The sequence below is a fragment of the Patiria miniata genome, unplaced genomic scaffold (assembly GCF_015706575.1).
Source record: "Patiria miniata isolate m_02_andy unplaced genomic scaffold, ASM1570657v1 HiC_scaffold_25, whole genome shotgun sequence".
Lineage (NCBI taxonomy): Eukaryota > Metazoa > Echinodermata > Asteroidea > Valvatida > Asterinidae > Patiria > Patiria miniata.
Genome location: NW_024037064.1, coordinates 2,075,862 through 2,220,040, shown reverse-complemented (window position 1 = coordinate 2,220,040; position 144,179 = coordinate 2,075,862). Strand labels below are relative to the sequence as shown.

The 144,179-nt window shown below is 42.1% G+C and overlaps 1 protein-coding gene and 3 long non-coding RNA genes across 4 annotated transcripts in view; all 4 read right to left on the bottom strand.

Annotated features, from left to right (window-relative positions):
- The window catches only part of LOC119732797, a 1,895-nt gene extending 1,871 nt beyond the window's left edge, over positions 1 to 24 (bottom strand). The window contains exon 1 of the mRNA XM_038206400.1: positions 1 to 24. This exon is cut by the window's left edge and continues 50 nt beyond it. Within this exon, the coding sequence (XP_038062328.1) occupies positions 1 to 24 (24 nt within the window).
- Positions 25 to 10,897: 10,873 nt separating this feature from the next.
- On the bottom strand, positions 10,898 to 15,511 carry LOC119733218. The gene is made up of 2 exons (XR_005271712.1): positions 15,376 to 15,511; positions 10,898 to 11,019 (listed from the first exon to the last, which is right to left on the bottom strand). It is a non-coding gene; the product is annotated as an uncharacterized LOC119733218 (long non-coding RNA).
- Positions 15,512 to 49,963: 34,452 nt separating this feature from the next.
- Positions 49,964 to 63,877, bottom strand: LOC119733217. Its single transcript, XR_005271711.1, has 3 exons — positions 63,818 to 63,877; positions 55,710 to 55,875; positions 49,964 to 50,002 (listed from the first exon to the last, which is right to left on the bottom strand). It is a non-coding gene; the product is annotated as an uncharacterized LOC119733217 (long non-coding RNA).
- Positions 63,878 to 65,871: 1,994 nt separating this feature from the next.
- On the bottom strand, positions 65,872 to 104,206 carry LOC119733304. The gene is made up of 3 exons (XR_005271760.1): positions 104,183 to 104,206; positions 91,806 to 91,971; positions 65,872 to 65,910 (listed from the first exon to the last, which is right to left on the bottom strand). It is a non-coding gene; the product is annotated as an uncharacterized LOC119733304 (long non-coding RNA).
- Between the last annotated feature and the right edge of the window lie 39,973 nt (positions 104,207 to 144,179).

The window sequence follows — 144,179 nt, the reverse complement described above, 5'->3', positions numbered from 1 at the left end:
GAACTTGAGAGGCATTGTCGTCATATTGTCGACGTGAAAGGGCATCAGCATTACCATGGGACGTGCCAGACTTATGAACAATATCAAAATCATACCCCTGAAGTAAGATAGACCATCGTCCCAATCGACCTACGGCATTGCGTATAGATCTGAGCCATTGCAAAGAAACGTGATCTGTGTGGACGCGAAACTTTCTGTTAGCAAGATACACCCGGTAAAACTGAATGCCTTGTACAACAGCTAGACCTTCTCTTTCGGTTATGGACCATTATTGCTCGGCCTTTGTGAGCGCTCTCCCACCGTATTGAATGACAACCTCTTTACCGTTTTCGTCGGCTTGTGAGAGGATGTAACTGATGGCAAACCCACTAGCATCTGTAGCCAGAATAAACTCGCGATCAAAATTAGGATAGCCTAAGATCGGTGGAGAGACGAGCGCTTGCTTTAACTGGAGGAAAGCATTGTTGCAATCTTCTGTCCACACAAATGGCACGTCTTTCTGCAGGAGTTTGTTTAGGGGGGCTGCTATGTTGGCATAACCTTTCACAAATCTACGGTAATAGTTACATATCCCTAGAAATGCTCGAACTTCAGACGGGTCCTTAGGAACGGGGAAGGAGGTCATTACTGACGTTTTGGCTGGATCAGCCTTGATCCCTTGCTTCGATATGACATGCCCCAGATAGGTTACTTCTTTCGCAGCAAAGTGACACTTCTGTGGTTTCAACTTGAGATTTGCGCGACGAAGGCGGTCAAAGACTGCATGCAGGTGCTTCAAATGCGTGTCAAAATCAGGAGAGAAAATGATGATGTCATCCACATATACAAGTGCAAATTTCCAAGTTAGACCCCGCAGCACCTGAGTCATGACCATTTGAAATGAAACTGGCGCATTCATGAGACCAAACGGAAGTTTCTTGAACTGGTAATTGCCACTATGTGATGCGAACGCAGTTTTCGCGCGGCTCCCCTGATCTAGAGGTATTTGCCAAAATCCTGACGCAAGATCAAGTACTGTGAATATCGTAGCATGGGATTCACCTATGGTATCATATACATCATCAGGTCGAGGTAGAGGGAAGGACATGGGTTTTGTGACTTGGTTAAGACGACGATAATCTACTGCAAAGCGAAAATCACCATTCTTCTTTTTCACAAGCACTACTGGGCTAGCCCAGGGCGACGTAGATGGTTCGATTATGTCAGCTTTTAGCATGTCTTGGATTTGTTTGTCGATTTCTGCCTTATGAACAGGTGAAGTGCGATAGAAACGCTGGTGGACAGGTTTTGCATCACCAGTGTCTATTCTGTGATAGTGTGCATCAGTTGTACCCAAATCAGTTGAGTCTTTTGCGAATACTTCTTTGTGCTGAGCCAAAAATGTGACAAGTTTTTGCTTTTGATCTGCTGTTATATCTGAATCTGTCATAGTGATACCAAGCTCACTAAGGATATCAGGGGGGTCAACACCTTCAGTTACAGGTACCGTATTTTTGTGCAACACATTGCCTGTCTGTGTAGGCCTAGATGTCTCATTTCCGTCTACCTCAAAACTTTCAATACACATGTCTTTGGACAACGGTTCCCAAAAGCCAACTACTTGGTTACGCTTAATCTCTACATCACTGTCAGTGGGATTCATAAGCTGGTATACTGATTTACCCTGAACAGATTTAACAACACACTTTGCTCCTACTAATTGCTCATCATCATACAGAGATGGAACTGGCTCAATGATACCGTACTGGGCGTTAATGTTACTACACTGAACAGGAAGAACGGTCTGCGTTCTAGCTGGCAACGATACATTACACACTGCTCTGACAGTCACTTTCTTTGCCTCTTTACCTACTAAAGGAATCGAAGGTGCATCGGGGAACACTACGTGATTTTCCTCAAAAGATATCTTGGCCTTTTGCTCTTTCAAGAAGTCTACTCCAAGAATAATTTCATGGTTCATGGTTTCGAGGATGTAGAAAGGGTGTTCAAAACTTTGCTCCCCGATAAAAATCGGCAGGGCAACTTTGCCCACAACTTTTGTTATGTGGCCAGCGACACCGGAAATTAGGGGAACATCTGACTGACCCAATGGGAACTGATCTTGGGGAAAACACTGCATGTATGTTTTTCTTGTCATGCACGATATCAATGCCCCAGTGTCAATTAACGCAAATCGGGAGTCTGAGCCAATTCTGACTTGAACTAGATTGCTCCCGCCTGACATGGCAGAAACATTACTCAGGTGTGGAACTTTGGGTCTCGTCTCTAGTCATTGATTAGAAGGATGAATATCATTGATATTGTTTGGTCGGTTACGTTGGAAGCACACCCTAGCAAAATGACCTATCTTATGACAAAAGTTACATTCAATACCCCAGGCCGGACATGATTGCCTACTTGCACACTCACCTCCACATCCACGGCATGGGTACATCATGGGCGGCACCGCTGCTTGGGCTCGCTGCTGTCCTGGGCCTTGCTGCTGTCGGAAAACTTGGGTTTGCTGGGGGCGGAAGCGACGCTGTCCTAACTCGTATCCTCTGCTTGGTGGCTGTCGAGGAGATGGCTGTGTGGCCGCCGAAACTGTCGTCATCTGGTCTTTGAGGGAAGCGATCTGTTCAGACAGCTGCTTGATTGCTGAGTTCACGTTCACGTCAGTGGATGAGGTTGGTTCTTGCGTTGCAGCTGTGGACTGAGCGATTCTTGCTTGCGTTACCGCCTCATCCATGGTTTTTGGGTGAGATTTGATGACATGGGCTCTGAGGTTGGGCAGCAGTCCTCTTATGAATGCCTCCATTCTCTCTTCTTGGGAGCGCTTCAGCTGACAGCATAGTTTCTCAATGTCGCTCAGGTATTTTTCGACCGCTTCGTTGGGCTGTTGCTTCCTGTCGGCGAGCTCCGACAAACGAACCCATCGCATGCCTTCGTGAGGCTCGTATTTCTTGAGGAAAGCCTGTTTTAGTGCCGCAAAGGTGCCCGTTGTTGCATTCGGCAAGTCTCTGTACCAGTAACTGGCAGAACTGGCAAGGTAGAGGGGGAAATTGTTGGCTTGTTGCACAGCCGTCCATGCTTTTTGGAGAGCATACCTCTCGTACCGGTCGATCCATAGCTCGGGGTCCTCGGAGTCGTACCCGGTGAACTTGGGAAGGATAGACTCGATGTGCGCTGTACAGGCCATGGCTGATGCAGATTGTTGTTTTGACTTTGATCGCGTGAGCATGAAAAACTCGATGTTGAGAGAGATACCCGGATTCTCCACCAAATATAACCCGTGAGGTTATATAGACAAAGTAAGACAGTAAGAGACGAAGTGGTACTTGGGATGATGTGGTTTATTCGGTTGGCTGTGACGCTCTCTCTGTCTGATTCCTAGATTCTACTGGGTTTTTATACAGTAAATGAACATTCCAATCTTACAGCTATCTTACAGGTTTCTTGCCTTATTAGGAATCGTCCACTAACTAATGAATATTAATAATACAGAATTGAAGGTGTTTGGTCAACTTGTATCTGGGGGCAGGGCTAGGCAAATTAATAGAACAATCGGATTTCCTTATAAGTCTGTGGGCTGAATCACTGTGGCCTTCCGATGCAGCCCAGCACCCACCCACGCGGACCTTGTGGCTAAACTGGCCATTCCTTAGATGTGTATCATTACCAGGAAAGTGGTCCTGTTCCTTGAAGGTCAACGTATACAACTTAAACAGTAAATATAAAACATGATATTTTATCATGGTGATATTACACAGCATTTGAAAATAGGGTGGGCAGGGATTTTTTTTGGGGGGGGGGTATTTTGACAGGGATCCTTGTCAAGTCAAAAACAGTCAACAGCAATTCAGCACCCACAGCTATTTAGACAGGGATCATGTTTTAAACAGTCAATACCAGCAACTTACTGACTATGACAGTACTTTAACGAGTCAATAACAGTCAGCAAATATTCATTATCAACAACTGTTCTATGGGTCACAGTTGGTCAAGTCATTCTCATGGCCAGTTACTTAAGCAGTCAAAACGGGTCAATAATGTAGTTCAATGCATAGAATGCCATCGGGTCAAAAACAGTCACTTGACTGATTTTGACCTGAGTAACAGCATGGCTGAGAATGCATGTTTGCATCGGAGGGTTCTAATGGGCCAATTACATAAGTTTATGGATGTTGCATATAAAGGTAAAAGATGAGCTAGTATTTTTTCTCTTTTTTTCACTGCTAGAAAAAGGGTGCTTAGGACAAATTCAGTTTCTAATAGGCTCTTCCAGTTACATTATTAAGGCATTTTACATTGTTGTCAAACGAGAATATCAGTTTTCAAAATGGCTTCAAATTTATGATGTGATTAGGGTAATGTATAAACAGGGAGAGACATTTTGTGACAAATGTCCAGTCTGTATGTACGTTTAAATCCTCATTATAAAATATCAAATAATTCTTCACAATGACTCTGAGTTTTCTAGGTTTTGACTGATAGCATTCCTCCAGGGTACATCTTCACAATGACTCTGAGTTTTCTAGGTTTTAACTGGGTTATCATTATTAAGAAATATCTGAAAGGTAGAGCAAGAGGTGGGGGGGGGGGGGGGGGGAAAGAAATGTTCGAATTAACCCCACAAAGCAGTGTCCCACTACCAGCACTCTTTATTTGTGGGAGAACATAGAAGAGCGCCAGATCACCCATTTTGATTACTTGTTTCTGCTTATTCTTTAGGTACATGTAGCTAAAAACTAACCTCAAGAATCAGTAATGGGTAGCCCAGCAAGCAGGTCATCCGTTCATCTGTCGGTCCTCCTCCCTGCTTCCGGTTCCTCGGGTTTCTGTTTGATGAGGCTGTCAGAGCCCTGAGGATGTCTTGAGGCAGGCTCATCCTCATCTCAGTAGAGCAATTCCCTCATCAGTCAGTGGTCCTCACTTTGCTGAAAGGATTCAAATAACTAAAGGAAACATTTGAATTATTGAGCTGTATTCGTGCCAGGGCTCGAAAGGGGAAAGAAAGCATTGAATTAACTCCACAAAGCAAAGCCCTTCTACCAGAACTCATTTGTGCACGAACATAATAACAGAGTCAGATCGCCCATTTAAATTTGTTCTGTGACTTGATTGTTCCTGTTAAGAGGAGGCCTATACACAGCCTAAAAGCAGAACAGGAAGGGGACAGACCTCATTTATCACAGGACAAACCAATAACACCAGTAAATAAAGATATGCTTCAAACTATGTTACAAGGCTATGATGGCATTAAGTACAAATTCTTAATTCATGGTTTTACAATTGGGTTTTAGGTTTTACAGGCAATCAAAAATTTAGGACATCAACAAATTTAAAATCTGCTCTTCAAAATCCAAAATTGGTTTCTGAAAAACTAGGGTTAGAACTTAGACAAGGTAGGCTCGCAGGGCCGTTCCAAGACTTGCCACTTGATAATTTATGCGTTAGCTCGATTGGTTTAGTTCCAAAAAGACAGCCTGGTTCATTTTGAATAATTCATCATTTGTCTCATCCTAAACATGGTTCCGTAAACGATGGAATACCAGATTGCAACGCAACAGTCAAGTATGCGTCAACGGAGGACGAAATAACAATTTTGAAGAAAGTGGGCCCAGGATGTGTGCCGTCTATAACTAGATATAAAGTGTTAACCATTTATTCTGGAACAGTCCATATTCTGGATGATTTTCTAATCATTTCAACATCTCATCAACAGGGTGTGCAGGATTTGGTCGGATTTCAAACACTGAGTAATAAGCTGGGTATTCCCCTTGCACCAGAGAAAACTGAAGGGCCTACAACCTGGCTAACATTTGCCAGGATCGAACTAGATACAATACCGTAGCAATGGCTGCGCGGTTACCGCCGCACAAAGTACAAAAAGCCATCGTTAAAATTATCAGAATCTATTATGTACACCATTTCATACTGACATTTCAAAGACATACACAATCATTTTTTACTGAAATTTTCGAAATGAAAAGTATAGCATTTGAGAACGAGTTTAATGCAAACTTTGAATACATATTTTGATAGGAAATCAAGCACTGTATATTTTGCATGGGGGGGGGGTGTTAAAATACCACCCGAGGAATCATATTTCTTCATCTACAGGTCTCTTTTTGTTTCTAAAATAAAACTTACCACAAGAATTCCAAAGAGCATTCACGGTAGCCAGCCACACAGTTTCCACAGCTGTTTGACAATGCCTGCCACTTGTAGACAATACTTTATCAAGTCAATACAACAATCAACAGCCACACAGTAGCCACAGCTGTTTGACAATACCAGCCACTTGCAGTCAATACAACAATCAACAGCCACACAGTAGCCACAGCTGTTTGACAATGCCTGCCACTTGCATGCAATACTTTATCAGGTCAATACAACAATCAACAGCCAGGCAGTAGCCACAGCTGTTTGATAATACCAGCCACTTGCAGACAATACAACAATCAACAGCCACAGAGTAGCCACAGCTGTTTGACAATGCCTGCCACTTTCAGACAATACTTTATCGAGTCAATAAATTAATCAACAGCCACACAGTAGCCACAGCTGTTTGACAATACCAGCCACTTGCAGACAATACAACAATCAACAGCCACACAGTAGCCACAGCTGTTTGACAATTCCAGCCACTTGCAGACAATACAACAATCAACAGCCACACAGTAGCCACAGCTGTTTGACAATGCCTGCCACCATGGCCTTTGAGAACTTGGATCATGTGTAACCTTCCATTTGCTCGTTGTAATATTGAGTCGACATTTGTATCCCACTTGAGATTCTTCTGTATGTGTACACCCAGGAGTTTCACTGTATCCGACTGCGGGAGCTGTTGACCATATATGGTGAAGATTGGTGGGATTGGGGGGTCTCTCATGAAGTTAGTTTCCATTGATGAACATTTCGCAGGATTGAGCTTCATGTTGTTTGTTTGAGACCACAGAACAAGGGACTCAAGGGATTCTTGCATCCTTGATGGTGCATGTGAGGACCGATTCTCAACTATACTCAGGTCATCTACATATTTCCAGTAATGTGTGGAGTCATGATTGTTTTGGAGCGTATCATTGACTACTGCTAGAAACACGATTGGTCCAAGGCGTGTTCCCTGCTGGACACCAGCATGCACATTGGTCCAATCAGAGTTGATTCTTTGATAACGCACACACTGCTGTCGGTTACTGAGAAAGTTACAAATCCACTGGACTAGTGTGGGTTCAACTCCTAAGGCAAGTAGTTTCGTGATAGCGATGTTGTGGTCAATGTGATCGAAGGCCTTGCTGAAGTCAGTTAAGATAAGCGTGGATGATGTTTTAGGTTTCTCTGCATGTTGAAACAAAGTATGTAGCAAGTCAACAAGATAGTGTGTGGTGCAAAATCCCTTGCGATTTCCAAACTGGTGTTGATCTATGTTAGGTGCCAAATCCTCAAAGGTCCATTTGGCAACAAACCCTTCAAGAACTTTGGCAAAATGGTCTGTAAGAGCAATCGGCCTTAACTTGTCGGCCACAGCTGGTGATGTTTTGGGAATTGGAACAATAGTGGCTCGTTTCCACAGGTCAGGAACCACTCCACAGTTAAGAGATGTATTGAATATGTGGGCCAATGGCGTGCTCAGTTCACAAGCGAACTCCCTGATAATGCGAGCAGGTACATTATCCGGTCCACCTGATTTGCCAACTTTAACACGTTTCAGTTCGTGGAACACCTCCCAGGGTTGAACGTTGGGAGGAGGTACCTGTGATGGCAGATATGCTGGTAGTTGAGCAGTGTCAACAGGCTGGAGATCATCAGTGACAGCCACCAGTAGCTTGTTGATGTAATTAGCTACCTGGGCTGGGCTCGTTATGTCTTTGACAATACCAACCACTTGCAGACAATACAACAATCAACAGCCACACAGTAGCCACAGCCAAGGGCGGATCCAGGGGGGGCCAAAGGGGGCCATGGCCCCCCCCAAAACGAAACCAATTCTTTTTTTTTTTTTAATGTGACATCGAAATAAAGGCAGGCAATGAGTACACTACGATCGTTTCCTCAAAAACATTGGCTGAAGTGGTCAGAAATTGCCTCAGATCGCACCACAGAGCATCTAGAATCCAAAAAATTTTCGGGGCCCTAGCGGGCCCCGAACCCCACGCCGTAATTTTTTTGACCCACTTTTTCGGGGGACCAAAATTTGTTTTGGCCCCCCCAAAAATTGTGTTCTGGATCCGCCCTTGGCCACAGCTGTTTGACAATACCAGCCACTTGCAGACAATACAACAATCAACAGCCACACAGTAGCCACAGCTGTTTGACAATGCCTGCCACTTGCATGCAATACTTTATCAGGTCAATACAACAATCAACAGCCACACAGTAGCCACAGCTGTCTGACAATGCCAGCCACTTGCAGACAATACTTTATCAGGTCAATACAACAATCAACAGCAACACAGTAGCCACAGCTGTTTGACAATGCCTGCCACTTGCAGACAATACTTTATCAGGTCAATACAACAATCAACAGCCACACAGTAGCCCCAGCTGTTTGACAATGCCTGCCACTTGCAGACAATACTTTATCAGGTCAATACAACAATCAACAGCCACACAGTAGCCACAGCTGTTTGACAATGCCTGCCACTTGCAGACAATACTTTATCAGGTCAATACAACAATCAACAGCCACACAGTAGCCACAGCTGTTTGACAATGCCTGCCACTTGCAGACAATACTTTATCAGGTCAATACAACAATCAACAGCCACACAGTAGCCACAGCTGTTTGACAATGCCTTCCACTTGCAGACAATACTTTATCAGGTCAATACAACAATCAACAGCCACACAGTAGCCACAGCTGTTTGACAATGCCTGCCACTTGCAGACAATACTTTATCAGGTCAATACAACAATCAACAGCCACACAGTAGCCACAGCTGTTTGACAATACCAGCCACTTGCATACAATACTTTATCAGGTCAATACAACAATCAACAGCCACACAGTAGCCACAGCTGTTTGACAATGCCTGCCACTTGCAGACAATACTTTATCAGGTCAATACAACAATCAACAGCCACACAGTAGCCACAGCTGTTTGATAATACCAGCCACTTGCAGACAATACAACAATCAACAGCCACACAGTAGCCACAGCTGTTTGACAATGCCTGCCACTTGCAGACAATACTTTATCAAGTCAATACAACAATCAACAGCCACACAGTAGCCACAGCTGTTTGACAATGCCTGCCACTTGCAGACAATACTTTATCAGGTCAATACAACAATCAACAGCCACACAGTAGCCACAGCTGTTTGATAATACCAGCCACTTACCAACTTGGATCCAAACAAAACTGTCATTGACACAAGAGGGCGCAATTTTGTTTCTTTTTATTTAATATTCATTAAAAAAAATTGTCAGTGACGTGTCCCAGAAACCAAAACTATTTTTTAAGTCGAACCTGGTTTGTGACAGCCATCAAATCATTGGATACAAAAAGAGGGGCCAATCATCACCAAGCAACTACAGACCAGTTTCCCTCACGTGGGTAGCCTGCAAATTACTGGAACATATCTTTAATCACTTGTGTGAAACCCAGCTCATAAACACCATGGAAGAAATCCATCGACACCTAGATCAAAATAACAAAGCTCAGATAGATGTGCAGGTGCTTGACTTCAGCAAAGCATTCGACACTGTAGCCCATGAGAGATTACTTCATAAAATAGAACACTATGGGATTAGAGGCAACACCTTGACATGGATCAGAACATGGTTAACCAACAGAACCCAACAAGTAGTTGTAGATGGAGAAACATCAGCCCTACATCAGGAGTCCCCCAGGGCACCGTACTAGGCCCTTTGATGTTTCTACTCTACATCAATGACATTGGTGACAACATTAGCAAAGACACCAAAATCAAGTTATTTGCTGATGACTGCCTACTATTCCGACGCATTGCTAACTTCAATGACCAACAACAACTCCAAAAAGATCTGGATAGCCTTGTGAGCTGGTCTCATCAATGGCAGATGTCTTTTAAGCCACAGAAATGTCACACCCTACATATGACAAGAAGCAAAAATCATCATGATAATATCAACAGATTGATGAATGCCAACCTTTCTGTTGTACCCAACCATCCATACCTTGGAGTTGAAATTCAAAAAGATTTGTCATGGTCTCTTCACATCATTCAAATAGCAAGCAGAGCTAATACAACACTTGGTTTTGTGAGCCCATGCCTCCAACACTGCAGAACAGTCAGCAGGGTCACTATGCTTTACCGCTCCATCCATGAAGAAATTGCCCTTGACATCCCTTATTACATCACCCCAGTAGAACGACCACAAAGAAATAGACATAATCAGCCCTACGCTTCCTTGCAATGCCGCACACAAGCGTACCACAAAAGTTTGTTCCCAAAGACGATTGAAGACTGAAACGAGCTCCCAAATGATCTTATTCATCAAACATCATCATCCCAATTTAAGATATCCCTAGGAAAACATCTTTCATCACAACCTTACTTTCACGCTCGCACGGCACCGGCGTGAAGTCAAACTGCATGATGATGCCTAGCGGCAATATCCAGTCAACTTTCTGAAATTCTGTCATCACATTCTTAAATTTGTTAAAAAAGTGTAATGTAACGATTCAACCATCCTTTTTTACCAGACTACCTCTCAAACTGAATTGACATTGCATGACTGGACATGGCGTCGCGTTATCGTCACCTGGGGGTACAAAGACTCAGGGTCAATAGAACAGAGGATCAAGCAGAGGATATGAACCAAAAACTTTTCAATTCATTCAAGGATAACTAAGGCTACACCATGGAACAAAAGAGGAATCAAACTTGCTACTTACTTGGTGTAAATCTTAGTCAGCCCAACTCCGTCAATCAGTGGAGGTTGATCCATGTCTCAATGGTGTGCTCGATTGATTGCCTGGTCCACTGCTTCGTTACCACCCAAATAACTCCCCAACCAAGAGAACTAACTCAGACTGGTTGATTTCAATCAGCTGTTTGAGCAAAAATAACAAAACAGGAATAACAGTAACAATCATAAGGAAATGTTTCTACATTGGAAGCTACGGCAACAGTTGAAAATAAGTTACGAGTTGCAATACGACAGCTGTTTCTTGCAGCGTGTTCTTGAAAGCATGTTTGGCAATTAAACCGTGTAATTTGTGATTTTTTTTATTTCATTTCAACCAGCAAACTAGTGCTCATCTAAACAAGGATGCTTACAATGTAATAACTAACCTGATGAAGTTTTGGCTCTATGAATGCTCTATATTTTGAGAAAACTGAACAAACATAACCACAATATTCTGAATCTCAAATTCCAAAGTTGCCGGTAAGGCTGAAACGCTACGCCTGTGTCACAATATGATACGTATCACGATACATATCAAACGATACGATAAATATCGCGATATATCTTGGTATAAAAAAATAAATAAAATCATATCAGATGAACTTAATCAGGGTCTAAGTCCTCTTTAATCTGTCTCTACTCGTTTCTGATAATACACAAATACAGTAAGGTACTACCGTAATTTTCTGAATATAAGCCGCGCGGCTAATAAGCCGCACCGACCGCAGCGGTTTCAATTTTGTAAGGCCTCCAAATTCTAGTCAAAATGCTCTGAGCCAGTTCCATTTACACTACAGAAGCTATAAAAAGGGCCACAAAAGTTATATCAAATCATTTACAATAGATACTCTAACAAACAAATATGGAAATTGATGATGAGAAATAAACTACGGGAATTACTGCCGGCTGCCCCGTCCGGTCCCCGGCCTTAAAAGTTAATGCATGGCCCGGCACCGGCAGCCTGCGCTGGTGAATGACAACATTTTCCTGCAGCACGTGAGAGAGAATGCAACCCACCGTGTGTTGTCTGTGTTCCTTCCTCCATGTCTGACTGGAGCGTTACAAATCTTGTTTTTGTGGAAACAGTTGCTGATTTGTTTTGCCCTAAGACTAAACAGGTGCCGTTTGACCTCAAAACTTATCAAATTTGTGTGATTACTAGCGAGTAGTTACGTTGAAAGTTTGAGTTTCGATCGTAACTTTCTTAAAAAAATCAAAACCAAAGATCTTGTCCTGTAGCGCCGTAGGAAACGATGCCGACATTTTCATGGGCGAATCCATTAATTTTGCAAGGGGTGATTCAGTCCCCTTTTTTAGTTTTACATCGTTTGTGTTCAAAAAAATATATTGTGACGTTGAACAACTTATTATCTAATAAAGAAATATTTCGAACACCATAACAAGTATTGGTCGTCATTTTTCTTTTTTTAATCAGCGGAAATATTGGTAATTATTGTTCCCAAGAAAGAACACCACCCCTTCATTACCACAAATGGTGTGGTCCGCTGGGGAATTAAGCATGCCGCATAGCAGCAGCTGCACTAGTATCACGATGGAGGAATCCTCCATGGTATCACGTACGGCTGGCCGCAAGCGTCTAAGACAGCTTTCACCGTACTTTTTACCACTCGGTTTTGGTTTCGGTTTGTTAATAACTGTATTAATTGATAATTCATTTCAGCAACACATCTCTTCTTGTACCAGTACATTAAATACACATGTGAATCTTATTTTTATTCTTTGCATTATTATTTTTACATTTCGTGCTTCTCATGCATCGCAGTTGCTTGCAATTTTCTTTCGGTGCACTGCCGCTGTTATTTATTATATTATTATTAATAATATCGATATCAAACATTCGTACCGATATATCGTATCGTGAACGAATGTATCGCGATGCACCGATATATCGATGTATCGTTTCAGCCTTAGTTGCAGAGTCATATTTTGAATTGCGCCCTCTCATGACACATTCCCCAAATCAGCATTTGGGACATGATTCTCATTCAGCCGGTTTCACCCATTTGTGGATTCTCCAATTGAAAACCAAGAACGAACTGAACTGTTATACACTGCCCAGTTAAGTTAGGAATATATGTCTATGTAGAACAAAGGTTCACAAAATTAAATCCCTTCCAGTACAATCAATGAATTTGTTAAAAAAATGTATCTTTAATAGTGTGATAAATTTCAGTAAACATTCTATGTGCACAAAAAAGTTATTTCTGATTTGATGACATCATCAGTCAAAAGCGGTAAGTGAATACTGATAAAGTTCGGAGAGGATACATTTTCATTGTGAAGTGAAAAAAAACGTATGAAAATATGGGAAATATAATTGTTTGTATTAATTAATAACACCTAACTTCCAGTTTGATGACGTCACAGCATTAGAGTTATCCAAACGTGAACATTGTAATGGATATCATTACTTGGACTACGAAGATATGACAGGGATCAAATGATAGAATTAAATTTAAAATATGATCCTTTTCAAATTCTAAAATTAAAGAAAGCAAACTCTATTGGATGTGCCGCTAGGGGGCGCCCTTTCGGATGATGACGTCATCACACTTTTTTTGTGTCTGGTATTCCTCACTTTCATAATATGTGTGTAGTAAAATGCTTCCACTTTTGACTTGCATTCGGTGAAGGTCAAGCGGTTTTGTGTCTGGAACAAGAAATGTTTCTCACGGCATAGTCTACAACCTCACGAAAAAACGAACACGATACTCTATGTAGTTCAAAAGATACAGCGCAAACTATTTTGTCAGAATTTGCCCTAAAATTGCTTGTAATTTGATACTTGATGACGTCATGATGACGTAACAAAATTTAGGCCACGAGAAGGAAAGTTATAGATTTGTGTCCGGACTTTTTTGAAAACACATGAGGCTTTTTTTCATTATTCATTATTTTTTATTGACCATGGTGTTTTACATAATACAAGCAGCGGCATAGCCAGAGTTTTCACATATACCCATATACTATATGTATATTGATGATACACCCATGCTACACCCATGCTGCACCCATGTAATGTAGTATATTTACACAACCATAGTAGGCCTATATAGTATATTGTACTATGTGAACAGGTGTTTACACACAGGGTTTTTTTAAAGAAAAAATGTGAATCTAAAAACGAATTATCCAGGAATGTCAACAAATGAAACAGCTCAGAGCCTCATGTAGATCGTGGTACCATATCACTGATTTCGTGACTAGGCCTAATGCCTCTTCTGTATCTGCGGCTCAAGGCAGTCCTCGCATTGCGGGTAGGTATCACCGTCATCCAGACGAGAACAATGCATGGTATCAACGCACGCGCACGCGTGCGCGTGGAGACATTGCGAGAATCCGATGTGCCCATTGGTTACTCCTAGAACTATGAGGCTCCGCATGAGCGGAGCCTCATAGACACAGAACTCCGCAAAATTGTTTGCAGCACAAAACACCAATTAAGTACAAAAACGTCCATCAAAACAGAGACATTTCCCACAGAACCGCTGCACAGATTGCCCCTAAACTTCAAACAATACCTCATGACATAGTCACGTTATGTGCACCCAACAAACATCGGTGGATTCTGTCTGTTTTCGGCAAATATGATGAAAAATATGCCCTTTCCGCACTGAGCCAACCTAACACTTGAAACGAGCACGCGCGCAGAATGATCGCAGTCATTTTCGGTTCGATCGCTCGGAGCGCGCCGCGGGGGGTACGTACTTGCACTTGTACGCATGCGCATACTATCGTTCCGCTCTACACCATACCCCCCGCGGCGCGCTCCGAGCGATCGAACCGAAAATGACTGCGATCATTCTGCGCGCGTGCTCGTTTCAAGTGTTAGGTTGGCTCAGTGCGGAAAGGGCATATTTTTCATCATTTTTGCCGAAAACAGACAGAATCCACCGATGTTTGTTGGGTGCACATAACGTGAGTATGTCATGAGGTATTGTTCGAAGTTTAGGGGCAAACTGTGCAGCGGTTCTGTGGGAAATGTCTCTGTTTTGATGGACGTTTTTGTACTTAATTGGTGTTTTGTGCTGCAAACAATTTTGCGGAGTTCTGTGTCTAATGAGGCTCCGCTCACGCGGAGCATCATAGTTCTAGGAGTACCCATTGGTCGGTGCGGTTGGAGCGATTTGACCTGTGTCCCCAACGACGCCGCGACACTGGCAAAGCGATGATACTGTTTTCATAGCTGCATTTATGGATAAATAGATCGTCTTTCCGCTGTGCGCGATTTGGAAAGTTTTTTTTTTTTTATAATGAAATTTTTTGTAATAATGAAATTTTTTGAAATAATGAACATTTTCGTGCGGTAGCTTTTCAGGCATGCGGGAGGTGGACGCAAATCTATAACTTTCATTCTCGTGGCCCTAGAACATCTTCGTAACATGGTACAAGTTAACACTAGGTTTCTGGATCATACTGTGACCAAAATGCCCCCAAATCCCACTTTTTACTTAAGTTTTATTACTCTAAATCTTACCTATATCCTCCTAGAGATCTGGCATTTTTGTCTAGAAAATTCCTGTTGTCTTTTTAGTATTATTTCTAGGTAGTTTTGAGTATTTTCCTGCCGAAATTCTGTGTGTACACTCACGTGTTTGTTTACACATGTCAGCTGTGCTATAAATAGCGTGATGGTAAAATCCAACATGGCTGCCATTTGAGCAGCGCTTAAAACGTTTCTGATTGGCTGAAAGTTCTAAAATTATTTCTAGCAAACTGAGACTTCTAAAAAGTAATTTATATTATTAGAACGTTTTACTAAATAATTATGTAGCTTCTTTAGATGTGAGGTTGTCTAATTTGAATCAACTTTGAAAGTTGGGCAAGTTTTGATGACTTTTCTGTCAGATTTCGTCTGGTAAGTCACAGCCTCGACTCCATGGGCGCGTGCACATTCCTTCACTAACCCCTGGCCGTGATGTACACATCAATGATGCTGACTGGCTATTCAGAGTGTACTGCGCGCGCATTTCGAAGATTGATACATTTAATACAAATCTTTGCTAAATAACGCAGTGTCCAAACCTTATGTTTGAAAGGATGGATTCTTCAAAATCACAATTTTTAACATTTTAAAGATGGCGTCGGCACGTCAAATGGATAAACTTCTGCCTAATTACCGTATAATGTGCCATATTTCGATAGTTTAAATTACACAATTCCAGGGGTTAAGATCGCGCAAGGCATGATGGGAAGCAACATGGCGCAGAAAGATCTCGTACCCATGGGAACGAGGTTGGGCAAGTCAGTGACTGTCTCATGATTATTCATATCTGTGACATCACTGAATTTTCTTCAATGAACTTAAAGGGAATATACATTATTTGCTTTTGCTGTAATTTTCAGAAATGAATGGAATTGGGGGGTTTGGAAATATATAGCAAATATAGTTACACTGACCTTTTGAGGTTTTGGGTTCAAAAATGCTATAAAAACCAAGAAAAACAATCATTTTCCTGTAGTCTGGTTCCCTGACTCCATATAAGAAGAAACAGAGCAGTTTACATACATTGGGGAATTGTAAGGTCAGAGAACCAGTCTAGCTGGCTCGTACCCGTTCATAGGTGTGTAATTGATTGCAAACAAGTGGGGTGGTCAATTGGGGCCAGTATTTGGGAAAAAGCCAGTTTTTTCCAACACTGGTCGGCCGACCAGCGTTGGAAATTGATACAAGAATACCACTTTTCTTGAAAATGACAGTATACCAGGTGCCATGATTTTACAGGATGCTTTACACTGTCATTCACTAATAGTCAAGCAAGGTATTTCAAAATGATTTGGTAGTTTTATTTTTTGATGTTTGCAAATGTTGTATTTTCCCTTTAAGGTTTGTTTACATTCATTCACTACTTGTAAAAGTGAGCATTTGGGGGATTCTGTATAATTTATTCACATGTTTACAACAGATTTACTGTAAGGAATGTCTTGAAGATTAATTTAAGCCTTTTTGTGTGATATTTTGCTGTATAATTCTGGAGAAATTGAGGGGAAACTATCGCTATGTGAATTCAGTATACTGTGATTTTTACAAAATGGGCGTGGCCTATTTACTAGCGTGTACTTTCGATTTTTGCGCTGGGCCAATAGGGTATAAATAGGGCAGATTTTGTTCATTCTGGGTACGGTTCTTTGATGGGTGTTGGTCTACTGCTAGCTGCGAACTCTACTGCTGATCTCTAACTGTATTTACACATAGTGCTTTGGCCAGTTTGGGGAGCTGAGATACCTAGAGAGTATGTCATCTTTACAACTTGAGTTGGGGGAGCCAACTTGATGAAATTGGGGAGCTGAGCTGAGCTGGGGAGCAAAGTTTTGGGGAGCAAAGTTTTGGGCAGCAAAGTTTTGGGGAGAAAAACTTTGGGGAGCCAGAGTCGGAGAGCGGATATCTAGACAGTTAGTAACTGTGATTTACATCAGTTGTAGTTGATATCTTTAATTATTAAGACTCTGACAGGAGTCAGGGGATCTTGAGATCAGGCTGGAGTCAGGCTGCTGAGTTGGATTTCATCGAGGAATATCAAGAGAGGCCTGGGGCCTATTAGATTTCATTGCCCGACCACTCAATTAGAACACATTTGAGGGGGGGGGGGAATCACAGAAATTTAAAAAAATGTATCACTTGACACATGTTTGGAAATTGATAGAATGCGAAAAGGTTGTCACCCATTTGTGCATTCCCAAGTTGCAAACCAAGTGCAATTAGAGTGCATGGGGAGGGGGGATTTACAGAAATTTCCAAAAATGTGTCACATGACACATCTTTGGAAATGATCTTTTCTTTTCTTCAAATTGACAGCATGTCAGAAAGGTGTCAACCATTCGTGGATAACAAACTAAATACAAAAATTAGAACATATGGGGGGATTTACAGAAATTTCCATTGACACAATGGGGAAGGGGGCCAGATTCACAGAATTTTCCTTAATAACTCCTATGAACATCTATGGAAATTAACAGCAAGGTTTGGACCCATTCGTGGATTCCCAAATTGCAAACCAAGTACAAATTAGAAGCATGGGGGAGGAGCCAATTCACAGAAATTTTCAAAAGTGCGTCACTTGACACGCAAGAAGGTATGCGAGAAGGTTTTCATTCATTTGTGGCTTCCCAAATTGTAACAAAGCATTGGGGGATTTACAAAAATTTCCAAAACTGTGTCACATGACAAATCTTTGGAAATGATCTTCTTTTGTTTTCTTCAAATTGAGAGCATGGCAGAAAGTTGTCAACCATTCACGGATTCCCAATTGCAAACTAAGTACAAATTGGAATGCATTCGGGAAGTGGCAGATTCACAGAAATTTCCAAAAATGTGTCACTTGACACATCTTTGGAAAGGATCTTATTTTGTTTTCTGCAAATTGACAACATGCCAGAAGGTTGTCAACCATTTGCGAATTAAGTACAAATTAGAACACATAAGGGAGTAGGATTCACAGAAATTTCCAAAAATGTGTCACTTGACACATGTTTGGAAACTGATAGCATGCGAGAAGGTTGTCACTCATTTGTAAATCCCCCCGAATGCAAACCGAGTACAAATTAGAGCACATGGGGGGATTTACAGAAATTTCCAAAAATGTGTCGCTTGACACATTATGGGGGGGGGGGGGGGGGATTAGAACATATGGGGGGGGGCAGATAAACAGAAATTTCCACAAATGTCTCTTGACACATGTTTGCAAATTGACATCATGCAAGGTTGTCACTCATTCTCAGATCCCCCAATTGCAACCAATTACAAATTAGAATGCATGGGGGAAGGCCGGATTTACAGAAATTGCCAAAAATGTGTCACTTGACAAACGTTTGGAAATTGGCAGCATGCGAGAAGGTTGTCACCCATTTGTGCATTCCCCAATAGGTCTTGTAAAATGACGTCATTTCCTACAGACCAGCCGCGTGCATCAACATTCTGAGCATCCAATTGCATAACGAGTATGGGCCGCGTCGAAATTCGAAAAATATTTCAAGCAATAAGCGCACATGTTTGGAACATTTTCAACACTGCGCAATGCATGATATATTGCGTAAAATACGCAGTTGCAGCTCTCCTACAGATTTGGACATCATTGAGCAAGCCCTATTGCAAACCAAGTACAAATAGCAATGCATGGGGGGGGACCAATTCACAGACATTTCCAAAAATGTGTCACTTGACACGTTTGGAAATATTAATACTAATAATGAACATTTATAAGGCACCGATATCCGCCAAGCAAGACGCTCCTGGCGAACAATACATACAAAACAATTACAGTATAAATTAAGTTAAATTTGAATAACAGAAATTAGTGACAGAAGTAATAAACATCAACTCATTTAAAAACAATACAAAAACGTGAGGTAAACATATGAGTTTTCAGAGAAGACTTAAATACAGACAATGATGATGACTGGCGAATTGCAAGGGGTAGATTGTTCCAGAGTTCGGGAGCGGCGCTTGAGAAAGACCGGTCTCCCCAAGAGTGGTTGGTGCAGGGAACAGTAAGCTGTAGCACTCCGGCCGAATGAAGACTACGTGACGGCTGATATTTCGTGATAATGTCCGTTATGTAGTCCAGTGAAGTTCCTTGTAGTGACTTGAAAGCGAGGAGGATCTTGAAGGCAATGCGATCAGCGATGGGGAGCCAGTGAAGGGCCTTAAGACGGGGGTGATGTGAGTGGTGCGTCTGGATAAGGTGATGAGGCAAACAGTGGCATTTTGGAGGCGTTGAAGTTTGTTATCCGGTGGTGTGGCAGGTTATACATGAGTGAATAACAAACATCTAAGCGCAAAGTTATAAATGCATGGACTAGTTGCTCAGTGGCCGTACGATTTAGATACTTCCGATATGAAGACAAGATTACGGAGATGAAATCTGACTGATTTTGACACTGCTGATATCTGATCATGTGGGGACATGTGGGGGTCGAAAGTGACACCTAGGTTGCGACACTTGCTGGAAGGATGGATGTGGCAATCTCCAATCCTAATGCTGGTGATATTGAACTTGGCGAGTTGTTGTTTTGAGCCACACAGGATAAATTCAGACTTGTTGTCATTCAATTTGAGACTGTTTGTCATCATCCATGTCTTGATCTCATCAATGCAAGCCTCAAAATTCTCCAGGGCAGACACAGCATTGGGTTGAGATGAATTGAAGGATTGATACAGCTGTATGTCATCAGCATAGCAGTGATATTGAAGGTTGTGTTTCTGGATGATCTGGCCGAGTGGTAAAATGTAGATGGTGAATAACATGGGACCGCCAACAGATCCCTGAGGAACACCACAGTCAAGGGAGGCAGGGGCAGATAATACTCCATTGATGTTAACAGACTGTTGCCGGTCTGCAAGGTATGAGTCAAACCACTGCAAGGCTGCATCGTGCACTCCCAAAGAGTGCAAGCGACTGATCAGGATGGCGTGATCTATGGTGTCAAATGCTGATGACATATTGAAAAGCACAAGCGCAGTTACTTTGCCGACATCCATCTGTCGAAGGATGTGGTCGGACAGATGAACAAGTAATGTTTCTACACTATGGTTCTGACGATATGGTATAGGGTCCAAGTCACATGATTTGGCTGGGGATTTGAAGATGACAGTGCGAATCTCATCTTGAGAGGCGAAACGGAGACTGGTCAGTGTAGTTTGTGTTGGCGGGGTGGGGGTAGAAGTATCTGTATCTGGCACAAGGGGAGGTAGTGCATCACGAATCAAAGAAATCTTGGACGTGAAAAAAACGCTGAAATGGTCAGCCAGTGACTTGTCGGAATTGTACTTAGGTAAAAAAGATTCCTTATTCCTATGGAGAAGCTTGTTGGTGGCGGGAAACAGGAGTTTTTGATCACCGGAACACTAGGAGACTATTTCTGAGTAATGGGTTCTTTTGGCCTTACGGATCAGCGAGATCACATGCTGGCATTGTTGGTGATGTAGTTGGCAGTCAATCTCGAGTGAGGATGCATGCCACCTGTGCTCAAGCTGTCTTCGTCTGTGCTTAGCTTGCAACACCTCATCAGTGTACCAACCGGTGTCGGGCCGAAAATAAATGACGGAACTCGTACTCAGGCAGCAAAGTACTCGTACTCAAATAGCAGTACTCAAGGGAAATGGTATAGCTTGACTTTATACACCATGGCCTTATTTTATCAATACTTTCAGTTTGAAATGGTTGACTGGCTTGTGGAGAAATCAAAGTTTCCTGATTTTCCTCTGTGCACGTCCAGACAAACACAACAGCTAGCCGTGATTGGGTCTGCATATCGGTCTGACTGGGTCTGGGCCAATTATTACGCACAATCAACCATTTGCCATATGGCTGTATTCGGAATACAACTACTTGTACTCGTACTCGGAAGTAAAGTACTCGTACTCGCAAGTATAAGTACTCATACTCGGAGACCTGTTCTTGTACTCGGAGGTACAAGTACTCGTACTCGGTTACTTAAGTACTCAGGGATGTGATTGGGATGTGACAAAAATCCCTGAAAATGTTATGCACGGGTACAAACTTTGGCAAGCGCGAAGCCATTATGGATTTTAGATGCTCTGTGGTGCAACCTAAGCTTTTCTGGGCCATCATTTGAGCCAAAATATTTTGCCAATTTTGTTATTTCTTTTTTCACTTTTGTTGCATTTTGTTACAGTTCATCACCAACATCATTGATTTGTCACTAATTTGTAATTATAAATACTCCATGGTGATTAATAATAACCATTGTAAAAGCATGAAGAAATATATAAAACAAGATTATTCTACACAAATATTTGTTTTGCTTCATCCACAACTGAATGAAACATACCATCTTTGGAAGCACCAGACTAATCAGTCTCTATGATGATGTGCTTCGGGTGTTTCACATGGGATACAAGCAATTTCTTTCCACTCGACGCGTAGTTGATAGTGTCGTTGCAAACATTGCAAAAAACCTTGCCAGCGGTTGCTATTTTATCGAAACACTCTTGAAATTCATGCTGATGCCCGTCAATAATAACAGAGTCCCGAAACCATTCCCACCAGAACTTATTTTTCACTTCTTTATCAAGCACTCGCACTGATTTATCTCCGTGCGACAATATCGACTTGTTGGGCGCATCAGCCATGTTGGAAGCATCCGTACACGCTGCGTACACAAACACTCGACGCACATGAAACAACGTGCATAGTCCACACGATTGCACTGTACTGTAAGCTGTTGTGCACGCTGAGCAATATTAGTCTGTACACCCGACCAGCACAACACGTGCATCTTGGGTTTGACACAGGAACTAGAGCTAAATAATCACAACCTCGGACCCGAGCGAAAAATCACATGATCGCGCTAACGGCAACGCATGGTCTTCAACCTCGTTCTTGCATTGGTTATTCAATATGTGCGTGCGTATCGATCAACGAAGTAATGTTCGTTAGTAAATTCGGATATTTCGGCAAGCAAAACTCATTATGAATAATTAATTAGCACATTCTACCCCCCTATTTTCTCAACGGATTCACACAATTCACGTTGGTGGACTTTTGAACCCCCAAAAAACGGAGAAATCACATCCCTGAGTACTCGACAGTACTCGGTACTCAGAAAAAAGTACTCGACTACAACACTGGCAACACTGCATCGGGCTGACAGATGGTTGCCTTCAATCTCAGCGCACAAGAGATTCAAATCAATGCTGTGGAGGATGCGATGGATAACCATGTCTCACAGATACCACTGGTGCTGGAGGAACATCCAATTGTTACCAGCAGAAGGTGTGATCTACTAGTCACAAAAGATACCTGACGTCTTGGTGCGCAGAAAAACTGCTAAAGCCCCAAATGCACAGGAAAGAAAGGAAAAACTCCCTTAAAATGCTCCCAAACCAGATGATGTTACATATATTCTGGCTCACCATGTTGATCAGTATGCGCTAAAGCTCAACTTGACATCAAGACATGACTGGAAACACCGCTAAGAAAGAGGAAATCAGTACATTGGTGGAGAGCATGATGAGGAGCCGCCAGTTAGTAGCGCTGCACTCTATAACATTACTCAGGTCAATAAAACAATCAACAGCCACACAGTAGCCACAGCTGTTTGACAATGCCTGCCACTTGCAGACAATACTTTATCAAGTCACATCTACATCTACGCGGGTACTCAGCAAAGTCCACTTCTGGATGTTAACGCTGAGGTGAAGTTTAAGGTGCATGTGAAGCAGGGGGAAGTTTGTGCAGAAGAAAAATTTAAGTGCGAGTAAAAATACAACAATCAACAGCCACATAGTAGCCACAGCTGTTTGATAATACCAGCCACTTACGAACTTGGATCCGAACAAAAATGTCATTGTCACAAGAGGTCGCAATTTTGTTTCTTTATATTTAATATTCATTAAAAACATTTTGTCAGTGACGTGTCCCAGAAACCAAAACTATTTCTTAAGTCGAAGCTGGTTTGTGACAGTCATCAAATCCTTGGATACAAAAAGAGGGGCCAATCATCACCAAGCAACTACAGACCAGTTTCCCTCACGTGGGTAGCCTGCAAATTACTGGAACATATCTTTAATCACTTGTGTGAAACCCAACTCATAAACACCATGGAAGAAATCCATCGACACCTAGATCAAAATAACAAAGCTCAGAAAGATGTGCAGGTGCTTGACTTCAGCAAAGCATTCCACACTGTAGCCCATGAGAGATTACTTCATAAAATAGAACACTATGGGATTAGAGGTAACACCTTGACATAGATCAGAACATGGTTAACCAACAGAACCCAACAAGTAGTTGTAGATGGAGAAACATCAGCCCTACATCAATTACATCAGGAGTACCCCAATGACATTGGTGACAACATAAGCAAAGACACCAAAATCAAGTTATTTGCTGATGACTGCCTACTATTCCGACACATTGCTAACTTCAATGACCAACAACAACTCCAAAAAGATCTGGATAGCCTTGTGAGCTGGTCTCATCAATGGCAGATGTCATTTAAGCCACAGAAATGTCACACCCTACATATGACAAGAAGCAAAAATCATTATGATAATATCTACAGATTGATGAATGCCAACCTATCTGTTGTACCCAACCATCCATACCTTGGAGTTGAAATTCAAAAAGATTTGTCATGGTCTCTTCACATCAATCAAATAGCAAGCAGAGCTAATACAACACTTGGTTTTGTGAGCCTATGGCCTCCAACACTGCAGAACAGTCAGCAGGGTCACTATGCTTTACCGCTCCATCCATGAAGAAATTGCCCTTAACATCCCTTATTACATCACCCCAGTAGAACGACCACAAAGAAATAGACATAATCAGCCCTACGCTTCCTTGCAATGCCGCACACAAGCGTACTACAAAAGTTTGTTCCTGAAGACGATTGAAGACTGAAACGAGCTCCCAAATGATCTTATTTATCAAACATCATCATCCCAATGTAAGATATCCCTAGGAAAAACATCTTGCATCACAACCTTAATTTCACGCTTGCACAGCACCAACGAGAAGTCAAACTGCATGATGATGCCTAGCGGCGATATCCAGTCAACTTTCTGAAACTCTGTCATCACATTCTTAAATTTGTTAAAAAGTGTAATGTCACAATTCAACCATCCTTTTTTACCAGACTACCTCTCAAACTGAATTGACATTGCATGACTGGACATGGCGTCGCGTTATCGTCAACTGGGGGTACAAAGACTCAGGGTCAATAGAACAGAAATCAAGCAGAGGATATGAACCAAAAACTGTTCAATTCATTCAAGGATAACTAAGGCTACACCATGGAACAAAAGAGGAATCAAACCAAGGTCAAAGCCCATGCAGAACATAAACTTGCTACTTACTTTATCATCAATGGTGTCAATCTTAGTCAGCACTACTCCGTCAATCAGTGGAGGTTGATCCATGTCTCAATGGTGTGCTCGATTGATTGCCTGGTCCACTGCTTCGTTACCACCCAAATAACTCCCCAACCAAGAGAACTAACTCAGACTGGTTGATTTCAATCAGCTGTTTAAGCAAAAATAACAAAACAGGAATAACAGTCAATCATAAGGAAATGAAACATTTTCTATCTTTGTGCAGTTCTCTCTTGAAGCCAATAAATTGAATTCTGTTTTTTACATCGTGTTTCTACAGTGGAAGCTACGGCAACAGTTGAAAATAAGTTACAACGAGTTGCAATACGACAGCTGTTTCTTGCAGCGTGTTCTTGAAAGCGTGTTTGGCAATTAAACCGTGTAATTGTTATTTTTTTAAATTTCATTTCAACCAGCAAACTAGTGCTCAAAATCTAAACAAGGATGCTTAATAACTAACCTAATGAGGTTTTGGCTCTATGAATGCTCTTTATTTCGAGAAAACTGAACAAACATAACCACAATATTCTGAATCTCAAATTCCACACATTCCCCAAATCAGCATTTGGGACATGATTCTCATTCAGCCGGTTTCACATATTTGTGGATGCTCCAATTGAAAACCAAGAACAAACTGAACTGTTATACACTGCCCAGTTAAGTTAGGAATATATGTCTATGTAGAACAAAGGTTCACGAAATTAACTCCCTTCCAGTACAATCAATGATTATGTTAAAAAATTGTATCTTTAATAGTGTGATAAATTTCAGTAAACATTCTATGTGCGCAAAAAAGTTATTTCTGATTTGATGACATCATCATTCAAAAGCGGTTAGTGAATACTGGTAAAGTTCAGAGAGGATACATTTTCATTGTGAAGTGAAAATAACGTATGAAAATATGGGAAATATAATTGTTTGTATTAATAACACCTAACTTCCGGTTTGATGATGTCACAGCATTAGAGTTATCCAAACGTGAACATTGTAATGGATATCATTACTTGGACTACGAAGATATGACAGGGATCAAATGATAGAATTAAATTAAAAATATGATCCTTTTCAAATTCTAAAATTAAAGAAAGAAAACTCTATTTGATGTGCCGCTAGGGGGCGCCCTTTCGGATGATGACGTCATCACACTTTTTTTGTGTCTGGTATTCCTCACTTTCATAAGATATGTGTGTAGTAAAATGCTTCCACTTTTGACTTGCATTCGGTTTTTATTGCACTTCCGGTAACAGTGGAAGTGAAGGTCAAGCGGTTTTGTGTCTGGAACAAGAAATGTTTCTCACGGCATAGTCTACAACCTCACGAAAAAACGCACATGATACTCTATGTAGTTCAAAAGATACAGCGCAAACTATTTTGTCAGAATTTGCCCTGAAATTGCTTGTAACTTGATACTTGATGACGTCATGATGACGTAACAAAATTTAGAACATCTTCGTAACATGGTACAAGTTCACACTAGGTTTCTGGTTCATACTGTGACGAAAATGCCCCCAAATCCCACTTTTTACTTAAGTTTTATTACTCTAAATCTTACATATATCCTCCTAGAGATCTGGCATTTTTGTCTAGAAAATTCCTGTTGTCTTTTCAGGTATTATTTCTAGGTAGTTTTGAGTATTTTCCTGCCGAAATTCTGTGTGTACACTCACGTGTTTGTTTACACATGTCAGCTGTGCTATAAATAGCGTGATGGTAAAATCCAACATGGCTGCCATTTGAGCAGCGCTTAAAACATTTCTGATTGGCTGAAAGTTCTAAAATTATTTCTAGCAAACTGAGACTTCTAAAAAGTAATTTATATTATTAGAACGTTTTACTAAATAATTATATAGCTTCTTTAGATGTGAAGTTGTCTAATTTGAATCAACTTTGAAAGTTGGGCAAGTTTTGATGACTTTTCTGTCAGATTTCATCTGGTAAGTCACAAGCTCGACTCCATGGGCGCGTGCGCATTCCTTCACTAACCCCTGGCCGTGATGTACACATAAATGATGCTGACTGGCTATTCAGAGCGTACTGCACGTGCATTTCGAAGATTGATACATTTAATACAAATCTTTGCTAAATAACGCAATGTCCAAACCTTATGTTTGAAAGGATGGATTCTTTAAAATCACAATTTTTAACATTTTAAAGATGGCGTCGGCACGTAAAACGGATAAACTGCTGCCTAATTCCAGGGGTTAAGATCGCGCAAGGCATGATGGGAAGCAACATGGCGCAGCAAGATCTCGTACCCATGGGAACGAGGTTGGGTAAGTCAGTGACTGTCTCATGATTATTCATATCTGTGACATCACTGAATTTTCTTCAATGAACTTAAGGTTTGTTTACATTCATTCACTACTTGTAAAAGTGAGCATTTGGGGGATTCTGTATAATTTATTCACATTTTTACAACGGATTTACTGTAAGGAATGTCTTGAAGATTAATTTAAGCCTTTTTGTGTGATATTTTGCTTTATAATTTTGGAGAAATTTAGGGGAAGCTATCGCTATGTGAATTCAGTATACTGTGATTTTTACAAAATGGGCGTGGCCTATTTACTAGCGCGTACTTATGATTTTCGCGCTGGGCCAATAGGGTATAAATAGGGCAGATTTTGTTCATTCTGGGTACGGTTCTTTGATGGGTGTTGGTCTACTGCTAGCTGCGAACTCTACTGCTGATCTCTAACTGTATTTACAAAGTGCTTTGGCCAGTTTGGGGAGCTGAGATACTTAGAGAATATGTCATCTTTACAACTTGAGTTGGGGGAGCCAACTTGATGAAATTGGGGAGCTGAGCTGAGCAGGGGAGCAAAGTTTTGGGGAGCAAAGTTTTGGGGAGAAAAACTTTGGGGAGCCAGAGTCGGAGAGCGGATATCTAGACAGTTAGTAACTGTGGTTTACATCAGTTGTAGCTGATATCTTTAATTATTAAGACTCTGACAGGAGTCAGGGGATCTTGAGATATATTTGGAGTCAGGCTGCTGAGTCGGATTTCAACGAGGAATATCAAGAGAGGCCTGGGGCCTAAGTGTATTTTGTTGAGAAGATTGCCTGACCACTCAATTAGAACACATTTGGGGGGGGGGGATCACAGAAATTTAAAAAAATGTATCACTTGACACATGTTCATTCCCAAATTGCAAACCAAGTGCAATTAGAGTGCATGGAAAGGGGGGGGGGATTTACAGAAATATCCAAAAATGTGTCACATTTGGAAATGATCTTTTCTTTTCTTCAAATTGACAGCATGCCAGAAAGTTGTCAACCATTCGGATAACAAACTAAATACAAATATTAGAACATATGGGGGGATTTACAGAAATTTCCATTGACATTGGGGAAGGGGGCCAGATTCACAGAATTTTCCTTAATAACTCCTATGAAAATCTATGGGAAATAACAGAATGCAAGGTTTGGACCCATTCGTGGATTCCCAAATTGCAAACTAAGTACAAATTAGAAGCATGGGGGAGGAGCCAAATCACAGAAATTTTCAAAAATGTGTCACTTGACAAATCTTTGGAAATGATCTTCTTTTGTTTTCTTCAAATTGAGAGCATGACAGAAAGTTGTCAACCATTCGAGGATTCCCCAATTACAAACTAAGTACAAATTGGAACGCATTCGGGAGGTGGCAGATTCACAGAAATTTCCAAAAATGTGTCACTTGACACATCTTTGGAAAGGATCTTATTTTGTTTTCTGCAAATTGACAGCATGCCAGAAGGTTGTCAACCATTCGTGAATTAAGTACAAATTAGAACACATAGGGGAGGAGGATTCACAGAAATTTCCAAAAATGTGTCACTTGACACACGTTTGGAAACTGATAGCATGCGAGAAGGTTGTCACTCATTTGTAAATCCCCCGAATGCAAACCGAGTACAAATTATAGCACATGGGGGGATTTACAGAAATTTCCAAAAATGTGTCGCTTGACACATATTTGGGGGGGGGGGGGGAATTAGAACACATGGGGGTTGCAGATAAACAAAAATTTCCACAAATGTGCCTCTTGACACATGTTTGGAAATTGACATCATGCAAGGTTGTCACTCATTCGTGGATCCCCCAATTGCAAACCAATTACAAATTAGAATGCATGGGGGAGGGGGGGATTTACAGAAATTTCCATAGATGTGTCACTTGACAAACGTTTGGAAATTGGTAGCATGTGAGAAGGTTGTCACCCATTTGTGCATTCCCCAATAGGTCTTGTAAAATGACGTCATTTTCTACAGACCAGCCGCGTGCATCAACATACTGAGCATCCAATTGCATAACGAGTATCGGCCGCGTCGAAATTCGAAAAACATTTCAAGCAATAAGCGCACATGTTTGGAACATTTTCAACACTGCGCAATGCATGATATATTGTGTAAAATACGCAGTTGCAGCTCTCCTACAGATTTGGACGTCATTGAGCAAGCCCTATTGCAAACCAAGTACAAATAGCAATGCATGGGGGGGGGGGACCAATTCACAGACATTTCCAAAAATGGGTCTCTTGACACATGTTTGGAAATAATAATAATAATAATAATAATGAACATTTATAAGGCGCCGATATCCGCCAAGCAAGACGCTCATGGCGCACAATACATACAAAACAATTACAGTATAAATTAAGTTAAATTTGAATAACAGAAATAAGTGACAGAAGTAATAAACATCAACTCATTAAACACAAAAACGTGAGGTAAACATATGAGTTTTCACAGAAGATTTAAATACAGACAATGATGGTGACTGGCGAATTTCAAGGGGTAGATTGTTCCAGAGCTCGGGAGCGGCGCTTGAGAAAGACCGGTCTCCCCAAGAGTGATTGGTGCGGGAACAGTATTAAAGCTGTAGCACTCCGGCCGAACGAAGACTACCTGACGGCTGATATTTTGAGATAAATGTCCGTTATATAGTCCGGTGAAATTCCTTGTAGTGACTTGAAAGCGAGAAGGAGGATCTTGAAGGCAATGTGATCAGCGATGGGGAGCCAGTGAAGGGACTTTAAGACGGGGGTGATATGAGTGGTGCGTCTGGATAAGGTGATGAGGCGAGCAGTGGCATTTTGGAGGCGTTGAAGTTTGTTGATTTGGTGTTGTGGCAGGTTATACATGAGGGAATTACAAAAATCTAAGCGCGAAGTTATAAATGCATGGACGAGTTGCTCAGTGGCCGTACGATTTAGATACTTCCAAATGAAGCCAAGATTACGGAGATGAAATCTGACTGATTTTGACACTGCTGATATCTGATCAATGTGGGACATGTGGGGGTCGAAAGTGACACCTAGGTTGCGACACTTGGTGGAAGGATGGATGTGGCAATCTCCAGTCCTAATGCTGGTGATATTGAACTTGGCGAGTTGTTGTTTTGAGCCACACAGGATAAATTCAGACTTGTTGTCATTCAATTTGAGACTGTTTGTCATCATCCATGTCTTGATCTCATCAATGCAAGCCTCAAGATTCTCCAGGGCAGACACAGCATTTTCTTGAGATGGATTGAAGGATTGATACAGCTGTATGTCATCAGCATAGCAGTGATATAGATTGTGTTTCTGGATGATCTGGCCGAGTGGTAAAATGTAGATGGTGAATAACATGGGACCGCCAACAGATCCCTGAGGAACACCACAGTCAAGGGAGGTAGGGGCAGATAATACTCCATTGAAGTTAACAGACTGTTGCCGGTCTGCAAGGTATGAGTCAAACCACTGCAAGGCTGCATCGTGCACTCCCAAAGAGTGCAAGCGACTGATCAGGATGGCGTGATCTATGGTGTCAAATGCTGATGACAGATCGAGAAGCACAAGCGCCATTACTTTGCCAACATCCATCTGTCGTAGGATGTGGTCGCGGACAGATGAACAAGTAATGTTTCTACACTATGGTTCTGACGATATGGTATAGGGTCCCAGTCACATGATTTGGCTGGGTATTTGAAGAGGACAGTGCGAATCTCATCTTGAGAGGCGAAACGGAGACTGGTCAGTGTAGTTTGTGTTGGTGGGTACGTGGGGGTAGAAGTATCTGTATCTGGCACAAGGGGAGGTAGTGCATCACGAATCAAAGAAATCTTGGACGTGAAAAAAACGCTGAAATGATCAGCCAGTGACTTGTCGGAATTGTACTTGTGGTAAAGAAGATTCCTTATTCCTATGGAGAAGCTTGTTGGTGGCAGGAAACAGTTGTTTTTGATCACCGGAACACTAGGAGACTATTTCTGAGTAATGGGTTCTTTTGGCCTTACGGATCAGCGAGATCACATGCTGGCATTGTTGGTGATGTAGTTGGCGGTCAATCTCGAGTGAAGATGCATGCCACCTGTGCTCAAGCTGTCTTCGTCTGTGCTTAGCTTGGAACACCTCATCAGTGAACCAACCGGTGTCGGGCCAAAAAGAAATGACGGAACTCGTACTCAGGCAGCAAAGTACTCGTACTCGAATAGCAGTACTTGGGGGAAATGGTATAGCTTGACTTTATACACCATGGCCATATTTTATCAATACTTTCAGTTTGAAATGGTTGATTGGCTTGTGGAGAAATCAAAGTTTCCTGATTTTCCTCTGTGCACGTCCAGACAAACACAACAGCTAGCCGTGATTGGGTCTGCATATCGGTCTGACTGGGTCTGGGCCAATTATTACGCACAATCAACCATTTGCCATATGGCTGTATTCGGAATACAACTACTTGTACTCGTACTCGGAAATAAATTACTCGTACTCGGAAGTATAAGTACTCATACTCGGAGACCTGTTCTTGTACTCGGAGGTACAAGTACTCGTATTCGGTTACTTAAGTACAGTCAGGGATGTGATTGGGATGTGACAAAAATCCCTGAAAATGTTATGCACGAGTACAAACTCTGGCAAGCGCGAAGCCATTACGGCGTGGGGTCCGGGGCCCGCTTAAAAATTTTGGATTTTAGATGCTCTGTGGTGCAACCTAAGCTTTTCTGGGCCATCATTTGAGCCAAAATATTTTGCCAATTTTGTTATTTCTTTTTTCACTTTTGTTGCATTTTGTTACAGTTCATCACCATCATCATTGATTTGTCACTTATTTGTAATTATAAGTACTCCATGGTGATTAATAATAACCATTGTAAAAGCATGAAGAAATAAATAAAACAAGATTATTCTACACAAATATTTGTTTTGCTTCATCCACAACTGAATGGAACATACCATCTTTGGAAGCACCAGACTAATCAGTCTCAATGATGATGTGCTTTGGGTGTTTCACATGGGATACGAGCAATTTCTTTCCACTCGACGCGTAGTTACATTATAATAGACATCGGGTCTTTCGGCGCCACGATTGCATTTTCAACATGGTACAATTTTGAAGGTGGATTCGTCATTTAGTTATGTAAAAAAATTACAGTAAATAATTGTTGATGATAACGTTGAGAAATAGACATCGGGAATAGGTGTATACCTCCCGGTCCGGCACGGATGCCAGCCCACGTCGCCACCGGCGAACTACGATCAAATGTATCTCGCTTGCAATTACAAAAGCAACACACTTGCGTTCCGTCTAGCTTGCAAGAGCATGTCTGGAGTGCTAAAACTTGCCTTTGGGCAATAACTGATGATTGTTTTTGTCCTAAGAACAAACAGATCTCTTTTATGTACCAATTTTTCAGATTTGTATTTTCTGCGACGCGTAGTAACGTCAAAACCCAACTTACTTCATTAAAAAAACGTTTTATGGACGGATCAATGACCTTCAGGGGTGTTTCAATTTTTTTCAGGGTGTTACATTTCGAATAAGGTCTTTACGAAATTATATGATGATGTGACGTTGAAGAAGTCAATTTAAAACAAGGACATGTTTTGGACTCCGTGAAAAAGTATAATTTGTAATTCAAAAGCGCGTGGAACTGCTGGCAAATTGTTCTTACTGAAACACACCCTTGAACAATGGGGGTGGTCCAAAGAGCAGTGCACAACGTGTGTTTGTCGCGCACAGCACATAAACTGCATGTTCGTAGAGAATAAATCATGTACATTCGTATGAATCGCATTCAATAACGGTACGATGGGATCGCGGTCGAGTCGAGTACTCAATGTTTGCAGGCTCATGTTTAATATCGGTGCCGGTATTTTTGTAAGGAGGTTCCCTCCTCCTTCCCTCCTTTTCTCTCACCTCCCCCTCTTTTTCCTCCTTCTATTCCTTTTTTTTTGTGACTCAAATTTGACGGGGGGGCACGTGCTCCCGCGGCCCTCCCCTGGATCCGCGCCTGCTACATCAGGAGTCCCCCAGGGCACCGTACTAGGCCCTTTGATGTTTCTACTCTACATCAATGACATCGGTGACAACATTAGCAAAGACACCAAAATCAAGTTATTTGCTGATGACTGCCTACTATTCCGACGCATTGCTAACTTCAATGACCAACAACAACTCCAACAAGATCTGGATAGCCTTGTGAGCTGGTCTCATCAATGGCAGATGTCATTTAAGCCACAGAAATGTCACACCCTACATATGACAAGAAGCAAAAATCATCATGATAATATCTACAGATTGATGAATGCCAACCTTTCTGTTGTACCCAACCATCCATACCTTGGAGTTGAAATTCAAAAAGATTTGTCATGGTCTCTTCCCATCAATCAAATAGCAAGCAGAGCTAATACAACACTTGGTTTTGTGAGCCCATGCCTCCAACACTGCAGAACAGTCAGCAGGGTCACTATGCTTTACCACTCCATCCATGAAGAAATTGCCCTTAACATCCCTTATTACATCACCCCAGAAGAACGACCACAAAGAAATAGACATAATCAGCCCTACGCTTCCTTGCAATGCCGCACACAAGCGTACCACAACAGTTTGTTCACAAAGACGATTGAAAACTGAAACGAGCTCCCAAATGATCTTATTCATCAAACATCATCGTCCCAATGTAAGATATCCCTAGGAAAACATCTTTCATCACAACCTTAATTTCACGCTTGCACGGCACCGGCGTGAAGTCAAACTGCATGATGATGCCTAGCGGCGATATCCAGTCAACTTTCTGAAATTCTGTCATCACATTCTTAAATTTTTACCAGACTACCTCTCAAACTGAATTGACATTGCATGACTGGACATGGCGTCGCGTTATCGTCACCTGGGGGTACAAAGACTCAGGGTCAATAGAACAGAGGATCAAGCAGAGGATATGAACCAAAAACTTTTCAATTCATTCAAGGATAACTAAGGCTACACCATGGAACAAAAGAGGAATCAAACCAAGGTCAAGCCCATGCAGAACATAAACTTGCTACTTACTTTATCATCAATGGTGTCAATCTTAGTCAGCACAACTCCGTCAATCAGTGGAGGTTGATCCATGTCTCAATGGCGTGCTCGATTGATTGCCTGGTCCATTGCTTCGTTACCAACCAAATAACTCCCCAACTAAGAGAACTAACTCAGACTGGTTATTTTCAATCAGCTGTTGGAGCAAAAATAACAAAACAGGAATAACAGTTAATCATAAGGAAATGAAACATTTTCTATCTTTGTGCAGTTCTCTCTTGAAGGCAATAAATTGAATTCTGTTTTTTACATCGTGTTTCTACAGTGGAAGCTACGGCAACAGTTGAAAATAAGTTACAACGAGTTGCAATACGACAGCTGTTTCTTGCAGCGTGTTCTTGAAAGCGTGTTTGGCAATTAAAACGTGTAATTTGTGATTTTTTTTTAAAATTTCATTTCAACCAGCAAACTAGTGCTCAAAATCTAAACAAGGATGCTTAATAACTAACCTGATGAAGTTTTGGCTCTATAAATGCTCTATATTTCGAGAAAACTGAACAAACATAACCACAATATTCTGAATCTCAAATGCCAAAGTTGCCGAGTCATATTTTGAATTGCGCCCTCCCATGACACATTCCCCAAATCAGCATTTGGGACATGATTCTCATTCAGCCGGTTTCACATATTTGTGGATGCTCCAATTGAAAACCAAGAACAAACTGAACTGTTATACACTGCCCAGTTAAGTTAGGAATATATGTCTATGTAGAACAAAGGTTCACAAAATTAATTCCCTTCCAATACAATCAATGATTATGTTAAAAAATGTATCTTTAATAGTGTGATAAATTTCAGTAAACATTCTATGTGCGCAAAAAAGTTATTTCTGATTTGATGACATCATCATTCAAAAGCGGTTAGTGAATACTGATAAAGTTCGGAGAGGATGCATTTTCATTGTGAAGTGAAAATAACGTATGAAAATATGGGAAATATAATTGTTTGTAATAATAACACCTAACTTCCGGTTTGATGACGTCACAGCATTAGAGTTATCCAAACATGAACATTGTAATGGATATCATTACTTGGACTACGAAGATATGACAGGGATCAAACGATAGAATTAAATTAAAAATATGATCCTTTTCAAATTCTAAAATTAAAGAAAGAAAACTCTATTTGATGTGCCGCTAGGGGGCGCCCTTTCGGATGATGACGTCATCACACTTTTTTTGTGTCTGGTATTCCTCACTTTCATAATATGTGTGTAGTAAAATGCTTCCACTTTTGACTTGCATTCGGTTTTTATTGCACTTCCGGTAACAGCGGAAGTGAAGGTCAAGCGGTTTTGTGTCTGGAACAAGAAATGTTTCTCACGGCATAGTCTACAACCTCACGAAAAAACGAACACGATACTCTATGTAGTTCAAAAGATACAGCGCAAACTATTTTGTCAAAATTTGCCCTAAAATTGCTTGTAACTTGATACTTGATGACGTCATGATGACATAACAAAATTTAGAACATCTTCGTAACATGGTACAAGTAGCGACTCCACATTACCGACAGTCTTCGTACCTCACAACTGTCACCATGTAAATACGCTTTCCAAATCCACCACCATCCATTCATCTGATGCATAAACAGGATTTTTCTTTGAATTTTATAAGTGATTAAACTCTCAAATTTCCAGATTTGGTTAAATTTTTATCTGAAGTTTGTCATAAATAGTATAATTTTTGTCAGGTTTAAGAGCAAGTAGGGCCGGTCAAAAAAATATTGGCGGCCGCCATCTTGCTTGAAAACTCTCAATATTATTCATTGAAAACGTCATCACAGGGAATTGTGGGAAACTGATGACGTAGGTAGTCAATATGGCAGCATCTTCGATGTGTCTGACTGCCGTGGCCGGTCAGAGGTGAAGAAAAAGTCGCCCAAAATCTTTGCCATCTCGCACAAAAAACACAAAATACGTGAACATTTTGGTCCATAATATCTGAAAGGAGGGGTACCGGAGTAATAAGGAGGTATAGTTAGGTTATTTAGGGTTTGTTCTTGATGAAATAAACTGCCGTTTTTCGTTAGTGCACTGCCGTTTGCTGCGCAATTTTGGGGTTTAAATACGGTACCCTGTAACGAACAATTGTCCATACCTACCTTGCATGCGTGTATTGCATTGTGGACTCTTCCATTTGTATATTACGGGGGTGTTTCTTTATTCTGACAAGAAGAGGATTTGGAACTTAGAGTTTATAAATAGATATTGCTTATTTTGATGAATAAAATGTATTTACATTAATAAATTTTTGTATTATGTTGTTCCACTCTATTGAAACCCATGGTTTTCACTTCCATTGAATTTGCAATGGAATACAAGTACAAGTTGTAAAAAGGGGAGAAAAACATAGTGGATCGGAGAAAAAGTAGTGCGCCTGTTTGACAATGGAATTTAATTTAACAGTTAACATGTAATTAGTGGTAATGAGTATAATTTGGGACCTATAAGCTACTTAACCCAATTTATAGCCAAAAATACAACATGTAACTGATTTATTTATTTTTTTTATCATAAAATAAAGTAAATTATTGACCGCCACCTGTGACCGGAAGATTTTGGAATCTACGAATAATTAATGTGTTAATTTGCATATAAACCATTAAATTAAAAACACAACACTCCAAAAATATAGACATCAAGGTTTAATGCCAAATTTATTGCCGAAATACACAACATGTACTTGATTTCATTGAAATATATAATAAAATACAACAAATTAATGACCAACACCTGCGACAGGAAGATTTTGAATCTATGAATATTTAATGAGCTCTAATTTGCATACCAACCGTTAATTTAAAAATCCCGTCACTCCAAATGATAGAGGACATCATAAGCTTCAAAATGAGTGGTAGTGTGCCATGGGTTTGTAATACAATATTTTTTTTTCTGGCATCACTAGTACAAGTTCACACTAGGTTTCTGGATCATACTGTGACGAAAATGCCCCCAAATCCCACTTTTTACTTTAGTTTTATTACTCTAAATCTTACCTATATCCTCCTAGAGATCTGGCATTTTTGTCTAGAAAATTCCTGTTGTCTTTACAGGTATTATTTCTAGGTAGTTTTGAGTATTTTCCTGCCGAAATTCTGTGTGTACACTCACGTGTTTGTTTACACATGTCAGCTGTGCTATAAATAGCGTGATGGTAAAATCCAACATGGCTGCCATTTGAGCAGCGCTTAAAACGTTTCTGATTGGCTGAAAGTTCTAAAATTATTTCTAGCAAACTGAGACTTCTAAAAAGTAATTTATATTATTAGAACGTTTTACTAAATAATTATGTAGCTTCTTTAGATGTGAAGTTGTCTAATTTGAATCAACTTTGAAAGTTGGGCAAGTTTTGATGACTTTTCTGTCAGATTTCGTCTGGTAAGTCACAGCCTCGACTCCATGGGCGCGTGCGCGTTCCTTCACTAACCCCTGGCTGTGATGTACACATAAACGATGCTGACTGGCTTTTCAGAGCGTACTGCGCATGCATTTCGAAGATTGATACATTTAATACAAATCTTTGCTAAATAACGCAATGTCCAAACCTTATGTTTGAAAGGATGGATTCTTTAAAATCACAATTTTTAACATTTTAAAGATGGCGCCGGCACGTCAAACGGATCAACTTTTGCCTAATTACCGTATAATGTGCCATATTTTGATACATTTAAATTACACAATTCCAGGGGTTAAGATCGTGCAAGGCATGATGGGAAGCAACATGGCGCAGAAAGATCTCGTACCCATGGGAACAAGGTTGGGTAAGTCAGTGACTGTCTCATGATTATTCATATCTGTGACATCACTGAATTTTCTTCAATGAACTTAAAGGGAATATACATCATTTGCTTTTGCTGTAATTTTCAGAAATGAATGGAATTGGGGGGTTTGGAAATATATAGCAAATATATTTACACTGACCTTTTAAGGTTTTGGGTTCAAAAATGCTATAAAAACCAAGAAAAACAATCATTTTCCTGTAGTCTGGTTCCCTGACTCCATATAAGAAGAAACAGAGCAGTTTACATACATTGGGGAATTGTAAGGTCAGGGAACCAGTCTAGCTGGCTCGTACCCGTTCAAGGGTTTGTAATCGGTTGCAAACAAGTGCGATGGTCAATTGGGGCCAGTATTTGGAAAAAAAACAGTTGTTTCCAACGCTGGTCGCCCGACCAGCGTTGGAAATTGATACAAGAATACCACTTTTCTTGAAAATGACAGTATACCAGGTGCCATGATTTTACAGGATACTTTACACTGTCATTCACTAACAGTCCAGCAAGGTATTTCAAAATGATTTGGTAGTTTTATTTTTTGATGTTTGCAAATGTTGTATTTTCCCTTTAAGGTTTGTTTACATTCATTCACTACTTGTAAAAGTGAGCATTTGGGGGATTCTGTGTAATTTATTCACATGTTTACAACAGATTTACTGTAAGGAATGTCTTGAAGATTAATTTAAGCCTTTTTGTGTGATATTTTGCTATATAATTTTGGAGAAATTGAGGGGAAACTATAGCTATGTGAATTCAGTATACTGTGATTTTTGCAAAATGGGCGTGGCCTATTTACTAGCGCGTACTTTTGATTTTCGCGCTGGGCCAATAGGGTATAAATAGGGCAGATTTTGTTCATTCTGGGTACGGTTCTTTGATGGGTGTTGGTCTACTGCTAGCTGCGAACTCTACTGCTGATCTCTAACTGTATTTACACATAGTGCTTTGGCCAGTTTGGGGAGCTGAGATACTTAGAGAATGTGTCATCTTTACAACTTGAGTTGGGGGAACCAACTTGATGAAATTGGGGAGCTGAGCTGAGCTGGGGAGCAAAGTTTTGGGGAGCAAAGTTTTGGGGAGAAAAACTTTGGGGAGCCAGAGTCGGAGAGCGGATATCTAGACAGTTAGTAACTGTGATTTACATCAGTTGTAGCTGATATCTTTAATTATTAAGACTCTGACAGGAGTTAGGGGATCTTGAGATCAGGCTGGAGTCAGGCTGCTGAGTCGGATTTCATCGAGGAATATCAAGAGAGGTCTGGGGCCTATTAGATTTTATTGCCCGACCACTCAATTAGAACACATTTGAGGGGGGGGGGGACACAGAAATTTAAAAAAATGTATCACTTGACACATGTTTGGAAATTGATAGAATGCGAAAAGGTTGTCACCCATTTGTGCATTCCCAAGTTGCAAACCAAGTGCAATTAGAGTGCATGGGGAGGGGGGATTTACAGAAATTTCCAAAAATGTGTCACATGACACATCTTTGGAAATGATCTTTTCTTTTCTTCAAATTTACATCATGTCAGAAAGTTGTCAACCATTCGTGGATAACAAACTAAATACAAAAATTAGAACATATGGGGGATATTTACAGAAATTTCCATTGACACAATGGGGAAGGGGGCCAGATTCACAGAATTTTCCTTAATAACTCCTATGAACATCTATGGAAATTAACAGCATGCAAGGTTTGGACCCATTCATGGATTCCCAAATTGCAAACCAAGTACAAATTAGAAGCATGGGGAAGGAGCCAATTCACAGAAATTTTCTAAAATGTGTCACTTGACACGCAAGAAGGTATGTGAGAAGGTTGTCATTCATTTGTGGCTTCCCAAATTGTAACAATGCATTGGGGGATTTACAAAAATTTCCAAAACTGTGTCACATGACAAATCTTTGGAAATGATCTTCTTTTGTTTTCTTCCAATTGAGAGCATGGCAGAAAGTTGTCAACCATTCGAGGATTCCCCAATTGCAAACTAAGTACAAATTGGAACGCATTCGGGAGGTGGCAGATTCACAGAAATTTCCAAAAATGTGTCACTTGACACATCTTTGGAAAGGATCTTATTTTGTTTTCTGCAAATTGACAGCATGCCAGAAGGTTGTGAACCATTCGTGAATTAAAGGGAATATACATCATTTGCTTTTGTTGTAATTTTCAGAAATGGATGGAATTGGGGGGTTGGAAATATATAGCAAATATAGTTACACTGACTTTTTTGAGGGTTTGGGTTCGAAAAAGCTATAAAAACCAAGAAAAACGATCATTTTCCTGTAGTCTGGTTCCCTGACTCCATATAAGAAGAAACAGAGCAGTTTACATACATTGGGGAATTGTAAGGTCAGGGAACCAGTCTAGCTGGCTCGTACCCGTTCATAGGTTTGTAATCGATTGCAAACAAGTGCGATGGTCAATTGGGGCCAGTATTTGAAAAAAAAAGCCAGTTGTTTCCAACGCTGATCGGCCGATCAGCGTTGGAAATTGATACAAAAATACCACTTTTCTTGAAAATGGCAGTATACCAGGTGCCATGATTTTACAGGATGCTTTACACTGTCATTCACTAACAGTCCAGCAAGGTATTTCAAAATGATTTGGTAGTTTTATTTTTTGATGTTTGCAAATGATGTATTTTCCCTTTAAGTACAAATTAGAACACATAGAGGAGTAGGAGGATTCACAGAAATTTCCAAAAATGTGTCACTTGACACACGTTTGGAAACTGATAGCATGCGAGAAGGTTGTCACTCATTTGTAAATCCCCTGAATGCAAACCAAGTACAAATTAGAGCACATGGGGGGATTTACAGAAATTTCCAAAAATGTGTCGCTTGACACATTTTTTTGGGGGGGGGGGATTAGAACACATGAGGGGGGGCAGATAAACAGAAATGTCCACAAATGTGCATCTTGACACATGTTTGGAAATTGACGTCATGCAAGGTTGTCACTCATTCGTGGATCCTCCAATTGCAACCAATTACAAATTAGAATGCATGGGGGAAGGGCGGATTCACAGAAATTTCCAAAAATGTGTCACTTGACAAACGTTTGGAAATTGGCAGCATGTGAGAAGGTTGTCACCCATTTGTGCATTCCCCAATATGTCTTGTAAAATGACGTCATTTCCTACAGACCAGCCGCGTGCATCAACATACTCAGCATCCAATTGCATAACGCGTATCGGCCGCGTCGACATTCGAAAAACATTTCAAGCAATAAGCGCACATGTTTGGAACATTTTAACACTGCGCAATGCATGATATATTGCATAAAATACGCAGTAATAAACATCAACTTATTTAAAACACAAAAACGTGAGGTAACTATATGAGTTTTCACAGAAGATTTAAATACAGACAATGATGATGACTGGCGAATTTCAAGGGGTAGATTGTTCCAGAGTTTGGAAGCGGCGCTTGAGAAAGACCGGTCTCCCCAAGAGTGATTGGTGCGGGGAACAGTAAGTTGTAGTGCTCCGGCCGAACGAAGACTACGTGACGGCTGATATTTCGAGACAATGTCTGTTATATAGTCCGGTGAAATTCCTTGTAGTGACTTGAAAGCGAGAAGGAGGATCTTGAAGGCAATGTGATCAGCGATGGGGAGACAGTGAAGGGACTTAAGACGGGGGTGATGTGAGTGGTGCGTCTGGATAAGGTGATGAGGCAAACAGTGGCATTTTGGAGGCGTTGAAGTTTGTTATCCGGTGGTGTGGCAGGTTATACATGAGGGAATTACAAACATCTAAGCGCGAAGTTATAGATGCATGGACTAGTTGCTCTGTGCCCGTACAATTTAGATACTTCCGAATGAAGACAAGATTACGGAGAAGAAATCTGACTGATTTTGACACTGCTGATATCTGATCAATGTGGGACATGTGGAGGTCGAAAGTGACACCTAGGTTGCGACACTTGGTGGAAGGATGGATGTGGCAATCTCCAGTCCTAATGCTGGTGATATTGAACTTGGCGAGTTGTTGTTTTGAGCCACACAGCATAAATTCAGACTTGTTGTCATTCAATTTGAGACTGTTTGTCATCATCCATGTCTTGATCTCATCAATGCAAGCCTCAAGATTCTCCAAGGCAGACACAGCATTGGGTTGAGATGGATTGAAGGATTGATACAGCTGTATGTCATCAGCATAGCAGTGATATTGAAGGTTGTGTTTCTGGATGATCTGGCCGAGTGGTAAAATGTACATGATGAATAACATGGGACCGCCAACAGATCCTTGAGGAACACCACAGTCAAGGGAGGTAGGGCAGATAATACTCCATTGAAGTTAACAGACTGTTGCCGGTCTGCAAGGTATGAGTCAAACCACTGCAAGGCTGCATCGTGCACTCCCAAAGAGTGCAAGCGACTGATCAGGATGGAGTGATCTATGGTGTCAAATGCTGATGACAGATCGAGAAGCACAAGCGCCGTTACTTTGCCAACATCCATCTGTCGTAGGATGTGGTCGCGGACAGATGAACAAGTAATGTTTCTACACTATGGTTCTGACGATATGGTATAGAGTCCAAGTCACATGATTTGGCTGGGGATTTGAAGATGACAGTGCGAATCTCATCTTGAGAGGCGAAACGGAGACTGGTCAGTGTAGTTTGTGTTGGCGGGGTGGGGGTAGAAGTATCTGTATCTGGCACAAGGGGAGGTAGTGCATCACGAATCAAAGAAATCTTGGACGTGAAAAAAATGGCTGAAATGGTCAGCCAGTGATTTGTCGGAATCGTACTTAGGTAAAAAAGATTCCTTATTCCTATGGAGAAGCTTGTTGGTGGCAGGAAACAGTTGTTTTTGATCACCGGAACACTAGGAGACTATTTCTGAGTAATGGGTTCTTTTGGCCTTACGGATCAGCGAGATCACATGCTGGCATTGTTGGTGATGTAGTTGGCGGTCAATCTCGAGTGAAGATGCATGCCACCTGTGCTCAAGCTGTCTTCATCTGTGCTTAGCTTGGAACAATCAGTGTACCAACCGGTGTCGGGCTGAATAGTGACACATCGGGACTTGACTGGTGCAAATGTATGCAAGAGTTGAGACAGTATGAAGTTGTAACTGTCGGCTGCCTCGTTGACATGGCAACATTGCATTGGGCTGACAGATGGTTGCCTTCAATCTCAGCGCGAAAGAGATTCAAATCAATGCTGTGGAGATTACGATGGATAACCATGTCTCACAGATACCAATGATATCAAGATGATTTTCAGAAACAAAATCAAGAAGTTCTGTTGTCTTGTTCCGAATTGACCGGGCATTAAGCATGCAGAAGGTAGTGTCTAGCTTGAGTTTATGAGGGTTTAGATCTCACAGACAGGTCGCACTAAAAAGCGTCAACACAGCGTCAACACATGACAGAAGCGTCAACACACTGTCAACACATCCAAAACACATTCTGAATTGACCAAAAAGGTATAGAATGGCAAAGCATAGAATAAAACAGAATTTCCATTGGATTGAGTTTCCATTTAGTTGTTAAAAATATAGTATTTTCACGCGAAAAAATGACATTTAACTTGCGCGGCCGTTGTCTGCCATCTTGACTTTGCATAAAGCTTTGATTATACCATTTCAAGTAGGGGTGTGTAGGTTATGACATTACAACAGAGGGCGCCTTGATGCAGAAGGATGCACTCTGATCTGTGAGAGACTGAGGGACTGAGGTTTATTGAACGACGCTCTCACCCTTTAGCATAATGGAATGGTTCGTGCTGCCACTGAGGCAACATGGCAGCCGATCTCGGAGCGGCACAGAGAGGTAATTTTCTTGAACTGAAAATTGCAATTTTCAGACGTTTAACCTATTGATTTTAAGCCAAAATCTTGTTTCTGTCCATACTGTATGGGTTATATACTGCTTTTGTCACTTTTAATGCATTTTGGATGTGTTGACACTGTGTTGACGCTATGTTGACACTTTAGTATGACAGTCACAGACTGATGTGGATAAACCAAGTTTTGTGTGCATTTACATAGCGGGCTGGTGAATTTTGATTGAAGTAATCAAGGTGATGGGGTCCGTCTTGCCTTCAAGTGCAATTTCCAATTACAATGGGCATGTCAAAGTTGATCCCAGCCTTGCATCCACAACAAGTGCGCCAAAAGCAACAGGTGCCAGTGATCAGTCCAGAAGATTTGGATGGTGGATGGATTGGACATGTTCTGGGTCCAATATCACTGCAGATTTCAGCAGCAAGAGGACATGGACGGCAAAGATCGGGTCCATTATTGAAGGAGTGCAGGTATATTGGCGAATATCTGACTCGCTGGGATGAAGCAGGAGCCATTGAGGAGTCCATTGGCAGATGCAGTGGCATTGTTGAATTAAATGGGAGACAACATTGGTTCATTAGCATATCAAGTGTTGCACTGGTGCTGGAGGAACATCCAATTGTTACCAGCAGAAGGTGTGATCTACTAGTCACAAAAGATACCTGACGTCTTGGTGCGCAGAAAAACTGCTTAAGCCCCAAATGCACAGGAAAGGAAGGAGAAACTCCCTTAAAATGCTCCCAAACCAGATGATGTTACATATATTCTGGCTCACCATGTTGATCAGTATGCGCTAAAGTTCAACGTGACATGAAGACATGACTGGAAACACCGCTAAGAAAGAGGAAATCAGTACATTGGTGGAGAGCATGATGAGGAGCCGCCAGTTAGTAGCGCTGCACTCTATAACATTACTCAGATCAATACAACAATCAACAACCACACAGTAGCCACAGCTGTTTGACAATGCCTGCCACTTGCAGACAATACTTTATCAGGTCAATACAACAATCAACAGCCACACAGTAGCCACAGCTGTTTGACAATGCCAGCCACTTGCAGACAATACTTTATCAGGTCAATACAACAATCAACAGCCACACAGTAGCCACAGCTGTTTGACAATGCCAGCCACTTGCAGACAATACTTTATCAGGTCAATACAACAATCAACAGCCACACAGTAGCCACAGCTGTTTGACAATGCCAGCCACTTGCAGACAATACTTTATAAGGTCAATACAACAATCAACAGCCACACAGTAGCCACGGCTGTTTGACAATGCCTGCCACTTGCAGACAATACTTTATCAGGTCAATACAACAATCAACAGCCACACAGTAGCCACAGCTGTTTGACAATGCCTGCCACTTGCAGACAATACTTTATCAGGTCAATACAACAATCAACAGCCACACAGTAGCCACAGCTGTTTGACAATGCCAGCCACTTGCAGACAATACTTTATCAGGTCAATACAACAATCAACAGCCACACAGTAGCCACAGCTGTTTGACAATGCCAGCCACTTGCAGACAATACTTTATAAGGTCAATACAACAATCAACAGCCACACAGTAGCCACAGCTGTTTGACAATGCCAGCCACTTGCAGACAATACTTTATAAGGTCAATACAACAATCAACAGCCACACAGTAGCCACGGCTGTTTGACAATGCCTGCCACTTGCAGACAATACTTTATCAGGTCAATACAACAATCAACAGCCACACAGTAGCCACGGCTGTTTGACAATGCCTGCCACTTGCAGACAATACTTTATCAGGTCAATACAACAATCAACAGCCACACAGTAGCCACGGCTGTTTGACAATGCCAGCCACTTGCAGACAATACTTTACAAGGTCAATACAACAATCAACAGCCACACAGTAGCCACAGCTGTTTGACAATGCCTGCCACTTGCAGACAATACTTTATCAGGTCAATACAACAATCAACAGCCACACAGTAGCCACAGCTGTTTGACAATGCCAGCCACTTGCAGACAATACTTTATCAGGTCAATACAACAATCAACAGCCACACAGTAGCCACAGCTGTTTGACAATGCCAGCCACTTGCAGACAATACTTTATCAGGTCAATACAACAATCAACAGCCACACAGTAGCCACGGCTGTTTGACAATGCCAGCCACTTGCAGACAATACTTTACAAGGTCAATACAACAATCAACAGCCACACAGTAGCCACAGCTGTTTGACAATGCCAGCCACTTGCAGACAATACTTTATCAGGTCAATACAACAATCAACAGCCACACAGTAGCCACAGCTGTTTGACAATGCCAGCCACTTGCAGACAATACTTTATCAGGTCAATACAACAATCAACAGCCACACAGTAGCCACAGCTGTTTGACAATGCCAGCCACTTGCAGACAATACTTTACAAGGTCAATACAACAATCAACAGCCACACAGTAGCCACAGCTGTTTGACAATGCCTGCCACTTGCAGACAATACTTTATAAGGTCAATACAACAATCAACAGCCACACAGTAGCCACGGCTGTTTGACAATGCCAGCCACTTGCATACAATACTCTATATGGTCAATACAGCAATCAACAGCCACACAGTAGCCACAGCTGTTTGACAATGCCTGCCACTTGCAGACAATACTTTATAAGGTCAATACAACAATCAACAGCCACACAGTAGCCACGGCTGTTTGACAATGCCAGCCACTTGCATACAATACTCTATATGGTCAATACAGCAATCAACAGCCACACAGTAGCCACAGCTGTTTGACAATGCCTGCCACTTGCAGACAATACTTTATAAGGTCAATACAACAATCAACAGCCACACAGTAGCCACGGCTGTTTGACAATGCCAGCCACTTGCATACAATACTCTATATGGTCAATACAGCAATCAACAGCCACACAGTAGCCACAGCTGTTTGACAATGCCTGCCACTTGCAGACAATACTTTATAAGGTCAATACAACAATCAACAGCCACACAGTAGCCACGGCTGTTTGACAATGCCAGCCACTTGCATACAATACTCTATATGGTCAATACAGCAATCAACAGCCACACAGTAGCCACGGCTGTTTGACAATGCCAGCCACTTGCATACAATACTCTATATGGTCAATACAACAATCAACAGCCACACAGTAGCCACAGTTGTTTGACAATACCAGACACTTGCAGACAATACTTTATCAGGTCAATACAACAATCAACAGCCACACAGTAGCCACAGCTGTTTGATAATACCAGCCACTTACCAATTGCTGACAATACCAATAGGCCCCCACCCAAAAAGTTCTGCTTCCAATTACATGGCATTTGAAAACAGGGTAATAGGTAGGGTGGTGGTTTTTTTTGGAGGGGGGGGATTTTTTGACAGGGATCATGTTTCAGTCAATACCAAACACCAACTGTGGACAGCACTTTGTCAAGTCAGTCCTTCTGCGATCACACCCCCACACCATCGCACACCTAAAAGCTTCCGGCGTAGTTGAACAATTGCATGTCTGAATTTCCCTGGACCACAGATCACACACCTAGAAAATCACACACCTAGAAAAAATACACACCTCGAAAAGTCCAGATGTGCCTTTTTCCACACGCCTGTGATTTTCAAATCAGAAGGACTGTCAAGTCAAAAACAGTCAACAGCAATTTAGCACCCACAGCTGTTTTGACAGGGATCATGTTTCAAATAGTCAATACCAGCAACTTACTGACTATGACAGTACTTTAACAAGTCAATAACAGTCAGCAAATATTCATTATCAACAACTGTTCTACAGGTCACAGTTGGTCAAGTCATTCTCATGGCCAGTTACTTAAGCAGTCAAAACAGGTCAATAATTTAGTTCTATGCATAGAATTCCATCGGGTCAAAAAACGGTCACTTGACTGATTTTGACCCGAGTAACAGCATGGCTGAGTATGCATGTTTGCATCGGAGGGTTCTAATGGGCCAATTACATAAGTTTATGGATGTTGCATATAAAGGTAAAAGATGAGCTAGTATTTTTTCTCTTTTTTTCACTGATAGGAAAAAGGTGCTTAGGACTAAATTCAGTTTCTAATAGGCACTTCCAGTTACATTATTAAGCCATTTTACATTGTTGTCAAACGAGAATATCAGTTTTCAAAATGGCTTCAAATTTATGATGTGATTAGGGTAATGTATAAACAGGGAGAGACATTTTGTGACAAATGTCCAGTCTGTATGTACGTTTAAATCCTCCTTATAAAATATCAAATAATTCTTCACGATGACTCTGAGTTTTCTAGGTTTTGACTGATAGCACATCTTCAAAATGACTCTGAGCTTTCTAGGTTTTGACTGGGTTATCATTATTAATAAATATCTGAAAGGTAGAGCAAGAGGGGGGGGGGGAAGAAATGTTCGAATTAACCCCACAAAGCAGTGCCCCACTACCAGCACTCTTTATTTGTGGGAGAACATGGAAGAGTGCCAGATCACCCATTTTGATTACTTGTTTCTGCTTATTCTTTAGGTACACGTAACTAAAAACTAACCTCAAGAATCAGTAATGGGTAGCCCAGCAAGCAGGTCATCCGTTCATCTGTCGGTCCTCCTCCCTGCTTCCGGTTCCTCGGGTTTCTGTTTGATGAGGCTGTCGGAGCCCTGACAATGTCTTGAGGCAGGCTCATCCTTATCTCAGTAGAGCAATTCCCTCATCAGTCAGTGGTCCTCACTTTGCTGAAGGAAACATTTGAATTATTGAGCTGTATTAGTGCCAGGGCTAGAAAGGGAAAGAAAACATTGAATTAACCCCAGAAAGCAAAGCCCTGCTACCAGAACTCATTTGTGGATAAACATAATAACAGAGTCAGATCGCCCTACAGGCCTATACACAGCCTAAAAGCAGAACAGGAAGGGGACAGACCTCATTTATCCCAGGACAAACCAATAACACCAGTAAATAAAGATGTGCTTCAAACCATGTTACAAGGCTATGATGGCATTAAGTACAAATGTTTAATTCATGGTTTTACAATTGGTTTTTAGGTTTTACAGGCAAATCAAAAATTTAGGACATCAACAAATTTAAAATCTGCTCTTCAATCCAAAAGGGGTTTCTGAAAAACTAGGGTTAGAACTTAGACAAGGTAGGCTCGCAGGGCCGTTCCAAGACTTGCCACTTGATAATTTTTGCGTTAGCTCGATTGGTTTAGTTCCTAAAAGACAGCCTGGTTCATTTTGAATAATTCATCATTTGTCTCATCCTAAACATGGTTCCGTAAACGATGGAATACCAGATTGCAACGCAACAGTCAAGTATGCGTCAACCGATGATGCAATACAAATTTTGAAGAAAGTGGGACCAGGATGTGTGCCATCTAAACTAGATATAAAGTGTTAACCATTTATTCTGGAATAGTCCATATTCTGGATAATTTTCTAATCATTTCAACATCTCATCAACAGGGTGTGCATGATTTGGTCGGATTTCAAACACTGAGTAATAAGCTGGGTATTCCCCTTGCACCAGAGAAAACTGAAGGGCCTACAACCTGGCTAACATTTGCAAGGATCGAACGAGATACAATACGGTAGCAATGGCCGCGCGGTTACCGCCGCACAAATTACAAAAAGCCATCGTTAAAATTATCAGAATCTATTATGTACACCATTTCATACTGACATTTCAAAGACATACACAATAAGTTTTTACTGAAATTTTCGAAATGAAAAGCATTTGAGAACGAGTTTAATGCAAACTTTGAATACATATTTTGATAGGAAACCAAGCACTGTATATTTTGCACAGGAAGGGGGTGTTAAAATAAAGATAATTAAACTCACCACAAGAATTCCAAAGAGCATTCATGGTAGTGGTCACAAGGCCGCGGGTTGACGGCTCTGGTCAAGTCCGTAGCTCGGCACCTCGGGTCAAGGCATGGTCGATGACTCGGGCCAGTCCGTGGGACGACACCCCGGCACAAGGCCGTGGGCCGACGACTCGAGCAAGTCCGTGGGACGACACCCCGGCGAAAGGCCGTGAGCCGATGGACGACTCGGGCCCGTTCCGAGGGCCGGCACCTCGGGGGTTTGCCGTGGGCCGCCGACTCGGGCCAATTCCGTGGGCCGCCACTTACTCGGGGCATGGCCGTTGGCTAAAGACTCAGGCCAATTCCGTGGGTCCGCACCATTGGGTCAAGGCCTTGGTGTTGTCAACTTGGGTCAAATGTTCAAGTGTTCAAGTGTTCAATCCAATCGAGATCCAGGCCTTAGAGTCTGTTGCAAACACTGCTAATATCAACCTCTCAAGAAGCGTAGTCACGGTGGAGTCCATTCATGAGGTGGGATGACGTCCCACACGGTAAATAAAGTTGTTCACTGTTGAAGAGTGAGAAAGATCCATTAATGGGGGGCGATGTGGATTCAGAATATGTTTGAGTTAAAAGAAGAACTGAACGAAAAAATGTATCTGGAACACAATTTAAGTCAGTTAACGGTTGCAATACATATGAACAGGATGCATCAAGAAAATGGTCATTCGAAAAACGATGGGATAATATGTAAAGGTTAGGATCTTCAAAAATGTCCAAGTGGCCCATCTTTAGGGGTAGTTCATTTGCTTTTGAGTGATATCTTATTGAAATCTCTTCGGTCACAGATGGCAGAGCATCATTGATTTCAAAATGATGGACAACATTTGCTGCATGAGTGGTGGACTCTCAGCTGTCCAAAGAAAGTGCCGTTGATGTGCAATGTGCATTGAAAAGAGGTACATTGGAGATGTTGTTGCTTTAACGTGGGTTGTTGCTTTAACGTGGGTTCACACTGCATAATAAACATTCTACACAATGTATTTCTGAATGCAGAGAAGTCTAAATCTACATCAACTCTGCTTGTCAGAGATTTCTCGAAGGCATTCGATCGCATAGACCACTCCATTGCTGTTTCAAAGTTATTGAAATTAGGAGTGCCAGAAAGTCTGATCCCATGGATAACAAACTTCCTTGTATCGCGGCAACAACGTGTAAGGTATAGATCGCATATGTCCAACTGGTCTGTGCTACATGCTGGAGTACCGCAGGGAACATGTTTGGACCCTATTATTTTTCTCGCAATGATAAACGATGCATGTGCACTAGACGGTATCGATGCCTATAAATACGTTGATGACATGACGCTAATTGAAACCTGGAGCACAGACCAGCAATCTCGAATGGAAGATGCGGTTACACATATTGTAAAGTGGTCGAGTGACAATAACATGAAAGTGAATCCTGCTAAATGTTGTGTAATGCAAATTAATTTCTCACGGAATCTTGCAGTAATTAATGAAATTAGCATTAATGGCCATACGTTGCAGTGTGTTAATGTTCTTAAATTACTCGGCATTCTAATTCAAAATGACCTGAAATGGGAATCACACGTAGTTGATCTTGTTAAGAGAGCAAATAGAAAATTACATATGCTACGTGTCCTCAAACGTCATCGTCTGCCCGACAATGACTTGTTGACAGTGAACTGTTCTTATATTCGCCCCATCTTGGAATATGGGGCTCCAGTCTGGAGTAGTGGTCTCACCAACAAGCAGTGCTTAGCTCTTGAGTCAATCCAAAAACGAGCTTTTCTTGGCAGACGTTTTATAAGTTATGAGAACTCAAAAAATGTGCTAGGTATGAAAAACTTAGAAGAAAGGCGAGTATCATTGTGTACTTCGTTCATGCAAAAGACAATAACCCATTCAAATCAGCTTCAGAATTTTCTTTCTTCCATCTGCGGAAAACGCAAGACAGTTAAGACATACTTAAAAAAATTCCAGAGCCTCGCTGTAGAACAACAAGAATGAGAAACAGCCCAATACCATCTTTGATAAGACTTTATAATGCGAAGTAATATCTATCTCTATTGAGTAGCAACAGCTTAGTAATTGACCAGTCTCAGACTCTTGTATCTCACTGTATAACTTTTATATTTTTAATGCATATGTCATGTTCCAATACAACTCTTTTACTTTTTCACTTTATATTTACGGGTAATTACAAAACTGATTCTTTAAATTGAATTTTATCAAAAAAATTAAAATTTTAGCTAAAGGGCTGATTATGTATTTTTTTTCCCTTAAATGTAATATTTATTAAGTGCTTTTTACTGTTATGTGTCATAGTTCCGTGTTTCTTATTTGTATGTAAGCATTGTCTTTTAACAATATTTGTGAATCATGTAAAACATTGTGCAATTCGGCCGCGAGGCTGCGATATGATGTTTTTTGAAATAAACCATTAAATAGTAATAATAATAATAATAATAATGTAAGAGCTTTTGAAAATTACCTATTGTTAATATTCGTACAACCTTGCACCACTGAACCTGGGCAAAGAGGGAATTTCTGTCAATTGCGATGAAATTGCTATCGTTAAAGGGTGTTGAAATATTGCGCTACAGTGGAATGCCACTATAACGAACATCGCAAGATCTACAGAAAATGTTCATAATAGCAATCGTTTGGTATAGGGGTTTTGAGCCATCAGTAATGAAAATGGCATATTTCTATTTAAATAGAGCCCTCTTGTGTCTTACTTGAAGTGTGCCTTCTACATCTCGTTTCGAATCGGTGTTTGACAATGCCTGCCACTTGCAGACAATACTTTATCAGGTCAATACACATATGGAGAACTTTGCCACCCATATGTGCAGAAAATCAAAGCCCTGCATGCTCTGCGGTCACACACAACGGTGCATTGACCCGGCGACCTGCACAGCCCCATTGCGTTGACCGGACTATACATAAACAGCAGGTCGATCCTCGCAACAAAAGCGATGTCTGATTTGACAAGAAAAGTGCCCCTTGTTCTTCTCAACCAATCAAAACGGTTGTTACATGAATGGAAAGCTTATTGTGTTATCTTCTAGAAACCGTGCGAGGTAATTGTATGCAACCGAATTCACACGTGTGCTGTTCGAAGAAGTAAACCCGCACCCTCAGAAATCGGGGAAATGTGCCGTCACGGTGACCTCCATAGGAAACGCGAAATTTTCACTGAGTTACCAGTTTTTCAATGAAAAAGTGCACATAATTATTCACCTTTAACCATGAAGAAATTATATTCATTTGAAAGAGGACAACCTATATTTTATGATGCGATGCGAGGAAGTAAGTTTAACCAACATACTTTCCGCGTATTAACGAAAGTTTGCTGAGAGTGCCTAGATATGAGCCAGTCTTCCCACGTAAACAGAGCTGCACTAGAGGCGAGTGAGCAAATGCTCCCTAGTTCTCCATATGCAATCAACAGCCACACAGTAGCCACAGGTGTTTGACAATGCCAGCCACTTGCAGACAATACTTTATCAGGTCAATACAATAATCAACAACCACACAGTAGCCATAGCTGTTTGACAATGCCAGCCACTTACAGACAATACTTTATCAGGTCAATACAACAATCAACAGCCACACAGTAGCCACAGATGTTTGACAATGCCAGCCACTTACAGACAATACTTTATCAGGTCAATACAACAATCAACAGCCACACAGTAGCCACAGCTGTTTGGCAATGCCAGCCACTTACAGACAATACTTTATCAGGTCAATACAACAATCAACAGTAACACAGTAGCCACAGCTGTTTGACAATGCCTGCCACTTGCAGACAATACTTTATCAGGTCAATACAACAATCAACAGCAACACTGTAGCGACAGCTGTTTGACAATGCCAGCCACTTGCAGACAATACTTTATCAGGTCAATACAACAATCAACAGCCACACAGTAGCCACTTGCAGACAATACTTTATCAAGTCAATACAACAATCAACAGCAACACAGTAGCCACAGCTGTTTGACAATGCCTGTCACTTGCAGACAATACTTTATCAGGTCAATACAACAATCAACAGCCACACAGTAGCCACTTGCAGACAATACTTTATCAAGTCAATACAACAATCAACAGCAACACAGTAGCCACAGCTGTTTGACAATGCCTGTCACTTGCAGACAATACTTTATCAGGTCAATACAACAATCAACAGCCACACAGTAGCTACAGCTGTTTGGCAATGCCAGCCACTTGCAGACAATACTTTATCAGGTCAATACAACAATCAACAGCCACACAGTAGCCACTTGCAGACAATACTTTATCAAGTCAATACAACAATCGACAACCACACAGTAGCCACAGCTGTTTGACAATGCCTGCCACTTGCAGACAATACTTTATCAGGTCAATACAACAATCAACAGCCAAACAGTAGCCACAGCTGTTTGGCAATGCCTGCCACTTGCATACAATACTTTATAAGGTCAATACAACAATCAACAGCCACGAAGTAGCCACAGCTGTTTGGCAATGCCAGCCACTTGCAGACAATACTTTATCAGGTCAATACAACAATTAACAGCCACACAGTAGCCACAGCTGTTTGGCAATGCCAGCCACTTGCAGACAATACTTTATCAGGTCAATACAACAATCAACAGCCACACAGTAGCCACAGCTGTTTGACAATACCAGCCACTTACCAACTTTGATCCAAACAAAACTGTCATTGTCGCAAGAGGGCGCAATTTTGTTTCTTTATAATTAATATTCATTAAAAAGTGACGTGTCCCAGAAACCAAAACTTTTTCTTAAGTCGAACCTGGTTTGTGACAGTCATCAAATCCTTGGATACAAAAAGAGGGGCCAATCATCACCAAGCAACTACAGACCAGTTTCCCTCATGTGGGTAGCCTGCAAATTACTGGAACATATCTTTAATCACTTGTGTGAAACCCAACTCATAAACACCATGGAAGAAATCCATCGACACCGAGATCAAAATAACAAAGCTCAGATAGATGTGCAGGTGCTTGACTTCAGCAAAGCATTCGACACTGTAGCCCATGAGAGATTACTTCATAAAATAGAACACTACGGGATTAGAGGTAACACCTTGACATGGATCAGAACATGGTTAACCAACAGAACCCAACAAGTAGTTGTACATGGAGAAACATCAGACCCTACATCAGGAGTCCCCCAGGGCACCGTACTAGGCCCTTTGATGTTTCTACTCTACATCAATGACACTGGTGACAACATTAGCAAAGACACCAAAATCAAGTTATTTGCTGATGACTGCCTACTATTCCGACGCATTGCTAACTTCAATGACCAACAACAACTCCAAAAAGATCTGGATAGCCTTCCGAGCTGGTCTCATCAATGACAGATGTCATTTACGCCACAGAAATGTCACACCCTACATATGACAAGAAGCAAAAATCATCATGATAATATCTACAGATTGATGTATGCCAACCTTTCTGTTGTACCCAACCATCCATACCTTGGAGTTGAAATTCAAAAAGATTTGTCATGGTCTCTTCACATCAATCAAATAGCAAGCAGAGCTAATACAACACTTGGTTTTGTGAGCCCATGCATCCAACACTGCAGAACAGTCAGCAGGGTCACTATGCTTTACCGCTCCATCCATGAAGAAATTGCCCTTAACATCCCTTATTACATCACCCCAGAAGAACGACAACAAAGAAATAGACATAATCAGCCCTACGCTTCCTTGCAATGCCGCACACAAGCATACCACAAAAGTTTGTTCCCAAAGACGATTGAAGACTGAAACGAGCTCCCGAATGATCTTATTTATCAAACATCATCGTCCCAATTTAAGATATCCCTAGGAAAACATCTTTCATTACAACCTTAATTTCACGCTTGCACGGCACCAACGAGAAGTCAAACTGCATGATGATGCCTAGCGGCGATATCCAGTCAACTTTCTGAGATTCTATCATCACATTCTTAACTTTGTTAAAAAGTGTAATGTCACAATTCAACCATCCTTTTTTACCAGACTACCTCTCAAACTGAATTGACATTGCATGACTGGACATGGCGTCACGTTATCGTCACCTGGGGGTACAAAGACTCAGGGTCAATAGAACAGAGGATCAAGCAGAGGATATGAACCAAAAACTTTTCAATTCATTCAAGGATAACTAAGGCTACACCATGGAACAAAAGAGGAATCAAACCAAGGTCAAAGCCTATGCAGAACATAAACTTGCTACTTACTTTATCATCAATGGTGTCAATCTTATTCAGCACTACTCCGTCAATCAGTGGAGGTTGATCCATGTCTCAATGGTGTGCTCGATTGATTGCCTGGTCCACTGCTTCGTTACCACCCAAATAACTCCCCAACCAAGAGAACTAACTCAGACTGGTTGATTTCGATCAGCTGTTTGAGCAAAAATAACAAAACAGGAATAACAGTTCATAAGGAAATGAAACATTTTCTATCTTTGTGCAGTTCTCTCTTGAAGGCAATAAATTGAATTCTGTTTTTTTACATCGTGTTTCTACAGTGGAAGCTACGGCAACAGTTGAAAATAAGTTACAACGAGTTGCAATACGACAGCTGTTTCTTGCAGCGTGTTCTTGAAAGCGTGTTTGGCAATTAAAACGTGTATTTTGTGATTTTTTTTAATTTCATTTCAACCAGCAAACTAGTGCTCAAAATCTAAACAAGGATGCTTAATAACTAACCTGATGAAGTTTTGGCTCTATGAATGCTCTATATTTTGAGAAAACTGAACAAACATTACCAAAATATTCTGAATCTCAAATGCCAAAGTTGTCGAGTCATATTTTGAATTGCGCCCTCTCATGACACATTCCCCAAATCAGCATTTGGGACATGATTCTCATTCAGCCGGTTTCACCCATTTGTGGATTCTCCAATTGAAAACCAAGAACAAACTGAACTGTTATACACTGCCCAGTTAAGGTAGGAATATATGTCTATGTAGAACAAAGGTTCACGAAATTAATTCCCTTCCAGTACAATCAATGATTATGTTAAAAAATGTATCTTTAATAGTGTGATAAATTTCAGTAAACATTCTATGTGCGCAAAAAAGTTATTTCTGATTTGATGACATCATCATTCAAAAGCGGTTAGTGAATACTGTTCACTAAAGTTCGGAGAGGATACATTTTCATTTTGAAGTGAAAATAACGTATGAAAATATAGGAAATATAATCTTTTGTATTAATAACACCTAACTTCCGGTTTGATGACGTCACAGCATTAGAGTTATCCAAACGTGAACATTGTAATGGATATCATTACTTGGACTACGAAGATATGACAGGGATCAAATGATAGAATTAAATTAAAAATATGATCCTTTTCAAATTCAAAAATTTTAGAAAACTCTATTTGATGTGCCACTAGGGGGCGCCCTTTCGGATGATGACGTCATCACACTTTTTTTGTGTCTGGTATTCCTCACTTTCATAATATGTGTGTAGTAAAATGCTTCCACTTTTGACTTGCATTCGGTTTTTATTGCACTTCCGGTAACACCGGAAGTGAAGGTCAAGCGGTTTTGTGTCTGGAACAAGAAATGTTTCTCACGGCATAGTCTACAACCTCACGAAAAAACGAACACGATACTCTATGTAGTTCAAAAGATACAGCGCAAACTATTTTGTCAGAATTTGCCCTGAAATTGCTTGTAACTTGATACTTGATGACGTCATGATGACGTAACAAAATTTAGAACATCTTCGTAACATGGTACAAGTTCACACTAGGTTTCTGGATCATACTGTGATGAAAATGCCCCCAAATCCCACTTTTTACTTCAGTTTTATTACTCTAAGTCTTACCTATATCCTCCTAGAGATCTGGCTTTTTTGTCTAGAAAATTCCGGTTGTCTTTTCAGGTATTATTTCTAGGTAGTTTTGAGTATTTTCCTGCCGAAATTCTGTGTGTACACTCACGTGTTTGTTTACACATGTCAGCTGTGCTATAAATAGCGTGATGGTAAAATCCAACATGGCTGCCATTTGAGCAGCGCTTAAAACGTTTCTGATTGGCTGAAAGTTCTAAAATTATTTCTAGCAAACTGAGACTTCTAAAAAGTAATTTATATTATTAGAACGTTTTACTAAATAATTATGTAGCTTCTTTAGATGTGAAGTTGTCTAATTTGAATCAACTTTGAAAGTTGGGCAAGTTTTGATGACTTTTCTGTCAGATTTCGTCTGGTAAGTCACAAGCTCGACTCCATGGGCGCGTGCGCATTCCTTCACTAACCCCTGGCCGTGATGTACACATAAATGATGCTGACTGGCTTTTCAGAGCGTACTGCGCACGCATTTCGAAGATTGATACATTTAATACAAATCTTTGCTAAATAACGCAATGTCCAAACCTTATGTTTGAAAGGATGGATTCTTTAAAATCACAATTTTTAACATTTTAAAGATGGCGTCGGCACGTCAAACGGATAAACTTCTGCCTAATTACCGTATTATGTGCCATATTTTGATAAATTTAAATTACACAATTCCAGGGGTTAAGATCGCGCAAGGCATGATGGGAAGCAACATGGCGCAGCAAGATCTCGTACCCATGGGAACAAGGTTGGGTAAGTCAGTGACTGTCTCATGATTATCCATATCTGTGACATCACTAAATTTTCTTCAATGAACTTAGAGGGAATATACATCATTTGCTTTTGCTGTAATTTTCAGAAATGAATGGAATTGGGGGGTTTGGAAAAATATAGCAAATATAGTTACACTGACCTTTTGAGGTTTTGGGTTCAAAAATGCTATAAAAACCAAGAAAAACAATCATTTTCCTGTAGTCTGGTTCCTGACTCCATATAAGAAGAAACAGAGCAGTTTACATACATTGGGGAATTATAAGGTCAGAGAACCAGTCTAGCTGGCTTGTACCCGTTTATAGGTGTGTAATTGATTGCAAACAAGTGCGATGGTCAATTGGGGCCAGTATTTGGAAAAAAGCCAGTTTTTTCCAACGCTGGTCAGCCGACCAGCGTTGGAAATTGATACAAGAATACCACTTTTCTTGAAAATGGCAGTATACCAGGTGCCATGATTTTACAGGATGCTTTACACTGTCATTCACTAACAGTCCAGCAAGGTATTTCAAAATGATTTGGTAGTTTTATTTTTTGATGTTTGCAAATGTTGTATTTTCCCTTTAAGGTTTGTTTACATTCATTTACTACTTGTAAAAGTGAGCATTTGGGGGATTCTGTATAATTTATTCACACGTTTACAACAGATTTACTGTAAGGAATGTCTTGAAGATTAATTTAAGCCTTTTTGTGTAATATTTTGCTGTATAATTGTGGAGAAATTGAGGGGAAACTATCGCTATGTGAATTCAGTATACTGTGATTTTTACAAAATGGGTGTGGCCTATTTACTATCGCGTACTTTTGATTTTCGCACTGGGCCAATAGGGTATAAATAGGGCAGGTTTTGTTCATTCTGGGTACGGTTCTTTGATGGGTGTTGGTCTACTGCTAGCTGCGAACTCTACTGCTGATCTCTAACTGTATTTACACATAGTGCTTTGGCCAGTTTGGGGAGCTGAGATACTTAGAGAATATGTCATCTTTACAACTTGAGTTGGGGGGAGCCAACTTGATGAAATTGGGGAGCTGAGCTGAGCTGGGCAGCAAAGTTTTGGGGAGCAAAGTTTTCGGGAGAAAAACTTTGGGGAGCCAGAGTCGGAGAGCGGATATCTAGACAGTTAGTAACTGTGATTTACATCAGTTGTAGCTGATATCTTTAATTATTAAGACTCTGACAGGAGTCAGGGGATCTTGAGATATATTTGGAGTCAGGCTGCTGAGTCGGATTTCATCGAGGAATATCAAGAGAGGCCTGGGGCCTATTAGATTTTATTGCCCGACCACTCAATTAGAACACATTTAAGGGGGGGGGGGGGGGGAATCACAGAAATTTAAAAAAATGTATCACTTGACACATGTTTGGAAATTGATAGAATGCGAAAAGGTTGTCACCCATTTGTGCATTCCCAAATTGCAAACCAAGTGCAATTAGAGTGCATGGGGAGGGGGGATTTACAGAAATTTCCAAAAATGTGTCACATGACACATCTTTGGAAATGATCTTTTCTTTTCTTCAAATTGACAGCATGTCAGAAAGTTGTCAACCATTCGTGGATAACAAACTAAATACAAAAATTAGAACATATCGGGGGATTTACAGAAATTTCCATTGACACAATGGGGAAGGGGGCCAGATTCACAGAATTTTCATTAATAACTCCTATGAACATCTATGGAAATTAACAGCATGCAAGGTTTGGACCCATTCGTGGATTCCCAAATTGCAAACCAAGTACAAATTAGAAGCATGGGAGAGGAGCCAATTCACAGAAAGTTTCAAAAATGTGTCACTTGACACGCAAGAAGGTATGCGAGAAGGTTGTCATTCATTTGTGGCTTCCCAAATTGTAACAACGCATTGGGGGATTTACAAAAATTTCCAAAACTGTGTCACATGACAAATCTTTGGAAATGATCTTCTTTTGTTTTCTTCCAATTGAGAGCGTGGCAGAAAGTTGTCAACCATTCGAGGATTCCCCAATTGCAAACTAAGTACAAATTGGAACGCATTCGGGAGGTGGCAGTTTCACAGAAATTTCCAAAAATGGAACTTGACACATCTTTGGAAAGGACCTTATTTTGTTTTTTGCAAATTGACAGCATGCCAGAAGGTGAATTAAGTACAAATTAGAACACATAGAGGAGTAGGAGGATTCACAGAAATTTCCAAAAATGTGTCACTTGACACACGTTTGGAAGCTGATAGCATGTGAGAAGGTTTTCACTCATTTGTAAATCCCCCGAATGCAAACCAAGTACAAATTAGAGCACATGGGGGGATTTACAGAAATTTCCAAATATGTGTCGCTTGACACATTTTTTTGGGGGGGGGATTAGAACACATGGGGGGGGGGGCAGATAAACAGAAATGTCCACAAATGTGCCTCTTGACACATGTTTGGAAATTGACTTCATGCAAGGTTGTCACTCATTCGTGGATCCCCCAATTGCAACCAATTACAAATTAGAATGCATGGGGGAAGGGCGGATTCACAGAAATTTCCAAAAATGTGTCACTTGACAAACGTTTGGAAATTGGCAGCATGTGAGAAGGTTGTCACCCATTTGTGCATTCCCCAATAGGTCTTGTAAAATGACGTCATTTCCTACAGACCAGCCGCGTGCATCAACATACTGAGCATCCAATTGCATAACGGGCATCGGCCACGTCGACATTCGAAAAACATTTCAAGCAATAAGCGCACATGTTTGGAACATTTTCAACACTGCGCAATGCATGATATATTGCGTAAAATACGCAGTTACAGCTCTCCTACAGATTTGGACGTCATTGAGCAAGCCCTAATGCAAACCAAGTACAAATAGCAATGCATGGGGGGGGACCAATTCACAGACATTTCCAAAAATGTGTCACTGGACACATGTTTGGAAAGAGTAATAATAATAATAATAATGAACATTTATAAGGCGCCGATATCCGCCAAGCAAGACGCTCATGGCGCACAATACATACAAAACAATTACAGTATAAATTAAGTTAAATTTGAATAACAGAAATTAGTGACAGGAGTAATAAACATCAACTCATTAAACACAAAAACGTGAGGTAAACATATGAGTGTTCACAGAAGATTTAAATACAGACAATGATGATGACTGGCGAATTTCAAGGGGTAGATTGTTCCAGAGTTCGGGAGCGGCGCTTGAGAAAGACCGGTCTCCCCAAGAGTGATTGGTGCGGGGAACAGTAAGCTGTAGCGCTCCGGCCGAACGAAGACTACGTGACGGCTGATATTTCGAGATAATGTCCGTTATATAGTCCGGTGAAGTTCCTTGTAGTGACTTGAAAGCGATGTGGGGGTCAAAAGTGACACCTAGGTTGCGACACTTGGTGGAAGGATGGATGTGGCAATCTCCAATCCTAATGCTGGTGATATTGAACTTGGCGAGTTGTTATTTTGAGCCACACAGGATACATTCAGACTTGTTGTCATTCAATTTGAGACTGTTTGTCATCATCCATGTCTTGATCTCATCAATGCAAGCCTCAAGATTCTCCAGGGCAGACACAGCATTGGGTTGAGATGGATTGAAGGATTGATACAGCTGTATGTCATCAGCATAGCAGTGATATTGAAGGTTGTGTTTCTGGATGATCTGGTGGAGTGGTAAAATGTAGATGGTGAATAACATCGGACCACCAACAGATCCTTGAGGAACACCACAGTCAAGGGAGGTAGGGCAGATAATACTCCATTGAAGTTAACAGACTGTTGCCGGTCTGCAAGGTATGAGTCAAACCACTGCAAGGCTGCATCGTGCACTCCCAAAGAGTGCAAGCGACTGATCAGGATGGCGTGATCTATGGTGTCAAATGCTGATGACAGATCGAGAAGCACAAGCGCCATTACTTTGCCAACATCCATCTGTCGTAGGATGTGGTCGCGGACAGATGAACAAGTAATGTTTCTACACTATGGCCCCGAAACCATTCCCACCGGAACTTATTTTTCACTTCTTTATCAAGCACTCGCACTGATTTATCTCCGTGCGACACTATCGACTTGTTGGGCGCAGCCATGTTGGATGCATCCCTACACGCAGCGTACACAAACACTCGACGCACATGAAACAACGTGCATAATCCACACGATTGCACTGTACTGTATGCTGTTGTGCACGCTGAGCAATATTTGTCTGTACACCTGACCAGCGCAACACGTGCATCTTGGGTACCGACATAGGAACTAGACCTAAATAATCACAACCTCGGACCCGAGCGAAAAATCACATGATCGCGCTAACTGCAACGCATGGTCTTCAACCTCGTTCTCGCATTGGTTATTCAATATGTGCATGCGTATCGATCAACGAAGTCATGTCCGTAAGTAAATTCGGATATTTCGGCAAGCAAAACTCATTATGAATAATTAATTAGCACATTCTACCCCCCTACTTTCTCAACGGATTCACACAATTCACGTTGGTGGACTTTTGAACCCCCAAAAAAAACAGATTTCCGGGAAAAAACGGAAAATCACATCCCTGAGTACTCGGCAGTACTCGGTACTCAGAAAAAAGTACTCGACTACAACACTGGCAACACTGCATCGGGCTGACAGCACTTTGTCAAGTCAGTCCTTCTGATTTGAGGTGTGCGATCACACCCCCACACCATCGCACACCTAAAAGCTTCCCGCGAAGTGTGAACAATTGCATGCCTGAATTTCCCTGGACCAAAGATCACACACCTAGAAAATCACACACCTAGAAAAAATACACACCTAGAAAAGTCCAGGTGTGCCTTTTTCCACACGCCGGTAATTTTCAAATCAGAAGGACTGTCAAGTCAAAAACAGTCAACAGCAATTTAGCACCCACAGCTGTTTTGACAGGGATCATGTTTCAAACAGTCAATACCAGCAACTTACTGACTATGACAGTACTTTAACGAGACAATAACAGTCAGCAAATATTCATTATCAACAACTGTTCTACGGGTCACAGTTGGTCAAGTCATTCTCATGGCCAGTTACTTAAGCAGTCAAAACGGGTCAATAATGTAGTTCAATGCATACAATGCCATCGGGTCAAAAAACGGTCACTTGACTGATTTTGACCCGAGTAACAGCATGGCTGAGTGTGCATGTTTGCATCGGAGGGTTCTAATGGGCCAAGTACATAAGTTTATGGATGTTGCATATAAAGGTAAAAGATGAGCTAGTATTTTTTCTCTTTTTTTCACTGCTAGGAAAAGGGTGCTTAGGACAAATTCAGTTTCTAATAGGCACTTCCAGTTACATTATTAAGCCATTTTACATTGTTGTCAAACGAGAATATCAGTTTTCAAAATGGCTTCAAATTTATGATGTGATTAGGGTAATGTATAAACAGGGAGAGACATTTTGTGACAAATGTCCAGTCTGTATGTACGTTTAAATCCTCATTATAAAATATCAAATCATTCTTCACAATGACTCTGAGTTTTCTAGGTTTTGACTGATAGCATTCCTCCAGGGTACATCTTCACAATGACTCTGAGTTTTCTAGGTTTTGACTGGGTTATCATTATTAAGAAATATCTGAAAGGTAGAGCAAGAGGTGGGGGGGGGGGGGAAGAAATGTTCGAATTAACCCCACAAATCAGTGCCCCACTACCAGCACTCTTTATTTGTGGGAGAACATAGAAGAGCGCCAGATCACCTATTTTGATTACTTGTTTCTGCTTATTCTTTAAGTACATGTAACTAAAAACTAACCTCAAGAATCAGTAATGGGTAGCCCAGCAAGCAGGTCATCCGTTCATCTGTCGGTCCTCCTCCCTGCTTCCGGTTCCTCGGGTTTCTGTTTGATGAGGCTGTCGGAGCCCTGACGATGTCTTGAGGCAGGCTCAACCTCATCTCAGTAGAGCAATTCCCTCATCAGTCAGTGGTCCTCACTTTGCTGAAAGGATTCAAATAACAAAAGGAAACATTTGAATTATTGAGCTGTATTCGTGCCAGGGCTCAAAAGGGGAAAGAAAGCATTGAATTAACTCTACAAAGCAAAGCCCTGCTACCAGAACTCATTTGTGCATGAACATAATAGCAGAGTCCAGTGGCGTACGCAGGATTTTTTCAAGGGGGGTGTTTCAAAATTGGATGTCATCATTTATGACGCTCATGAAGATGGTGAATTGTGTTGGCGCCAGAAATAAAAGATAGTATCAGTGGGCTAAACTTAACGCTAAAATAAAAGTCGGGAGTTTGTGTTGGCGCCAAACATAGTAAATCAAAGAAAAAAAAACATGTTCTGTGTCTTTAGAGTAGGCCTATATGATGAACATATGAGTAAAGGGGTCAATGTGGGCAGTCCCCTCCCTCAACAGCATTTAAACAAAACAAAAAGAAGAAATTCAAGAAAAAAAGTGACATGGGCTGCGGAAGTGCTAGGATCTGTTCTAGTAATTGGCTAAAATTACTCAGCTTCGTCCCCTGGATCTCATGATTCTCATCCGTTGGGAATCTAATTCTTTGTGTAAACCGCCCCCACCCCTAAGGCCAAACTCCAGATACAGGACACAAATGTGCTCTGGTCACAGGGGCGGATTCAGACTGCCATTTGCCGGGGGGGGGGCCTAGAATTGTAATGAAGGGTCCAGGACCTGTGAGCGCGAAGCCCCTACGGCATGGGGTACGGGGCCCGCTTAAGGGCCCCGAAAAATTTGGATTTAAGATGCTCTGTGGTGCAATCTGAGGCGATTCCTGGCCACTTCCACCGTTTTAAACATCGAAAATTCCATTTAAATATGTAATTTTTTTTGTTCTTCATCAAGTTTGTTATGTACTGAAAGTTGAGAACCATGTTCCATCTCCGTATTTTTTCACAATTTTCTATTTTGGAAAGGGATTTAGGCCACTTGTAGTCCGAGCCTCAGCCATTCGCTGATGAAGGTACAAATAAGGTGGGGGCACCGCTAGGGTGAAATTAGCATAGAGGGTATTTGGCCGGAGGACCAATGCGAGCGCGGAGCGCGAAGCACTTACGGCGTGGGGTCCGGGGCCCGCTTAAGGGCCCCGAAAATTTTGGATCATAGATGCTCTGTGGTGCAATCTGAGGCGTTTCCTGGCCACTTTTCCCCTGATTTTTTTAGCAGAAGTCTCGGGCCAATTCCGTGGGCCGCCACTTACTCGGAGCATGGCCGTTGGCTAAAGACTCAGGCCAATTCCGTCGGTCCGCACCACTGGGTCAAGGCCTTGGGGACATCAACTCGGGTCAAGTGTTCAAGTTGCACAAGGCCGCGGGTTGACTGCTCTGGTCAAGTCTGTAGCTTGGCACCTCGGGTCAAGGCATGGTCGATGACTCGGTCCAGTCCGTAGGACGACACCCCGGCGCAAGGCCGTGGGCCGCCACTTACTCGGATCATGGCCGTTGGCTAAAGACTCAGGCCAATTCCGTGGGTCCGCACCATTGGGTCAAGGCCTTGGGGTCATCAACTCGGGTCAAGTGTTCAAGTGTTCAAGTTGCACAAGGCCGCGGGTCGACGGCTCTGGTCAAGTCCGTAGCTTGGCACCTCGGGTCAAGGCATGGTCGATGACTCGGGCCAGTCCGTGTGACGACAACCGTCAACCGCCACTTACTCGGAGCATGGCCGTGGGCCAAAGACTCAGGCCAATTCCGTGGGTCCGCACCACTGGGTCAAGGCCTTGGGGTCGTCAACTCCGGTCAAGTGTTCAAGTGTTCAATCCAATCGAGATCCAGGCCTTAAAGTCTGCTGAAAACACTGCTAATATCAACCTCTCAAGAAGCGTAGTCACGGTGGAGTCCATTCATGAGGTGGGATGACGTTCCACACGGTAAATAAAGTTGTTCACTGTTGAAGAGTGAGAAAAAGATCCATTAATGGGGGGCGGTGTGGATTCAGAATATGTTTGAGTTAAAAGAAGAACGGAACGAACAAAATTCATCTGGAACACAATTTAAGTCAGTTAACGGTTGCAATGCATATGAACAGGATGCATCAAGAACACGGCAGTTTCACGCATACAAAAGTACGCCCTCTGTTGGCGAGATGGAGTTAGTGGTAATACCACGTGACAATCTAGCGCGATGTTAAAGAACATTACGCGCAGCGATCCCTTTGTTTCGTTGGTGGATTGAAATACCCCGCGAAAGATATAAAGATTGATTGGTTTATTAAAATGAATATGCAACAGATTACCAAATAAGGCTCTACAAACCATCAATGAAGCTATGTACGGTCGACAGTTGCCATCTAGCGTGCACAAATTCTGATAATGTGTGTTTTTTATGCAGCGTGTGACTTGCCACCTGGTACGATTAAGCGTTTTCGTGCCGTCATTTCCACTTCCAGAAAACATCATTTTCAAAGTAAAATGCAGTTTTGTGACGCATACTTGGTCAATCTATCAATAAATGGGTTATCTAGGTTCACATTGATATGGACGAAAGGTTTGGGTCGACATGCTTTCGTGAGATTTTAGCCAATACTGAGGGTGAATAAAACAGGAATTCGTCAAGTCGCGACGTACGAAGTGTACATGCAGTGTCATGGCGTGACGAGTGGGGACCTTCGTGGCCATGTTTTGGCATGATTTCGGAGATTCAGATGACAGAATGAAATTTAATCAATCAATCAATCAATCAATATATTTATTGTCCACGTTAAAAAACATAGAAATTTGACATCCACTGGCCAAATACAGGTACACACAGTCAATATAAAAACTATATAAATTACAAAATTAGACAAGTTTGAAATACAAAGCAACAAAAGACCCGCACACTAAAAAAATGCACCAGCCAAAACAACGCCAACCGGTCACATGGGACAACATCATAGACAACATCAGGCTGGAAGGATACAGAGAGAAAAAAACACTCAGCCTTCCTACCCCGTAGCCCCCTGTGACCAATCAATGCTGCCCCGACCAATCCATTCCAAGAGTGCGAAAACTACATTACGAGACCATGGTAAAAAGTGCTAACAACCCTTAGTTAGACCCTACTTGCATTGTCGTTGAACATGTGAATAGCATTAGGAACAAATGATCGTCTGGTGCGACATAGTGAGGTCCTAGGAACAGAAAGACGAATACCCGACCTACTGAATGTAAAACAACTGTTAAGTGGATGAGAGATGTCTTGCATTATTTTGTGTACTTTAAGCATGAGTCTTTTTTCATACAGTGAACCAATTGAATCCAGATCAGTACCAATTAAACGCTGAGCGATTTTCCTTGGTCTCTCCAGTTTCTTTACATTTTGTTTAGACAGATTACCAAAATTACAGATCAAACAAAAAGTGAGAATACTTTGAATCAGTGACTGATAAAAAAGATTTAAGATCCTATTGTCAACGTGGAACTCTTTTAGTTTTCTCAGGAAGTACAACCTTTGGTTAGCTTTACTAGAAAGTAATTGTGAATTTGTGTTCCAATTGAGTTTGTTGTCAATAACTGTGCCTAAATACTTATACTCTGAAACCTGCTCCATAGGATGATTATTTATGACCAGGGGTTCATTGACTGCAGCTGAGCGACGGAAGTCGAAAATCATTTCCTTGGTTTTTTTTACGTTAAGCACTAAATGATGGCGCTCACACCAGTCAACGAACTTTTTGACAGCACTAATGTATTCAATGGAATCATTGGTTAAGTAACCGCTAATAACTGTGTCGTCTGCATACTTAATTATGCTGCAGTTGGGACTAAGATTAACATAGTCACTGGTGTACAGTGAAAACAAAACAGGTGAAACCATGCAGCCTTGGGGAGCACCTAAACTCAAATATTTGACGCTAGACACCATATTATTACACTTAACCCTCTGTGGTCTATCTAAGAGAAAATTGTGAATAACCAACGCAAGCTGTGGTGTTACATCCAGGCTCAATAACTTATCAATTAAAATATGTGGAACGATGGAGTTAAAAGCACTAGAAAAATCAATAAAAATCGATCTAACAAAAAACTTGGGGACATCTAAATGATTGTACAATTTCTGAAGAAATATGGTCACGGCATCAGATGGAAAAGGTAAGCCTACAGATTATGTATTTACTCTGCTCAGAAGATGTAGTTTTTGTAGTTTCTCCTTGTTTTTAGCCTGCGACACAAGGATTTTGTGTACGTACGCCGCGCCATGACAGGAAGTCATTACAGTAATGTCGTACATGAAACAGTCGTAGCGTAGGCGCCTTGAGCTATCCCACAGCACGCACTTTTGGACGACGCAATGACTCGTGTATGTAGAAGACTTTCATCTAAGAAATATTTCTGCCCAGTGTGCCTTACTAGTTGCAATTACCCAGAAAATCGTATTCGTAATAAATAATCACAATGCATTCCTTAATCCTAACAGTCCTGAATCCTCCAATTTCAATATGATTTTGACATTTCATGTATAGTCAGCGTGGTCAGGATTTGCTGGCATGCATCATGCAGGAACATGATGATGGAGGAATGGAGGTCATTCTTTGCAGGCAGGAGCCTGACATTGCTCATTTAATTAATGTTCTTGAAAACGTCTCAAGGAAACTGTGTACTGTATGTTCTAAATGCGTAAACAAAGGATTTGAGATGTAGGCCCTACATGTAGGTTACATTGCCAGGGCCGTCATTAGGCTATTTCTTTTTCGCCCTCAGTCATATAATTGTAGAGTATTTTTTCCATTAATTTCAAATTTGACCTGGGACTAAAATGACTTGAGACTTAGTTGACATTGGACCGACTTTATACATTTGTACCTGGGACCAAGTTGACCTGGAACTGAGTTGGCCATGCTGTCTCAGACGGTCAGACCCCGTCAGTTAGGGACCAAGTCGTTAACAGTCTTGTGGTTGTTGGGTACCGAGTTTACTCCAAACCCATGTAATGCATGCTCTTGTTCTTGTGTACAAACACAAAAGTCATGTAACTGTACAAGAACTTGAATGTGTACTTTAATTTGCCATCTAGACCTATTGGTTGTCTCTCGGACGCTGTGGAGGAGGTTGGCCTACATTTCTTCTTATGCGGAGTGTACGGCATTCCACCATGACACGCAGATGACGTACCCTGCCCTGACGAAGGATATACCTTCAGAAAATTTGATAACTTTCATCGGTGAGCATCTTGATATTATTTTACTTAGAAATTGATCATGGCATGTATGTACATGCATGTACATACATCATGTACATGTACAAGTACATGTTTACATATATGTCTGTGCCTATAGAAAAAGATAAAATATGAAACTTTCTTATCTTCTATAGTTTTTAACACTCATAATTCAATGCAAGAAAAATCCCAGCAAAGTTGTTTAAGATAAGGCACAGACAAAAATCTTGAAAATAACCTGGCAATAATTTTCAACAGAGACTTTTGAGACGCTTCCTTTTACCTGTCCTTTTCATTTTTTTTATGTCACATTTAACCTAATGTGCACATGTTCAAATTGACGTCAACACCAGAAAAGGACTGGTGTATTTGCTGCCACCATGCATCTCAAAGTATCCCATTAAGTTTGTTCCATTTGTTATATTCTTGTTGTGCTTTCAGGTTTTGAAGAGTTTCTTCCTATTTCTGGATTGAAGATGGCAACGACATGCATGGCCGCGTATAATGGACGAGCTTTGGATTCCTCCGCATCTGATCTGTACTACCCACCCATTGCGATTGAACTCCGTATCAGTTCCTGACCATGCCATGACATGGCCATGTTCATTCAAACAGCCCAACCCCCACTCTGAACCTTTCTATAGTCCATGGTGTGGAGTACATGTACATGTATTTTTAGTGTGATCTGAATTGGGAGTGGTAGGTGTAGTCTGTTCGCTGCCTCCCTGTCCCAGATGCTTGAATAACATACCGTAGTTGACGTAAACATTTCATAATGAAAATCTTACTGCGGGGGGGGGGGGGGGGGGGGGGGGGGGGGGAGGGGGGGAATTAAGATAGTTTGGGAATTTAGGAGATAACTGGAGGTAATCTTTGATCAGGACAGTTTCTGTTTTGTCGTTAATGCCATTTCAGATGGTAGCCTATATATCTTGTCAATGTCACCAAAAACCGACACTTGTGCACACATGAGTGCGCTGCACGCGTGCGTATTTACAGATTCGGGACATCCCACACAGTGCGACACTTTTTGAAAACAAAAATGTACAAATATGCCTTGTTGCCTCTAAAAGTGCTGCACTGTGGCAGATGTCAGTTCGTAAAACCCAAAATATCCCGGTTCTGTAAACACGCGCGCGTACAGCGCACACACGGATGCGAGAGTGTCGTTCGTAGTGACGATGACAATCTGTACCTGATTTCACGACATTTATTGTAACCTACGATGCATCGTTGTATCCCTAGGATGACGCATCCTGTGATTCATTTCACAAAATATGCTGTAAGTGCGACACGTCGTAGTGTATTCAAAGGACAAAAGGTGACTACATGTATATGTACATGTATTTTCATGTTATGTATTTATTCAAAGAACAGTAAATAGTCGTCGAAAAGTCAAGAAAGAGTCGTCAATTGTACTTGTGAAAACTTTTCTAAAATATTTAACAAAATTGACGATGTATGATGCATTCACACTGGAAAAGAACTTCACAGTGGACTGTGTTTGCATCAAATTGTGAAGTGATGTGCTTTGTAAATCTGGTGCAGGTCCGATCCAGGTACGTGTACACGTACGTATGTGAAATTTTAATGAAGCGAAAATTTGAAACCTGAAATTGCCATCACCACCACTCATGAAATAGTGCAGTTGAACTGCAAGTTCCTTACTCCAACAAAATATTAATAATAAATAAATATAAAAAAAAGCCTTTACTGTCTTCAGGTGTGAGGGTATGCTTAAATCCATTTGCCCTTTTATAAAGTTGAATTTTTGAATCACTTAATTGAATCAACTGCAACTACCCTATTTAATTTTTCAGACTTTTCATAGTTTTATCACTTGCCAAACCTGATTTCACTAGTTGAGTTCATGCATGCATTACATGTGCACTTTATTTCCTTGTAAAATATGGCTGTTATGAAGTTTCACTTCTGTAAATGAAACTTTTTTTTTAAATGATATGGATTGGTTGTGAAATAAAGAATGCGTTTATTGCCAAACAAAAACCTATTTGTTATTGTTTTGTTTAAGCTATAGATCCAATTAATTGTCAGCAACTTCCCCCAGAATATTAAGAGGATAGAGTGTCTCATACTGATGGCAAATTCATGCTTGGTTTTGGATTGTGCTGCTTTAATATGCTGTACAACACTCACTCACTCACTCACTGTACAACACTAAACATTTGTGAATTTCGGATTGTGTGTTTATTTTGTCCAAAGTGAGTGTTTTCATCTAAAGACAGATGGTTCTTTATTTCTATGTAATCTGTTTTGCATTTTATGTATTTTTAAATTTTATTCAATGTCTTGCGACTGTCCGTAAAATGCGATGGTTTTACGTACACATATGTACATGTGTACACGTTGTACGGCGCTTTTGTGTACACAACACACGCGGCGCTAGGCCAGTTGGTACCCGCGCGCCAGTTTGCATGTATTAGTGGGATACTAGATCATGAACCAGCGATGCAGCAGCCCGAATGCTCAGCGAAGCTTTGGAATTGTAGGCTGACTTTCAACGTCTATATTTTATTTTAAAATGTCGACCCGACCAAGAAAAAGTTTGATTTGGCTATTTTCATAACTGAATAATGGTATCAACATAAAGATTTCTTCTGAAAAACTGCGTTTCGCTTTTCTTGAAGGGCTTTTAAAAGTCTTCGATACGCGAATAAATTCATCCCGCATTGCAAAAATGTTGGCGAAAATTCCCCTAAAACACACCTTGGCATATAACTTATACCCCTTTCTCATTTATTTCCTAAAGAAAACATCATATCCCGTCATTGCCTGTCATTTATGATAATAAAACGTATTTCTAAAGTGTCTAATTTTGACATTATTTGGGACCAAACATCAATGTTTTTTTTCTGTATGTGGACAGCGCCATGTTGTGTGACGTCACCGGCATCATTGGAGTTCACAAATACAGAACTAACGCATTACAGAACCTTTGTGTGTGTGCGCGCTATGCATGTGGAACTGCCATGGGGGCCAGATTCACAGAATTTTCCTTAATAACTCCTATGAACATCTATGGAATTAACAGCATGCAAGGTTTGGACCCATTCATGGATTCCCAAATTGCAAACCAAGTACAAATTAGAAGCATGGGGGAGGAGCCAATTCACAGAAATTTTCAAAAGTGTGTCACTTGACATGCAAGAAGGTATGCGAGAAGGTTGTCATTCATTTGTGGCTTCCCAAATTGTAACAACGCTTGGGGGATTTACAAAAATTTCCAAAACTGTGTCACATGACAAATCTTTGGAAATGATCTTCTTTTGTTTTCTTCAAATTGAGAGCATGGCAGAAAGTTGTCAACCATTCGAGGATTCCCCAATTGCAATCTAAGTACCGGTACCAATTGAAACGCATTCGGGAGGTGGCAGATTCACAGAAATTTCCAAAAATGTGTCACTTGACACATCTTTGGAAAGGATCTTATTTTGTTTTCTGCACATTGACAGCATGCCAGAAGGTTGTCAACCATTCGTGAATTAAGTACAAATTAGAACACATAGGGGAGTAGGAGGATTCACAGAAATTTCCAAAAATGTGTCACTTGACACACGTTTGGAAACTGATAGCATGCGACAAGGTTGTCACTCATTTGTAAATCCCCCGAATGCAAACCGAGTACAAATTAGAGCACATGGGGGGATTTAAAGAAATTTCCAAAAATGTGTCGCTCGACACATTTGGGGGGGGGGGAATTAGAACACATGGGGGGGGGGATTAGAACACATGGGGGGGGGGGCAGATAAACAGAAATGTCCACAAATGTGCCTCTTGACACATGTTTGGAAATTGACATCATGCAAGGTTGTCACTCATTCGTGGATCCCCCAATTGCAACCAATTACAAATTAGAATGCATGGGGGAAGGGCGGATTTACAGAAATTTCCAAAAATGTGTCACTTGACAAACGTTTGGAAATTGGCAGCATGCGAGAAGGTTGTCACCCATTTGTGCATTCCCCAATAGGTCTTGTAAAATGACGTCATTTCCTACAGACCAGCCACGTGCATCAACATACTGAGCATCCAATTGCATAACGCGTATCGACCGCGTTGAAATTCGAAAAACATTTCAAGCAATAAGCGCACATTTTCAACACTGCGCAATGCATGATATATTGCGTAAAATACGCAGTTGCAGCTCTCCTACAGATTTGGACGTCATTGAGCAAGCCCTATTGCAAACCAAGTACAAATAGCAATGCATGGAGGAGGGGGGGGGGACCAATTCACAGACATTTCCAAAAATGTGTCACTTGACACATGTTTGGAAATAATAATAATAATAATAATAATGAACATTTATAAGGCGCCGATATCCGCCAAGCAAGACGCTCATGGCGCACAATACATACAAAACAATTACAGTATAAATTAAGTTAAATTTGAATAACAGAAATTAGTGACAGGAGTTATAAACATCAACTCATTAAACACAAAAACGTGAGGTAAACATATGAGTTTTCACAGAAGATTTAAATACAGACAATGATGATGACTGGCGAATTTCAAGGGGTAGATTGTTCAAGAGTTTGGGAGCGGCGCTTGAGAAAGACCGGTCTCCCCAAGAGTGGTTGGTGCGGGGAACAGTAAGCTTTAGCGCTCCGGCCGAACGAAGACTACGTGAAGGCTGATATTTCGACATAATGTCCGTTATATAGTCCGGTGAAGTTCCTTGTAGTGACTTGAAAGCGATGTGGGGGTCAAAAGTGACACCTACGTGTAGGTTGCGACACTTGGTGGAAGGATGGATGTGGCAATCTCCAGTCCTAATGCTGTTGATATTGAACTTGGCGAGTTGTTATTTTGAGCCACACAGGATACATTCAGACTTGTTGCCATTCAATTTGAGACTGTTTGTCATCATCCATGTCTTGATCTCATCAATGCAAGCCTCAAGATTCTCCGGGGCAGATACAGCATTGGTTTGAGATGGATTGAAGGATTGATACAGCTGTATGTCATCAGCATAGCGGTGACATTGAAGGTTGTGTTTCTGGATGATCTGGTCGAGTGGTAAAATGTAGGTGGTGAATAACATGGGACTGCCAACAGATCCTTGAGGAACACCACAGTCAAGGGAGGCAGAGGCAGATAATACTCCATTGAAGTTAACAGACTGTTGCCGGTCTGCAAGGTATGAGTCAAACCACTGCAAGGCTGCATCGTGCACTCCCAAAGAGTGCAAGCGACTGATCAGGATGGCGTGATCTATGGTGTCAAATGCTGATGACAGATCGAGAAGCACAAGCGCCATTACTTTGCCAACATCCATCTGTCGTAGGATGTGGTCGCAGACAGATGAACAAGTAATGTTTCTACATTATGGTTCTGACGATTTGCAGATTGGCGACTATCCAATAGATCATTATTCTGTAAATGCATCGACAGCCTGGAGATAGCAACACGCTCAAGTAACTTTGAGATGTACGGCAAGTTGGAAACTGGGCAGTAGTATTGGAGTTCTTTAACAATGCTGAACACACGTGAGCAACTTTGAAAACAGAAGGAACAACACTGCATTGCAGGCTGCGGTTGATAATCGTGGTGATGGCAGGAACGATGAATTCAGAACACTGCTTAAAGAGTCAGGTTGGTATAGGGTTCAAGTCACATGATTTGGCTGGGGATTTGAAGATGACAGTGCAAACCTCATCTTGAGAGGCGGAACAGAGACTGGTCATGCAGTGTCTCATCTTGAGAGGCAGAACAGAGACTGGTAAGTGTAGTTTGTGTTGGCGGGGTGGGGGTAGAAGTATCTGTATCTGGCACAAGGGGAGGTAGTGCATCACGAATCGAAGAAATCTTGGACGTGAAAAATGGCTGAAATGGTCAGCCGGTGACTTGTCGGAATCGTACTTGTGGTAAAGAAGATTCCTTATTCCTATGGAGAAGCTTGTTGGCGACACGAAACAGTTGTTTTTGATCACAGGAACACTTGGAGACTATTTCTGAGTAATGGGTTCTTTTGGCCTTATCAGGCGCGGATCCAGACTTTAGACGGGGGGCACATCTAGAGCATTTGTTCTTAGGACTAATGCGAGCGCGGAGCGCGAAGCCCTTACGGCGTGGGGTCTGGGGCCCGCTTAAGGGCCCCGGGAAATTTTGGATTCTAGATGCTCTGTGATGCAATCCGAGGCGATTCCTGGCCCCTTTCCCCCTGAATTATTTGTGCAAAAGTTGATAATCTTGTAAGGATTTTTTTAAAATATACTCTTGTTTTTACAAATTTTAAGCTACTGTGTACTTCAAAGTTGCAAATCATGTATTTTTGTCTTCATAATTTCTTGCATTGTATTTAAAAAAAAAAAGGAATTGTATTGACTTAGATTGTAAACTGTTGCAACGGGCGATGCGCTGAGGCATTTGCTCCAAGGACTAATGCAAACGTGAAGCAGTGTCTTGCGGCGTTGGGTTCGGGGCCCACTGAAGGGCCCCGGGAAATTTTTGATTCTATAGATGTTCTGTGGTGCAAACTGAGGCGATTCCTGGCCCCACGTCAGCAAAATGTTGTGAAGATTATTAGGATTTTGTTTTCATTATCGCTTCGGTTTGCGGTAACACCATGTATTTTTTTTATATTTTTTGTTCATTGGTTTGAAATTGTACTCTTGTATTTCTTAATACAAGCCTAGTTAAGTGTCTTCTGTTCTTCACTTGATAACCAAGTATTTTCGACTGCATAATCAATTTCTTGCATTTTATTTTTGTAAAGGAATTGGATAGGCTTAGATTGTAAACTGTTTTAAGGATGCGTCGGTAGATCTGCCCCGAAGACTAATAATGCGGAGCGCAATGTCTTTCGGCTTGGGGTCCGGGGCCCGCTTAAGGGCCCCGGGAATTTTTTTGATAATTGGATGCTCTGTGGTGCAATCTGAGGCGATATCTGGCCCCTCTTTCCCTGAGTTATTTGAGCAAAATGTTTTAAGTTAAATAAGGATTTTTTTCATTGGTTTAATATACATGTATACTCTTGCTTTAACAAGCCTTTTAAGTTTCTTCTGTTTTTCACTTGATAACCATTTTCTTTTGCATAATTGTTTTCGTACATTTTTGAAACGGAATTGTATAGACTTAGTTTGTAAACTTTTGCAAGGATACTTTCTAATGTTTTGTATCAACTTCGGTATAAATTTTCAGTTTATCAATAAGATAAGATTTTCTACGGACATTTTTTACTGAAACTGACATGTTTTGGACTCCTTGGAAGCGCGTGGAAGAAATGCTGGCAAATTGTTATACGAAAACACACCCCTTGACCAATAGTGTGGTCCAAAGAGCAGCGTTCAACCACGGATCTGATCCGTGGTTCAACGTGTATGTCGCGCTCATCGCGCTAAACACAGCACATCGACTGTCACACGTGCGTGTTTTTCGTACCGGTACGTACGCTCATATGAATCGCATTTCATAACCCATATACTATGCAGGGTTACGTATGGATACGTACGGTGGGATGGCGGTTTACTTCGAAGCTTCTCGAGTTCCCTGTGTCATACGGCCAGTACACAATGTTTGCAGGCCGCTGATGTTCCATATCGGCAACGGTATTTTTGTTAGAAGGTTGCCCTCCTCCTTCCCTCCATTTCTCTCACCTCCCTCTCTTTTCCCCCTCCTGTTTTATTCATTTTTTTTTTTGTGGACTCAATTTGACGGGGGGCACGTGCCCCCGCGGCCCACCCCTGGATCCGCGCCTGCTTACGGATCAGCGAGATCACATGCTGGCATTGTTGATGTAGTTGGCGGTCAATCTCGAGTGAGGATGCATGCCACCTGTGCTCAAGCTGTCTTGGTCTGTGATTAGCTTGCAACACCTCATCAGTGTACCAACCGGTGTCGGGCCGAAAAGAAATGACGGAACTCGTACTCAGGCAGCAAAGTACTCGTACTCGAATAGCAGTACTCAAGGGAAATGGTACAGCTTGACTTTATACACCATGGCCTTATTTTATCAATACTTTCAGTTTGAAATGGTTGACTGGCTTGTGGAGAAATCAACGTTTCCTGATTTTCCTTTGTGCACGTCCAGACAAACACAACAGCTAGCCGTGATTGGGTCTGCATATCGGTCTGACTGGGTCTGGGCCAATTATTACGCACAATCAACCATTTGCCATATGGCTGTATTCGGAATACAACTACTTGTACTCGTACTCGGAAGTAAAGTACTCGTACTCGCAAGTAAAAGTACTCATACTCGGAGACCTGTTCTTGTACTCGGAGGTACAAGTACTCGTACTCGGTTACTTAAGTACTCAGGGATGTGATTGGGATGTGACAAAAATCCCTGAAAATGTTATGCACGGGTACAAACTCTGGCAAGCGCGAAGCCATTACGGCGTGAGGTCCGGGGCCCGCTTAAAAAATTTTGGATTTTAGATGCTCTGTGGTGCAACCTAAGCTTTTTGGGCCATCATTTGAGCCAAAATATGTTGCCAATTTTGTTATTTCTTTTTTCACTTTTGTTGCATTTTGTTTCAGTTCATCACCATCATCATTGATTTTTCACTTATTTGTAATTATAAATACTCCATGGTGATTAATAATAACCATTGTAAAAGCATGAAGAAATAAATAAAACAAGATTATTCTACACAAATATTTGTTTTGCTTCATCCACAACTGAATGGAACATACCATCTTTGAAAGCACCAGACTAATCACTCAATGATGATGTGCTTCGGGTGTTTCACATGGGATACGAGCAATTTCTTTCCACTCGACGCGTAGTTGATAGTGTCGTTGCAAAAATTGCAAAAAACCTTGCCAGCGGTTGCTATTTTATCGAAACACTCTTGAAATTCATGCTGATGCCCGTCAATAATAAGGGAGTCCCGAAACCATTCCCACCGGAACTTATTTTTCACTTCTTTATCAAGCTCTCGCACTGATTTATCTCCGTGCGACAATATCGACTTGTTGGGCGCAGCCATGTTGGAAGCATCCATACACGCCGCGTACACAAACACTCGACGCACATGAAACAACGTGCATAATCCACACGATTGCACTGTACTGTATGCTGTTGTGCACGCTGAGCAATATTAGTCTGTTCACCTGACCAGCGCAACACGTGCATCTTGGGTACCGACACAGGAACTAGACCTAAATAATCACAACCTCGGACCCGAGCGAAAAATCACATGATCGCGCTTACGGCAACGCATGGTCTTCAACCTCGTTCTTGCATTGGTTATTCAATATGTGCATGCGTATCGATCAACGAAGTAATGTCCGTAAGTAAATTCGGATATTTCGGCAAGCAAAACTCATTATGAATAATTAATTAGCACATTCTACCCCCCTACTTTCTCAACGGATTCACACGATTCACGTTGGTGGACTTTTGAACACCCAAAAAAAACGGAGAAATCACATCCCTGAGTACTCGGCAGTACTCGGTACTCAGAAAAAAATACTCGACTACAACACTGGCAACACTGCATCGGGCTGACAGATGGTTGCCTTCAATCTCAGTGCACAAAAGATTCAAATCAATGCTGTGGAGGATACGATGGATAACCATGTCTCACAGATACCACTGGTGCTGGAGGAACATCCAATTGTTACCAGCAGAAGGTGTGATCTACTAGTCACAAAAGATACCTGACGTCTTGGTGCGCAGAAAAACTGCTACAGCCCCAAATGCACAGGAAAGGAAGGAAAAACTCCCTTAAAATGCTCCCAAACCAGATGATGTTACATATATTCTGGCTCACCATGTTGATCAGTATGCGCTAAAGTTCAACTTGACATGAAGACATGACTGGAAACACCGCTAAGAAAGAGGAAATCAGTACATTGGTGGAGAGCATGATGAGGAGCCGCCAGTTAGTAGCGCTGCACTCTATAACATTACTCAGGTCAATACAACAATCAACAGCCACACAGCAGCCACAGCTGTTTGACAATACCAGCCACTTGCAGACAATACCTTATCTGGTCAATACAACAATCAACAACCACACAGTAGCCACAGCTGTTTGACAATGCCTGCCACTTACAGACAATACTTTATCAGGTCAATACAACAATCAACAGCCACACAGTAGCCACAGCTGTTTGATAATACCAGCCACTTGCAGACAATACTTTATCAGGTCAAAACAACAATCAACAGCCACACAGTAGCCACAGCTGTTTGATAATACCAGCCACTTGCATACAATACTTTATCAGGTCAATACAACAATCAACAGCCACACAGTAGCCACAGCTGTTTGATAATGCCTGCCACTTGCAGACAATACTTTATCAGGTCAATACAACAATCAACAGCCACACAGTAGCCACAGCTGTTTGATAATACCAGCCACTTGCAGACAATACTTTATCAGGTCAATACAACAATCAACAGCCACACAGCAGCCACAGCTGTATGATAATACCAGCCACTTGCAGACAATACTTTATCAGGTCAAAACAACAATCAACAGCCACACAGTAGCCACAGCTGTTTGACAATACCAGCCACTTGCATACAATACTTTATCAGGTCAATACAACAATCAACAGCCACACAGTAGCCACAGCTGTTTGATAATACCAGCCACTTACCAATTGCTGACAATACCAATAGGCCCCCACCCAAAAAGTTCTGCTTCCAATTACATGGCATTTGAAAACAGGGTAATAGGTAGGGGGGGATTTTTTGACAGGGATCATGTTTCAGTCAATACCAACCATCAACTGTGGACAGCACTTTGTCAAGTCAGTCCTTCTGATTTGAGGCGTGCGATCACACCCCCACACCATCGCACACCTAAAAGCTTCCCACGTAGTGTGAACAATTGCATGTCTGAATTTCCCTGGACCACAGATCACACACCTAGAAAATCACACACCTAGAAAAAATACACACCTCGAAAAGTCCAGATGTGCCTTTTTCCACACGCCTGTGATTTTCAAATCAGAAGGACTGTCAAGTCAAAAACAGTCAACAGCAATTTAGCACCCACAGCTGTTTTGACAGGGATCATGTTTCAAACAGTCAATACCAGCAACTTACTGACTATGACAGTACTTTAACGAGACAATAACAGTCAGCAAATATTCATTATCAACAACTGTTCTACGGGTCACAGTTGGTCAAGTCATTCTCATGGCCAGTTACTTAAGCAGTCAAAACGGGTCAATAATTTAGTTCTATGCATAGAATTCCATTGGGTCAAAAAACGGTCACTTGACTGATTTTGACCCAAGTAACAGCATGGCTGAGTATGCATGTTTGCATCGGAGGGTTCTAATGGGCCAATTACATAAGTTTATGGATGTTGCATATAAAGGTAAAAGATGAGCTAGTATTTTTTCTCTTTTTTTTTCACTGATAGGAAAAAGGTGCTTAGGACAAAATTCAGTTTCTAATAGGCGCTTCCAGTTACATTATTAAGCCATTTTACATTGTTGTCAAACGAGAATATCAGTTTTCAAAATGGCTTCAAATTTATGATGTGATTGGGGTAATGTATAAACAGGGAGAGACATTTTGTGACAAATGTCCAGTCTGTATGTACGTTTAAATCCTCCTTATAAAATATCAAATAATTCTTCACGATGACTCTGAGTTTTCTAGGTTTTGACTGATAGCATTCCTCCAGAGTACATCTTCACAATGACTCTGAGTTTTCTAGGTTTTGACTGGGTTATCATTATTAAGAAATATCTGAAAGGTAGAGCAAGAGGGGTGGGGAAAGAAATGTTCGAATTAACCCCACAAAGCAGTGCCCCACTACCAGCACTCTTTATTTGTGGGAGAACATAGAAGAGTGCCAGATCACCCATTTTGATTACTTGTTTCTGCTTATTCTTTAGGTACATGTAACTAAAAACTAACCTCAAGAATCAGTAATGGGTAGCCCAGCAAGCAGGTCATCCGTTCATCTGTCGGTCCTCCTCCCTGCTTCCGCTTCCTCGGGTCTCTGTTTGATGAGGCTGTCGGAGCCCTGACAATGTCATGAGGCAGGCTCATCCTCATCTCAGTAGAGCAATTCCCTCATCAGTCAGTGGTCCTCACTTTGCTGAAAGGATTCAAATAACGAAAGGAAACATTTGAATTATTGAGCTGTATTCGTGCCAGGGCTCGAAAGGGAAAGAAAACATTGAATTAACCCCAGAAAGCAAAGCCCTGCTACCGGAACTCATTTGTGGATAAACATAATAACAGAGTCAGATCGCCCTATAGGCCTATACACAGCCTAAAAGCAGAACAGGAAGGGGACAGACCTCATTTATCCCAGGACAAACCAATAACACCAGTAAATAAAGATGTGCTTCAAACCATGTTACCAGGCTATGATGGCATTAAGCACAAATTCTTAATTCATGGTTTTACAATTGGTTTTTAGGTTTTACAGGCAATCAAAAATTTAGGACATCAACAAATTTAAAATCTGCTCCTCAAAATCCAAAAGTGGTTTCTGAAAAACTAGGGTTAGAACTTAGACAAGGTAGGCTCGCAGGGCCGTTCCAAGACTTGCCACTTGATAATTTTTGCGTTAGCTCGATTGGTTTAGTTCCTAAAAGACAGCCTGGTTCATTTTGAATAATTCATCATTTGTCTCATCCTAAACATGGTTCCGTAAACGATGGAATACCAGATTGCAACACAACAGTCAAGTATGCGTCAACCGATGACGCAATACAAATTTTGAAGAAAGTGGGCCCAGGATGTGTGCCATCTAAACTAGATATAAAGTGTTAACCATTTATTCTGGAATAGTCCATATTCTGGATGATTTTCTAATCATTTCAACATCTCATCAACAGGGTGTGCATGATTTGGTCGGATTTCAAACACTGAGTAATAAGCTGGGTATTCCCCTTGCACCAGAGAAAACTGAAGGGCCTACAACCTGGCTAACATTTGCCAGGATTGAACAAGATACAATACGGTAGCAATGGCCGTGCAGTTACCGCCGCACAAATTATAAAAAGCCATCGTTAAAATTATCAGAATCTATTATGTACACCATTTCATACTGACATTTCAAAGACATACACAATAACTTTGTACTGAAATTTTTGAAATGAAAAGTTCAGCATTTGAGAACGAGTTTAATGCAAACTTTGAATACATATTGTGATAGGAAATCAAGCACTGTATATTTTGCACAGGAAGGGGGTGTTAAAATAAAGATAATTAAACTCACCACAAGAATTCCAAAGAGCATTCACGGTGGTGGTCATAAGGCCGCGGGTTGATGGCTCTGGTCAAATCCGTAGCTCGGCACCTCGGGTCAAGGCATGGTCGATGACTCGGGCCAGTCCGTAGGACGACACCGCGGCGCTAGGCCGTGGGCCGACGACTCGAGCAAGTCCGTGGGACGACACCCCGGCGCGAGGCCGTGAGCCGATGACGACTCGGGCCCGTTCCGAGGGCCGGCACCTCGGGGGTTTGCTGTGGGCCGCCGACTCGGGCCAATTCCGTGGGCCGCCACTTACTCGGAGCATGGCCGTTGGCTAAAGACTCAGGCCAATTCCGTCGGTCCGCACCATTGGGTCAAGGCCTTGGGGTCGTCAACTCGGGTCAAGTGTTCAAGTGTTCAAGCGCTCAATCCAATGGAGATTCAGGCCTTAGAGTCTGCTGAAAACACTGCTAATATCAACCTCTCAAGAAGTGTAGTCACGGTGGAGTCCATTCATGAGGTGGGATGACGTTCCACGCGGTAAATAAAGTTGTTCACTGTTGAAGAGTGAGAAAAAGATCCATTAATGGGGAGCGGTGTGGATTCAGAATATGTTTGAGTTGAAAGAAGAACGGAACAAACAAAATTCATCTGGAACACAATTTAAGTCAGTTAATGGTTGCAATGCATACGAACAGGATGCATCCAGAAAATGGTAATTCGAAAAACGATGGGCTAATATGTAAAGGTTAGGATCTTCAAAAATGTCAAAGTGGCCCATCTTTAGGGGTAGTTCATTTGCTTTTTAGTGATATCTTATTGACATCTCTTCGGTTACGAATGGCAGAGCATCATTGATTTCAAAATGATGGACAAAATTTGCAGCATGAGTGGTGGACTCTCAGCTGTCCAAAGAAAGTGTCGTTGATGTGCAATTTGCATTGAAAAGAGGTACATTGGAGATGTTGTTGCTTTAACGTGGGTTGTTGCTTTAACGTGGGTTCACACTGCATAATAAACATTCTACACAATGTATTTCTGAATGCAGAGAAGTCTAAATCTACATCAACTCTGCTTGTCAGAGATTTCTCGAAGGCATTCGACCGCATAGACCACTCCATTGCTGTTTCAAAGTTATTGAAATTAGGAGTGCGAGAAAGTCTGATCCCATGGATAACAAACTTCCTTGTATCGCGGCAACAATGTGTAAGGTATAGATCGCATATGTCCAACTGGTCTGTGCTACATGCTGGAGTACCGCAGGGAACATGTTTGGACCCTATTATTTTTCTCGCAATGATAAACGATGCATGTGCATTAGACGGTATCAATGCCTATAAATACGTTGATGACATGACGCCAATTGAAACCCAGAGCACAGACCAGCCCTCTCGAATGGAAGATGCGGTTACACATATTGTAAAGTGGTCGAGTGACAATAACTTGAAAGTGAATCCTGCTAAATGGTGTGTAATGTAAATTAATTTCTCACGTAATCTTGCAGTAATGAATGAAATTAGCATTAATGGCCAAACGTTGCAGTGTGTTAATGTTCTTAAATTACTCAGCATTCTAATTCAAAATGACCTGAAATGGGAATCACACGTACTTGATCTTGTTAGGAGAGCAAATAGCAAATTACATATGCTGCGTGTCCTCAAACGTCATCGTCTGCCCGACAATGACTTGTTGACAGTGTACTGTTCTTATATTCGCCCCATCTTGGAATATGGGGCTCCAGTCTGGAGTAGTGGTCTCACCAACAAGCAGTGCTACAGTGGAATGCCACTATAACGAACATCACAAGATCCACAGAAAATGTTCATAATAGCAATCGTTTGGTATAGGGGTTTTGAGCCATCAGTAATGAAAATGGCATATTTCTATTTAAATAGTGCCCTCTTGTGTCTTACTTGAAGTGTGCCCTCTACATCTCGTTTCGAATCGGTGTTTGACTATGCCTGCCACTTGCAGACAATACTTTATCAGGTCAATACACATATGGAGAACTTTGCCACCCATATGTGCAGAAAATCAAAGCCCTGCATGCTCTGCGGTCACACACAACGGTGCATTGACCCGGCGACCTGCACAGCCCCATTGCGTTGACCGGACTATACATAAACAGCAGGTCGATCCTCGCAACAAAAGCGATGTCTGATTTGACAAGGAAAGTGCCCCTTGTTCTTCTCAACCAATCAAAACGGTTGTTACATGAATGGAAAGCTGATTGTGTTATCTTTCAGAAACCGTGCGAGGTAATTGTATGCGACCGAGTTCACACGTGTGCTGTTCGAAGAAGTAAACCCGCACCCTCAAAAATCGGGGAAATGTGCCATGACCACCATAAGAAACGCGAAATTTTCACTGAGTTACCAGTTTTTTAATGAAAAAGTGCACATAATTATTCACCTTTAACCATGAAGAAATTATATTCATTTGAAAGAGGAAAACCTATATTTTATGATGCGATGCGATTAACGAAAATTTGTCGAGAGCTCTTAGATATGAGCCAGTCTTCCCACGTAAACAGAGCTGCACTAGTGGCAAGTGAGCAAATGCTCCCTAGTTCTCCATATGCAATCAACAGCCACACAGTAGCCACAGGTGTTTGACAATGCCAGCCACTTGCAGACAATACTTTATCAGGTCAATACAACAATCAACAACCACACAGTAGCCACAGCTGTTTGACAATGCCTGCCACTTGCATACAATACTTTATCAGGTCAATACAACAATCAACAACCACACAGTAGCCACAGCTGTTTGACAATGCCTGCCACTTGCATACAATACTTTATCAGGTCAATACAATAATCAACAACCACACAGTAGCCATAGCTTTTTGACAATGCCAGCCACTTGCAGACAATACTTTATCAGGTCAATACAACAATCAACAGCCACACAGTAGCCACTTGCAGACAATACTTTATCAAGTCAATACAACAATCAACAGCCACACAGTAGCCACAGCTGTTTGGCAATGCCAGCCACTTGCAGACAATACTTTATCAGGTCAACACATGTACAACAATTAACAGTCGCACAGTAGCCACAGCTGTTTGGCAATGCCAGCCACTTGCAGACAATACTTTATCAGGTCAATACAACAATCAACAGCCACACAGTAGCCACAGCTGTTTGACAATACCAGCCACTTACCAACTTTGATCCAAACAAAACTGTCATTGTCGCAAGAGGGCGCAATTTTGTTTCTTTATAATTAATATTCATTAAAAAGTGACGTGTCCCAGAAACCAAAACTTTTTCTTAAGTCGAACCTGGTTTGTGACAGTCATCAAATCCTTGGATACAAAAAGAGGGGCCAATCATCACCAAGCAACTACGGACCAGTTTCCCTCACGTGGGTAGCCTGCAAATTACTGGAACATATCTTTAATCACTTGTGTGAAACCCAACTCATAAACACCATGGAAGAAATCCATCGACACCTAGATCAAAATAACAAAGCTCAGATAGATGTGCAGGTGCTTGACTTCAGCAAAGCATTCAACACTGTAGCCCATGAGAGATTACTTCATAAAATAGAACACTACGGGATTAGAGGTAACACCTTGACATGGATCAGAACATGGTTAACCAACAGAACCCAACAAGTAGTTGTAGATGGAGAAACATCAGACCCTACATCAGGAGTCCCCCAGGGCACCGTACTAGGCCCTTTGATGTTTCTACTCTACATCAATGACATTGGTGACAACATTAGCAAAGACACCAAAATCAAGTTATTTGCTGATGACTGCCTACTATTCCGACGCATTGCTAACTTCAATGACCAACAACAACTCCAAAAAGATCTGGATAGCCTTGTGAGCTGGTCTCATCAATGGCAGATGTCATTTAAGCCACAGAAATGTCACACCCTACATATGACAAGAAGCAAAAATCATCATGATAATATCTACAGATTGATGAATGCCAACCTTTCTGTTGTACCCAACCATCCATACCTTGGAGTTGAAATTTAAACACATCAATCAGATAGCAAGCAGAGCTAATACAACACTTGGTTTTGTGAGCCCATGCCTCCAACACCGCAGAACAGTCAGCAGGGTCACTATGCTTTACCGCTCCATCTATGAAGAAATTGCCCTTAACATCCCTTACTACATCACCCCAGAAGAATGACCACAAAGAAATAGACATAACTAGAGGTTCGCGTTTGTTGTTACAAACGTAGAGTGGTCGGGCAGGCATTTTTTTTTCATTGTGAAGTTAAATAACGTACGAAAATATGGAAAACATTTGTTTGCAATCATAACACCTAACTTCCGGTTTTATGACGTCACAGTATTTGGAAGCAAAAAGTGAACATGGTAATGGATATCGTTATTTTGGCTGCGAAGGTATACGACATGGATTGAATGATAGCCTATAAATTAAATTTAAAATATGGTTGTTTTCAAATTCTCATTGAAGTAACTTCCGGTCTAAATACGTCATGAATTTGAAACATTGGCAAGTTATTGTAGCTCATGAAACAATATCAAAGGCCGATTTAGTGAAATTTGAACAGAACATTTTTAAATTATAGAAGCAAACACTGTTTTATGTGCCGTTAGGGGCAGTGGCGTAGCCACCGGGGGGGGGGGGGGGGGGGGGGGGGCATGCGACCGCCCCCCCCATGAAACCTTGTCCCCCCCCCCAGTCGCCCCCCCCCCTGAGATTTTGAGTTTCTAAAAAAATTTATCATTGATCTAAATCTAAATAGTCGGCACTTTTGCCGAAACAGCCTCTTTTTTTCCAGTCATTTTGCCCATAGCATTTGTGCACGTTTTTTTGTCCCCGGCACTTTGGGCACTAAAATCAATCCGAGTGCCTTTATACTTGGCACACACTTCGACCAGCACCTGAAGTTGTGTGCTGAACATTGACGTCATCGTGACGTCATCATGAGTCATGTGACGTGACATTATATGCGATTTTTATGTTGTGACCATTTTCTAGCAGAATTCGGCTAGATCTGACAGATTGGGCTATATCTCCAGAATTACAGGTCCAATTGGGTTGAAAGTTGGTATGTACCTAGACCGGGATGTGTTATAGATGAAAAATCACTTGACGTCATGATGACGTCATCACGTGACATATGACATCATATAAAACTAGAGTTTGAGGACAAACACACGGTGTTGGGCTAGAGGTTTGGCTTTTTCAGATTGTTGATTGTTGTTGATTGTTGTTGTTATTGTTAATGTTGATTGTTGATGGTTGGTTGTTTATGTTTATGTTGATTGTTGATTGTTGATTGATGATGTTGATGTTGATTGTCGATTGAATTTGACGGTGGTTGTTCATGTCGATTGTTGATTGTTGATAATTGATTGGTGTTGTTGATTAACGATTATTGATGTTCATTGTTGATGATTGTTGATGTTGGTTGTCGATGTTGATTTTGATTTTTTGTTGTTGATTGTTGATGTTGATTGTTGATGTTGATTGTTGATGTTGGTTGTTGATGTTGATTGTTGATGTTAATGTTGATTGTTGCTGTTGATTGTTGATGTTGATTGTTAATGTTGATTGTTGATGTTGATGTTGATTGTTGATATTGTTTGTTGATGTTAATATTGATTGTTGATGTTGATTGTTGATGTTGCTGTTGATTGTTGATGTTGATGTTGATTGTTGATGTTAATGTTAATGTTGATTGTTGATTGTTGATGTTGATGTTGAGGGTTGAGGGTTGAAAAATAGCGCGTGGAGTTATTATACAGAGGATAGTTAAAAAGAGTCAGGTGAGGATCTGCACGCGCGTATGCTGCTGTACTGTAAACTTATCAAGTACAATTGTTACAAAAACCCATGAAATAGCTCATATCTCTAAAAGTAAAGGTCGCACACCATTGGCGCAATTCAAGATATTGCTCGCCATACCCTCTTAACCCCAATGCGCATGTTTTTAGAAAAAGCGCACAATTGAAAAAAGCGCCCAAATGGGCACTTTTGCCAGCCCAATTTTTGAGTATCATAATGAGGGGAAGTTCCCTTTTACGCAATCGCAGCACACTGTTTTTCGAGAGTTTTCCCTTTGTACGCAATTATCCCCATTTGCTGTACACACAATGTATGTGGCATTAAATGAGCGTTTCAATGCGTAGGCGTGTTCAACTTCAAACTTCAAGGGGGCTGCAGGGCATCTTCTAGTAAATTTATTGTAACGAAACCTTGGGAAGTTTTAGACCTATTATTAAAAGTGCCATTTGAAGCACAAAACTGGATTATATCTCTGACGGTTGATTTTTTAGCAATTTTCAAAGGAAAAGAGTTCTTTTCATTGTAACTTCCAGTCTGATGACGTAATTATTTTTTTTTGCGCACAGGTCTTGTCTGCATTAAGGTCATTATGTATATTAATTTGGAAGCGATTACCGCAAATTTCACCACAGACATCAACTGAAAATGCGTTTTGGACATTTTTTTACCTGCCGCTAGAGGGCGCTCGAACACTTGATGGCGTCACCGATCATTTTTTTTGGAAAGATCAACCCACCCACAGGCTAACATCGTTGAAAGCAAGTTCATATCTTTTTCCACTTTTGAATTATTAGGCACTTCTGGTTTCGACCGGAAGGAAGGGTCATGTGATTTTACGCACACAAGATTAATTGAAGAGCATGTATTATCATGTTGATTCCCGCAAAATTCAAGTTCTGGTCTCTCACGGTTGATTTTATATTGAATTTCAAAGATAAAATTGATTATTTTTTGAAGTGACGTCACGTGACCCATGATGACGTCATAATGACGTAATTGCAAAAAAGCACATGTTCAGTGGGTTGTGCATTCATGTATTGACAATTGAAGTTCATATGTGTTTTCATTTTGACAAACGGTTCTGGAAACGAATGTGTCTTGGAGAAATAAAAAAAAAAAATAAATAGTAAATTCTAACAATAACAATAGGTGTTGGGCTCAGGCCCAACACCTAATAAACATATTTTGAAGGCCCATATCTCCTGAAGTACAGGTCCGATGGGGTTGAAAGTTGGCATGTGCCTAGACCGGGATGTGTTAAAGATTAATAGATCTTTGAAAATCAATATAAAATCCACTGTGAGAAACCTGAACTTAACGATTGCGGGAATCGATAGAATAATCCAGGTTCTTAATTTTTTATATGATGTGCAAATCATGTGACCCTTCCTTCCGGTTGAAACCGGAAGTGCCTTGTAATTTGAGATTGAGGAAAGATGTGAATTTGCTTTCAACGATATATGCTATGGCTAAGTTGTTATTTACAAACAAAAATATAGTTATAGATGAAAATTGATGTGACGTCATCATGAGGTCATCACATCACATGTAACATCAAAATTCAAAGCCCTATGGGAATGTAATCATATATTATACCCACCAGTTATTATCAACAGAACTACACATCCTTCCTGGATGGAACTTATACTTGAAACTTTACATGTCACATGTCACAAAAAAATACCGAAACAGCCCTGTGTTTGTCCACAAACGTGTCTAGTTATTGGTTAAAGTGGTAAGAAATTGCCTCAGATCACACCACAGAGCATCGAGAATCCAATTTTTTTAAGGGGCCCTTAAGCGGGCACATGATGTGCAAATCATGTGACCCTTCCTTCCGGTTGAAACCGGAAGTGCCTTGTAATTTGAAAGTGAGGAAAGTTGTGAACTTGCTTTCAACGATATATGCTATGGCTAAGTTGTTATTTACAAACAAAAATATAGTTAGGCCCCGAACCCCACGCCTATAGCTCAGAACACCGATAGCTGATTCAATGACTCCAACCTCGAAAACGATGTTCAAATAATTATCTTTTGCTAAGAAAATATTAGTTAAAGCATGGAGGAAAGTGGTAAGAAATTGATTCAGATCACACCACAGAACATCTAGAATCCAATTTTTCGGGGCCTTTAAGCGGGCCCCGAACCCCCACGCCGTAAGGGCTTCGCGCTTCGCGCTCGCATCAGTTCTGATCAAAGTATGTCCCCCCCCCGCCCACTGTTGAGAAGCGATTGACGCCCCTACATGACGCCCCCCCATGAAATGTTCCAGCCCCCCCCCCCCCCCCCCCAGTGCCCCCCCCACTGAAAAATTCCTGGCTACGCCACTGGTTAGGGGGCGCCCTTTCTAATTGTGACGTCATCACATTGGGTTTTTTTGTCTGGCATTCATCACTAAACACTATCAAAATGATGTGTGTAGTAAAATGCTTTCGCCGTTGAATTATATTCAGTTTTCATTGCACTTCCGGTAACACCGGTAACACCAGAAGTGAAGGTCAAGCGGTCTTATGTCCGGGGACAAGAAATGTTTCTCATGACATAGTCTACAACCTCACGAAAAAACGAACACAATACTCTAGTTAGTTCGAAAGATATAGCACAAACTATTTTGTAAGAATTTACCATGAAATCGCTTGTAATTTGATACCTGATGACGTCATGATGACATAACAACATTAATAACATCTTCGTAACATGGTACCAGTTCACACTAGGCTTCTGGATCATACCGTAAACCGTTAAACCGTAAACCGAAGAAATTCTGCTTTGTTTTGATTTCAGGCTAACGTCTTCATTTTAAATTCACCTAACTTTGACCTTCCGGTAGAACCGGAAGTAAAGGTCAAGCGAGTTCACGTACACGACAAAAAAATGTTTATCAATTCATGGTCTATCTGGTAACAAAATACAAACACGATTGATGATTTTGTTCAAGAGTTATAGGTGAAAGCAATTGGTCACTTTTCCAGCTAAAATGGCTTGTTATTTGACACCCGATGACATCATCATGACGTCAGAGTAATATGCACCACTACGGATGAGGGTCAAAATATATTGAAAGTAAGTTACAAGTTCATATCATGAACCGTTTAGGAGAAAAGCTGCGGAGAAGTATTGTCCGGGAAAACAAATAAAGATTTATCAGAACAATAACAGAGAGTGGTTGGGTTGTGCCCGACCACTCAAATCAGCGCCGCAATGCCGCACACAAGCGTACCACAAAAGTTTGTTCCCAAAGACGATTGAAGACTGAAACGAGCTCCCAAATGATCTTATTCATCAAGCATCATCGTCCCAATGTAAGATATCCCTAGGAAAACATCTTGCATCACAACCTTAATTTCACGCTTGCACGGCACCGGCGTGAAGTCAAACTGCATGATGATGCCTAGCAGCGATATCCAGTCAACTTTCTGAAATTCTGTCATCACATTCTTAAATTTGTTAAAAAGTATAATGTCACGATTCAACCATCCGTTTTTACGAGACTACCTTTTTGAACTGAATTGACATTGCATGACTGGACACGGCGTTGCGTTATCGTCACCTGGGGGTACAAAGACTCAGGGTCAATAGAACAGAGGATCAAGCAGAGGATATGAACCAAAAACTTTTCAATTCATTCAAGGATAACTAAGGCTACACCATGGAACAAAAGAGGAATCAAACCAAGGTCAAAGCCCATGCAGAACATAAACTTGCTACTTACTTTATCATCAATGGTGTCAATCTTAATCAGCACTACTCCGTCAATCAGTGGAGGTTGATCCATGTCTCATTGGTGTGCTCGACTGATTGCCTGGTCCACTGCTTCGTTACCACCCAAATAACTCCCCAACTAAGAGAACTAACTCAGACTGGATGATTTCGATCAGCTGTTGGAGCAAAAATAACAAAACAGGAATAACAGTAATCATAAGGAAATGTTTCTACATTGGAAGCTACGGCAACAGTTGAAAATAAGTTACGAGTTGCAATACGACAGCTGTTTCTTGCAGCGTGTTCTTGAAAGCATGTTTGGCAATTAAACCGTGTAATTTGTGAATTTTTTTTATTTCATTTCAACCAGCAAACTAGTGCTCATCTAAACAAGGATGCTTAATAACTAACCTGATTAAGTTTTGGCTCTATGAATGCTCTATATTTCGAGAAAACTGAACAAACATAACCACAATATTCTAAATCTCAAATGCCAAAGTTGCCGAGTCATATTTTGAATTGCGCCCTCTCATGACACATTCCCCAAATCAGCATTTGGGACATGATTCTCATTCAGCCGGTTTCACCCATTTGTGGATGCTCCAATTGAAAACCAAGAACAAACTGAACTGTTATACACTGCCCAGTTAAGTTAGGAATATATGTCTATGTAGAACAAAAGTTCACAAAATTAAATCCCTTCCAGTACAATCAATGAATTTGTTAAAAAAATGTATCTTTAATAGTGTGATAAATTTCAGTAAACATTCTATGTGCGCAAAAAAGTTATTTCTGATTTGATGACATCATCAGTCAAAAGCGGTAAGTGAATACTGATAAAGTTCGGAGAGGACGCATTTTCATTGTGAAGTGAAAAAAACGTATGAAAATATGGGAAATATAATTGTTTGTATTAATAACACCTAACTTCCGGTTTGATGACGTCACAGCATTAGAGTTATCCAAACGTGAACATTGTAATGGATATCATTACTTGGACTACGAAGATATGACAGGGATCAAATGATAGAATTAAATTAAACATATGATCCTTTTCAAATTCTAAAATTAAAGAAAGCAAACTCTATTTGATGTGCCGCTAGGGGGCGCCCTTTCGGATGATGACATCATCACACTTTTTTTGTGTTTGGTATTCCTCACTTTCATAATATGTGTGTAGTAAAATGCTTCCGCTTTTGAGTTATATTTGATTTTTATTGCACTTCCGGTAACACCTGAAATGAAGGTCATGCGGTTTTGTGTCTGGGAACAGGAACCGTTTTTCACGGCATAGTCTACAACCTCACTAAAAAACGAACACGATACTCTATTTAGTTCAAAAGATACAGCCAAACTATTTTGTCAGAAGTTTCTCTGAAATTGCTTGTAATTTGATACTTGATGACGTCATGATGACGTAACAAAATTTAGGACATCTTCGTAACATGGTAAAAGTTCACACTAGGTTTCTGGAAAATGCCCCCAAATCCCACTTTTTACGTAAGTTTTATTACTCTAAATCTTACCTTTATCCTCCTAGAGATCTGGCATTTTGGTCTAGAAAATTCCTGTTGTCATTTCAGGTATTATTTCTAGGTAGTTTTGAGTATTTTCCTGCCGAAATTCTGTGTGTACACTCACGTGTTTGTTTACACATGTCATCTGTGCTATAAATAGCGTGATGGTAAAATCCAACATGGCTGCCATTTGAGCAGCGCTTAAAATGTTTCTGATTGGCTGAAAGTTCAAAATTATTTCTAGCAAGCTGAGACTTCTAAAAAGTAATTTATATTATTAGAACGTTTTACTAAATAATTATGTAGCTTCTTTAGATGTGAAGTTGTCTAATTTGAAGCAATTTGAAAGTTGGGAAAGTTTTGATGACTTTTCTGTCAGATTTCGTCTGGTAAGTCACAACCTCGACTCCATTGGCGTGTGCGCGTTCCTTAACTTACCCCTGGCCGTGATGTACACGTAAACGATGCTGACTGGCTATTCACAGCGTACTGCGCACGCATTTCGAATCAAATCTTTGCTCAATAACATATTATCCAAACCTTATGTTTGAAAGGATGGATTCTTTAAAATCACAATTTTTAACATTTTAAAGATGGCGTCGGCACGTAAAATGGATAAACTTCTGCCTAGTTATGTGCCATATTTCAATACATTTAAATTACACAATTCCAGGGGTTAAGATCGCGCAAGGCATGATGGGAAGCAACATGGCGCAGCAAGATCTCGTACCCATGGGAACGAGGTTGGGTAAGTCAGTGACTGTCTCATGATTATTCATATCTGTGACATCACTGAATTTTCTTCAAGGAACTTAAGGTTACATTCATTCACTACTTGTAAAAGTGAGCATTTGGGGGATTCTGTATAATTTATTCACATTTTTACAACAGATTTACTGTAAGGAATGTCTTGAAGATTAATTTAAGCCTTTTTGTGTGATATTTTGCTGTATAATTTTGGAGCAATTTAGGGGAAACTATCGCTATGTGAATTCAGTATACTGTGATTTTTACAAAATGGGCGTGCCTATTTACTAGCCCGTATTTTTGATTTTCGCGCTGGGCCAATAGGGTATAAATAGGGCAGGTTTTGTTCATTCTGGGTACGGTTCTTTGATGGGTGTTGGTGTACTGCTAGCTGCGAACTCTACTGCTGATCTCTAACTGTATTTACACATAGTGCTTTGGCCAGTTTGGGGAGCTGAGATACTTAGAGAATGTGTCATCTTTACAGCTTGAGTTGGGGAAGCCAACTTGATGAAATTGGGAACTGAGCTGAGCTGGGGAGAAAAGTTTTGGGGAGAAAAACTTTGGGGAGCCAGAGTCGGAGAGCGGATATCTAGACAGTTAGTAACTGTGATTTACATCAGTTGTAGCTGTTATCTTTAATTATTAAGACTCTGACAGGAGTCAGGGGATCTTGAGATATATTTGGAGTCAGGCTGCTGAGTCGGATTTCATCGAGGAATATCAAGAGAGGCTTGGGGCCTAAGTGTATTTTGTTGAGAAGATTTTATTGCCCAACCACTCAATTAGAACACATTTGGGGGGGGGGGGGATCACAGAAATTAAAAAAATGTATCACTTGAAACATGTTTGGAAATTGATAGAATGCGAGAAGGTTGTCACCCATTTGTGCATTCCCAAGTTGCAAACCAAGTGCAATTAGAGTGCATGGGGAGGGGGGATTTACAGAAATTTCCAAAAATGTGTCACATGACACATCTTTGGAAATGATCATTTCTTTTCTTCAAATTGACAGCATGTCAGAAAGTTGTCAACTATTCGTGGATAACAAACTAAATACAAAAATTAGAACATATGGGGGGATTTACAGAAATTTCCATTGACGCAATGGGGAAGGGGGCCAGATTCACAGAATTTCCCTTAATAACTCCTATGAACATCTATGGCAATTAATAGCATGCAAGGTTTGGACCCATTCGTGGATTCCCAAATTGCAAACCAAGTACAAATTAGAAGCATGGCGGAGGAGCCAATTCACAGAAATTTTCAAAAATGTGTCACTTGACACGCAAGAAGGTATGCGAGAAGGTTGTCATTCATTTGTGGCTTCCCAGATTGTAACAACGCATTGGGGGATTTCCAAAAATTTCCAAAACTGTGTCACATGACAAATCTTTGGAAATGATCTTCTTTTGTTTTCTTCAAATTGAGAGCATGGCAGAAAGTTGTCAACCATTCGAGGATTCCCCAATTGCAAACTAAGTAAAAATTGAAACGCATTTGGGAGGTGGCAGATTCACAGAAATTTCCAAAACTGTGTCACTTGACACATCTTTGGAAAGGATCTTATTTTTTTTTCTGCAAATTGACAGCCATGCCAGAAGGTTGTCAACCATTCGTGAATTAAGTACAAATTAGAACACATAGGGGAGTAGGATTCACAGCAATTTCCAAAAATGTGTCACTTGACACACGTTTGGAAACTGATAGCATGCGAGAAGGTTGTCACTCATTTGTTAATGACCCGAATGCAAACCAAGTACAAATTAGAGCAAATGGAGGGATTTACAGGAATTTCCAAAAATGTGTCGCTTGACACATTTGGGGGGGGGGGGAATTAGAACACATAGGGGGGGGGGGGCAGATAAACAGAAATTTCCAAAAATGTGTCACTTGACACACGTTTGGAAACTGATAGCATGCGAGAAGGTTGTCACTCATTTGTAAATCGCCCGAATGCAAACCGAGTACAAATTAGAGCACATGGAGGGATTTACAGGAATTTCCAAAAATGTGTCGCTTGACACATTTGGGGGGGGGGGGAATTAGAACACATAGGGGGGGGGGGCAGATAAACAGAAATTTCCACAAATGTGCCTCTTGACACATGTTTGGAAATTGACATCATGCAAGGTTGTCACTCATTCGTGGATCCCCCAATTGCAGACCAATTACAAATTAGAATGCATGGGGGAAGGGCGGATTTACAGAAATTTCCAAAAATGTGTCACTTGACAAACGTTTGGAAATTAGCAGCATGCGAGAAGGTTGTCACCCATTTGTGCATTCCCCAATAGGTCTTGTAAAATGATGTCATTTCCTACAGACCAGCCGCGTGCATCAACATACTGAGCATCCAATTGCATAACGCGTATCGGCCGCGTTGAAATTCGAAAAACATTTCAAGCAATAAGCGCACATGTTTGGAACATTTTCAACACTGCGCAATGCATGATATATTGCGTAAAATACGCAGTTGCAGCTCTCCTACAGATTTGGACGTCATTGAGCAAGCCCTATTGCAAACCAAGTACAAATAGCAATGCATGGGGGGGGGGACCAATTCACAGACATTTCCAAAAATGTGTCACTTGACACATTTTTGGAAATAATAATAATAATAATAATAATAATAATGAACATTTATAAGGCGCCGATATCCCCCAAGCAAGACGCTCCTGGCGCACAATACATACAAAACAATTACAGTATAAATTAAGTTAAATTTGAATAACAGAAATTAGTGACAGAAGTAATAAACATCAACTCATTAAACACAAAAACATGAGGTAAACATATGAGTTTTCACAGAAGATTTAAATACAGACAATGATGATGACTGGCAAATTTCAAGGGGTAGATTGTTCCAGAGTTTGGGAGCGGCGCTTGAGAAAGACCGGTCTCCCCAAGAGTGGTTGGTGCAGGGAACAGTAAGCTGTAGCGCTCCAGCTGAACGAAGACTACGTGACGGCTGATATTTCGTGATAATGTCCGTTATGTAGTCCGGTGAAGTTCCTTGTAGTGACTTGAAAGCGATGTGGGGGTCAAAAGTGACACCTAGGTTGCGACACTTGGTGGAAGGATGGATGTGGCAATCTCCAGTCCTAATGCTGGTGATATTGAACTTGGCGAGTTGTTGTTTTGAGCCACACAGGATAAATTCAGACTTGTTGTCATTCAATTTGAGACTGTTTGTCATCATACATGTCTTGATCTCATCAATGCAAGCCTCAAGATTCTCCAGGGCAGACACAGCATTGGGTTGAGATGGATTGAAGGATTGATACAGCTGTATGTCATCAGCATAGCAGTGATATTGAAGGTTGTGTTTCTGGATGATCTGGTCGAGTGGTAAAATGTAGATGATGAATAAAATGGAACCGCCAACAGATCCTTGAGGAACACCACAGTCAAGGGAGGCAGGAGCAGATAATACTCCATTGAAGTTAACAGACTGTTGCCGGTCTGCAAGGTATGAGTCAAACCACTGCAAGGCTGCATCGTGCACTCCCAAAGAGTGCAAGCGACTGATCAGGATGGCGTGATCTATGGTGACAAATGCTGATGACAGATCGAGAAGCACAAGCGCCATTACTTTGCCAACATCCATCTGTCGTAGGATGTGATCGCGGACAGATGAACAAGTAATGTTTCTACACTATGGTTCTGACGATTTGCAGATTGGAGACTATCCAATAGATCATTAGTCCGTAAATGCATCGACAGCCTGGAGATAGCGACACGCTCAAGTAACTTTGAGATGTACGGCAAGTTGGAAACTGGGCGGTAGTTTTGGAGTTAACAATGCTGGACACACGTGGGCAACTTTGAAAACAGAAGGACCAACACTGCATTGCAGGCTGCGGTAGATAATCGTGGTGATGGCAGGAACGATGGATTCAGAACATTGCTTAAGGAGCCAGGTTGGTATAGGGTTCAAGTCACATGATTTGGCTGGGGATTTGAAGATGACAGTACAAACCTCATCTTGAGAGGCTGAACAGAGACTGGTCATGCAGTGTCTCATCTTGAGAGGCAGAACGGAGACTGGTCAGTGTAGTTTGTGTTGGCGGGGTGGGGGTAGAAGTATCTGTATCTGGCACAAGGAGAGGTAGTGCATCACGAATCGAAGAAATCTTGGACGTGAAAAAAACGGCTGAAATGGTCAGCCGGTGACTTGTCAGAATCGTACTTGTGGTAAAGATGATTCCTTATTCCTATGGAGAAGCTTGTTGGCGACACGAAACAGTTGTTTTTGATCACCGGAACACTTGGAGACTATTTCTGAGTAATGGGTTCTTTTGGCCTTACGGATCAGCGAGATCACATGCTGGCATTGTTGGTGATGTAGTTGGCAGTCAATCTCGAGTGAAGATGCATGCCACCTGTGCTCAAGCTGTCTTCGTCTGTGCTTAGCTTGCAACACCTCATCAGTGTACCAAGTGTATAGCTTGACTTTATACACCATGGCCTTATTTTATCAATACTTTCAGTTTGAAATGGTTGATTGGCTTGTGGAGAAATCGAAGTTTCCTGATTTCCTCTGTGCACGTCCAGACAAACACAACAGCTAGCCGTGATTGGGTCTGCATATCGGTCTGAATGGGTCTGGGCCAATTATTACGCACAATTAACCATTTGCCATATGGCTGTATTCGGAATACAACTACTTGTACTCGTACTCGGAAGTAAAGTACTCGTACTCAGAAGTATAAGTACTCATACTCGGAGACCTGTTCTTGTACTCGGAGGTACAAGTACTCATACTTGTACTCGGTTACTTAAGTACTCAGGGATGTAACAAAAATCCCTGAAAATGTTATGCACGGGTACAAACTTTGGCAAGCGCGAAGCCATTACGGCGTGGGGTCCGGGGCCCGCTTAAAATTTTTTGATTTTAGATGCTCTGTGGTGCAATCTAAGCTTTTCTGGGCCATCATTTCAGCCAAAATATTTTGCCAATTTTGTTTTTTCTTTTTTCACTTTTGTTGCATTTTGTTTCAGTTCATCACCATCATCATTGATTTGTCACTTATTTGTAGTTATAAGTACTCCATGGTAATTAATAATAACCATTGTAAAAGCATGAAGAAATATATAAAACAAGATTATTCTACACAAATCTTTGTTTTGCTTCATCCACAACTGAATGGAACATACCATCTTTGGAAGCACCAGACTAATCAGTCTCAATGATGATGTGCTTCGGGTGTTTCACATGGGATACGAGCAATTTCTTTCCACTCGATGCGTAGTTGATAGTGTCGTTGCAAACATTGCAAAAAACCTTGTCTTTATCGAAACACTCTTGAAATTCATGCTGATGCCCGTCAATAATAACGGAGTCCTGAAACCATTCCCACCGGAACTTATTTTTCACTTCTTTATCAAGCACTCGCACTGATTTATCTCCGTGCGACAATATCGACTTGTTGGGCGCAGCCATGTTGGAAACATCCGTACACGCCGCGTACACAAACACTCGACGCACATGAAACAACGTGCATAATCCACACGATTGCACTGTACTGTATACTGTTGTGCACGCTGAGCAATATTAGTCTGTACACCTGACCAGCGCAACACGTGCATCTTCGGTACCGACACAGGAACTAGACCTAAATAATCACAACCTCGGACCCGAGCGAAAAATCACATGATTGCGCTAACGGCAACACATGGTCTTCAACCTCGTTCTCGCATTGGTTATTCAATATGTACGTGCGTATCGATCAACGAAGTAATGTCCGTAATTAAATTCGGATATTTTGGCAAGCAAAACTCATTATGAATAATTAATTAGCACATTCTACCCCCCTATTTTCTCAACGGATTCACACGATTCACGTTGGTGGACTTTTGAACCCTCAAAAACCGGATTTCCAGAAAAAAACGGAGAAATCACATCCCTGAGTACTCGGTAGTACTTGGTACTCAGAAAAAAGTACTCGACTACAACAACACTGGCAACACTGCATCGGGCTGACAGATGGTTGCCTTCAATCTCAGCGCACAAGAGATTCAAATCAATGCTGTGGAGGATGCGATGGATAACCATGTCTCACAGATACCACTGATATCAAGATGATTTTCAGAAACAAAATCAAGAAGTTCTGTTGTCTTGTTCCGAATTGACCGGGCATTAATCATGCAGAAGGTAGTGTCTAGCTTGAGTTTATGAGGGTTTAGATCTCACAGACAGGTCGCACTAAAAAGCGTCAACACAGCGTCAACACAGCGTCAACACAGCGTCAACACAGCGTCAACACATGACAGAAGCGTCAACACACTGTCAACACATCCAAAACACATTCTGAATTGACCAAAAAAGGTATAGAATGGCAAAGCATAGAATAAAAGAGAATTTCCATTCGATTGAGTTTCCATTTAGTTGTTAAAAATATAGTATTTTCACGCCAAAAAATGACCTATAACTTGCGCGGCCGTTGTCTGCCATCTTGACTTTGCACAAAGCTTTGATTATACCATTTCAAGTAGGGGTGTGTAGGTTATGACATTACAACAGAGGGCGCCTTGATGCAGAAGGATGCACTCTGATCTGTGAGAGACTGAGGGACTGAGGTTTATTGAACGACGCTCTCACCCTTTAGCATAATGGAATGGTTCGTGCTGCCACTGAGGCAACATGGCAGCCGATCTCGGAGCGGCACGGAGAGGTAATTTTCTTGAACTGAAAATTGCAATTTTCAGACGTTGAACCTATTGGGTTGTGTCAATTTTGATGCATTTTGGATGTGTTGACGCTGTGTTGACGCTATGTTGACGCTTTAGTATGACCGTCACAGACTGATGTGGATAAACCAAGTTTTGTGTGCATAATTTACATACCGGGCTGGTGAATTTTGATTGAAGTAATCAGGGTGATGGGGTCCGTCTTGACTTGATGTGCGATTTCCAATTACAATGGGCATGTCAAAGTTGAAGTAAGTCGATCGGCGCCTACGTATCCCAGCCTTGCATCCACAACGAGTGCACCAAAAACAACGGGTGCCAGTGATCGGTCCAGAAGATTTGGATGGTGGATGGATTGGACATGTTCTGGGTCCAATATCTCTGCAGATTTCAGCAGCAAGAGGACATGGACGGCAAAGATCGGGTCCATTATTGAAGGAGTGCAGGTGTATTGGCGAATATCTGCCTCGCTGGGATGAAGCAGGAGCCATTGAGGAGTCCATTGACATATGCAGTGGCATTGTTGAATTTAGTGGGAGACAACATTGGTTCATTAGCATATCAAGTGCTGCACTGGTGCTGGAGGAACATCCAATTGTTACCAGCAGAAGGTGTGATCTACTAGTCACAAAAGATGCCTGACGTCTTGGTGCGCAGAAAAACTGCTAAAGCCCCAAATGCACAGGAAAGGAAGGAAAAACTCCCTTAAAATGCTCCCAAACCAGATGATGTTACATATATTCTGGCTCACCATGTTGATCAGTATGCGCTAAAGTTCAACTTGACATGAAGACATGACTGGAAACACCGCTAAGAAAGAGGAAATCAGTACATTGGTGGAGAGCATGATGAGGAGCCGCCAGTTAGTAGCGCTGCACTCTATAACATCACTCATGTCAATACAACAATCAACAGCCACACAGTAGCCACAGCTGTTTGACAATGCCAGCCACTTGCAGACACTACTTTATCTGGTCAATACAACAATCAACAGCCACACAGTAGCCACAGCTGTTTGACAATGCCTGCAACTTGCAGACAATACTTTATATGGTCAATACAACAATCAACAGCCACACAGTAGCCACAGCTGTTTGACAATACCAGCCACTTGCAGACAATACATTATCTGGTCAATACAACAATCAACAGCCACACAGTAGCCACAGCTGTTTGACAGTACGAGCCACTTGCAGACAATACATTATCTGGTCAATACAACAATCAACAGCCACACAGTAGCCACAGCTGTTTGACAATGCCTGCCACTTGCAGACACTACTTTATCAGGTCAATACAACAATCAACAGCCACACAGTAGCCACAACTGTTTGACAATACCAGCCACTTGCAGACAATACATTATCTGGTCAATACAACAATCAACAGCCACACAGTAGCCACAGCTGTTTGACAATGCCTGCCACTTGCAAACAATACCTTATATGGTCAATACAACAATCAACAGCCACACAGTAGCCACAGCTGTTTGACAATGCCTGCCACTTGCAGACAATACTTTATCAGGTCAATACAACAATCAACAGCCACACAGTAGCCACAGCTGTTGGACAATGCCAGCCACTTGCAGACAATACTTTATCTGGTCAATACACAAATCAACAGCCACACAGTAGCCACAGCTGTTTGACAATGCCTGCCACTTGCAGACAATGCTTTACCAGGTCAATACAACAATCAACAGCCACACAGTAGCCAGAGCTGTTTGACTATGCCAGCCACTTGCAGACAATACTTTATCTGGTCAATACACAAATCAACAGCCACACAGTAGCCACAGCTGTTTGACAATGCCTGCCACTTGCAGACAATGCTTTACCAGGTCAATACAACAATCAACAGCCACACAGTAGCCAGAGCTGTTTGACTATGCCAGCCACTTGCAGACAATACTTTATAAGGTCAATACAACAATCAACAGCCACACAGTAGCCACAGCTGTTTGATAATACCAGCCACTTGCAGACAATACTTTATCAGGTCAATACAACAATCAACAGCCACACAGTAGCCACAGCTGTTTGACAATGCCTGCCACTTGCAGACAATACTTTATCAGGTTAATACAACAATCAACAGCCACACAGTAGCCACAGCTGTTTGATAATACCAGCCACTTACCAATTGCTGACAATACCAATAGGCCCCCACCCAAAAAGTTCTGCTTCCAATTACATGGCATTTGAAAACAGGGTAGGTAGGTTTTTTTTTGGGGGGGGGTGGATTTTTTGACAGGGATCACGTTTCAGTCAATACCAAACACCAACTGTGGACAGCTCTTTCTCAAATCAGTCCTTCTGATTTGAGGCGTGCGATCACACCCCCACACCATCGCACACCTAAAAGCTTCCCGCGAAGTGTGAACAATTGCATGCCTGAATTTCCCTGGACCACAGATCACACACCTAGAAAATCACACACCTAGAAAAAATATACACCTAGAAAAGTCCATTGTGTGCCTTTTTCCACACGCCTGTGATCAAATCAGAAGGACTGTCAAGTCAAACACAGTCAACAGCAATTTAGCACCCACAGCTGTTTTGACAGGGATCATGTTTCAAACAGTCAATACCAGCAACTTACTGACTATGACAGTACTTTAACGAGTCAATAACAGTCAACAAATATTCATTATCAACAACTGTTCTACGGGTCACAGTTGGTCAAGTCATTCTCATGGCCAGTTACTTAAGCAGTCAAAACGGGTCAATAATTTAGTTCTATGTATAGAATTCCATCAGGTCAAAAAAACGGTCACCTGACTGATTTGGACCCGAGTAACAGCATGGCTGAGAATGCATGTTTGCATCGGAGGGTTCTAATGGGCCAATTACATAAGTTTATGGATGTTGCATATAAACGTAAAAGATGAGCTAGTATTTTTTCTCTTTTTTTCACTGCTATGAAAAGGGTGCTTAGGACAAATTCAGTTTCTAATAGGCACTTCCAGTTACATTATTAAGCCATTTTACATTGTTGTCAAACGAGAATATCAGTTTTCAAAATGGCTTCAAATTTATGATGTGATTAGGGTAATGTATAAACAGGGAGAGACATTTTGTGACAAATGTCCAGTCTGTATGTACGTTTAAATCCTCATTATAAAATATCAAATAATTCTTCACAATGACTCTGAGTTTTCTAGGTTTTGACTGATAGCATTCCTCCAGGGTACATCTTCACAATGACTCTGAGTTTTCTAGGTTTTGACTGGGTTATCATTATTAAGAAATATCTGAAAGGTAGAGCAAGAGGTGGGGGGGGGGAAGAAATGATCGAATTAACCCCACAAAGCAGTGCCCCACTACCAGCACTCTTTATTTGTGGGAGAACATAGAAGAGCGCCAGATCACCCATTTTGATTACTTGTTTCTGCTTATTCTTTAGGTGCATGTAACTAAAAACTAACCTCAAGAATCAGTAATGGGTAGCCCAGCAAGCAGGTCATCCGTTCATCTGTCGGTCCTCCTCCCTGCTTCCGGTTCCTCGGGTTTCTGTTTGATGAGGCTGTCGGAGCCCTGACAATGTCTTGAGGCAGGCTCAACCTCATCTCAGTAGAGCAATTCCCTCATCAGTCAGTGGTCCTCACTTTGCTGAAAGGATTAGGGTTAGGGTTAGGGTTAAGAGGAGGCCTATACACAGCCTAAAAGCAGAACAGGAAGGGGACAGACCTCATTTATCCCAGGACAAACCAATAACACCAGTAAATAAAGATGTGCTTCAAACTATGTTACAAGGCTATGATGGCATTAAGTACAAATTCTTAATTCACGGTTTTACAATTGGTTTTTAGGTTTTACAGGCAATCAAAACTTTAGGACATCAACACATTTAAAATCTGCTCTTCAAAATCCAAAAGTGGTTTCTGAAAAACTAGGGTTAGAACTTAAACAAGGTAGGCTCGCAGGGCCGTTCCAAGACTTGCCACTTGATAATTTTTGCGTTAGCTCGATTGGTTTAGTTCCTAAAAGACAGCCTGGTTCATTTTGAATAATTCATCATTTGTCTCATCCTAAACATGGTTCCGTAAACGATGGAATACCAGATTGCAACACAACAGTCAAGTATGCGTCAACCGATGACGCAATAAAAATGTTGAAGAAAGTGGGCCCAGGATGTGTGCCATCTAAACTAGATATAAAGTGTTAACCATTTATTCTGCAATAGTCCATATTCTGGATGATTTTCTAATCATTTCAACATCTCATCAACAGGGTGTGCAGGATTTGGTCGGATTTCAAACACTGAGTAATAAGCTGGGTATTCCCCTTGCACCAGAGAAAACTGAAGGGCCTACAACCTGGCTAACATTTGCCAGGATCGAACAAGATACAATACAGTAGCAATGGCCGCATGGTTACCGCAGGACAAATTACAAAAAGCTATCATTAAAATAATCAAAATCTATTATGTACACCATTTCATACTGACATTTCAAAGACATACACAATCAGTTTTTACTGAAATTTTCGAAATAAAAAGTATAGCATTTGAGAACGAGTTTAATGCAAACTTTGAATACATATTTTGATAGGAAATCAAGCACTGTATATTTTGCATAGGGGGGTGTAAAAATACCACCCGAGAAATCATATTTCTTCATATACAGGTCTCTTTTTGTTTCTAAAATAAAACTCACCACAAGAATTCCAAAGAGCATTCACGGTAGTGGTCACAAGGCCGCGGGTTGACGGCTCTGGTCTAGTCAGTAGCTCGGCACCTCGGGTCAAGGCATGGTCGATGACTCGGGCCAGTCCGTAGGACGACACCCCGGCGCAAGGCTGTGGGCCGACGACTCGAGCAAGTCCGTGGGACGACACCCCGGCGAAAGGCCGTGAGCCGATGGACGACTCGGGCCCGTTCCGGGGGCCGGCACCTCGGGAGTTTGCCGTGGGCTGCCGACTCGGGCCAATTCCGTGGGCCGCCACCTCCACGGAGCATGGCCGTTGGCTAAAGACTCAGGCCAATTCCGTGGGTCCGCACCATTGGGTCAAGGCCTTGGGGTCGTCAACTCGGGTCAAGTGTTCAAGTGTTCAAGCGCTCAATCCAATCGAGATCCAGGCCTTAGAGTCTGCTGAAAACACTGCTAATATCAACCTCTCAAGAAGCGTAGTCACGGTGGAGTCCATTCATGAGGTGGGATGACGTTCCACACGGTAAATAAAGTTGTTCGCTGTTGAAGAGTGAGAAAAAGATCCATTAATGGGGAGCGGTGTGGATTCAGAATATGTTTGAGTAAAAAGAAGAACAGAACGAACAAAATTCATCTGGAACACAATTTAAGTCAGTTAACGGTTGCAATGCATATGAACAGGATGCATCAAGAACAAGGCAGTTTCACGCATAAAAAAGTACGCCCTCTGTTGGCGAGATGGAGTTAGTGGTAATACCACGTGACAATCTAGCGCGATGTAAATAAACATTACGCGCAGCGATCCCTTTGTTTCGTTTGTGGATTTAAATACCCCGCAAAAGATATAAAGATTGATTGGTTTATTAAAATGAATATGCAACAGATTACTTCGAGGAAACATCATTTTTAAAGTAAAATGGTCAATCTATCAATAAATGGATTATCTAGGTTCACATTGATATGGACGAAAGGTTTGGGTCGACATGCTTTCGTGAGATTTTAGCCAATACTGAGGGTGAATAAAACAGGAGTTCGTCAAGTCGCGACGTACGAAGTGTACATGCAGTGTCATGGCGTGACGAGTGGGGACCTTCGTGGCCATGTTTTGGCATGATTTCGGAGATTCAGATGGAAATCTCAAAGGTAAGCCTACAGATCATGTATTTACTCTGCTCAGAAGATGTAGTTTTTGTAGTTTCTCCTTGTTTTTAGCCTGCGACACAAGGATTTTGTGTACGTACGCCGCGCCATGACAGGAAGTCATTACAGTAATGTCGTACATGAAACAGTCGTAGCGTAGGCGCCTTGAGCTATCCCACAGCACGCACTTTTGGACGACGCAATGACTCGTGTATGTAGAAGACTTTCATCTAAGAAATATTTCTGCCCAGTGTGCCTTGCTAGTTGCAATTACCCAGAAAATCGTATTTGTAATAAATAATCACAATGCATTCCTTAATCCTAACAGTCCTGAATCCTCCAATTTCAATATGATTTTTACATTTCATGTATAGTCAGCGTGGTCAGGATTTGCTGGCATGCATCATGCAGGAACATGATGATGGAGGAATGGAGGTCATTCTTTGCAGGCAGGAGCCTGACACTGCTCATTTAATTAATGTTCTTGAAAACTTCTCAAGGAAACTGTGTACTGTATGTTCTAAATGCGTAAACAAAGGATTTGACATGTAGGCCCTACATGTAGGTTACATTGCCAGGGCCGTCATTAGGCTTTTCTTTTTCGCCCTCAGTCATATAATTGTAGAGTATTTTTTCCATTAATTTCAAATTTGACCTGGGACTAAAATGACTTGAGACTAAGTTGACATTGGACCGACTTTATACATTTGTACCTGGGACCAAGTTGACCTGGAACTGAGTTGGCCATGCTGTCTCAGACGGTCAGACCCGCCTGTTAGGGACCGAGTCGGTAACAGTGGTTGTTGGGTACGGAGTTTACTCCAAACCCATGTAATGCATGCTCTTGTTCTTGTTGTGTACAAACACAAAAGTCACGTAACTGTACAAGAACTTGAATGTGTACTTTAATTTGCCATCTAGACCTATTGGTTGTCTCTCGGATGCTGTGGAGGAGGTTGGCCTACATTTCTTCTTATGCGGAGTGTACGGCATTCCACCATGACACGCAGATGACGTACCCTGCCCTGACGAAGGATACCTTCAGAAAATTTGACAACTTTCATCGGTGAGCATCTTGATATTATTTTACTTAGAAATTGATCATGGCATGTATGTACATGCATGTACATACATCATGTACATGTACAAGTACATGTTTACATGTATGTCTGTGCCTATAGAAAAAGATAAAATATGAAACTTTCTTAACTTCTATAGTTTTTAACACTCATATTCAATGCAAGAAGAATCCCAGCAAAGTTGTTTAAGATAAGGCACAGACAAAAATTTTGAAAATAACCTGGCAATAATTTTCAACAGAGACTTTTGAGACGCTTCCTTTTACCTGTCCTTTTCATTTTTTTTACGTCACATTTAACCTAATGTGCTTATGTTCAAATTGACGTCAACACCAGAAAAGGACTGGTGTATTTGCTGCCACCATGCATCTCAAAGTATCCCATTAACTTTGTTCCATTTGTTATATTCTTGTTGTGCTTTCAGGTTTTGAAGAGTTTCTTCCTATTTCTGGATTGAAGATGGCAACGACATGCATGGCCGCGTATAATGGACAAGCTTTGCATTCCTCCGCATCTGATCTGTACTACCCACCCATTGCGATTGAACTCCGTATCAGTTCCTGACCATGCCATGACATGGCCATGTTCATTCAAACAGCCCAACCCCCACTCTGAACCTTTCTAAATAGTCCATGGTGTGGAGTACATGTACATGTATTTTTAGTGTGATCTGAATTGGGAGTGGTAGGTGTAGTCTGTTCGCTGCCTCCCTGTCCCAGATGCTTGAATAACATAGTTGACGTAAACATTTCATATATAAATGAATATCTTACTGCCGGGGGGGGGGGGGGGGGGGTTGAGAGAATTGAGATAGTTTGGGAATTTAGGAGATAACTGACATCCCCCACAGTGCGACACTTTTAGAGTGCACCCATGCATTTTCGGTTTCACGAACTGACACTGTCTTCAGGTGTGAGGGTATGCTTAAATCCATTTGCCCTTTCATAAAGTTGAATTTTTGAATCACTTTCTTGAATCAACTGCAACTACCCTATTTAATTTTTCAGACTTTTCATAGTTGTATCACTTGCCAAACCTGATTTCACTGGTTGAGTTCATGCCTGCATTACATGTGCACTTTATTTACTTGTAAAATATGGCTGTTGTGAAGTTTCACTTCTGTAAATGAAACTTTTTTTTGAAATGATATGGATTGGTTGTGAAATAAAGAATGCGTTTATTGCCAAACAAAAACCTATTTGTTATTGTTTTGTTTAAGCTAAAGATCCAATTAATTGTCAGCAACTTCCCCCAGAATATTAAGAGGATAGAGTGTCTCATACTGATGGCAAATTCATGCTTGGTTTTGGATTGTGCTGCTTTAATATGCTGTACAACACTCACTCACTCACTCACTGTACAACACTAAACATTTGTGAATTTCGGATTGTGTGTTTATTTTGTCCACAGTGAGTGTTTTCATCAAAAGACAGATGGTTCTTTATTTCTATGTAATCTGTTTTGCATTCTATGTAATCTGTTTTGCATTTTATGTATTTTTAAATTTTATTCAATGTCTTGCGATTGTCCGTAAAATGCGATGGTTTTACGTACACATATGTACATGTGTACACGTTGTACGGCGCTTTTGTGTACACAACACACGTGGCGCTAGGCCAGTTGGTACCCGCGCGCCAGTTTGCATGTATTAGTGGGATACTAGATCATGAACCAGCGATGCAGCAGCCCGAATTCACAGCGAAGCTTTGGAATTGTAGGCTGACTTTCAACGTCTATATTTTATTTTAAAATGTCGACCCGACCAAGAAAAAGTATGATTTGGCTATTTTCATAACTGAATAATGGTATCAACATAAAGATTTCTTCTGAAAAACTGCGTTTCGCTTTTCTTGAAGGGCTTTTAAAAGTCTTCAATACGCAAATAAATTCATCCCGCATTGCAAAAATGTTGGCGAAAATTCCCCTAAAACACACCTTGGCATATAAATTATACCCCTTTCTCATTTATTTCCTAAAGAAAACATCATATCCCGTCATTGCCTGTCATTTATGATAATAAAACGTATTTCTAAAGTGTCTAATTTTGACATTATTTGGGACGAAACATCGATGTTTTTTTTCTGTATGTGGACAGCGCCATGTTGTGTGACGTCACCGGCATCATTGGAGTTCACAAATACAGAACTAACGCAATACAGAACCTTTGTGTGTGTGCGCGCTATGCATGTGGAACTGCCGTGGGGGCCAGATTCACAGAATTTTCCTTAATAACTCCTATGAACATCTATGGAAATTAACAGCATGCAAGGTTTGGACCCATTCATGGATTCCCAAATTGCAAACCAAGTACAAATAAGAAGCATGGGGGAGGAGCCAATTCACAGAAATTTTCAAAAGTGTGTCACTTGACACGCAAGAAGGTATGCAAGAAGGTTGTCATTCATTTGTGGCTTCCCAAATTGTAACAACGCATTGGGGGATTTACAAAAATTTCCAAAACTGTGTCACATGACAAATCTTTGGAAATGATCTTCTTTTGTTTTCTTCCAATTGAGAGCATGGCAGAAAGTTGTCAACCATTCGAGGATTCCCCAATTGCAAACTAAGTACCGGTACCAATTGGAACACATTCGGGAGGTGGCAGATTCACAGAAATTTCCAAAAATGTGTCACTTGACACATCTTTGGAAAGGATCTTATTTTGTTTTCTGCAAATTGACAGCATGCCAGGAGGTTGTCAACCATTTGTGAATTAAGTACAAATTAGAACACATAGGGGAGTAGGAGGATTCACAGAAATTTCCAAAAATGTGTCACTTGACACACGTTTGGAAACTGATAGCATGCGACAAGGTTGTCACTCATTTGTAAATCCCCCGAATGCAAACCGAGTACAAATTAGAGCACATGGGGGGGGGGGGGGGGATAAACAGAAATTTCCACAAATGTGCCTCTTGACACATGTTTGGAAATTGACATCATGCAAGGTTGTCACTCATTCTCGGATCCCCCAATTGCAAACCAATTACAAATTAGAATGCATGGGGGAAGGGCGGATTTACAGAAATTTCCAAAAATGTGTCACTTGACAAACGTTTGGAAATTGGCAGCATGCGAGAAGGTTGTCACCCATTTGTGCATTCCCCAATAGGTCTTGTAAAGTGACGTCATTTCCTACAGACCAGCCGCGTGCATCAACATACTGAGCATCCAATTGCATAACGGGCATCGGCCGCGTCGACATTCGAAAAACATTTCAAGCAATAAGTGCACGTGTTTGGAACATTTTCAACACTGCGCAATGCATGATATATTGCGTAAAATACGCAGTTGCAGCTCTCCTACAGATTTGGACGTCATTGAGCAAGCCCTATTGCAAACCAAGTACAAATAGCAATGCATGGGGGGGGACCAATTCACAGACATTTCCAAAAATGTGTCACTTGACACATGTTTGGAAATAGTAATAATAATAATAATAATGAACATTTATAAGGCGCCGATATCCGCCAAGCAAGACGCTCATGGCGCACAATACATACAAAACAATTACAGTATAAATTAAGTTAAATTTAAATAACAGAAATTAGTGACAGGAGTAATAAACATCAACTCATTAAACACAAAAACGTGAGGTAAACATATGAGTTTTCACAGAAGATTTAAATACAGAAAATGATGATGACTGGCGAATTTCAAGGGGTAGATTGTTCCAGAGTTTGGGAGCGGCGCTTGAGAAAGACCGGTCTCCCCAGGAGTGATTGGTGCGGGAAACAGTAAGCTTTAGCGCTCCGGCCGAACGAAGACTACGTGACGGCTGATATTTCGAGATAATGTCCGTTATATAGTCTGGTGAAGTTCCTTGTAGTGACTTGAAAGCGATGTGGGGGTCAAAAGTGACACCTAGGTTGCGACACTTGGTGGAAGGATGGATGTGGGAATCTCCAGTCCTAATGCTGGTGATATTGAACTTGGCGAGTTGTTATTTTGAGCCACACAGGATAAATTCAGACTTGTTGTCATTCAATTTGAGACTGTTTGTCATCATCCATGTCTTGATCTCATCAATGCAATATTTAAAGCTGTGCGCCGTTGGGTTGCCGCATTGTCTGTGTCTGCAAATGTCTGTATTTTTCCCTTTTGGTTGACTCCCAAGCTAACGGACCTGGACTTCATCTGGTCTGTACATAAATGGTGATTCGAGAGGGACACGTTTTTGGACAATATTCTGTCGCAGTTTGGTGAAATTTCACGTACAATTTTCTGACTACACTCTGTGTGTTGAGATCGGACTGACTCTTGCACACAAACCTACTTCACAAGTGAATTACGTAACTGGAATTCCTGTGAACAATACGTCAACAATGGAGGCGTTCATGGCAACGGTTGTGCTAGCTTGCACAATTATGGTGGCGTCTCCCTCGGCCCCTGATACCGGACTTGTTGGTATGTTTTCTCCATGTAAATTGAATACAGTCAGAAGATCCAAGTATTTTGGATCAAGGTTGTTATACTACCACAACTCATCTGCTATCCACCAGCTTCTTATGCTAAGGCGGTGATATAAACCCGAACCCTGGCCCACCCAATGATCATTTACAGGGCCTGCTTAACAACACAGACTCACCTGCACCGATTTTGAAATACTCAAAGGACCAGTTTCTACAGATAAAACTAATGAATCCGCATAGATCAGCCGTCTCCTGTGACCTTTGGTCCAAACTGAAATCACTTAATATTCTGGCTAAGATCCCCCGAACCCATCGAGGTACCAGATCTGATCGGTATAAACTCTCACGGATTTCACCACAGTATCCCCCTCACGAGCATGAGGGTTCCTTCATCCCAGTTCTGATTCGCCAACGACTCCCACGGTACAGATTCACTGAAGTACGAGTTGCCGACCGGACTGCATCACAAGATTCACAACCCCGCTCAGTTAACCTGTCTGCTCTCCGTCCAATCCAACCTCACGACCCAAACAAGTTAAACATTCATATTTGGAACGCTAGGTCTATATGCAACAAGACAACCGTAGCATACGATTACACCCTAGAACAAGATGTCGATATCCTTGTCTTAACCGAAACTTGGTTAAAAAGTGATGATCATGTGATAGTGGGTGAGATTACACCTGCTGGATACGATTTCATAAATGTCCCGAGAGGTACCGGAAGAAGAGGTGGAGGTATTGGTATCCTATACAAGTCTTTCCTTCAGTTGAGTGTCTTGCCATCTGATACAACCCCGACAACATTTGAACATGTTCGAGTAGTTAGGAAACTAAAGGATCTTTGTTTGACTGCTATATATAGACCCCCTCCCTCTCAAGCCAACGGATTCACAACTAGAAATTTCCTAGATGAACTGGAAATTTTTATGGGTGATATATCACTACAAAGCGGTAAAACTTTAATAACTGGGGATTTCAATATCCATATTGACGAATCTGAGAAACCTGAAGTAAAACAATTCATGAGAATAGTGAAAAACGCAGGATTCACTCAGCACATAACAGTCCCTACGCACAAAGATGGACATACAATTTATTGATCTATTATTGTCCCGCCCTGAAGATCACTTGATATGCGACTTGTGCGTCTGTGACAAGCTCATGTCAGACCATTCTTTGATTACCACCACTCTTCAAAGGAGGAAACCCCAGCCACTGAAGATTGAACAAGCGTCCAGAAACTATAAGTGTCTTAACGTTCGGGACTTTCTTCAAGATATTCAAAGATATCTTGTAGATGAAATGCCAACTGAAAGCGGTTATAATGAAATGATTGAACATTACGAATTGACTCTTCAAAACACCATCGACAAGTACTGCCCTTTATCAGTCAAGCTGCGTACCATGCGACCAAGAATGCCATGGTATAATTAAACATCCATGAAACTCGGCGTGTGCGCAGGCGCTTAGAAAACAAGTGGAAAAAGAGCAAGTCAGCTTCTGATAAAGACTCCTATCTTGAGCAGAAAGTACTTGTTGATGGCTTAATAACCAAAGCTAAGAGTGATTACTTTCATGACAAATTATTTTCTGCTAATAGTAAAGACCAATTCAAAATTTTGAACTCACTTTTGAATACCGGCACCAAAATTCTTCCCAGGTATGATTGTGCGTCTGACCTTGCTAATAGGTTTGCCAAATTCTTTGTTGAGAAAATAAAGAAAATAAGAGACAGTTTTGGCTCAGAAAATGAGGTTGGTAATGTAGATGGTAATGAAAATACTGAATCAAATGACATTGCTGTTTGTTTAAATCCCAAGTTTGATGATCATCTGGACGGTGGTGATGAGACTGGATTTCTTTCAGGGGCCACCTTTCGGGATCTTTCAGATTTGAGACCAGTATGTCATGATGAAGTTGCAAATCTCCTGAAAAAGCTGGCTAATAAATCATGCTTGCTTGATCAAATACCGACCTGGCTCATCAAGGAAAATCCAAGTCTCTTCATTCCGGTCCTGACTGATATCATTAATGTGTCATTTTGTACTGGAATATTCCCAGAGTCTTTAAAAGAAGCTACTCTCTCTCCAATTGTAAAGAAACAGACATTGGACCCAAATACACTTCAAAACTATCGGCCAGTATCGAACATAAAAGCTCTGGCCAAACTTGTGGAAATGGCAGCGGCAAGCCGCTTACTGGAACATATAAATATCAACAATTTGTCGGAAAAATTCCAATCCGCCTACAAATCTGCTCATTCAACCGAGACTGCACTCATCCGGATTAATAATGACATTGCTACTGCTATAGATCACCAACATGCCGTACTACTTGTTATGCTCGACCTCTCGGCGTCATTTGACACAATAGATCATTCAATTTTCATCGAAAGACTTCACAGACGATTTCATGTTACCGGGAAGGCTCTGACATGGTTTGATACTTACCTCCAAAACCGCTCAAACAGGGTTTGTATCTCTGGAACTTTCTCTGACACCCACGTTATGGAATATGGTTTTCCACAAAGATCTATACTAGGACCAATAGGATACAGCGCCTACACTCATCCAGTTGGAACCATCCTTCGTGCAAATGACGTCAAATACCACATCTATGGTGATGACACGCAAATCCTTGTGAGTTTTGATCCGAGAGAGGATGGTGCATGCGAAGTGGCACTCCACAAACTACAATCTTGTGTGGGACAAATTAAGCAATGGATGACAACTAACAAGCTGCAACTAAACGAGTCAAAAACAGAGTTTTTTGTTGCAGCTTCTGCTAGGTTTGCCCCCCGCCTTTCCAACGTTACTTTGACTCTTGGTGACGTTACGATTAAACCATCTAAATCGTTGCGTAACTTGGGCGTTGTCATCGATCCTCCGTTGAGCATGAGTGACCAAGTTTCTTCCATCGTTAAATGTGTCAGTTTTCATCTCCGGAACTTATCACGCATTCGTCGTTTCATGGACCAAGAGACATGTAAAATGGCTGTTCAGTCGCTAATCTTCTCCCGGATTGACTATGGAAATGCGTTGCTTTACGGTGCCAATGAAGGTGACTTAACTCGTCTGCAAAGGCTACAAAACAGGGCCGCCAGACTAATTTTTCTTGCTGCTCGTGACCATCCGAGCGCACTGTTGTTACGTCGCCTTCATTGGCTACCAATTCGAGCACGCATAAATTTAAAACTTCTTGTCATTGTATACAAATGTATCAACTCTATGGCACCTTCATATCTCCGAGAACTCATCTCTTTCAACAAATCTGTCTATGCCACCCGCTCATCATTTGATAAAACACGTCTCCATAACCCCCAAACTAAGTCGCGTACTGGAGATCGTGCCTTTCAAGCCGCTGCTCCCCGGCTGTGGAATTCCCTTCCCCGTAACATCCGGGAAGCCAACACACTTCAGCTCTTCAAAAATAGACTCAAAACCCATTTATTTGTTTAATCATGCCATATGTTATTTTGCTTGTATAGTTTTTTGTATCTGTATCAATGCATTTAATTAATTTGACAGCTTTTGTAAAGCGCTCCGATCTTTGTGGGGCACTATAAAAATGCCTATATGTATGTATGTATGTAATGCAAGCCTCGAGATTCTCCAGGGCAGACACAGCATTGCAATGGTTTGAGATGGATTGAAGGATTGATACAGCTGTATGTCATTAGCATAGCAGTGATATTGAAGGTTGTGTTTCTGGATGCTCTGGTCGAGTGGTAAAATGTAGATGGTGAATAACATGGGACCGCCAACAGATCCTTGAGGAACACCACAGTCAAGGGAGGTAGGGCAGATAATACTCCATTGAAGTTAACAGACTGTTGCCGGTCTGCAAGGTATGAGTCAAACCACTGAGAGGCTGCATCGTGCACTCCCAAAGAGTGCAAGCGACTGATCAGGATGGCGTGAGTTATGGTGTCAAATGCTGATGACAGATCGAGAAGCACAAGCGCCATTACTTTGCCAACATCCATCTGTCGTAGGATGTGGTCGCGGATAGATGAACAAGTAATGTTTCTACACTATGGTTCTGACGATTTGCAGATTGGCGACTATCCAATAGATCATTATTCCGTAAATGCATCGACAGCCTGGAGATAGCAACACGCTCATGTAACTTTGAGATGTACGGCAAGTTGGAAACTGGGCGGTAGTTTTGGAGTTCTTTAACAATGCTGGACACACGTGGGCAACTTTGAAAACAGAAGGAACAACACTGCATTGCAGGCTGCGGTTGATAATCGTGGTGATGGCAGGAACGATGGATTCAGAACATTGCTTAAGAAGCCAGGTTGGCCATAGGGTTCAAGTCACATGATTTGGCTGGGAATTTGAAGATGACAGTGCAAACCTCATCTTGAGAGGCGGAACAGAGACTGGTCATGCAGTGTCTCATCTTGAGAGGCAGAACGGAGACTGGTCAGTGTAGTTTGTGTTGGCGGGGTGGGGGTAGAAGTATCTGTATCTGGCACAAGGGGAGGTAGTGCATCACGAATCGAAGAAATCTTGGACGTGAAAAAAATGGCTGAAATGGTCAGCCAGTGACTTGTCGGAATCGTACTTGTGGTAAAGAAGATTCCTTATTCCTATGGAGAAGCTTGTTGGTAACACGAAACAGTTGTTTTTGATCACCGGAACACTTGGAGACTATTTCTGAGTAATGGGTTCTTTTGGCCTTACGGATCAGCGAGATCACATGCTGGCATTGTTGGTGATGTAGTTGGCGGTCAATCTCGAGTGAGGATGCATGCCACCTGTGCTCAAGCTGTCTTCGTCTGTGCTTAGCTTGGAACACCTCATCAGTGTACCAACCGGTGTCGAGGCCGAAAAGAAATGACGGAACTCGTACTCAGGCAGCAAAGTACTCGAACTCGAATAGCAGTTCTTAGCAGTTTCAGTTCATCACCATCATCATTGATTTGTCACTTATTTGTAATTATAAATACTCCATGGTGATTAATAATAACCATTTTAAAAGCATGAAGAAATAAATAAAACAAGATTATTCTACACAAATATTTGTTTTGCTTCATCCACAACTGAATGGAACATACCATCTTTGGAAGCACCAGACTAATCAGTCTCAATGATGATGTGCTTTGGGTGTTTCACATGGGATACGAGCAATTTCTTTCCACTCGACGCGTAGTTGATAGTGTCGTTGCAAACATTGCAAAAAACCTTGCCAGTGGTTGATATTTTATCGAAACACTCTTGAAATTCATGCTGATGCCCGTCAATAATAACCGAGTCCCGAAACCATTCCCACCGGAACTTATTTTTCACTTTTTTATCAAGCACTCGCACTGATTTATCTCCGTGCGACAATATCGACTTGTTGGGCGCAGCCACGTTGGAAGCATCCGTACACGACGCGTACACAAACACTCGACGCACATGAAACAACGTGCATAATCCACACGATTGCACTGTACTGTATGCCGTTGTGCATGCTGAGCAATATTAGTCTGTACACCCGACCAACGCAACACGTGCATCTTGGGTACCGACACAGGAACTAGACCTAAATAATCACAACCTCGGACCCGAGCGAAAAATCACATGATCGCGCTAACGGCAACGCATGGTCTTCAACCTCGTTCTCGCATTGGTTATTCAATATGTGCGTGCGTATTGATTAACGAAGTAATGTCCGTTAGTAAATTCGGATATTTCGGCAAGCAAAACTCATTATGAATTATTAATTAGCACATTCTACCCCCCTATTTTCTCAACGGATTCACACAATTCACGTTGGTGGACTTTTGAACCCCAAAAAACGGAGAGATCACATCCCTGAGTACTCGACAGTACTCGGTACTCAGAAAAAAATACTCGACTACAACACTGGCAACACTGCATCGGGCTGACAGATGGTTGCCTTCAATCTCAGCGCACAAGAGATTCAAATCAATGCTGTGGAGGATGCGATGGATAACCATGTCTCACAGATACCACTGGTGCTGGAGGAACATCCAATTGTTACCAGCAGAAGGTGTGATCTACAAGTCACAAAAGATACCTGACGTCTTGGTGCACAGAAAAACTGCTAAAGCCCCAAATGCACAGGAAAGGAAGGAAAAACTCCCTTAAAATGCTCCCAAACCAAATGATGTCACATATATTCTGGCTCACCATGTTGATCAGTTTGCGCTAAAGTTCAACTTGACATGAAGACATGACTGGAAACCCCGCTAAGAAAGAGGAAATCAGTACATTGGTGGAGAGCATGATGAGGAGCCGCCAGTTAGTAGCGCTGCACTCTGTAACATTACTCAGGTCAATACAACAATCAACAGCCACACAGTAGCCACAGCTGTTTGACAATGCCAGCCACTTGCAGACAATGCTTTATCAGGTCAATACAACAATCAACAGCCACACAGTAGCCACAGCTGTTTGACAATACCAGCCACTTGCAGACAATACTTTATCAGGTCAATACAACAATCAACAGCCACACAGTAGCCACAGCTGTTTGACAATACCAGCCACTTGCAGACAATACTTTATCAGGTCAATACAACAATCAACAGCCACACAGTAGCCAAAGCTGTTTGATAATACCAGCCACTTACCAACTTGGATCCGAACAAAAATGTCATTGTCGCAAGAGGTCGCAATTTTGTTTCTTTATATTTAATATTCATTAAAAACATTTTGTCAGTGACGTGTCCCAGAAACCAAAACTATTTCTTAAGTCGAACCTGGTTTGTGACAGTCATCAAATCCTTGGATACAAAAAGAGGGGCCAATCATCACCAAGCAACTACAGACCAGTTTCCCTCACGTGGGTAGCCTGCAAATTACTGGAACATATCTTTAATCACTTGTGTGAAACCCAACTCATAAACACCATGGAAGAAATCCATCGACACCTAGATCAAAATAACAAAGCTCAGAAAGATGTGCAGGTGCTTGACTTCAGCAAAGCATTCGACACTGTAGCCCATGAGAGATTACTTCATCAAATAGAACACTATGGGATTAGAGGTAACACCTTGACATGGATCAGAACATGGTTAACCAACAGAACCCAACAAGTAGTTGTAGATGGAGAAACATCAGACCCTACATCAGGAGTCCCCCAGGGCACCGTACTAGGCCCTTTGATGTTTCTACTCTACATCAATGACATTGGTGACAACATTAGCAAAGACACCTAAATCAAGTTATTTGCTGATGACTGCCTACTATTCCGACGCATTGTTAACTTCAATGACCAACAACAACTCCAAAAAGATCTGGATAGCCTTGTGAGCTGGTCTCATCAATGGCAGATGTCATTTAAGCCACAGAAATGTCACACCCTACATATGACAAGAAGCAAAAATCATCATGATAATATCTACAGATTGATGAATGCCAACCTCTCTGTTGTACCCAACCATCCATACCTTGGAGTTGAAATTCAAAAACATTTGTCATGGTCTCTTCACATCAATCAAATAGCAAGCAGAGCTAATACAACACTTGGTTTTGTGAGCCTATGCCTCAAACACCGCAGAAAAGTCAGCAGGCTCACTATGCTTTACCGCTCCATCCATGAAGAAATTGCCCTTAACATCCCTTATTACATCACCCCAGAAGAACGACCACAAAGAAATAGACATAATCAGCCCAGGGCTTCCTTGCAATGCCGCACACAAGCGTACCACAAAAGTTTGTTCCCAAAGACGAGTGAAGACTGAAACGAGCTCCCAAATGATCTTATTCATCAAACATCATCGTCCCAATTTAAGATATCCCTAGGAAAACATCTTTCATCACAACCTTAATTTCACGCTTGCATGGCACCGGCGTGAAGTCAAACTGCATGATGATGCCTATAGCAGCGATATCCAGTCAACTTTCTGAAATTCTGTCATCACATTCTTAAATTTGTTAAAAAGTGTAATGTCACAATTCAACCATCCTTTTTTACCAGACTACCTCTCGAACTGAATTGACATTGCATGACTGGACATGGCGTCACGTTATCAAACCAAGGTCAAGCCCATGCAGAACATAAACTTCCTACTTTAATTTTATCATCAATGGTGTCAATCTTAGTCAGCACTACTCCGTCAATCAGTGGAGGTTGATCCATGTCTCAATGGTGTGCTCGATTGATTGCATGGTCCACTGCTTCGTTACCACCCAAATAACTCCCCAACTAAGAGAACTAACTCAGACTGGTTGATTTCAATCAGCTGTTTGAGCAAAAATAACAAAACAGGAATAACAGTAATCATAAGGAAATGAAACATTTTCTATCTTTGTGCAGTTCTCTCTTGAAGGCAATAAATTGAATTCTGTTTTTTACATCGTGTTTCTACAGTGGAAGCTACGGCAACAGTTGAAAATCAGTTACAACGAGTTGCAATACGACAGCTGTTTCTTGCAGCGTGTTCTTGAAAGCGTGTTTGGCAATTAAAACGTGTAATTTGTGATTTTTTTAAATTTCATTTCAACCAGCAAACTAGTGCTCAAAATCTAAACAAGGATGCTTAATAACTAACCTGATGAAGTTTTGGCTCTATGAATGCTCTATATTTCGAGAAAACTGAACAAACATAACCACAATATTCTGAATCTCAAATGCCAAAGTTGCCGAGTCATATTTTGAATTGCGCCCTCTCATGACACATTCCCCAAATCAGCATTTGGGACATGATTCTCATTCAGCCGGTTTCACATATTTGTGGATGCTCCAATTGAAAACCCAAAACAAACTGAACTGTTATACACTGCCCAGTTAAGTTAGGAATATATGTCTATGTAGAACAAAGGTTCACGAAATTAATTCCCTTCCAGTACAATCAATGATTATGTTAAAAAATGTATCTTTAATAGTGTGATAAATTGCAGTAAACATTCTATGTGCGCAAAAAAGTTATTTCTGATTTGATGACATCATCATTCAAAAGCGGTTAGTGAATACTGATAAAGTTCAGAGAGGATACATTTCTTTGTGAAGTGAAAATAACGTATGAAAATATGGGAAATATAATCGTTTGTATTAATAACACCTAACTTCCGGTTTGATGACGTCACAGCATTAGAGTTATCCAAACGTGAACATTGTAATGGATATCATTACTTGGACTACGAAGATATGACAGGGATCAAATGATAGAATTATATTAAACATATGATCCTTTTCAAATTCTAAAATTAAAGAAAGCAAACTCTATTTGATGTGACGCTAGGGGGTGCCCTTTCAAATGAACGTCATCACACTTTTTTGTGTCTGGTATTCCTCACTTTCATAATATGTGTGTAGTAAAATGTTTCCGCTTTTGACTTGCATTCGGTTTTTATTTCCGGTAACACCGGAAGTGAAGGTCAAGCAGTTTTGTGTCTGGAACAAGAAATGTTTCTCACGGCATAGTCTACAACCTCATGAAAAAACGAACACGATACTCTATGTAGTTCAAAAGATACAGCGCAACTATTTTGTCAAAACTAAAAATACAACTATTTTGTCAGAATTTGCCCTGAAATTGCTTGTAATTTGATACTTGATGATGTCATGATGACGTAACAAAATTTAGAACATCTTCGTAACATGGTACAAGTTCACACTAGGTTTCTGGATCATACTGTGACCAAAATGACCCCAAATCCCACTTTTTACTTAAGTTTTATTACTCTAAATCTTACCTATATCCTCCTAGAGATCTGGCATTTTGGTCTAGAAAATTCCTGTTGTCTTTTCAGGTATTATTTCTAGGCAGTTTTGAGTATTTTCATGCCGAAATTCTGTGTGTACGCTCACGTGTTTGTTTACACATGTCAGCTGTGCTATAAATAGTGTGATGGTAAAATCCAATATGGCTGCCATTTGAGCAGCGCTTAAAACGTTTCTGATTGGCTGAAAGTTCTAAAATTATTTCTAGCAAACTGAGACTTCTAAAAAGTAATTAATATTATTAGAACGTTTTACTAAATAATTATGTAGCTTCTTTAGATGTGAAGTTGTCTAATTTGAATCAACTTGAAAGTTGGGCAAGTTTTGATGACTTTTCTGTCAGAGTTCGTCTAGTAAGTCACAGCCTCGACTTCATGGGTGCATGCGCGTTCCTTCACTAACCCCTAACTCAGCGTATTGCGTGCGCAAACCTTATGTTTAAAAGGATGGATTCTTCAAAATCACAATTTTTAACATTTTAAAGATGGCGTCGGCACGTAAAACAGATAAACTTCTGCCTAATTACCGTATAATGTGCTATATTTTGATAAATTTAAATTACACAATTCCAGGGGTTAAGATCGCGCAAGGCATGATGGGAAGCAACATGGCGCAGCAAGATCTCGTACCCATGGGAACAAGGTTGGGTAAGTCAGTGACTGTCCATGATTATTCATATCGGTGACATCACTGAATTTTCTTCAATGAACTTAAGGTTTGTTTACATTCACTACTTGTAAAAGTGAGCATTTTGGGGATTCAGTATAATTTATTCACATTTTTACAACAGATTTACTGTAAGGAATGTCTTGAAGATTAATTTAAGCCTTTTTGTGTGATATTTTGCTGTATAATTTTGGAGAAATTTAGGGGAAACTATCGCTATGTGAATTCAGTATACTGTGATTTTTACAAAATGGGCGTGGCCTATTCACTAGCGCGTACTCTTGATTTTCGCGCTGGGCCAATAGGGTATAAATAGGGCAGATTTTGTTCATTCTGGGTACAGTTCTTTGATGGGTGTTGGTCTACTGCTAGCTGTGAACTCTACTGCTGATCTCTAACTGTATTTACACATAGTGCTTTGGCCAGTTTGGGGAGCTGAGATACTTAGAGAATATGTCATCTTTACAACTTGAGTTGGGGGAGCCAACTTGATGAAATTGGGGAGCTGAGCTGAGCTGGGGAGCAAAGTTTTGGGGAGCAAAGTTTTGGGGAGAAAAACTTTGGGGAGCCAGAGTCGGAGAGCGGATATCTAGACAGTTAGTAACTGTGATTTACATCAGTTGTAGCTGATATCTTTAATTATTAAGACTCTGACAGGAGTCAGGGGATCTTGAGATCAGGCTGGAGTCAGGCTGCTGAGTCGGATTTCATCGAGGAATATCAAGAGAGGCCTGGGGCCTAAGTGTATTTTATTGAGAAGATTTTATTGCCGGACCACTCAATTAGAACACATTTGGGGGGGGGGGGAATCACAGAAATTTAAAAAAATGTATCACTTGACACATGTTTGGAAATTGATAGAATGTGAGAAGGTTGTCATTCATTTGTGCATTCCCAAGTTTCAAACCAAGTGCACTTAGAGTGCATGGGGAGGGGGGATTATAGAAATTTCCAAAAATGTGTCAGATGACACATCTTTGGAAATGATCTTTTCTTTTCTTCAAATTGACAGCATGTCAGAAAGTTGTCAACCATTCGTGGATAACAAACTAAATACAAAAATTAGAACATATGGGGGGATTTACAGAAATTTCCATTGACACAATGGGGAAGGGGGCCAGATTCACAGAATTTTCCTTAATAACTCCTATGAACATCTATGGAAATTAACAGCATGCAAGGTTTGGACCCATTTGTGGATTTCCAAATTGCAAACCAATTACAAATTAGAAGCATGGGTGAGAAGCCAATCCACAGAAATTTTCAAAAATGTGTCACTTGTCACGCAAGAAAGTTTGCGAGAAGGTTCATTTGTGGCTTCCCAAATTGTAACAATGCATTGGGGGATTTACAAAAATTTCCAAAACTATGTCACATGACAAATCTTTGGAAATGATCTTCTTTTGTTTTCTTCAAATTGAGAGCATGGCAGAAAGTTGTCAACCATTCGAGGATTCCCCAATTGCAAACTAAGTACAGATTGGAACGCATTTGGGAGGTGGCAGATTCACAGAAATTTCCAAAAATGTGTCGCTTGACACATCTTTGGAAAGGATCTTATTTTGTTTTCTGCAAATTGACAGCATGCCAGAAGGTTGTCAACCATTCGTGAATTAAGTACAAATTAGAACACATACGGGAGTAGGAGGATTCAAAGAAATTTCCAAAAATGTGTCACTTGACACACGTTTGGAAACTGATAGCATGCGAGAAGGTTGTCACTCATTTGTAAATCCCCTGAATGCAAACCGAGTACAAATTAGAGCACATGGGGGATTTACGGAAATTTCCAAAAATGTGTCGCTTGCCACATTTTTTTTGGGGGGGGGAATTAGAACACATGGGGGGGGGGGGCAGATAAACAGAAATTTCCACAAATGTGCCTCTTGACACATGTTTGAAAATTAACATCATGCAAGGTTGTCACTCATTCGTGGATCCCCAAATTGCAAACCAATTACAAATTAGAATGCATGGGGGAGAGGCAGATTTACAGAAATTTCCAAAAATGTGTCACTTGACAAACGTTTGGAAATTGGCAGCATGCGAGAAGGTTGTCACCCATATGTGCATTCCCAATAGGTCTTGTTCAAGTGACGTCATTTCCTACAGACCAGCCGCGTGCATCAAAATACTGAGCATCCAATTGCATAACGAGTATCGGCCGCATCGAAATTCGAAAAATATTTCAAGCAATAAGTGCACGTTTGGAACATTTTCAACACTGCGCAATGCATGATATATTGCGTAAATACGCAGTTGCAGCTCTCCTACAGATTTGGACGTCATGGAGCAAGCCCTATTGCAAACCAAGTACAAATAGCAATGCATGGGGGGGGGACCAATTCACAGACATTTCCAAAAATGTGTCACTTGACACATGTTTGGAAATATTAATAATAATAATAATAATGAACATTTATAAGGCGCCGATATCCGCCAAGCAAGACGCTCATGGCGCACAATACATACAAAACAATTACAGTATAAATTAAGTTAAATTTGAATAACAGAAATTATTGACAGGAGTAATAAAAATCAACTCATTAAACACAAAAACGTGAGGTAAACATATGAGTTTTCACAGAAGATTTAAATACAGACAATGATGATGACTGGTGAATTTCAAGGGTAGATTGTTCCAGAGTTCGGGAGCGGTGATTGAGAAAGACCGGTTTCCCCAAGAGTGATTGGTGCAGGGAACAGTAAGCTGTAGTGCTCCGGTCGAACGAAGTCTACTTGACGGCTGATATTTTCGAGATAATGTCTGTTATATAGTCCGGTGAAGTTCCTTGTAGTGACTTGAAAGCGATGTGGGGGTCGAAAGTGACACCTAGGTTGCGACACTTGGTGGAAGGATGGATGTGGCAATCTCCAGTCCTAATGCTGGTGATATTGAACTTGGCGAGTTGTTGTTTTGAGCCACACAGGATAAATTCCCCCCCCCCCCCCACAGTAGTGTGGTTGGGGTCTACGAGCGAATACTTACCTGTAGAGCGAATACTACATATGCATTGTTCCCTATGCCGGCAGGCAATTCGCTAAGAGTTTTACATACAATAGCGCCCTCACGTGTCCTACCCACGACGCCCTGTGACATGCGCACTACGTTAGCGTCCTCTTTTTCTCAAGCGTTACTTGCGTAAGCACTCAAGGAATCGAGTATAGTGGGGAAGGAGGGAGGGGTGCTCTACAGGTAAGTATTCGCTCGTAGACCCCAACCACACTACTGTGGGGGGGGGGGGGGGTCTACATCACTCTACTTACCTGTAGAGCGAATACTACATATGCATAGACTCGCACCGAGTAAGGCGGTGGGTATACGCAAATTACCGTATGTCTACAGGGGTGTAGGACATGAGGCGTGTCCAAAGGCAAACAACACCCAACCAAAAACCTACACCCCAGACGCTCTAGGTTTCACCTCGTCAGGGGAACCCAAAGAGCTCGTGCGCAAAAAGTCAGGGGGGTGTAACCATTATGGGAATGAGCACATGATAGGTACACCTAAGTAAACTTAATGCCCATACAAATATATATATGTATATTGATATGCTCACCCGTTAGTGCTTCCGTGAGGCTCGACTGGCCGCTAGCAGCACTTCTCTTCCAGCCTTGCCATCTGCCTGGAGGACATCCTTCAGGTAGCATTCGGAGAACGTGTTAGGGTTCTTCCAGCAGGCTGCCTTGACGATGTCACCTAGGGGGACACCCTTAAAAAAGGCCCACGAGGTGGACACTCCCCTGACCTCATGCGCTCGAATGGGTCCCTGGGTCGCTGGCCAGCCGCCCGGTACGGACCGGATAGCTGTCACGATCCAGCGAGTGATTGTATCACGGGACGCCGGCCCATGGGGCGGGGTCGTCGTGATGAACAATTTTTCGTGTCCCGTACGAAGTGACTTCGTACGGTTGACATACCACTTAAGTGCTCGAACTGAGCACCAAAGTTTGTCGTTTGCCTCGTTCGAAAAAGACTTGATGTCCGGGACAAAGATGTCCGGGGGCATAAAGGTCTCCGACTGGTTCTTTGCGAAAAAACCGGCCGTAGGGATCAGGCGGACACCCCCCGGTTCCCACCGGATGTGTCCTGTCTGTATCGATAACGAGTGTAGTTCGCTACGTCGTCGGGACGTAGCAACAGCCAATAGAAAAGCTACTTTGATGGAGAGCTGTAACAAAGTTGAGCAATTCATTGGTTCAAAGGGAGCCTTCGCCAGTGTAGATAATACACCGAAGAGGTCCCAAGATGGGATTAATGTGCGTACTGGGGGACGAGTATTAAACATCCCCTTGATCAGTTGGCTAATTGCAGGGTTGCCGGAAACGGAGGAACCGTCCGAAAATCCCTGATGGATCGCGGCAACGGCCGATCGATAATTTTTGACCGTGGCCGTCGTGAGCCCACTGTTAAAAAGGTATAGGAGGAAATCCCCCACTTCCCCTACAGAAGTATTGGGGGGATGAATGGATTGCCGTCTACACCATTTAAAGAAATGGCGTAGTCGGCTATCGTACACCTTTCTGGTTGAGGCTCTACGGGACTGGGCTGCAATTGTTGCAGCTCGTCGCGAAAGGCCTGCTGAGCAGAGGGATCGCGTGACAATACCCAGCACGTCAGGTGAAGATCCCCCGGAGCCTGGTGATTGATTCCCGAGCTGGGCTGATAAAGGAGATCGGCCCTCCTCGGTAGAATTACCGGGCGGTGAACCAAGAGTCGGACGAGCCGGGGAAACCACGGCTGGCGGGGCCAGAACGGGGCTATGAGGAGAATTCGGCAATCCTCCTGCTCGATCTTGGTCAGCACTCGAGAAACGAGGGAGATGGGTGGGAAGGCATAGGCCAGTAGGCCGTCCCACCGCACCGACAGTGCATCGGTCTGCCACGCATTGGGATCTGGGCCCCTCGCGCAGTAGATCGGTAGCTGATTGTTCATTCCCGACGCGAATAGGTCCACATGCGGCCGGTCGATTAGTCTGAAGATCGACTGAGCCACCTGTGGGAGCAGTGACCACTCTGTCGGGGCGATCCAGCCTCTGGAGAGAGCGTCGGCTGTGACGTTCTCTTCCCCCGGGATGTGGACTGCCGACAGGGCTATCCCTTGATGTATGCACCAGAGGGTGAGATCCCACGTTAGTGCACACAGATGGCCTGACCGAGTGCCACCCTGGTGATTGATGTATGCCACCACTGTGGCGTTGTCGCATCGTACCAGGACTGCTTGCCCTCTGACGTCCGACAGGAAATGTTTTAGTGCGTTGGTGACTGCCATCATTTCCAGGACGTTGATGTGGGATGACTGATGTGCGGGGCCCCATACGCCCGCGACCTGTCGCGTGTGGAGGGTAGCCCCCCAGCCGTACCCTGACGCGTCGGTTGTGATAAGTACCGACGGGCGGGGCGGGCGGAAAACGCGGCCCTGCGTTATGTTGGCCTCGACTAGCCACCAACGAAGGTGGGGGACTAGCCAAGACGTAGTGGGCACCGGATGGTTGATCGGGTGCCAGCGGGGTCTGTAGAAAGACAGCAGGTGAAGTTGAATTGGCCTCATCCTCAGCCTGCAAAAATCCACCAAGTCCACCAGACTGGCCATAAGGCCCAACAGCCTGAGCCAGGCTCGGGCCGGAGCCACTACCGTCGGGAGGAAGAGGGACACGCACTGCCGAAGGTTCAGCAGGCGGTCCTCCGATGGCCGGGCCAGTCCCCTGCGAAGATCGAGGGATGCACCTAGAAAGGTGGGAACCTGAGAGGGGACTGGATGGGATTTCTTGGTGTTGATGAGAAATCCCAGGTCGGAAGCAAGTTGCCACGTTAGTTGGAGCGCCGCTTCCGTCTCCCCTCGAGAACGACCCACTACTAGCCAATCGTCGAGGTACATGAATATCATGACCCCTCGACGCCGCAGTGCCGCCCCGATCGTCTTCACGATCCGGGTGAACACCCGCGGAGAAGTGGATAGCCCGAACGGGAGCACCACAAATTCGTACAGTGTATTTTTGTATTGGAAACGTAGGAATTTGCGATGTTCCGGCCTGATCGGTACGTGAAAGTACGCGTCTTTCAAGTCTATACTGGCCGCCCACGCTGGTGTTATGATCGATGCCATGCGGAAACGTTTCGGACGTATGAACTTGTTGAGGGGTTTTAAGTTCAGTATTGGACGCCACACGCCGGTCTCCTTCTTGGGGGCCAAGAAGAAGGTTGACATGAAACCTGCCCGGGTCCCCCCTTGGGGGACAACACGAACTGCTCTCTTCAGAAGGAGGGCGTCGATCTCCTCCTCGAGGGAGCGGCGTTTTGCTGTGTCGGGCGGTACGGGCGTTGTCCGAATAAGCATGTCCGACGGGGGGGTCCTCGTAAACTCGAGCGCGTAACCGCTGCTGATTGTTTCGAGGACCCACCGGTCGGAAGTCACCTGCACCCAGGACCCCACGAACTCCTGACTGGTTCCGGTGGGAGGCCGCCCGGAGACGCATAAGTCACTTGCGCCACGCCCCGGTGTACCGGGGAGTGGGCGCACGGAAACCGCGTCCCGACTGGGGACGCTGTTGTCCGGTATGTGGTTGTGAATAGCGCGGGCCGACCGCCTTATCGGCGCGCCCACGAAATCCACCACGGGCCGCTCTGACCGGGGGGCGGCGCCGGGGAATGACAAAAGATGGCTGTTTCTTCTTGTCCGCGGTTTTCGGCTCGGCCGGTTTCTTGAGATTTATTTTCTCCGTGGCCTTGAGGCGCTTTGCTTCGGCCTCCATGGCCTCCTGGAACTTACCAGAAAATAAGTCCGGGCCTGAGAGCGGGAGATCGTCGAGACGCTTTCGTGCTCCCGGTGAAGGGAGGAAAAGCGCATCTAGCACATTGTTGCGGCGTGACGATGTTGCTAAGGTCGACACTCTAGCAAACTGGTCGAGAGTGGAGCACAGGCCGCGATCGAGGCAATGGAGAGCAGCCACCATCATGTCGGCTGGTATCATCGAATCTTCTTCATATCCCAGTGCCAGGTACTCTGACAGGAGAAGAAGAAAGGACGTCGCACGCATACCCATGCGTGCCGCCGAGTCCATTCTGCGGGTGACATCCTCCAGCTTTCCACGGGTCTTGTCTGTAAAAGGAACCTTGGATGAAGCTGTCCCTCGGTCAGCGGCGAGTTTGTCAATGGCCGAGTCCGGCAGGACTGGAGTTGAGAAAAATTTCTCAAAATCCCCTGGGGGGAAATGATAACATGAGTCTACGCGTTTAGCGTAGGCACTCCATGTCTTTGCGTGCATTATACCGTCGATGTGGTCAACGCACACGCGGTCCAAGGGCATTGTGGGAAAAGCCCGGACCGGTTCTGCCGTCGGTCCCGATCTCTTCTTGAACGACTGACGCTCAGGAGGAGGAGGTTCGGTACCAGCAGGAAGATTCAGAACTCTGATCATATCCCGTTGGACCAGGCGAAGTTCGGTCTCAGCCACTGATAGGCGTTGCATGGTGCGGGTCAGTTCGCTCTCGTCCGCCGAATTGTCAGAGTCCGGGGGGCGAGTTGTCACCGGGGAATGGGAACCAGGCCCCGGGGGCGAAGCAGCGCCGTCACGGTGTCCCGGTATCGAGCCCCGCTCAGAGTCTAGTGACACCGATGGGTGTAAACTAATACCGGGCAGGGACGCCGGTGCACGGCCCTCCGTGCACGGCATTGTCCGCTGGTCTGTAGTCACCCCACCACGGCCGTGATGACTGGCGTGTGGGGGCTGTAATTCTGGAGGGGACTCCGGCGCACGGCTAACCGTGTGCGGTATGTCCCTTTGGCCCGGAGTCGGCCAACTGTGACCGTAATCTCCCTGTCGGCCCGACAATGAGGCCGCGAGGGAGTGAAAGGCCTCCAAAAAATCATCGCGTGAGATCAGGTCGCCACCCTTGTGGCGTTTCCCACGGTGTGATCGGCCGGATGACTCGCTAGAACTCGTCGAAGAACGGCGGGAACGGCGGCTCTTTTTTGATTTTTTCTTCTTTGAAAAACGACTCCGAATAGTTGCCGAGGATTGCGGGGACACGGGGATGCCCTAACAACGAATAAAATCCGATGTAGAGGCACGGCCCTCCGAGCGTAGCGTTAAATCTCTGGGGGAATCCCAGGGATTCGGCTCTACGCTATCAATAGCCCGGGCGGCCAACAGCGCCCCCACGCCGGTAACATAGGCGGGTGCTGTACGGTCGATCAACCGGCCATATAACAGCCCATCCCCAGGCATCGTGGTAATCACGGGGCTGGGTGGGCCTGGGTGCACTGAGCCATGGAGGAGTACTTCCTCCGGCTGCGTGTGCCCCGTAGACGGGCCAGGGACAGGCACGGTGCGCCCCGTAGCGGGGCCACCTTTTGCCGTACGTCCCTTTTTGGGTACTGCCCCGGCGTCAGACAATTTCCTTGTCTTGCCGGTGCGTTTCCCCTTCAGTTGGGCGGACCAGTGAATATTGACCGAAGACGGTGGGGTTGTACGGCCCCCCGCTTGGTCAACGGGTCCGTCAGCTCCGACAGCCGGCAGTGGCTGAAGGGGCCGACTAGGGGACTGCTGCCGCGGTGACGTACCATCACCGGTGCAGTCCCCCGAGAACTCGGGCTTGTCTGGTGGGATGTACGTCCCTCCATTATCGACACACCCAGTCCTCCCCAACTTCCTAGATTTACTCATTTCTTACTTCACTTTCACTCAAATCCTTCACTAGAACAACTCTACAATAAATACTTTCTCTTTATTTCTTCGAAATAGCTTTCTCCAAGCAAAAGAGGTACCAATAAAATAGTGAAATTCAGGTCGATTGAAGTTCCACGTTATACCTCGCCTGCGGCTAAGAGAAAAAGAGGACGCTAAGGTAGTGCGCATGTCACAGGGCGTCGTGGGTAGGACACGTGAGGGCGCTATTGTATGTAAAACTCTTAGCGAATTGCCTGCCGGCATAGGGAACAATGCATATGTAGTATTCGCTCTACAGGTAAGTAGAGTGATGTAGACTCAGACTTGTCGTCATTCAATTTGAGACTGTTTGTCATCATCCATGTCTTGATCTCATCAATGCAAGCCTCAAGATTCTCCACGGCAGACACAGCATTGGGATGAGATGGATTGAAGGATTGATACAGCTGTATGTCATCAGCATAGCAGTGATATTGAAGGTTGTGTTTCTGGATGATCTGGCCTAGTGGTAAAATGTACATGATGAATAACATGGGACAGCCAACAGATCCTTGAGGAACACCACAGTCAAGGGAGGCAGGAGATAATACTCCATTGAAGTTAACAGACTGTTGCCGGTCTGCAAGGTATGAGTGAAACCATTGCAAGGCTGCATCGTGCACTCCCAAAGAGTGCAAGCGACTGATCAGGATGGCTTGATCTATGGTGTCAAATGCTGATGACAGATCGAGAAGCACAAGCGCCATTACTTTGCCAACATCCATCTGTCGTAGGATGTGGTCGCGGACAGATGAACAAGTAATGTTTCTACACTATGGTTCTGACGATATGGTATAGGGTCCAAGTCACATGATTTGGCTGGGGATTTGAAGATGACAGTGCGAATCTCATCTTGAGAGGCGGAACAGAGACTGGTCATGTAGTGTCTCATCTTGAGAGGCAGAACGGAGACTGGTCAGTGTAGTTTGTGTTGGTGGGGTGGGGGTAGAAGTATCTGTATCTGGTACAAGGGGAGGTAGTACATCACGAATCGAAGAAATCTTGGACGTGAAAAAAACGGCTGAAATGGTCAGCCAGTGACTTGTCGGAATTGTACTTTGGTAAAAAAGATTCCTTATTCCTATGGAGAAGCTTGTTGGTGGCAGGAAACAGTTGTTTTTGATCAGCGGAACACTAGGAGACTTTTTCTGAGTAATGGGTTCTTTTGGCCTTACGGATCAGCGAGATCACATGCTGGCATTGTTGGTGATGTAGTTGGCGGTCAATCTGGAGTGAAGATGCATGCCAACTGTGCTCAAGCTGTCTTCATCTGTGCTTAGCTTGGAACAATCAGTGTACCAACCGGTGTCGGGCCGAATAGTGACACATCGGGACTTGACTGGTGCAAATCTATCCAAGAGTTGAGACAGTATGAAGTTGTAACTGTCGGCTGCCTCGTTGACATGGCAACACTGCATTGGGCTGACAGATGGTTGCCTTCAATCTCAGCGCACAAGAGATTCAAATCAATGCTGTGGAGATTGCGATGGATAACCATGTCTCACAGATACCAATGATATCAAGATGATTTTCAGAAACAAAATCAAGAAGTTCTGTTGTCTTGTTCCGAATTGAATGGGCATTAATCATGCAGAAGGTAGTGTCTAGCTTGAGTTTATGAGGGTTAAGATCTCACAGACAGGTCGCACTAAAAAGCGTCAACACAGCATCAACACATGACAGAAGCGTCAACACACTGTCAACACATCCAAAACACATTCTGAATTGACCAAAAAAGGTATAGAATGGCAAAGCATAGAATAAAACAGAATTTCCATTGGATTAAGTTTCCATTTAGTTGTTAAAAATATAGTATTTTCACGCAAAAAAATGACCTTTAACTTGCGCGGCCGTTGTCCTCCATCTTGACTTTGCACAAAGCTTTGATTATACCATTTCAAGTAGGGGTGTGTAGGTTATGACATTAACTTGTCATAAACAACAGAGGGTTTGCCCCGGTGTTTCTGGCTTCCTGTACAAACTCCCACGTGGAGTATGTAGGAGAAGAACCAACCAGGGTGCCTTGATGCATTTTGGATGTGTTGACGCTGTGTTGACGCTATGTTGACGCTTTAGTATGACAGTCACAGACTGATGTGGATAAACCAAGTTTTGGGTGCACGTGGAGTATGTAGGAGAAGAACCAACCAGGGTGCCTTGATGCAGAAGGATGCACTCTGATCTTTGAGAGACTGAGGGACTAAGGTTTATTGAACAATGCTCTCACCCTTTAGCATAATGGAATGGTTCGTGCTGCCACTGAGGCAACATGGCAGCCGATCTCAGAGAGGCACGGAGAGCTAATTTTCTTGAACTGAAAATTGCAATTTTCAGACGTTTAACCTATTGATTTTAAGCTAAAATCTTGTTTCTGTCCATACTGTATGGGTTACATACTGCTTTTGTCACTTTTAATGCATTTTGGATGTGTTGACGCTGTGTTGACGCTATGTTGACGCTTTAGTATGACAGTCACAGACTGATGTGGATAAACCAAGTTTTGGGTGCATTTACATACCGGGCTGGTGAATTTTGATTGAAGTAATCAGGGTGATGGGGTCCGTCTTGACTAGATGTGCGATTTCCAATTACAATGGGTATGTCAAAGTTGAAGTAAGTCGATCGGCGCCTACGTATCCCAGCCTTGCATCCACAACAAGTGCGCCAAAAACAACAGGTGCCAGTGATCGGTCCAGAAGATTTGGATGGTGGATGGATTGGACATGTTTTGGGTCCAATATCACTGCAGATTTCAGCAGCAAGAGGACATGGACGGCAAAGATCGGGTCCATTATTGAAGGAGTGCAGGTGTATTGGCGAATATATGCCTCGCTGGGATGAAGCAGGAGCCATTGAGGAGTCCATTGGCAGATGCAGTGGCATTGTTGAATTAAATGGGAGACAACATTGGTTCATTAGCATATCAAGTGCTGCACTGGTGCTGGAGGAACATCCAATTGTTACCAGCAGAAGGTGTGATCTATTAGTCACAAAAGATACCTGACGTCTTGGTGCGCAGAAAAACTGCTAAAGCTTCAAATGCACAGGAAAGGAAGGAAAAACTCCCTTAAAATGCTCCCAAACCAGATGATGTTACATATATTCTGGCTCACCATGTTGATCAGTATGTGCTAAAGTTCAACTTAACACGAAGACATGACTGGAAACACCGCTAAGAAAGGGGAAATCAGTACATTGGTGGAGAGCATGATGAGGAGCCGCCAGTTAGTAGCGCTGCACTCTATAATATTACTCAGGTCAATACAACAATCAACAGCCACACAGTAGCCACAGCTGTTGGACAATGCCTGCCACTTGCAGACAATACTTCATCAGGTCAATACAACAATCAACAGCCACACAGTAGCCACAGCTGTTTGACAATACCTGCCACTTGCAGACAATACTTTATCAGGTCAATACAACAATCAACAGCCACACAGTAGCCACAGCTATTTGACAATGCCTGCCACTTGCAGACAATACTTTATCAGGTCAATACAACAATCAACAGCCACACAGTAGCCACAGCTGTTTGACAATGCCTGCCACTTGCAGACGATACTTTATCAGGTCAATACAACAATCAACAGGCACACAGTAGCCAGAGCTTTTTGACAATGCCTGCCACTTACAGACAAAACTTTATCAGGTCAATACAACAATCAACAGCCACACAGTAGCCATGGCTGTTTGACAATACCAGCCACTTGCAGACAACACTTTATCTGGTCGTTACAATAATCAACAACCACACAGTAGCCACAGCTGTTTGACAATGCCAGCCACTTGCAGACAATACTTTATCAGGTCAATACAACAATCAACAGCCACACAGTAGCCACAGCTGTTTGACAATGCCTGCCACATGCAGACAATACTTTATCAGGTCAATACCACAGCTGTTTGACAATACCAGTCACTTAGAGACAATACTTTATCAGGTCAATACAACAATCAACATCCACACAGTAGCCACAGCTATTCGACAATGCCTGCCACTTGCAGACAATACTTTATCAGGTCAATAAAATAATCAACAGCCACACAGTAGCCACAGCAGTTTGACAATGCCTGCCACTTGCAGACAATACTTTATCAGGTCAATACAACAATCAACAGCCACACAGTAGCCACATCTGTTTGACAATGCCTGCCACTTGCAGACAATACTTTATCTGATCGATACAATAATCAACAGCCACACAGTAGCCACAGGTGTTTGACTATACCAGCCACTTGCAGACAATAGTTTATCATGTCAATACAACACTTAACAGCCACACAGTAGCCACAGCTGTTTGACAATGCCTGCCACATGCAGGCAATACTTTATCAGGTCAATACAACAATCAACAGCCACACAGTAGCCACAGCTGTTTGACAATGCCTGCCACTTGCAGACAATACTTTATCATGTCAATAGAACAATCAACAGCCACACAGTAGCCACAGCTGTTTGACAATGCCAGCCACTTGCAGACAGTACTTTATCAGGTCAATACAACAATCAAAAGCCACACAGTAGCCACAGCTGTTTGACAATACCAGCTACTTAGAGACAATTCTTTATCATGTCAATACAACAATCAACAGCCACACAGTAGCCACAGCTGTTTGACAATACAAGCCACTTGCAGACAATGCTTTATCAGGTCAATACAACAATCAACAGCCACACAGTAGCCACATCTGTTTGACAATGCCTGCCACTTGCAGGCAATACTTTATCAGGGCAATACAACAATCAACAGACACACAGTAGCCACGGCTGTTTGATAATACCAGCCACTTGCAGACAATACTTTATCAGGTCAATACAACAATCAACAGCCACACAGTAGCCAGAGCTGTGTGATAATACCAACCACTTACCAATTGCTGACAATACCAATAGGCCCCCACCCAATAAGTTCTGCTTCCAATTACATGGCATTTGAAAACAGGGTAATACTATAGGTAGGGGTTGTTTTTTTTTGGAGGGGGGGATTTTTTGACAGGGATCATGTTTCAGTCAATACCAAACACCAACTGTGGACAGCACTTTGTCAAGTGAGTCCTTCTGATTTGAGGCGTGCGATCGACCCTCACCTGAGAGATAACCAGAACGGGTTCAGAGAGAGGAGATCAACAACAGCGCAGATCCTGGCTCTGAGGCGAATAATCGAGGAGGTGAAGATCAATAACCTGACAGCAATCCTGACATTCATTGACTTCACAAAAGCGTTTGATTCCATCCACAGAGGAGTTCCAACGAATCTGCTTCGAGCCATCCAGTCAATGTACTCAGGAACCCGAGCCAAAGTGGTCACTCCCGATGGAAACACAGACGAGTTCAACATCTTGGCAGGAGTCATGCAGGGCGATACCCTCGCCCCATTCATATTCATCGTTATTCTTGACTTTGCCCTCAGACGAGCTATAAGCGGACACGAGGTAGATCTTGGATTCACACTGATACCAAGGAGATCGAGCCGCTATCCCGCAGTCGCCCTGACTGACCTCGACTTTGCGGATGACATCAGCCTCCTCTCTAACTCCACTTCCCAGGCACAGGAGCTTCTGACACGTGTGGAGATGGAATGTAACCGGGTGGGTCTCTCACTCAATGCCAGAAAGACAAAGGTGGTCACTTACAACGTCCCAGACCATGCATCCCTTACTACCCTAGAGGGCCGCCCTCTCAAGGAAGTCAGCGACTTCAAGTATCTAGGATCATAGGTCGACTCCTCTGAGCACGACATCCGCATTAGGAAAGCCCTTGCCTGGAAGGCTCTACATGGGATGAAAACCATATGGAGCTCTAACATGTCAAGAGATCAGTTTCTTCCAGGCCACAGTGGAGTCCATCATGCTATATGGATGTGAGTGCTGGACCTTAACAACGACCCTTCAGAAGTCCCTCGACGGTTGTTACACCAGAATGTTGGGGAGGGTGCTCAACATCGACTGGAGAAACCACGTGCCTAATAACACCCTTTACGGCATGCTACCTAGGATCTCACAGAAGATAGCATACAGGCGGATGGGCATGGCAGGGCACTGCTGCAGACACCCTGAGCTACCAGCAAGCCGTCTGGTGCTGTGGGAACCGACTCATGGGGTGAAGCGGAGGGGAAGACAGAGGACGAACTATGTCGGGGTTCTGGGGAGAGATGCCGGGACTGAGACCACAACAGAGTTGGCTGCTTGTATAAAGGATAGAGAGGATTGGAAACGCCGCAGGGGATCCCGCCTGCGGGCAACATGATGATGTGCGATCACACCCCCACACCATCGCACACCTAAAAGCTTCCCGCGAACAATTGCATGCCTGAATTTCCCTGGACCACAGATCACACACCTAGAAAATCACACACCTAGAAAAAATACACACCTAGATAAGTCCAGATGTGCCTTTTTCCACACGCCTATGATTTTCAAATCAGAAGGACTGTCAAGTCAAAAACAGTCAACAGCAATTTAGCACTCACAGCTGTTTTGACAGGGATCATGTTTCAAACAGTCAATACCAGCAACTTACTGACTATGACAGTACTTTAACGAGACAATAACAGTCATCCAATATTCATTATCAACAACTCTTCTACGGGTCACAGTTGGTCAAGTCATTCTCATGGCCAGTTACTTAAGCAGTCAAAACGGGTCAATAATGTAGTTCTATGCATAGAATTCCAACGGGTCAAAAACGGTCACCTGACTGATTTTGACCTGAGTAACAGCATGGCTAAGAATGCATGTTTGCATCGGAGGGTTCTAATGGGCCAATTACATAAGTTTATGGATGTTGCATATAAAGGTAAAAGATGAGCTAGTATTTTGTCTCTTTTTTTCACTGCTAGGAAAAGGGTGCTTAGGACAAATTCAGTTTCTAATAGGCACTTCCAGTTACATTATTAAGCCATTTTACATTGTTGTCAAACGAGAATATCAGTTTTCAAAATGGCTTCAAATTTATGATGTGATTAGGGTGATGTATAAACAGGGAGAGACATTTTGTGACAAATGTTCAGTCAGTATGTACGTTTAAATCCTCATCATAAAATATCAAAAATTCTTCACAATGACTCTGAGTTTTCTAGGTTTTGACTGGGTTATCATTATTAAGAAATATCTGAAAGGTAGAGCAAGAGGTGGGGGGGGGGAAGAAATGTTCGAATTAACTCCACAAAGCAGTGCCCCACTACCAGCACTCATTATTTGTGGGAGAACATAGAAGAGCGCCAGATCACCCATTTTGATTACTTGTTTCTGCTTAATCTTTAGGTACATGTAACTAAAAACTAACCTCAAGAATCAGTAATGGGTAGCCCAGCAAGCAGGTCATCCGTTCATCTGTCGGTCCTCCTCCCTGCTTCCGGTTCCTCGGGTTTCTGTTTGATGAGGCTGTCAGAGCCCTGAGGATGTCTTGAGGCAGGCTCATCCTCATCTCAGTAGAGCAATTCCCTCATCAGTCAGTGGTCTTCACTTTGCTGAAAGGATTCAAATAACGAAAGGAAACATTTGAATTATTGAACAGTATTCGTGCCAGGGCTCGAAAGGGGAAAGAAAGCATTGAATTAACTCCACAAAGCAAAGCCCTTCTACCAGAACTCATTTGTGCACGAACATAATAACAGAGTCAGATCGCCCATTTACATTTGTTCTGTGACTTAATTGTTCCTGTTAAGAGGAGGCCTATACACAGCCTAAAAGCAGAACAGGAAGGGGACAGACCTCATTTATCCCAGGACAAACCAATAACACCAGTAAATAAAGATATGCTTCAAACTATGTTACAAAGCTATGATGGCATTAAGTACAAATTCTTAATTCATGGTTTTACAACTGGGTTTTAGGTTTTACAGGCAATCAAAATTTTAGGACATCAACAAATTTAAAATCTGCTCTTCAAAATCCAAAAGTGGTTTCTGAAAAACTAGGGTTAGAACTTAGACAAGGTAGGCTCGCAGGGCCGTTCCAAGACTTGCCACTTGATAATTTATGCGTTAGCTCGATTGGTTTAGTTCCTAAAAGACAGCCTGGTTCATTTTGAATAATTCATCATTTGTCTCATCCTAAACATGGTTCCGTAAACGATGGAATACCAGATTGCAACGCAACAGTCAAGTATGCGTCAACGGAGGACGCAATACAAATTTTGAAGAAAGTGGGCCCAGGATGTGTGCCATCTAAACTAGATATAAAGTGTTAACCATTTATTCTGGAACAGTCCATATTCTGGATGATTTTCTAATCATTTCAACATCTCATCAACAGGGTGTGCAGGATTTGGTCGGATTTCAAACACTGAGTAATAAGCTGGGTATTCCCCTTGCACCAGAGAAAACTGAAGGGCCTACAACCTGGCTAACATTTGCCAGGATCGAACTAGATACAATACGGTAGCAATGGCCGCGCCGTTACCGCCGCACAAATTACAAAAAGCCATCGTTAAAATTATCAGAAACTATTATGTACACCATTTCATACTGACATTTCAAAGACATACACAATCATTTTTTACTGACATTTTCGAAATGAAAAGTATAGCATTTGAGAACGAGTTTAATGCAAACTTTGAATACATATTTTGATAGGAAATCAAGCACTGTATATTTTGCATGGGGGGGTGTTAAAATACCACCTGAGGAATCATATTTCTTCATCTACAGGTCTCTTTTTGTTTCTAATAAAAAACTTACCACAAGAATTCCAAAGAGCATTCACGGTAGCCAGCCACACAGTAGCCACAGCTTGCAGTCAATACAACAATCAATACAACAATCAACTTGCAGTCAATACAACAATCAACAGCCACACAGTAGCCACAGCTGTTTGACAATACCAGCCACTTGCAGACAAGACAACAATCAACAGCCACACAGTAGCCACAGCTGTTTGACAATACCAGCCACTTGCAGACAATACAACAATCAAGAGCCACACAGTAGCCACAGCTGTTTGACAATGCCTGCCACTTGCATACAATACTTTATCGAGTAAATACAACAATCAACAGCCACACAGTAGCCACAGCTGTTTGACAATGCCTGCCACTTGCATGCAATACTTTATCAGGTCAATACAACAATCAACAGCCAGGCAGTAGCCACAGCTGTTTGATAATACCAGCCACTTGCAGACAATACAACAATCAACAGCCACAGAGTAGCCACAGCTGTTTGGCAATGCCTGCCACTTTCAGACAATACTTTATCGAGTCAATAAATTAATCAACAGCCACACAGTAGCCACAGCTGTTTGACAATACCAGCCACTTGCAGACAATACAACAATCAACAGCCACACAGTAGCCACAGCTGTTTGACAATTCCAGCCACTTGCAGACAATACAACAATCAACAGCCACACAGTAGCCACAGCTGTTTGACAATTCCAGCCACTTGCAGACAATACAACAATCAACAGCCACACAGTAGCCACAGCTGTTTGACAATGCCTGCCACCATGGCCTTTGAGAACTTGGATCATGTGTAACCGTCCATTTGCTCGTTGTAATATTGAGTCGACATTTGTATCCCACTTGAGATTCTTCTGTATGTGTACACCCAGGAGTTTCACTGTATCCGACTGCGGGAGCTGTTGACCATATATGGTGAAGATTGGTGGGATTGGGGGGTCTCTCATGAAGTTAATTTCCATTGATGAACATTTCGCAGGATTGAGCTTCATGTTGTTTGTTTGAGACCACAGAACAAGGGACTCAAGGGATTCTTGCATTCTTGATGGTGCATGTGAGGACCGATTCTCAACTATACTCAGGTCATCTACATATTTCCAGTAATGTGTGGAGTCATGATTGTTTTGGAGCGCATCATTGACTACTGCTAGAAACACGATTGGTCCAAGGCGTGTTCCCTGCGGGACACCAGCATGCACATTGGTCCAATCAGAGTTGATTCTTCGATAACGCACACACTGCTGTCGGTTACTGAGAAAGTTACAAATCCACTGGACTAGTGTGGGTTCAACTCCTAAGGCAAGTAGTTTCGTGATAGCGATGTTGTGGTCAATGTGATCGAAGGCCTTGCTGAAGTCAGTTAAGATAAGCGTGGATGATGTTTTAGGTTTCTCTGCATGTTGAAACAAAGTATGTAGCAAGTCAACAAGATAGTGTGTGGTGCAAAATCCCTTGCAATTTCCAAACTGGTGTTGATCTATGTTAGGTGCCAAATCCTCAAAGGTCCATTTGGCAACAAACCCTTCAAGAACTTTGGCAAAATGGTCTGTAAGAGCAATCGGCCTTAACTTGTCGGCCACAGCTGGTGATGTTTTGGGAATTGGAACAATAGTGGCTCGTTTCCACAGGTCAGGAACCACTCCACAGTTAAGAGATGTATTGAATATGTGGGCCAATGGCGTGCTCAGTTCACAAGCGAACTCCCTGATAATGCGAGCAGGTACATTATCCGGTCCACCTGATTTGCCAACTTTAACACGTTTCAGTTCGTGGAACACCTCCCAGGGTTGAACGTTGGGAGGAGGTACCTGTGATGGCAGATATGCTGGTAGTTGAGCAGTGTCAACAGGCTGGAGATCATCAGTGACAGCCACCAGTAGCTTGTTGATGTAATTAGCTACCTGGGCTGGGCTCGTTATGTCTTTGTCTGGCACACTAATTGTTGGTCCCACCTGATGACCATGGGTAATGGCTTTTATTCCTCTGTACCATCCAGCTGGGTTAGATGCCTTATGAGTCTGTATCCTGGTGATGTAGTGTTTTCTTTTAGCAAGGCGTATTTCTCGGATGACTTTGTTTCTAAGTTGTTTCCATGTTCTGTCTTGTTTATGATGGAAGGCATTTTGTCGCTTCCTAATCAATGATTTGATTGCAGGGGTTATCCATGGTCTGTCCTGTGAGTGCAATTTGGTGGTGCGAGTTGGAAGGAAGCAGTCCAGAGCCCACTTCAACACTTCATAGAAGGCCTCGCATTGCTGGTTAGGCTCAGTAGCCTCTAAGACAGGTGACCAGTCATAATTGCAGATCCACATCCCAAATTGGCGAATGTCTGAATCACGTAGTGGCCTTGTGATTTGTGTTCTAGTAGTATTTTCACTTTTGCGCTGTTGAGTGGGCGACAATAAGATTGCATTATGGTCACTTCTTCCAAGCGGGGAACACATTTTGGGTTGCTTGTAGTGAGTTGATAGATTTGTGATGATTTTGTCCAGGGTTCTGTTTCCCCTAGTTGGTTCTTGAACAATCTGCTTCAACTTGGGGTCGGTGAGCAATGGCTTTAAATCAAGTTGATTAAAGTCTCCCATGACTGCAATGCCTGCATGTGGGTGGTTGCTAAGAACATTGTCGAGTGTGTCATGTAGATGGTCAAGTAGTAGATTTGCAGTAGGGCTGTTTGGAGGGTAATACACCAATGCGATTACCAGATGGGACACAGATCTTGGAAGAGAATGTGGGCGAATTTTTATCCATAATACCTCAAGACCCTCCGGCGTGCTGATATTTAATTGTTCAGAGGCATACAGCTGATTGACATATAGTGCGATGCCTCCTCCTTGTTTTCCAGTCCGGGACTTGGCAAACATTGTGTAGCCAGAGATTGAAACAAGCTCTGGAGGTAAGTCTGGTTTAAACCATGTTTCTGTGATGGCGGCAACATCCACGTTGTTATCCAAAATAATAGCATGTAGTTCATCCAGTTTATTGTTCAGGGATCTGGAGTTGCATAAGTAGAAAGTCGGTAATTGATGACGAATCGAAATGCTCTGCTGCAACTTGACAAGAACTTGTGATCTAGGAGCTTTATCACCAGTCTGGTAGTTCTGATGAGAAAAATAGCAGTTACACAGTACTTGAATCTTACGCCTCATATGGGTTCCAGCACGCCGTCCTCTCCGCCGTTTGTGAAGACCATTTGCATGGATCCTGTTATGCACAGTCAATGGTAGTTTTATTTCAGAGCAGTCATGGCGAATACTCAAAAGAGCTTGTGATGAATACTGGAGATTCCTCTCCATTATTGCAGTTGTGAGCAAAGAAGTATCAGAACTACACAAACGATAGTGAGGTGAATTGTTTCCAGCCCTAAATGCTTGATGAGATCCGGTAAAAGCATTTACATGTACATGTAGTTCTGTGTGTGCAGGTAGGCCGACGTAAGTAATGGCTGCCAAACAATGTAACGTTACATGTACATAGACATGTACATGTACATATGCAGATTGCACTATCACCAGCAGGGAGACAGCAAAAAGCAGTATTTTGCCGTATTCAGACGAAATAGCATATTTCTCGGCATGCATCATCGATGTATGGTACTTACAGAATCATACATGTAGTTCAACGTCAGTGATTAATAACACGGAGTCTGAGGGCAAGAATTCGGCAAAAAAGTCAGAAAATCTCGGAGTATTTAACGTGTGCAGGCAGCAGCTTGAACAGCGCCCTCAATGGAGTCTCCATTATTCCAGCTTTCCTGGGCTAAGCTTCGATGCCGAATTGATGCATCTAGCTTAGTACGTGCACAGCTACATGTAGCTACATATACAGTACGTGCAATGAAAATCACTGGGTACAATCAGGCCCCGCATGCGTAAAACTAGACTTGGTTTCAAGTCTGTGATCGTGGGTTTTTCTCCATAACCATATCTTAAATAGCGCCCTCTTTGGGCTTATGGAGCGAGTATTGAATGATAGCACACTGGTACTGTATTAAGTTAACTTTTGCAAAATATTGCACGGCACAACCGCGATCTCAGACTTGAAATCAAGTCTAGAGTGAGGCTGGTTTCTGGCAATCAATCTAACGTGGATGTAACTTACATGTATACATGTACATGTACATATGCGAATTCGCCGCACGTGGCGACTATTTGTCAACCACTGGTCGATTTTGCCTGGTACCCAATATGTATTTCGTGCATAGGTTACCATGGAAAATCGACTAGTGGTTGTCAAATAGTCAGTCGCGGCTCGCCGCTCGAACGTGGTGGTAAGAAGCACCTCCACGATCGCACTGCTTTTGACGGCGGTCTTCATAATTTTCTTTTAATTAAATAAAAGGTTTTTATTTATATTTTATTTCATTTATCATTTCTATATCCATTTACATGTAGTACTT